Source organism: Apostichopus japonicus, chromosome 4 (genome assembly GCF_037975245.1).
Source record: "Apostichopus japonicus isolate 1M-3 chromosome 4, ASM3797524v1, whole genome shotgun sequence".
Classification (NCBI taxonomy): domain Eukaryota; kingdom Metazoa; phylum Echinodermata; class Holothuroidea; order Aspidochirotida; family Stichopodidae; genus Apostichopus; species Apostichopus japonicus.
In genome coordinates, this window is record NC_092564.1 from 4,731,024 (window position 1) to 4,875,202 (window position 144,179).

General features: G+C 36.9%; 9 protein-coding genes across 22 annotated transcripts in view; 5 read left to right on the forward strand and 4 right to left on the reverse strand.

The window, feature by feature from the left end:
• Nucleotides 1–1,731, forward strand: part of LOC139966218 (long-chain specific acyl-CoA dehydrogenase, mitochondrial-like) — a 19,678-nt gene extending 17,947 nt beyond the window's left edge. For all 4 annotated transcript variants that reach the window (XM_071969026.1, XM_071969027.1, XM_071969028.1 and 1 more), the window contains one exon: nt 1–1,731. This exon is cut by the window's left edge and continues 339 nt beyond it. The gene's annotated coding sequence lies outside the window, so the exon portion shown is untranslated.
• A 335-nt stretch (nt 1,732–2,066) lies between these two features.
• Nucleotides 2,067–10,105, reverse strand: LOC139966223 (long-chain specific acyl-CoA dehydrogenase, mitochondrial-like). The gene is made up of 10 exons (XM_071969034.1): nt 9,990–10,105; nt 7,925–7,978; nt 7,219–7,350; nt 6,477–6,614; nt 5,736–5,903; nt 4,869–4,935; nt 4,427–4,591; nt 3,759–3,983; nt 3,023–3,150; nt 2,067–2,426 (listed from the first exon to the last, which is right to left on the reverse strand). The coding sequence occupies exons 1-10, from the start codon at nt 10,103–10,105 to the stop codon at nt 2,246–2,248; spliced, it is 1,374 nt and encodes a 457-aa protein (XP_071825135.1). The 3' UTR covers nt 2,067–2,245.
• LOC139966222 (long-chain specific acyl-CoA dehydrogenase, mitochondrial-like) lies at nt 9,741–21,386 on the reverse strand. Its single transcript, XM_071969033.1, has 10 exons — nt 21,226–21,386; nt 18,737–18,790; nt 16,910–17,041; nt 16,176–16,313; nt 15,105–15,272; nt 14,219–14,285; nt 13,775–13,939; nt 13,074–13,298; nt 12,319–12,446; nt 9,741–12,086 (listed from the first exon to the last, which is right to left on the reverse strand). Exons 1-10 carry the CDS (start codon nt 21,384–21,386, stop codon nt 11,906–11,908), a joined length of 1,419 nt encoding a protein of 472 aa, XP_071825134.1. The 3' UTR covers nt 9,741–11,905.
• A 2,428-nt stretch (nt 21,387–23,814) lies between these two features.
• Nucleotides 23,815–30,560, reverse strand: LOC139967127 (long-chain specific acyl-CoA dehydrogenase, mitochondrial-like). Its single transcript, XM_071970839.1, has 9 exons — nt 30,135–30,560; nt 29,430–29,561; nt 28,752–28,889; nt 27,689–27,856; nt 26,798–26,864; nt 26,354–26,518; nt 25,652–25,876; nt 24,880–25,007; nt 23,815–24,309 (listed from the first exon to the last, which is right to left on the reverse strand). Exons 2-9 carry the CDS (start codon nt 29,531–29,533, stop codon nt 24,129–24,131), a joined length of 1,176 nt encoding a protein of 391 aa, XP_071826940.1. The 5' UTR covers nt 29,534–29,561; nt 30,135–30,560; the 3' UTR covers nt 23,815–24,128.
• Nucleotides 30,561–33,536: 2,976 nt separating this feature from the next.
• LOC139966224 (long-chain specific acyl-CoA dehydrogenase, mitochondrial-like) lies at nt 33,537–63,615 on the forward strand. Of its 2 annotated transcripts, none has more exons than XM_071969036.1 (14): nt 33,537–33,884; nt 34,842–34,898; nt 35,189–35,326; nt 36,115–36,252; nt 36,640–36,807; nt 37,619–37,685; nt 38,502–38,666; nt 39,134–39,358; nt 40,125–40,252; nt 40,818–44,387; nt 56,665–56,849; nt 60,420–60,611; nt 61,721–61,933; nt 62,692–63,615. In XM_071969036.1, the coding sequence occupies exons 1-10, from the start codon at nt 33,811–33,813 to the stop codon at nt 40,996–40,998; spliced, it is 1,341 nt and encodes a 446-aa protein (XP_071825137.1). In that variant the 5' UTR covers nt 33,537–33,810; the 3' UTR covers nt 40,999–44,387; nt 56,665–56,849; nt 60,420–60,611; nt 61,721–61,933; nt 62,692–63,615. The 2 variants fall into 2 exon arrangements, with proteins under 2 accessions (XP_071825137.1, XP_071825138.1); XM_071969037.1 differs by having other exon boundaries at nt 60,423–60,611.
• A 1,336-nt stretch (nt 63,616–64,951) lies between these two features.
• Nucleotides 64,952–78,826, forward strand: LOC139966226 (cation channel sperm-associated targeting subunit tau-like). The gene is made up of 12 exons (XM_071969046.1): nt 64,952–65,125; nt 66,805–66,853; nt 67,565–67,698; nt 68,172–68,291; nt 68,502–68,546; nt 69,252–69,412; nt 69,966–70,057; nt 71,121–71,196; nt 72,184–72,289; nt 73,607–73,811; nt 74,208–74,269; nt 77,138–78,826. The coding sequence occupies exons 1-12, from the start codon at nt 65,036–65,038 to the stop codon at nt 77,381–77,383; spliced, it is 1,386 nt and encodes a 461-aa protein (XP_071825147.1). The 5' UTR covers nt 64,952–65,035; the 3' UTR covers nt 77,384–78,826.
• A 1,863-nt stretch (nt 78,827–80,689) lies between these two features.
• Nucleotides 80,690–100,782, forward strand: LOC139966225 (leucine-rich repeat-containing protein 71-like). Of its 7 annotated transcripts, XM_071969039.1 has the most exons (17): nt 80,692–80,859; nt 87,229–87,338; nt 87,778–88,098; nt 88,883–88,958; nt 89,650–89,724; nt 90,399–90,470; nt 90,768–90,927; nt 91,976–92,155; nt 92,770–92,877; nt 93,077–93,140; nt 93,827–93,856; nt 96,544–96,617; nt 97,238–97,346; nt 98,110–98,228; nt 98,648–98,785; nt 98,848–99,266; nt 99,480–100,782. In XM_071969039.1, exons 1-15 carry the CDS (start codon nt 80,819–80,821, stop codon nt 98,771–98,773), a joined length of 1,665 nt encoding a protein of 554 aa, XP_071825140.1. In that variant the 5' UTR covers nt 80,692–80,818; the 3' UTR covers nt 98,774–98,785; nt 98,848–99,266; nt 99,480–100,782. The 7 variants fall into 7 exon arrangements, with proteins under 7 accessions (XP_071825143.1, XP_071825144.1, XP_071825140.1 ...); XM_071969042.1 differs by lacking the exon at nt 93,827–93,856 and adding an exon at nt 95,013–95,036 and having other exon boundaries at nt 80,690–80,859; nt 98,648–99,266; XM_071969038.1 differs by having other exon boundaries at nt 80,693–80,859; nt 98,648–99,266.
• Nucleotides 100,783–102,051: 1,269 nt separating this feature from the next.
• LOC139966227 (high mobility group protein 20A-like) lies at nt 102,052–115,381 on the reverse strand. Of its 2 annotated transcripts, none has more exons than XM_071969047.1 (10): nt 115,222–115,381; nt 114,286–114,422; nt 113,402–113,493; nt 113,168–113,223; nt 112,427–112,648; nt 109,760–109,936; nt 108,876–108,960; nt 106,389–106,604; nt 104,926–105,064; nt 102,052–103,909 (listed from the first exon to the last, which is right to left on the reverse strand). In XM_071969047.1, exons 2-10 carry the CDS (start codon nt 114,414–114,416, stop codon nt 103,894–103,896), a joined length of 1,134 nt encoding a protein of 377 aa, XP_071825148.1. In that variant the 5' UTR covers nt 114,417–114,422; nt 115,222–115,381; the 3' UTR covers nt 102,052–103,893. The 2 variants fall into 2 exon arrangements, with proteins under 2 accessions (XP_071825148.1, XP_071825149.1); XM_071969048.1 differs by lacking the exon at nt 115,222–115,381 and adding an exon at nt 115,075–115,215.
• Nucleotides 115,382–117,295: 1,914 nt separating this feature from the next.
• Nucleotides 117,296–136,304, forward strand: LOC139966228 (uncharacterized). Of its 3 annotated transcripts, none has more exons than XM_071969049.1 (10): nt 117,296–117,449; nt 118,595–118,736; nt 119,567–119,656; nt 120,078–120,227; nt 120,817–120,948; nt 121,748–121,849; nt 122,979–123,080; nt 123,952–124,092; nt 126,397–126,534; nt 134,742–136,304. In XM_071969049.1, exons 2-10 carry the CDS (start codon nt 118,727–118,729, stop codon nt 135,320–135,322), a joined length of 1,446 nt encoding a protein of 481 aa, XP_071825150.1. In that variant the 5' UTR covers nt 117,296–117,449; nt 118,595–118,726; the 3' UTR covers nt 135,323–136,304. The 3 variants fall into 3 exon arrangements, with proteins under 3 accessions (XP_071825150.1, XP_071825152.1, XP_071825153.1); XM_071969051.1 differs by having other exon boundaries at nt 117,304–117,432; XM_071969052.1 differs by having other exon boundaries at nt 117,326–117,374.
• Nucleotides 136,305–144,179: the final 7,875 nt, after the last annotated feature.

Consider the following 144,179-nt stretch of genomic DNA (forward strand, 5'->3'; position numbering starts at 1 on the left):
AGAGCTATTTCGATCTGCGTGGGCGTATGGGCTAATATAGCAGTAGTTCTTCAGACAGGCCTATAGACTAAAGGCTAGCTTGAGTACAGTGGCGTCGAGAACCAAGATTGGGTCCCCGGTGTCATTAACGTCACCGTGTCCCCCAAGTTTTATTTTAATTTTAATATGTAATTAAAAATGCATTTATGAGACTACATTATTGTTTGTCCCATATTTCCCCTGGCCACCAAATTGAAACTTGGCACCGAGGATGTATATTTTCACGAATTTTAAAATGTTTTAAAAGGCAATTGCTTTTATTATTAAAAGAATTTAGCAAACCAATTGCCTCTAAATGTAAGCTTTCTAAAGTCTTGTTTTTATGGGGAAGTCAGTATCTCCACTGTGTTCCTTTTGCAAAATTGACGTGGAGTCAATCGAGCATCTTTTTGGGGACTGCTACGTAACGGCAAATTTTATCCTTAATGTCGAAATGCGTTTCTAAAATAAGCAATTTTTATTCTCCAAACAAGATATCTTTTTCGGTTTGGCAACGTTTACTGTCACCCTTACAACTGTTTAATTATCCACCTGAAGTATTATATTTTCGTATGCAAGACAAGTAACACCGAGCCAAATATCGATGATTTCTTTTATAAATTTAAATTTGTTTTGAGAGTTGAAAGCTTAAATTATTTTAAGCGAAAGCAGCCCCGGAAAAATATAGTTAATTTTTCGGAGCTTAGAAACGCCTTTTCATTTTGCCATAACTTGTTTACGTAGATGTCGTAGATTGTGTATTGCAATTGGTTTCTATTGCTGTCTGCTGCCATTAACTGATATTAACTGCAGATGCTTGAATATATAACAGACCATGCAATTTTTGTTTTTGCAATGTATAATTTTAATGTCAACCATGTTTAGTGATCCTGAATACACATGGAGGAGGAAAAATAATAATAAAGTTTTGTTTTATTTTTTTTCTGTATAGTTACTGAACACATATAGCCTACGTCGAAACAGGGTACCGGTACTTAATCATTATGATGAAGTTTCATATGAGAATTTTTGCATAGATCTCTAGGAGAACTTTTGACAATGTATACACTCAATAGTTACAGTTTACATTCACGATTAAAGTCGAAATTTTGAGAAATAATTATTATATATCAAGATAGATGGAGGTAAAGTAGTCAGCATTTGGGGATAAAAAGTTAAATTTTCAATATTCAATAATATTCCATATTAGGAAAGACTCCCAACCGACACTACTGTTTGTTTCATCACTTGTCACAGCTTCCTACTCCCCCCATCCCTCGTCAAGTTATTCCCTGCTCGGCTTAGAAAATAACATAGCAGTGAGAGAGGGAAAGTCCTGAGGGTGCACGGCAATAAAATATCTGTACAGATTTGAACACATGTGACCATGACTGGAAATCAAGCTGATTTTTAATGTTGAAGAACGTATCGCGTTATATATATAATTATAAGTTCATAACATTTAAAAGAGAGAAAATATCATCATTTTAGGGACGATAAACCCATATAATATTGCCGTTGACTTTTCACATTAAATAAATTAAAGTGGTCTCTAAGCGATTGTAGGTGTTTTCGCTAGCTTCAAGTTATCTCTCACTGGATAGCATATATGTTGTTCATTCACGGTACCTTCAATATACTATATTATATACTATGTATATGTTCTTAGCTAGGAAAGCCTAATTTTCTGGTCACCAAATCCGAACCTCTTCACTCTGGTAGATATATATAGATATATATATATAAATATAAATATATATATATATATTTATATTTATATATATATATACATATATATATATATTTATATATATATATATATATATATATATATATATATATATATATATATATATATATATATATATATATATATATATTAACCGACCATCATTTTGTCAAAAGTCGTTTACATTAGTCAGATCAGATTATAAAGAATCTTTAAGGTGGTACAATTGTTTTTATCATTTTATGTTATACAACGTAAACATTCGTAGCTTTTCTGCAAAAAGATAACTTTGTAACATTTGGTATACCTATATCATAATTTAAATGTTGATTTATTGATAATAAGTAAAGTTGAAGATATATTTACAATTTCCATATTTACAAGACGATTCTGACAATTTCAATTGCATTTAAACGTTTCTATCAATACTGAGATTGTAACACACAAGTTGTTTCTCATTTACATTTTTCCAATCCAAAGCGTTATAAATGGTATTTCTCATTTTTCGGAGCAAATGTCTCTCGCAATCAATTCCTTCATGATTTCGTTGCTCCCAGTATAAATCGGATACACTTTAGTTGCAGCAAACGCTCGGGCTATTGGATACTCCCACATATAACCCCATCCTCCATGCAGCTGTACACACTCACCAGCAACTCGAGTAGCAAGGTCCGTTGTCCTAGCAACAGATAAAAATAACTTTTATAAAGGAGAGAAATATTTCAGGTCTCACATTAAGAAATAACGTAAATCAAACCCTTGACCGAATTCAAAGAACGGAACATTTCTCCGTGATATAAATAGGATCATTTCTTCGTGAAATAAGTATAGTATACTTAATGCAGTATCGATTAATTTATACCTCGTTCTTCTCGACGCGCTGAGGACAGTTCGATTCCCTAGATATTATTAGTTTCAAATTTCTCTTTGTTTTTGTTGATGTCTATCCTTGTTTTTTTTTTTTTTTTTTTTGCATTTGACATGTTTGTATTTGTATTTTGTCTGTATTCGCCTTTTTTGGAGAGCAAAGTTTTAACCCATATACAGCTATTGGGTCGCTCCTATTTGGCATTCGTGTGTGTTTATGCGTGTGTGTATGTTCGTGTTAGTGTTATTGTGTGTTTATGTCTATGTTTTCATTTGCGCTTTTTGATTACTTTGGATTGTCGTGTTTATTTCATTTCATTTCGTTTAGTTTTGATTTATTATGTGTTGTTTCGTTTATTCTGGTTTTGTCAGTTTGTCATGCTTACCGTTCTTCTTCTTTAGACTTACCAATATTTTAGCATTGAAACAGTTGCATTGTCGAGTCTATTCTCGCAGTACATTTGAAGACATTTATCAGCGAATGTTCTGGTGATACAGATCTCTGTCTTCATTTCCGCCATGCGATGCTGAATAGTCTAAAAAATGGCAAAAGTAAATATGTAAAAGGATCATAGGTCATCTCATCAATTGTGACGTCAGTTCTCTCTATTTTTCGAATACCGTTGTGTTCGCTATTGCTGTGGAATACAACCTGTAGGTACATATCTGTTAAACGATTTATTCACTTGTAGATGGGTCTGTACAACTTTTCGACTTAATTTGTCTTGAATGGTTGTTTGAACACTAGTAAGGCATCCTTCGCCAACTTGGAATAGACAGCAAACGTTTGGTCACCTTTAAATTAAGGCGTTCCATTTACATGTACGAACTCCCTGGTCCCCTCCCCCACGCCCCACGCCCCACGCCCCACGCCCCCAAGTATGGCCGGATAACACATTACAATAGTATTTTTTAATATTATTATAGAAAATATATAGAAATATGATTTATATTTAACTCCATAAGTTTCATTATCTGTTTTTATCTGTTTTACCAACAATGTTGAAACTGGTAGAGCTTCGTATCAACATTTTTGTCATCGCTCAAGTGTGCATGAACAGCAATATAGTCCTACTTCGGTACTCTGTACACATGTTCTTACGACACACGTTCAACATGGTTATCCCAAACGTGGTGTATTTACCTGCAGCTTTGACAAAGTCTTTCCAAACGCTTTTCTCTTCGTTACATACTCCCTAGTCATTTCGAACATACATTCAGAGTGGGCTTGGACACCCAGAGATAAAATAAGACGTTCTCTCGGTAACTGGTTCATGAGGAAGTAAAACCCTTTGTTCAAGTTGTTTGCGCCTCCCAATAACGCCTCCTTTGGCAAGCGTACGTCTTCAAAAAACAGCTCAGCAGTGTCCTGTAATTATTCAATATTAAAACATAATGGAATTAAGAGCCATTTCATGAAGCTTTCTTTGCACGAAATTACGATTAAGAGGGAAATAAAACAAAAGTTGTCTTTCCATAAATACATGGGGCCTATAAAGAATGCATGGACTTTAATCTAAGGCATTGCGTAACTTGTCACACACGTGACACCCCAAACCCCATAAATTCAGTGTTTAAAAATGCAAATTAATGTTAAGATGCAACTTGCAAGGCCTGGGGAGTGCCATTTCCAGCGATCTGGGAAGCATTTTCTGACAAAATGTTCGTGCACGCTACGCGCCAACCCATGGTGGCGCTCCTCTTAGATAGTGGGCATAATCGTGAAAGGGTCCCTAACCTATTCTGGCCCCGGGCCTCCCACAAGCTAAATCCTGCCCTGAGTATATGGGCCGTTATCAGTTCCAGACATACCGCTGATCTTTGTCCAATCTTCTTCAAGGGCTTGCCTTTATGAAATCCCGGTGTATCTGCATCCACAAGAAATAGAGATATTCCATGCGCTTGCCGTTTTGCAGCAAGATCAGTAATAGCGACGACAACCGCCATGTCGCATAAATACCCATTCGTAATAAACACCTTAGCAGAAAAGAAAACAATTACCATATGAAATTGTTCAGATGCAAAATTATTTTCGACCGATGAAAGAGAGACATATTAGCAATTCAAACTCATGGTGGAACTTGCATTCAATCGGAACAGTAAAGTTGACTTGCAGCAAACGGGTATGTTGCTATGGGGCTTTGTTAGGTACAATATGTATAACGTATTAACAACAGGTATCAGGAGTGTCAAATACTGATCATTCCTAGAAAGGCCAACTTGACAATAGAAAATGTTGAAAGTTTTATGATACCTTATTGCCGTTTAATATCCAGTCATCTCCATCTCGTTTAGCTGTCGTCTTTATTCCTTGGAGGTCGCTGGAGAAAGTATAAAGTAGAAGAAAGGCCGTACGGTTATACTGACAAATTTATGTGGGCCGATAATAATTTACAACATATCTTTGTAAACACTGACGTGTTTTAACTTATAGAGAGAGAGATGTATGGGAAACCTTTTAATGTCAGATAAAGTACATTGTTTATGCATGCGTCGACCTGTTCTGTTGGGATGGTACGGTACGTTTAGATGGCGCTCTTGCAATTCAAACATAGATCAATTTATGTTCAAGCATCATTGTAGTCGATTGCCACAACGAGTTTAAAATATATTCAATCTGAACTGAAGTCGCGTGGAAACCAAATTGAATTGTTACAACTTTTCGCAATTTCGGTACTTCTAATAATCGCTGTTGTGTTGTGCATATGATATATCACAATATTTGCTATTATTAAGCGCTTTATTATCGTTACGCTCTACGATATTTCACCAAGCTAGAAAAAATGTGCGATCGTTTCAAGATCATAGAACTAGGAGTAACGAACTTTGCTGACTTTTTTTTTCAGAACAGACTGATACGCTAACAGCACATTATGACATGATTTCTTAAAGAAATCACCAAACATTGATCATGATGTCATTGATACATCATACAAGGATCAAATGGTTTGGCTTAGAAACATATCTTATGTCTCAGTTGTAACTTACCTTGCTGAGTTCTGTTTATAAGTTTGTAAAGCAAAAAGAAAAGTATAAAATAGCATTCATGAATATTTAGAGATATGTAGGTTTACAAAAGATGAGATCGGAAATTACTGTCAAACTATATTAAGTTATATACCTCCCAGCCTGAGGTTCAGTCATTGCGATGGCTCCTATGATCGTCCCAGCAGCCATCCCGGGTACGTATTTTTCTTGCTGTTCTGGCGTTCCATACTCTACTACATATGGCATGATAATGTCATTATGTAACTGCCAACCGCTCGTACCAGCGTCGTTAGAGTAACCTCTTCGAGATGACGAGGAGAGATAAAACGAAAACAAAATAACTGTCAACAAAAACGCTGCCAATATGTTTACAGACAGTATATAAACACTGCAGTAGTTCAAAGTGACTGGTGTTTGTATAGTGTATTCCTTAGACACAGCACATGTATACATAGTTAATTTTCTGCAAACTGAGGATATGACGTCACAGTATGGCTGTGATTGGTAATTGAGAGATTGAGAGGGTGACCCAAATCTTCACCTTTTTAATTTGAGCGACCCTCCTCCAGTGGTGGAAATTGTGACCAGGGAAGGGGTATACGTGGCGGTGGCATTTCCTCACCCTTTGAGACATTTTTATATGGTTAAAAGGGTCCTTAAGTACAAACTGAATGTTTATATTTTGCAGAATTGAAGTAAATTCTGTTTAAGAGTATTCCACTTTCCCCCACAAATATTAGCAATTTGTCTTTCAAACTTTGTGGACCCTCCGAATCCGATTAGGTCACAAAATATGTTTATCTGTAAAAGAAAAAAGAAGGAAAATGAGTTCCACCCCCCCCCCCCCACCCCCAAAGAAATGATGTAAACTTACTGCTCTTCTGGAAAGATGGCGGCATACTTAAAATCACCACCTACTCCTCCCATTTCAGCTGGTGCTGAAATTCCTAACATTCCCGCTGCTCCTAACTTAGCCCATAGCTCCCTGTCTACATGTCCTTGCTCTTCGTATCTGTGAGAGAAACGAATACATTTCATGAAGACGTCTTCGTTTTGAAAAGGCATGGCTGCCAACAGGCATTGCCATTAACATGTCACGCATGACATTTTAAGCTAATCTATAAGCCTAGATAAATCCTATTGACTTTTCTAACAGAAAATATTTCCCTGGGTAAAAAAGGACTTTTATTAAAATAGCTGGTTTCGACCTGTTGTTTGTTGCGCAATGCTGTGATTAAAATTTAAACACGTCTGCAGTAAGGTAAACGCTAAGGTTGGGTTCCATTGCCATGTTCAACTTATATGATAGCCTAACTTTGGCAAGAGCAAACGTCGTAAACTCAACAGGTTTAGCTTTGTCAATTTCACTGGAAAAAGAATATCTATGGAAGGAAATGTATATTTGTTTGAGCGACTGTAAAATAACTTAACAAATTCGAGGCACTATAACGTCCCGTGAAAAGTTATTACTATAAAAACTAATTATCATAGCTACATATGTTAAACGATAGGTCGTTCCTTCCATCCTTAGGCAACGTTGACGATGAAATAACTTTTGATCATTTTTTAACCATGTTAAAGCATTGCAATATAAAGGAAAGTGTCATTTGCCTCACCTCATTTGGTTTGGCAAAATTTCTTCTTGGAAAAATTTCCTTATTGACCGGCGAAAGATGTCATGTTCTTCAGTAAATACATCTCTTGTACCAATTTCCATCATATTTTCAACTTGACCAGGTTCTGGTCTCCTAAAACAATTAAGTTAAAACAAAGAAGAACAAAAATTCTCAAATGAGATAAATTGGTTGTCAAACCGTAATTCGGTAATTGCATGCATTGTTTATGTTAACCATCAACAATAAAAAAAAAATAAAAAAAATAGAACGACTGACGGAAATCGGATTGTGAACTTGATTAAATATAAATCTAGGTCTGCAAGGAACTTCCTAATACCCATAAAAAATGGGATTAATTCATATTTTCAAGTATAATTGCAATGCATATAATGTAACATTGCTTAGTAGCATGTGGGAGTTTCTCCCAGGATACTTTCGAAATGTCAACAAGGACAGAGCCTGGGTACAAAATTCCAGATAACTTGATTCCCTCTCAACGCCAACCCCCTTTACATTGAGACTATCAACATAGTGATCATCATGACGGTTTCAAGTGCTGTAGAACTTGAAAAGTATTGTATATGAATATCCTGTATAAAGCTCTCACGACCTAAGACGTTACAAGATATTTACATACAGAAAACATCCTCCTCTCCTAACCCTGAAAAGTCCAACTTGTAAACAAAGACACGATCCATTTATTTACCATGGTTTGGGCGATTCTTCATTTTCTGTCGTCGAGTTATTATTGTGTTGATACCTGTGAGAAACAGGGAGGAAAGACTGCGTAATGGACACATTTAGAGTGAAGTGAAGTCAGTGTCATAACGATTTAACTTGTGGGCCCGTGGCCAAGGATTAGATGCGGCCCTCTAAGCGAACTGCTAACGACGGCCAAAAAAAGATGGAGCCCCTAAAGCTAGCGAAGCGAGAAATGACATCCCTTCCCACATCTTCTTGGTGATACTGAATCTGTCAGTTTTTTTAATGAAATTTGCTCTCTGAACCATTTAAAGTGCGGCTCTGCCTGGCCTCTCAATCACTTGTCATTAGAACCGATGGAGCCTGCTACTGTAGGAATCTTGTATATGGCGGGCAAAGGCTCCTGAGTAGCGTTATAAGTACATATATATACGCATGGAAACAGTGGGCATACAAGTAGCATTTAAAAAAAAATCATTTATTTCTCTCATTTTTTTAAAGAAATCCTTAGGGCTAAGGAGCAATAGGGCAATCGTTTATTAATTTGTATCATTGTTATTCGGTAACACGTAAATACTTTGTAAAGTATAAGACAAAGGAAAACTGCAAAGTCTTATCAAAGTCTTATCTTCCAGGTCTCACAAGTTCATCATTAATCTTACACGTGATATTTGTTGTATTTGTCCAACCTCTTGAACTTTGATAACGGTATCGCAAAGCTAATATAAACTTACGTCATATCTTGCAGCAAAAATAAAATAAAACAACAACAAAATAATTTGTGTGAATCGAAGAGTTCTTTGTGGACACATAATATTGATACATATCTTCACGAACACAAAGACATAAACAGCACAATTGTCATTAAACTAGCTATGATACAATTGAAAACTAGCTATGCTACAATTGTCATTAAACTAGCTATGATAACGCCATAGAATTGATCATTCATTTAAGCTAGTTCTGAATAGTGTTTGGTTTCAGTCTTTGCGAATGTCTGCTCTAAATGTAGCGAGTAGGGTTGCAGGGTGGAAGAAAGATATTCTTTCAGTCCTTAAAATACTGAATTGTTTTTAAAAGAAATATTACACATATCGTTTAACACTATATGAAACCAGCTATATATGACTTTACGAGCGTCTTTGATTGTAGGAAAGTTGTGACGTAGGAAGCAAAACGTGGGATTTTTGTCATTACCTAATGCATCTTTCAAAATTCACGATAAATGCTTTTAAAAAAAGGAGAGAAAACATCGCTACGTAATTTGACCTATTAGCCAAAGTAAAACAAATAAAATTGAGTTCTGTATGAAAATTATTAATCTAACGTACAAAATTCGAATTACGTATCCATATGATTTTAACGCAAATTCAATCACTGGACATTAAAGAGCTTGTATCCATTATGACTTTAACAAATATGACATGTTAACTTTCTGATCGATTGAAAGATTGAAAAGTTTCTTCTCTGTAACTTAATGGACAGACTTCCTTACACAATTATAACAAGTAATATAAAACAGTACAAATTGTTACAGCGTGTACACGTATGTATGTATTGTATGTAATTTAGATCCTCCTGCAAGCAGGAACTCGCGAAGAAGCCATCATTGCCTTATCAAGCCGCAAGCTGACCGAAGTCAGTCTCTTAGATTCATATTTAACGTCCATGATTATCAATTGTCAATTGTCAACAACTCTGTAACTGGACGACATACATTAATCTTGAAGTGACTCGAACTCGGGACCTTATGATTGGAAGGCACCGGCGTTAGCGGGGCACCGACGTAGGCACCGACACCGCAAGGCACCGACGTACAGCGACACACAACGAGAAATAACGACGTAGACACGACACACGAAGACCAACAACGAAGTTGGCAACGACAAACGACAGCAGAGGTTAAACAACACACGAAGGCACACAGAGACACATGACGACACACACAGACACACGACGACTCACACACGACACACGACAACAATACATGCGTCAACGTACAACGACGTAAAGTGACGTACAACGAACCATTTAGTCCGCCAATCACCAGGATTCTGAGTGGTACTAACCTTGAGAAGTATTGGAGACAAACAGCCGGGTTCCTGATGCATCTTGCTGGAACTTTTGAGAATAATGCCAACGAAACCATTTTGTTCAGTTGCATATTTACAGATATATTGTGCATTGAATGGTCAAGACTATACTGTTGACCAATTGGTAAGACGGTCCCATCTTATTAAGCTTAACTTTGACTTGACTCAAGAGAAACGCTGACCTGAGCAGTGGTCAATCTAATATGGACAAAGTAAATAGTGACAACTGTTGTGGTTAGAAATCCGGTCAAATTTCTGTATTTATTATTTACAAATTGATTTGATAAAAACGGATAAGATATCCTATAGACCTTTAGCAGTTTGAAGTTTTATTTTGCCGGATATCAAAACAAGCAACACAGCGATTTAAAGTCAGATTCTTAACATCGAGCTTAACACGGGTAAGTGCTTGTTTCCTTTTTGGAAATTTATATAAATTTGAAACGAAATGTTACCAATGAAAACGAGGAGGAGCATGATATGGCTTAGTTGGTCAAGTGTGTTTAGATATCTGTATTTAAGTGTACATGGACATGGATATTAGAGTGCACATAATATGAACACACACATATTCAAGTGTACGTGTACCAGTTCGTGTTGTGTACAACGGGGTCGGGGAATGTGATCATGCCCCCTCCTCGTCCATCGTCAGTCGGGTGAAAATGGTCCAGTTTAGGAAATTGTAACATTCAGTAGAGGAAGAATCAGACCACTCACTCCTTTAGGTGTCCACCCCGCTGTATAACCTCCCACATAATTTAAGGATATTTAGTAGCACAACCTTGCACTTAGACCTAAGTATAGGCCTAATATATGGTCTAGATATGTCTCTGGAAGAACCATTTGACGTCTAAGCGTCTGATTTTGATATATCTATATCTATATCTATATATATATATACAGGAACAGCCATTTGTCGAGTTTCATTGTTTTTAATCACACAACGTTCATTTTTCTGTACAGATGTCTCTCGCGATCAGTTCTTTCATAACTTCGCTGGTTCCTCCATATATCGTGTTAACCTTTGCTGACGTACATGCCCTTGAGATAGGATGCTCCAACATGTATCCCCAACCCCCGTGCAATTGTAAACATTCACTGGCCACTAGAAACTACAGTGGTCTCTAAGCGCTTGTAGGTGTTTTCGCTAGCTTCAAGCTATCTCTCACTTCATAGCTTATATGTTGTTCATTCACGGCACATTCAATATACTATACCATATACCATGAATATACTTAACTAGGAAAGCCTAATTTTGTGGTCACTAAATCCGAACCCAGTCTCTTTGGTAGATTGGGATTTTCGTACGACGTTCCTCAAAGACAGAGTATACTAAAATTATTACTAAAATTATAATAATCCTATTTTCACACCACATACTCTTTCAATCAAGTAGTTTACATTAAGTTCAAATAACAAAAGAAACGTGTCCCCCCCCCCCCCCAGCTGGCCAAATGTCTCACGGTTTTCGACAAATTTTACTCTCTGGCCCAATCAAATCTTAGGTTGTGCTAACTTACATAACTCAATGACGTATTTTGATATAGAATTTCAGCCACACTGCAGGACGGCAGGACACAGTAAATAAGCAGTAATACTAAAGGGTTGTGCATTCTATGGATAGGCTGCCAGTTCATTACACAGAGCGGGCAAAGCAAAATTAGTACAAAAAATAAATAATAAGCCTAAACATATTAACGGCTCATTTTGTTAACACATTTGAGCTTAAGCATAGCTGGTCATATTTAGCAGTATTACTGTTTATATATAAGTGTAGTATTAGTAAGAAGTATTGCTTGATATGTAACGTTTCTATCAATACTGAGATTGTAACACACAAGTTGTTTCTCATTTACAGTTTTGTTAATCCAAAGCGTTATAAATGGTATTTCTCATTTTTCGGAGCAAATGTCTCTCGCTATCAATTCCTTCATGATTTCGTTGCTCCCAGCATAAATCGGATACACTTTAGTTGCAGCAAACGCTCGGGCTATTGGATACTCCCACATATAACCCCATCCTCCATGCAGCTGTACACACTCACCAGCAACTCGAGTAGCAAGGTCCGTTGTCCTATGAGACAGATTTAAAAAAAAAAGTTAATAAAAGAGAGAAATATTTCAGGTCTCACATTAAGAAATGACGTAAATCAAACCCTTAGTGACCGTTTTATAGTGTGTTTATGTCTGTGTTTTCATTTGTGCTTTTATTACTTTGGATTGTCTTCAATTCATTTTTTTTATCTTTCCGTATTGTATTTTTTTCTTTATTTTTTCTTTAAGTAAAAAGAAATCTTTAGACTTACCAGTATTTTAGCATTGAAGCACTTGCATTGTCGAGTCTATTCTCGCAGTACATTTGAAGACATTTATCAGTGAATGTTCTGGTGATACAGATCTCTGTCTTCATTTCGGCCATGCGATGCTGAATAGTCTGAAAAAATGGCAAAAAGTATGGCAAATAGTTACAGGGTCATAGGTCATCTCATCAATTGTGACGTCAATTCTTTATTTTTTTTCGAATGCCGTTGTGTTCGATATTGCTGTGGTATACAACCTGTAGGTACTACGTACACACCTGTTGTATTCACTTGTAGATGAGTCTACCTGTTCAGCTGGATTTGTCTTGAATGACTTTGTGAACACTAGTAATGCATCCTTCGCCAACTTGAACTTGGATTACACAGGAAACACCTTTAAATTAAGGCGTTAAATTTACATGTACGAACTCCTTGTTGCCCCTTCCCCATCGTCCCCCTACTCAAATAACACATTACAATATTGAAACCTTTTTATTACTATCACATAAATCTGATTTATATATAACTCCATGAGTTTCATTAAACTCGTTATCAATTCTAATGCATAGCCAATACACATTAAAACTAGTATAGTAACCAATGATTTGGAGGCAATTTATCTATGTTTTCCAACAATAGCGAAACTGGTAAACGTTCATAATACAATCTTTGTCATCGCTTAAGTGTGAATGAACAGCAATCAGAATCTTATGTGCTTACGACACGTTCAAAATTGTTATTCCAAAACGTAGTGTACTTACCTGCAGCTTTGACAAAGTCTTTCCAAACGCTTTTCTCTTCGTAACATAATCCCTAGTCATTTCGAACATACATTCAGAGTGGGCTTGGACACTCAGAGATAAAATAAGACGTTCTCTCGGTAACTGGTCCATGAGAAAGTAGAACCCTTTGTTCAAGTTGTTTGCGCCTCCCAATAACGCCTCCTTTGGCAAGCGTACGTCTTCGAAGAACAGCTCAGCAGTGTCCTGTAATTATTCAATATTAAAACATCATGGAATTAAGAGCTTTTATGAAGCTTTCTTCGCACGAAATTACAATAAAGAGGGAAATAAAAATCATCCACCCTACAGAATAAAATATATAAATAAATATAAAAGCAAGAAAAACACCAACAAGTTGTTACTGGAAGAAAAGATGTCTTCTACCACAATTAGTCTCAAGAACATAAAAATAGTCCAAATGTTTTTCATATTAATGATAGATATCCCGAGAAGTGCAAAACAACACTTTACCAAAGCATCGTCGTAACTGATTAACAGGTTGACATGAAAATGACATTTTAAATTTACTACAAGCCGCCCATCCCCCACCCCCATCACCCCATTTGTTTTTAACAAAATGGAACTCTCTCTCAGTCTATATATCTATATATCAGTGGCGAATGGGCTTATTACGTGGTTAAGTACTTCAGTATATGGGATGTTAGCAGTTACAGACATACCGCTGATCGTTGTCCAATCTTCTTCAAGGGCTTGCCTTTATGGAATCCCGGTGTATCTGCATCCACAAGAAATAGAGATATTCCATGCGCTTTCCGTTTTGCAGCAAGATCAGTAATAGCGACGACAACCACCATGTCGCATAAATAGCCATTCGAAATAAACACCTTAAAAGAAAAGAAACAATAACCAAATGAAAAGAATTTGTTTAGAGGCAAAATTATTTTCGACCGATGAAAGAGAGACATATTAACAATTAAATCTCATGGTGGAACTTGCATTCAATCGGAACAGTAAAGTTGACTTGCATCAAACAGGTATCTATATGAGGCTTTGTTCGATGCGATATGCGTTACGTATTACCAACAGGTATCGGGAGTGTCAAATGCTGATCATTCCTAGAAAGGCCAACTTGACAATAGAAAATGCTGAAAGTTTTATGATACCTTATTGCCATTTAATATCCAGTCATCTCCATCTCGTTTAGCTGTCGTCTTTATTCCTTGGAGGTCGCTGGAGAATGTATGAAATAGAAGAAAGGCTGTACGATTATACTGACAAATTTATGTGGGCCGATAATAATTTACAACATATCATCATAAACACTGACGTGTATTACTTATATAGAGAGAGAGAGATGTACGAGAAACCTTTTTTAAAGTCAGAAAAAGTACATTGTCTATTCATGCGTCAACCTGTTCTGTTGGGATGGTACGGTATCTCTAAGGTGTATACGTTTAGAGGGCGCTCTTGCAATTCAAACATAGATCAATTTATGTTCAAGCATCATTGTAGTCGATTGACACAACGAGTCTAAAGTATATTGAATCTGAACTAAAGTCGCGTGGAAACCAAATTGAATTGTTACAACTTTTCGCAATTTCGGTACTTCTAATAATCGCTGTTGTGTTGTGCAAATGATATAACACAATATTTGCCATTGTAAAGCGCTTTATTAACGGTACGCTTATTCTACGATATTTCACCAAGCTAGAAAAAATGTGCGATCGTTTCAAGATCATAAAACTAGGAGTAACGAACTTTGCTGACTTTTTTCAGAACAGACTGTTACGCTAACTTGACGTTATGACATGATTCCTTAAAGAAATAACCAAAAATCGTGCATGATGTCATTGATACATCATACAATGATCAAATGATTTGGCTTAAAACATACCTTATGTCTCAGTTGTAAATTACCCTGCTGAGTTCTGTTTATAAATTTGTAAAGTAAAAGGAAACGTATAAAATAACATTCAGGAATATTCAGAAATATGTAGATTTACAAAGGCTGGACCCGCAATTACTGTCAAACTATATTAATTTATATACCTCCCAGCCTGAGGTTCAGTCATTGCGAGGGCTCCTATGATCGTCCCAGCAGCCATCCCGGGTACGTATTTTTCTTGCTGTTCTGGCGTTCCATACTCTACTACATATGGCATGATAATGTCATTATGAAACTGCCAACCGTTTGTACCAGCGTCGTTAGAGTAACCTCTTCGAGGTGACGAGGAGAGATAAAACGAAAACAAAATAATTGTCAACAAAAGCGCTGCCAATATGTATACAGAGAGTATGTAAACACTGTAGTAGTTCAAAGTGTATGGTGTTTGTATAGTGTATTCCATAGAACCAGCACATGTATACATTATTAATTTTCTGCAAACTGAGGATATGATGTCACAGTATGGTTGTGATTGGTAATTTTGATAAAATGCATGACATAGGTGGAAATTATTATAAATTCACGGGTTTTGCATGCAGAAATCTTCTTGAATTATTGAGCTAGATTCCTTACTGCAGTCTCTTCTTTCATGATCTCTATGATTTTTTTAATTGCTGCTTAATTAATACATATATAATTACAACCGTTTCTCATCATTCGCTTTAACATGGTTAAATTGGTAAGCTTAAGCTGTAGGTGTATTGCTACTAAACACTATTTGAAATATGACCTGGGATATCATGCTAAATATGTAGATTACAAATGTCACAAGGACCTGGTATTCAAACCTATTTTTGGCGGAGAGGGGGGGGGGTGGGAGAGGGTGACCCAAATCTGCAACTTCTTAATTTGAGAGACCCTCCTCCAGTGGTGGAAATTTCAAGGGGAAGGGGTATACGTGGAGGTGGTATTCCCCCCCCCCCCCCCCTTTGAGACATTTTTATATGGTTAAGGGTCCTTAGGTACAAACTGAATGTTGATATTTGCAACATTTGAAGTAACCTCTGTTTAAGAGTTTTCCACTTTTCACCACAAATATTAGCAATTTGTCTTTCAAATTTTGTGGACCCTCCGAATCCGATTAGGTCACAAAATATTTTTATCTGTAAAAGAAAAAAAGAAGGAAAAATGAGTTCCACCCCCCCCCCACCCCCAAAGAAATGATGTAAACTTACTGCTCTTCTGGAAAGATGGCGGCATACTTAAAATCACCACCTACTCCTCCCATTTCAGCTGGTGCTGAAATTCCTAACATTCCGGCTGCTCCTAACTTAGCCCATAGCTCCCTGTCTACATGTCCTTGCTCTTCGTATCTTTGAGAGAAACGAATCAAATTCACAAAGACGTCATCGTTGTGAAAAGGCATGGCTGCCAACAGACATGTCACGCATGACATTTAAGCTAATCTATAAGCCTAGATAAATGCTATTGACTTTTCGAACAGAAAATATTTCACTGAGTAAAAAAGGACTTTTATTAAAGTAGCTGGTTGTTATTTGTTGCGCAATGGTGTGATTAAAAAAATTTAAACACGTCTGCAGTAAGATAAACGGGTTCCATTGCCATTGTCAACTTATATGCTAGCTTGTTTAACTAACTTTGGCAAGAGCAACATGTCGCAAACTCAACAGGTAGCTTTGTCAATTACACTAGAAAGAGTATATCTTATATCTATGAAAGGAGATGTATATTTGTTTGTGCGACTGTAAAACAGCTAACCAAATGCGAGGCACTATATATAACGTCCCGTAAAAAGGTATTACTATAAAAACAATTTATCATAGCTATATAAGCTAGACGTTAGGTCGTTTCTTCCATGCTATACCAACGTTAACTATGAAATCATTTGAAATCATTTTTTAACCGTGCAAAGTTATTCCAACATAAAGGAGAGTGTCATTTTCTTCACCTCATTTGGTTTGGCAAAATTTCTTCTTGGAAAAATTTCCGTATTGACCGGCGAAAGATGTCATGTTCTTCTGTAAATACATCTCTTGTACCAATTTCCATCATATTTTCAACTTGACCTGGTTCTGGTCTCCTAAAACAATTAGGTTGAAGCAAAGAAGAAAAAATATTCTCAAATGAGATGAAATTGGTTGTCAAACCATAATTCGGTAATTGCATCCAGTGTTTATGGTCACCATCAACAGTAAAACAAAATAGAACGATTGAGTAAAATCGGATTGTGAACTTGATTAAATATAAAGCTATAGGTCTGCAAGGAACTTTCTAACACCCATACAAAATTGAGATTAACTCATATTTTCAAGTATAGTTGCAATGCATATAATGTAACATTGCTTAGTAGCATATGGGAGTTTCTCCCAGGATCCTTTCGAAATGTCACCCAGGACAGAGCCTGGGTACAAAATGCCTAATAACTTGATTCCCTCTCAACGCCAACTCCCTTTACATTGAGACTATCAATATTGTGATCATGACGGTGTCAAGAGCTGTAGAACTTGAAAAGTACTGTTTATGAATATCCTGTATAATGCTCTCACGACCTAAGACGTTATAAGATATTTACATACATAGGCGTAGGAGCCTCATTTGATTTGGGGGGGCTGTAACGACTTGCCCGAAAAATATAACCAAAATTTTTTCGCGCGCTCCGCGAGCGTTCCACATGTTAATATGCATATCATATAGGCATCCATCAGTTATTACATCACCTGCCAATAACATAAAATCATTTTCCGTGTTATTACCCTTCCATATTGGTTAGAACTATTGGGGAAGTCGTTACAACAATGATGATAATAATAATAATAATATAAGTTTAACCATTGAAAAACACATTGCAAATTCTTCTTCTTTCAGTAGGTGCCAGTGGCGGAGCTAGGGGTATTGGTCAGGGGGGGGGGGGAGAATGGTCTGTAGGGGTGCTTTTGACACTAAGCGGAGCGCCACCACAGGTTGGCGCGGAGCGTACAGAAATTTTTTGAGTAAAGATACTCCCTAGATCGCCGGAAATGACCCTTTCCGGGCCTTGCTAATTTGCAGATAAACGAAGACTAAATAGGTGTCATCGCCATTTGTCAGAAAATTGCACCAACAAAATGTGACAAATGTCAATAGGTATTTGAGAGCGCAATAAAAAAGTCAATAATCGCGAATAAGTAAAAAGTGGTAAAAAGCTGAAAAGGGCGCCAGCAATCCATTTGAGTTCGTCAGGGGGGCATCCGCCCCTTTGACTGTATGGACGCTCCGCCACTGGTAGGTGCCCGCAAAATTCTCAGCATATTGCCCAAATTTTCAACAAAAAAATTGAAAAAAAAATGCAAATTATTATTCTTTCAGTAGGTGCCCGAAAAAAATACTCAGCATATTGCCCGAATTTTCACCAAAACATTTGAAAAACACATTGCAAATTATTCTTCTTTCAGTAGGTGCTCGAAAAATTCTCAGCATATTGCCCGAATTTTTACCAAAAAATTGAAAAACACATTGCAAATTATTATTCTTTCAGTATATGCCCGAATAATTCTCAGCATATTGCCGAATTTTCACCCCCCAAAAAAATGAAAAACACATTGCAAATTATTATTCTTCCAGTAGGTACCCGAAAAATTCTCAGCATATTGCCCGAATTTTCACCAAAAAATTTGGTTGGGGGGGGGGGGCTGCAGCCCCCCGCCTCCTACGCCTATGTTTACATAAAGGGAACGTTCTCCTCTCCTAACCCTGAAAAGTCCAAATTATATACAAAGACATGATCCACTTTCTTTACCATGTTTTGGGTGATTCTTCATTTTCTGTCGTCGAGTTATCATTGTGTTGATACCTGTGAGAAACAGGAAGGAATGATTGCGTAATGGACAAATTCAGAGTGAGGTGTAGTCAGCGTCATAACGATTTAACTTGTGGGCCCGGGGCCAAGAATTAGATGCGGCCCTCAAAGCAAACTGCTCACAGCGGCCAAGGAAAAATCGAACCCCTAAAAGCGAGCAAAGCGAGAAATGATATTCCGATCTCACATCTTCTTGGTGATACAGAATCTGTCAGTTTTTTAACGAAATTTGCTCTCTGCACATTTTTTTAGTGCGGCTCTGCCTGGCCTCAAGCCCTTGTTTTAAGCCGATGGAGCCTGCTACTGCAGGAATCGTGTATATGGCGGGCAAAGGCTCCCGAATAGCGTCATAAATACGTATGCGTATGGAAACAGTAGGCACGCGAGTCTCGTTATAAAAACTCATTTATTTTTCTCATTTTTTAAGTTCCTAGGTCAAAGGAGCAATAGGGCAACAGTTTATTATTTTTTATCATTGTTATTCGGTAACACGTAAATACTTCGTAAAGTATAAGACAAAGGAAAACTGCAAAGTCTTTTCAAAGTCTTATCTTCCAGGTCTCACAAGTTCATTAATAATCTTACACGTGATATTTGTTGTATTTGTCCAACCTCTTGAACTTTGATAACGGTATCGCAAAGCTAATATAAACTTACGTCATATCTTGCAGCAAAATATAAATAGAAACAAAATAATTTGTGTGAATCGAACAGTCCTCTGTGGATACATAACAATGATACAGATCTTCACAAACACATAGACATAAACAGCACAATTGTTATTAAACTAGCTATGATACAATTGTCATTAAACTAGCTATGATACAATTGTTATTAAACTAACTATGATACAATTGTCATTAAACTAGCTATGATACAATTGTCATTAAGGAGTGTTAGCTCAGTGGTTAACGCCGGTGCCTTCCAATCAGGTCCCCGGTTCGAGTCACTCCAAGATTAATGTATGTCGTCCAGTTAAAGAGTTGTTGACAATTGACAATTCATAATCATGGACGTTAAATATGAATGTAAGAGACTGACTTCGGTCAGCTTGCGGCTTTGATAAGCCAATGAGGCTTCTTCGCAAGTTCCTGCTTGCAGGAGGATCTAAAATACATACATACACATACATACATTAAACTAGCTATGATAACGCTGTAGAATTGATTATTCATATAAGCTTATTCTGAATAGTGTTTGGATTCAGTCTTTGCGAATGTCTGCTCTAAATGTAGCGAGCAAGGTTGTAGAGTGGAAGAAAGATATTATAAGCCAATGAGGCTTCTTCGCGAGTTCCTGCTTGCAGGAGGATCTAAAATACATACATACACATACATACATTAAACAAGCTATGATAACGCTGTAGAATTGATCATTCATTTAAGCTTATTCTGAATAGTGTTTGGATTCAGTCTTTGCGAATGTCTACTCAAGCAAGGTTGTAGAGTGGAAGAAAGATATTCTTTAATATAAATATTACACGCCTTTTAACACTATATGAAACCAATTACATATGACTTTACGAGCACTTCTTTGATTGTAGGAAAGTTGTGACGTAGGAAACAAAACTTGCGATTATCGTCATAACCTAAGATATCTTTCAAAATTCACGATATATGCTTTTATAAAAAGGAGAGAAAACGTCGCTATCGTAATTTGACCCTATTAGCCAAAATAAAACATGTAAAATTAAGCTCTGTGTGAAATTAGCAATTTAACGTACAAAATTCGAATTACGTATCCATGTGATTTAAATGTAAATTCAATCCCTGGACATTAAAGAGCTTGTATCCATTATGAATTTAACAAATATGACATGTCAACTTGAAAGTTTGAAAGTTTCTTCTCTATATCTTAGTGGGCAGACTTCCATACAAAATAATAAAAAGTTATATAAAGCAGTACAACTTGTTACAGCGTATACACGTATGTATGTATTGTATGTATTTTAGATCCTCCTGCAAGCAGGAACTCGCGAAGAAGCCATCATTGCCTTATCAAGCCGCAAGCTGACCGAAGTCAGTCTCTTAGATTCATATTTAACGTCCATGATTATCAATTGTCAGATGTCAACAACTCTGTAACTGGACGACATACATTAATCTTGGAGTGACTCGAACTCGGGACCTTATGATTGGAAGGCACCGGCGTTAGCGGGGCACCGACGTAGGCACCGACACCGCAAGGCACCGACGTACAGCGACATACAACGAGAAATAACGACGTAGAAACGACACACTAAGACCAACAACGAAGTTGGCAACGACAAACGACAGCAGAGGTTAAACAACACACGACGGCACACACAGACACACGACGACTCACACACGCCACACGACGACAATACGGGCGTCAACGTACAACGACGTACAGTGACGTACAACGAACCATTCAGTCCGCCAACCCCCGGGATTCTGAGTGGTACTAACCTTGAGAAGGATTGGATGTAAACAGTCGGGTTCCTGATGCATCTTGCTGGAACTTTTGAGAATAACGCCAACGAAACCATTTTGTACAGCTTCAAATAGATATATTGTGCATTGTGAATGGTCAAGATTATACTGTTTACCAATTGGTAAGACAGTCCCATCTTATTGAGCTGAACTTTGACTTGATTCAAGAAAAGCGCTGACCTGAGCAGTGGTTAATCTACTATAGAAAAGTAAATAGTGACAACTGTTGTGGTTAGAAATCCGGTCAAATTTCTGTATTTATTTTTTACAAATTGATTTGATAAAAACGGATTAGATATTTTATAGACCTTTAGCAGTTTGAAGTTTGATTTTGCCGGATATCAAAACAAGCAACACAGCGATTCAAAGTCAGATTCTTAACATCGAGCTTAACACGGGTAAGTGCTTGTTTCCTTTTTGGAAATTTATATAAATTTTCAACGAAATGTTACCAATGAAAACGAGGAGGAGCATGATATGGCTAAACTGGTCAAGTGTGTATAGGTATCTGTATTTAAGTGTACATGGACATTAGAGTGCACATAATATGAACACACACATATTCAAGTGTACGTGTACCAGTTCGTGGTGTGTACAAGGGGGTCGGGGAAGGTGGTCATCCCCACTCCCCGTCCATCGTCAGTCGGGTGAAAATGGTTCAGTTTAGGAAATTGTAACATTCACTAGAGGAAGAATCAGACCACTCACTCCTTTAGGTGTCCACCCCGCTGCATAACCTCCCACATAATTTAAGGATATTTAGTAGCTCAACCTTGCACTTAGACCTTATATATATATATATATATATATATATATATATATATATATATATATATATATATATATATATATATATATATATATATATTGGTACTAGATGAGACTAGTGGAACACTAGTAGTTGTAACTCGGAGTTTCACGCTTTGTAGCGATCTTCAGACAACTCAAGAACATATATTCCGCTCTGTCCAATGGACATAGAGCACTCTGCGCCAAGATAGACGCCAACCTACTCTATATATATATATATATATATATATATATATATATATATATATATATATATATATATATATATATATATATATATATATATAGGTTGTGCGGATAACATAACCTGGAATAACATCTTTGATTGTGGAAACAAGGAGCAATCCGGGAGAAACAGTTATCGGCTATATGGCGAATTTTGAATGAACTATGTTACAATGACACATATAATCGAATCCTTCAATGTTGCTCAAAGATATGTGTACGTGGCTACAACTCATTCCTTCCCAAATGTAATGCAAATGATTATTTATTGACAGAGGTTATGCAAATGCGTGTGGAACCGCATGGGGTATTCACAGTGATATTGTAATGCCGTATATAGCAGAGTATGGGACTCCCGAACAGATAGAAAAATTCATGCCTGCTGCTGGGACAAATATCGGAGCAATCGCAATAACAGAACCAGGCGCTGGAAGGTAAAGTACGCAGAATATTATACATTACATGCTATGTTTATGTGTATATATGTATATAGACATTGATAGCCTATATATGTATATAGCCTATATATGTCTATAGCCTATATATGTATGTAGCCTTCTTCCTAGTTTGAAAAATGAAGGAAAATGTGAAGCCACCTGACACATATAGTTTACGTTTTACTAATTGTTTTGCACAATTTGCAACCCAAAGTTTAGTACCGGTCTGTTCACACCTTCTACTGATGAATGATGACACTAACGCCATGCAGATATATATATATATATATATATATATATATATATATAGATATATCTATATATATATATATATATGTATATATATATATATAGATATAGATATATCTGCCGTGCTACTGTGCTTCAGGAACGGCCATTTTGTCGAGTATCATTGGTTTGAATCACACAACGTTCATTTTTCTGCATAGATGTCTCTTGCGATCAGTTCTTTCATAACTTCGCTGGTTCCTCCATATATCGTGTTTACCTTTGCTGACGTTGATGCCATCACGATGAGATACTCCAACATGTATCCTCAACCCCCGTGCAATTGTAAACATTCACTGGCCACTAGAAACTACAGTGGTCTCTTAGCGCTTGTAGGTGTTTTCGCTAGCTTCAGGCTATCTCTCACTTCATAGCTTATATGTTGTTCATTCACGGCACATTCAATATACTATACCATATACCATGAATATTCTTAACTAGGAAAGCCTAATTTTGTGGTCACTAAATCCGAACCTCCTCTCTTTGGTAGATTGTGATTTTCGTACGACGTTCCTCAAAGACAGAGAATACTAAAATTATTACTAAAATTATAATAATCCCATTTTCACACCGCATACTCTTTCAATCAAAAAGTTTACATTAAGTTCAAATAACAAAAAAAACGTGTCCCCCCCCCCCCCCCCCCCAGCTGGCCCAATGTCTCACGGTTTTCGACAAATGTTACTCTGTGGCCCAATCAAATCTTAGGTTGTGCTAACTTACATAACTCAATGACGTATTTTGATATAGGATTTCAGCCACACAGGACGGCAGGACAAAGTAAATAAGCAGTAACACTAAAGGGTTGTGCATTCTATGGATAGGCTGCCAGTTCATTACACAGAGCGGGCAAAGCAAACTTATTACAAAAAATAAATAATAAGCCCTATTCAAATAAGAAAACAACATTTCATAACATATTAATGGCTCATTTTGTTAACACATTTGAGCTTAAGCATAGCTGGTCATAGTTAGCAGTATTACTGTTTATATATAAGTGTAGTAATAGTAAGGAGTATTGCTGGATATGTAACGTTTCTATCAATACTGAGATTGTAACACACAGGTTGTTTCTCATTTACAGTTTTGTTAATCCAAAGCGTTATAAATGTTATTTTCTCATTTTTCTGAGCAAATGTCTCTCGCTATCAATTCCTTCATGATTTCGTTGCTCCCAGCATAAATCGGATACACTTTAGTTGCAGCAAACGCTCGGGCTAATGGATACTCCCACATATAACCCCATCCTCCATGCAGCTGTACACACTCACCAGCAACTCGAGTAGCAAGGTCCGTTGTCCTATGAAACAGATACAAAACAAACGTTTATAAAAGAGAGGAATATTTTAGGTCTCATATTAAGAAATGACGTAAATCAAACCCTTAGTGACCGAATTCAAAGAACGAAACATTCCTCCGTGATATAAATACGAACATTTCTCCGTGATATAGATAGGATCATTTTCCGTGTTATAGATAGGATTATTTCTCCGTGTTAAATAAGTATAGTACACTTAATGTAATATCAATTAATTTATACTTCGTTCTTCTTGACGTTGAGGACATTTCGAACCCCTAGATATTATTAGTTTCAAATTTCTCTTTGTTTTTGTTTTTGTTGATGTCTATCCTTGGGTATCGGTTGTTCCTATAGTTGGCATTCCTGTGTGTTTATGCGTGTGCGTGTTCGTGTTAGTGTTACAGTGTGTTTATGTCTGTGTTTTCATTTGCGCTTTTATTACTTTGGATTGTCTTGTTCTATTTCATTTTGTTTTCGTTCCGTATTGTATTGTTTTGTTTAATTTGCTTTAATGTCATTTTGTCTTGTTTTTCTTTCTTTAATTAAGTAAAAATAAATCTTTAGACTTACCAGTATTTTAGCATTGAAGCACTTGCATTGTCGAGTCTATTCTCGCAGTACATTTGAAGACATTTATCAGTGAATGTTCTGGTGATACAGATCTCTGTCTTCATTTCGGCCATGCGATGCTGAATAGTCTGAAAAAATGGCAAAAGTAAATAGTTACAGGGTCATAGGTCATCAATTGTGACGTCAGTTCTATCTATTTTTCGAATGCCGTTGTGTTCGATATTGCGGTTGTATACAATCCCACACTGTAGGTACTACGTACACACCTGTTGTACGATTTATTTACTTGTAGATGAGATTGTCACTGTTCAGCTGGAGTTGTCTTGAATGACTTTGTGAACACTAGTAGTAATACATCCTTCGCCGACTTGAACTTGGATAACACAGGAAACGTTTGGCCACCTTTAAATTAAGGCGTTCAATTTCCATACGAACTCCTTGGTGCGCTCTCCCCCACCGTCCCCTACCCGGATAACACATTACAATATTAAAAACTTTTTATTACTATAACATAAATCAGATTAGGCTATATATAACTCCATAAATTTGATTAAACTCGTTATCATTTCTAATGCATTGAGCCAATACACATTAAAACTAGTATAGTGACCAATGATTTGGAGCAATTTATCTGTTTCCAACAATAGCGAAACTGGTAAATGTTCATATTAACAGTTTTTGTCATCGCTTAAGTGTGAATGAACAGCAATCAGAATCTTATGTGCTTACGACACACGTTCAACATTGTTATCCCAAAACGTGGTGTATTTACCTGCAGCTTTGACAAAGTCTTTCCAAACGCTTTTCTCTTCGTTACATACTCCTTAGTCATTTCGAACATACATTCAGAGTGGGCGTGGACACCCAGAGATAAAATAAGACGTTCTCTCGGTAACTGGTTCATGAGGAAGTAAAACCCTTTGTTCAAGTTGTCTGCGCCTCCCAATAACGCCTCCTTTGGCAAGCGTACGTCTTCGAAGAACAGCTCAGCAGTGTCCTGTAATTATTCAATATTAAAACATCATGGAATTAAGAGCCATTTCATGAAGCTTTCTTCACACGAAATTACAATAAAGAGGGAAATAAAAAGCATCCACCCTACAGAATAAAATATATAAATAAATATAAAAGCAAGAAAAACACCCACAAGTTGTTACTGGAAGAAAAGATGTCTTCTACCACAATTAGTCTCAATAACTTATAATTAGTCCATAGGTTTTTCATATTAATGAAAGATATCCCGACAAGTGCAAAACAACACTTTTACCAAAGCATCGTCGTAACTGATTAACAGGTTGACATGAAAATGACATTTTAAATTTACTACAAGCCGCCCATCCCCCACCCCCATCACCCCCATTTTTTAACAAAATGGAACTCTCTCTAAGTCTATATATCTATATATCAGTGGCGAATGGGCTTATTACGTGGTTTAGTACTTCAGCATATGGGATGTTAGCAGTTCCAGACATACCGCTGATCTTTGTCCAATCTTCTTCAAGGGCTTGCCTTTATGGAATCCCGGTGTATCTGCATCCACAAGAAATAGAGATATTCCATGCGCTTGCCGTTTTGCAGCAAGATCAGTAATAGCGACGACAACCGCCATGTCGCATAAATACCCATTCGTAATAAACACCTTAAAAGAAAAGAAACAATACCATTTGAAATTGTTCAGAGGCAAAATTATTTTCGACCGATGAAAGAGAGACATTTAATAATTCAAATTCATGGTGGAACTTGCATTCAACCGGAACAGTAAAGTTGACTTGCAGCAAACAGGTATGTTGCTATGAGGCTTTGTTCGGTGCGATATGTATTACATATTAACAACATGTATCAGGAGTATCAAATACTGATCATTCCTAGAAAAGCCAAAGTTAAAAGACTATAGAAAATGCTGAAAGTTTTATGATACCTTATTTCCGTTTAAGATCCAGTCATCTCCATCTCGTTTAGCTGTCGTCTTTATTCCTTGGAGGTCGCTGGAGAAAGTATGAAATAGAAGAAAGGCCGTACGGTTATACTGACAAATTTATGTGTGCCGATATAACGTTACAACATATCTTTATAAACACTGACGTGTATTACTTATAGAGAGAAAGAGATATATGGGAAACCTTTTTAAAGTCAGATAAAGTACATTGTCTATGCATGCGGCAACCTGTTCTGTTAGGATGATATATATACGGTATCTATAAGGTGTATACGTTTAGAGGGCGCTCTTGCAATTCAAACATAGATCGATTTATGTTCGAGCATCATTGTAGTCGATTGCTACAACGAGTCTATAATGTATATTCAATCTGAACTAAAGTCGCGTGGAAACCAAATTGAATTGTTACAACTTTTCGCAATTTCGTTACTTCTTATAATCGCTGTTGTGTTGTGCAAATGATATAACACAATATTTGCCATTGTAAAGCGCTTTATTAACGTTACGCTTATTCTACGATATTTCACCAAGGTAGAAAAAATGTGCGATCGTTTCAAGATCATAGAACTAGGAGTAACGAACTTTGCTGATTTTTTTCAGAACAGACTGTTACGCTAACTTGACGTTATGACATGATTCCTTAAAGAAATCACCAAACAGTGATCATGATGTCATTGAAACATCGTGCAAGGATCAAATGATTTGGCTTAAAACATACCTTATATCTCAGTTGTAACTTACCCTGGTGAGTTCTGTTTATAAATTTGTAAAGTAAAAGGAAAAGTATAAAATAAAATTCAGGAATATTCAGAAATATGTAGATTTACAAAGGCTGGACCGGAAATTACTGTCAAACTATATTAAGTTATATACCTCCCAGCCTGAGGTTCAGTCATTGCGATGGCTCCTATGATCGTCCCAGCAGCCATCCCGGGTACGTATTTTTCTTGCTGTTCTGGCGTTCCATACTCTACTACATATGGCATGATAATGTCATTATGTAACTGCCAACCGCTCGTACCAGCGTCGTTAGAGTAACCTCTTCGAGGTGACGAGGAGAGATAAAAAGAAAACAAAATAATTGTCAACAAACACGCTGTCAATATGTATACAGGCAGTATGTAAACACTGCAGTAGTTCAAAGTGTATGGTGTTTGTATAGTGTATTCTATAGACCCAGCACATGTATACATTATTAATTTTATGCAAACTGAGGATATGACGTCACAGTATAGTTGTGATTGGTAATTTTGATAAAATGCATGACATAGGTGGAAATTATTATAAATTCACGGGTTTTGTATGCAGAAATCTTCTTGAATTATTGAGCTAGTTTCCTTACTGCAGTCTCTTCTTTCATGATCTCTATGATTGTTTTTAATTACTGCTTAATTAATACATATATAATATATAATTACAACCGTTTCTCATCATTCGCTTTAACATGGTTAAATTGGTAAGCTTAAGCTGTAGGTGTATTGCTACTAAACACTATTTGAAATATGACCTGGGATATCATGCTAAATATGTAGATTACAAATGCCAAAAGGACCTGGTATTCAAACCTCTTTTTTGGCGGAGAGGGGGGGGGTGGGAGAGGGTGACCCAAATCTACACCTTCTTAATTTGAGAGACCCTCCTCCAGTGGTGGAAATTTCAAGGAGAAGGGTTATACGTGGAGGTGGTTTTCCCTCCCCCTTTGAGACATTTTTATATGGTTAAGGGTCCTTAGGTACAAACTGAATGTTGATATTTTGCAACATTGAAGTAAATTCTGTTTAAGTGTTTTCCACTTTTCCCCGACAAATATTAGCGATTTGTCTCTCAAACTTTGTGGACCCTCCGAATCCGACAAGGTCACAAAATATGTTTATCTGTACAAAAAAAGGGGGGAAAATGAGCCCCCACCCACCCCAAAGAAATGATGTAAACTTACTGCTCTTCTGGAAAGATGGCGGCATACTTAAAATCACCACCTACTCCTCCCATTTCAGCTGGTGCTGAAATTCCTAACATTCCGGCTGCTCCTAACTTAGCCCATAGCTCCCTGTCTACATGTCCTTGCTCTTCGTATCTTTGAGAGAAACGAATAAAATTCACAAAGACGTCATGTTGTGAAAGGGCATGGCTGCCAACAGACATGTCACGCATGACATTTAAGCTAATCTATAACACTAGATAAATCCTATTGACTTTTCTAACAGAAAATATTTCACTGAGTAAAATGGGACTTTTATTAAAGTAGCTGGTTTCGACCTTTTGTTTGTTGCGCAATGGTGTGATTAAAATTTAAACACGTCTGCAGTAAGATAAACGCTAAGGTTGGGTTCCATTGCCATTGTCAACTTATATGATAGCTTGTTTAACTAACTTTGGCAAGAGCAAAAGGTCGTAAACTAAACTGGTAGCTTTGTCAATTACACCGGGAAAAGAATATTGATGGAAGGCGATGCATATTTGTTTGAGCGACTGTAAAATAGCTAACCAAATGCGAGGCACTATAACATCCCGTGAAATGTTATTACTATATAAACAAATTATCATAGCTACATATGTTAAACGTTAGGTCGTTACTTCCATGCTAAAGCAACGTTGACGATGAAATTATCCTCACCTCATTTGGTTTGGCAAAATTTCTTCTTGGAAAAATTTCCGTATTGACCGGCGAAAGATGTCATGTTCTTCAGTAAATACATCTCTTGTACCAATTTCCATCATATTTTCAACTTGACCAGGTTCTGGTCTCCTAAAACAATTAAGTTAAAACAAAGATGGAAAACTGATTCTCAAATGAGATAAATTGGTTGTCAAACCGTAATTCGGTAATTGCATTCATTGTTTATGATCACCATCAACAGTAAAACAAAAATAGAACGAATGACCGAAATCGGATTGTGAACTTGATTCAATATAAAGCTATATGTCTGCAAGGAATTTCCTAAAACCTATGAACAAATTGGGATACATTCATATTTTCAAGTATAGTTGCAATGCATATAATGTAACATTGCTTAGTAGTATGTGGGAGTGTCTCTCAGGATCCTTTCGAAATGTCACCCAGGACAGAGCCTGGGTACAAAATGCCAAATAACTTGATTCCCTCTCAACGCCAACTCCCTTTACATTGAGACTATCAACATGTGATCATGACGGTGTCAAGAGCTGTAGAACTTGAAAAGTACTGTTTATGAATATCCTGTATAATGCTCTCACGACCTAAGACGTTATAAGATATTTACATTATACATAAAGGGAACGTTCTCCTCTCCTAACCCTGAAAAGTCCAACTTATAAACAAAGACATGATCCATCTCTTTACCATGTTTTGGGTGATTCTTCATTTTCTGTGGTCGAGTTATCATTGTGTTGATACCTGTGAGAAACAGGAAGGAATGATTGCGTAATGGACACATTTAGAGTGAAGTGTAGTCAGCGTCATAACGATTTAACTTGTGGGCCCGGGGCCAAGAATTAGATGCGGCTCTCTAATGAACTGCTAACGGTGGCCAAGAAAAAGATGGAGCCCCTAAAGCTATAGCGAAGCGAGAAATGACATCCCGTCCCACATCTTCTTGGTGATACTGAATCTGTCATTTATGAACGAAATTTGCTCTCTGCACATTTTTTTAGTGCGGCTCTGCCTGGCCTCTCAATCCCTTGTCGTTAAACCGATGGAACCTGCTACTGCAGGAATCGTGTATATGGCGGGCAAAGGCTCCCGAGTAGCGTTATAAGTACATATATACGCATGGAAACAGTGGGCATACAAGTCGCATTATAAAATTCATTTTTTTCTCTCATTTTTTAAATCCCTAGGTCAAAGGAGCAATAGGGCAATAGTTTATTATATTTTATCATTGTTATTCGGTAACACGTAAATACTTCGTAAATTAAGACAAAGAAAAACTGCAAATTCTAATCTTCCAGGTCTCACAAGTTCATTATTAATCTTACACGTGATATTTGTTGTATTTGTCCAACCTCTTGAACTTTGATAATGGTATCGCAAAGCTAATATAAACTTATGTAATATCTTGCAGCAAATGAGGGGAGGGTTAGCCGAAAACACATCTAGTGTAATGAAAAATAGAACACAATACCGTATTTCACACTGCCTGCCGAAACCACAATATTGCTCCCGATTCTTAATAAGGTACTTTGGAGGAATCTTACATGTTTGCCGTTAACGCAAAACACATGCATGGGAAATCATATGATGTTTTGAGTCTTTTCTCCCATTTATAACGTTTCTATTGATTTTCCCTCTACAATTGGGATAAAGGCATTTTTCCTCCAAATAATTTTTGTGAATCGAGCAGTCCTCTGTGGATACATACTAATGGTACATATCTTCACAAACACAAAAGAATAGACAACACAATTGTCAATAAAATATAGATTAGCTTTGATGATGCCGGAATATTGATCATTCATTTAAACTTTTTCTGAATAGTTTTTGGGATTTAGTCTTTACGTATTTCTGCTCTAAAAGTGCCGATTAAGGTTGTAGGGTAGAAGAAAGATATTCTTTCAGTCTATAAAATACTGAATTGTTTCTAATAGAAATATTCCACATATCGTTTTAAACTGTATGCAACCAACAATATATGACTTTACGAGCACGTCTTTGATTGTAGGAAAGTTGTGACGTAGGAAACAAAACAAGATGATTATCGTCATTACCTATTGCATCTTTCAAAATTCACGATATATGCTTTTAAAAAAAGGAGAAAAAACATCGCTAGCGTAATTTGATCCTATTAGCCAAAAACTGACATGTTAACTTTCTGATCGACTGAAAGATTGAAAGTTTCTTCTCTGTATCTTAACGGGCAGACTTCCTTACACAATAATAACAAGTTATATAAACAGTACAAATTGTTACAGCGTGTACACGTATGTATGTATTGTATATATTTTAGATCCTCCTGCAAGCAGGAACTCGCGAAGAAGCCTCATTGGATTATCAAAGCCGCAAGCTGACCGAAGTCAGTCTCTTAGATTCATATTTAACGTCCATGATTATGAATTGTCAACTGTCAACAACTCTGTAACTGGACGACATACATTCATCTTGGAGTGACTCGAACTCGGGACCTTATGACTGAAAGGCACAGGCGTTAGTGGGGCACCGACGTAGGCACCGACACCGCAAGGCACCGACGTACAGCGACATACAACGAGAAATAACGACGTAGACACGACACACGAAGACCAACAACGAAGTTGACAACGACATACGACAGCAGAGGTTAAACAACACACGAAGGCTCACACAGACACACGACGACTCACACACGCCACACGACGACAATATGGGTGTCAACGTACAACGACGTACAGTGACGTACAACGAACCATTCAGTCCGCCAATCACCGGGATTCTGAGTGGTACTAACCTTGAGAAGGATTGGATACAAACAGTCGGGTTCCTGATGCATCTTGCTGGAACTTTTGAGAATAATGCCAACGAAACCATTTTGTTCAGCTGCATATTAATAGATATATTGTGCATTGAATGGTCAAGACTACACTGTTGACCAATTGGTAAGACGGACTCGCCTTATTAAGCTTCGCTTTGACTAGATTCAAGAGAAACGCTGACCTGACCAGTGGTCAATCTAATATGGACAAAGTAAATAGTGACAACCGTTGTGGTCAGAAATCCGGTCAAATTTCTGTATTTATTATTTACAAATTGATTTGATAAAAACGGATTAGATATCCTATAGGCCTATAGCAGTTTGAAGTTTCATTTTGCCGGATATCAAAACAAGCAACAGAGCAATTCAAAGTCAGATTCTTAACATCGGGGGGCTAAACATGGGTAACTGTTTGTAACTTTTTTTGGAAATTTATACAAATTTGAAACGAAATGTTACCAATGAAAACGAGGCGGATCATGATATGGCAAAATTAGTCAAGTGTGTATCTGTATTCAAGTGTACATGGACATGGATATTTGAGTGCACATAATATGAACACACACATATTCAAGTGTACGTGTACCAGTTCATGGTGTACACAAGGGGATAGGGGGAGGTGGTCATGCCCCCTCCCCGTCCATCGTCAGTCGGGCGAAGATGGTTCAGTCTGGGAAACTGTAACATTCAGTAGAGGAAGAATCAGACCACTCACTCCTTAGGGTGTCCACCCCGCGGTATAACCTCCCATAGAATTTAAGGGTATTTAGTAGCTCAACCTTGCGCTTAGACCTAAGTATAGGCCTAATATGTGGTCTAGATATGTCTCTGGAAGAACCAATTGACGTCTAAGCGTCTGATTTTGAGGAGGGTCGGGGGGGGGGGAGATGCCCAGACCTCCAAACATAGTAATCCTCTTCAACGACCCCAGAACCACACCATCTTCTTTATGAAAACCTTAATGCGCCTCTGAACCCTTCCATTAAGGTTCTCGCCCCTACGTACAACAGTGGGGGTATTAAGAATCCCCGACCCCCCCCACCTCCCACCACCCACCGTTGAACTCATGTTTCATTGTCGAGCACATCAAGATATTAAACTATTACTTAAACGTTTTAACATTTAGGCGTACATTAATCCAAAAAAAAAGTCTGGTCCAGGAAAAGAAGGCATACTTGATGAACTCTCAAACCCAGTCCCCTTACATCATCGAGATTCTAATCGCATGATCACAAGTCGTATATTACATTGAGTCCCTTGGAAAGAGAATGTATCTTGCACATGATAGGGTTGAATGTTGGTGAGCGTTCCACTTTGTTTACTGTCTACAAAGTGATTGCATTTCCGTTCATGTAATGATGATTAGGGTGCTTACGTGTAATATACGCACTGTAGGCCTACTACCAGTATAGTAATCAAGTTGGGACACTGCCAGTATCAAACCAGATTCAAAGTCTAAAGAAGGCTACGGTTTCGATGGAATTTAGTCCTGGCAATTATTGATCGCCTTTACCACATGGTCTGGACGATTACCTGTACAGGAATAAAAATATATTACTCTCGGGAACAATCATGGCTGTATGTTCAACGATCAACCGTTGTGTTCCAAGAATCAATTCTGCATTTCGTTTTAGTTTATTAAACAGGTGAAGTACGATAACGTTTCTTGTTCGGATGGAGTTAACAATTTGTTGAGTATTTGTAGGAATGATGTTATACATTATCAAAATGATCAATATTTTTATGTGCAGGAATGCGACATCAAGACAGCAATATGTTTTATTAATTTATTGTTTTAGTGACTGTATGCTCTTCCCGATTTTAAAATTTGACCGGGTAAGGGCGGATAATGTGTTGAATCGTTTGGAATTATTTGTACCACGGAAAACATATTTTGAGGTTTTCTTCGGATTCGAAGATACATATATTTATGTCATTATATACATTTATGTCATTATAATTTCGTTATAAATTCTTTGAAAAGTTCAACTTTTAGGCACAAAATTAATATATTGTACATATTTAAGAAACACTATACCAACCAGCTCATATTTTACTTGGTTACGACTTTAATTTTTTGGAGAAATGACTCGTTATAAACATCTGGGGCTTTATGAAATAAATTGGTTGGACTATTTAAGCTATAACATACATACAGTTTGTTCAGTCAGTTCATTATTTGCAAAGACAAAGCATTAACAAAGATAACAATTTTATACCCTTAAATATGCATACAAACTTGCCGGGGACAAAATGTAGCTCAACCGTGGGGGTAAATTAATACTTGAAAATTCCTTTTAAAGAAACACTTATAATATACATTTTAATAAAATTACGAAACGTAGTCGGTGAATTCAGGCAAATTAGAGTGTGTTTATAACATGTACTGCTTGTAGCTTTCACCATCAGATTATAATTAAACGGTGTAGACATGGTTGAAAGGTGTGGGGTGGGGTGGGGTGGGGGATAGGGGATATTACGCTCTAAATTCCCCTGACTAAATTAAGAAGTGGTCTAATTCTTTCCCGGCTGAGCGTTTATGGTTTAAATCTAAAGTTGCAGAGACTTTTTGTTATAAAACTAAGTTTCCGTTATTTGCATAGATATCAAAGCGGAAGTACAGCGGAGTTCCAGTATGAAGCAAAAATCAATCCATACAAGTAAGTATTCTTAATCTCTAAAAATGATTAAATTTATACGTTGATGAAATTATTACGTCCCCCAAAAATAAAAATGTATAATTCCCCCTTTTTTCTCTGTAGTATTATTTATTCCTTTACTCCTTGCAAAAGAAATTTGGAAATGATAAGGTTCAGTAATAAACAAGAAACAATAAAAAATTGGGGTGGGTGGGAGGGGGAATTTCATCCTTATCCAAGCATGTGAAGTTATGGAAAGATCAGATGTCGGAATTAAACGAATCATTGTTATCTTTATCATCTTACAACAGGGATGACCGACTTGAACTCAGTCAAACTGAAAATATGCTCGATATCGGAGCGAGACGAATTTATACCCAGGATCATGATATGTTTAGACGATCGGTGCGAAGGTTCTTTGTAGAAAATGTTCTACCACATCAAATGAGGTATTATTAATTGTGATTACATTTTCAGAGGCTTTTCTCCCGTATTTGTAGGATTTTACACGTAACTTCCGGACTCTTGCCTCATACAAGATCATCACCTTCCGGGTATATGATCTATGTGCCACATACGATCCTGTTACTAAAATGTAACCCCTTCCACCAAAAAGATGGTTCCCAATTTACACACCCAGTCACCGTTTTTATTTTTAAGAGCATGCTTTTGCATGTTTTTTTTAGCTCAAATTTGTCTATATGTTTTGAGATTTAAAACTCATAAAACGCATTTTCAGAGGCTTGTAGAACTAGGTCGCTCCAAGGAGACAATTATGTTTAAGACCCCCTCCCATCAGTCCATTTTGTACTCCTTATCTTTTGTAGTTTTGAAAATAAGAATCTCTGTTTTTAATTCCCGTATATTCTTGGGCGCCATCTACATTTTGCGGACCCCCTAAATTGACTATGGGTCCGGGTCTGTACCACACTGACACACTATCTCGTCAGACCTGCGTGGTTCCCGATCATCTCATCACGTAGACTATTAAAGTATATTGCGTTGTCGTACAGTTGACTGGTGTCAGCATTACATGATAAAGTTTGAAGGATTGTAAAGTGATAAAAGCCGGAGAAAACTGAAGTCCAGCTGAATATCTACGCTCTGCAAATGATTACGGCTAACTAAAAGATAATACGTTATTTGAGAACGATTTACTGTAATACAACAAAAATGTAAAAAATGAAAGGAAAAAAATATTGAAATTCTAATCATTGTTTTTTTTCACGGGTTACAGATATGAGAAACAGGGCTTTGTTGACAGAGAAATGTGGGAAATGATGGGAAAGGCAGGAATGTTGGGCTTGAACACGTCCACGGAGATGGGTGGACATGGAGCAGATTTCAAGTTTGCATCGATTGTCGACGAAGAACAGTACGTATATATATATATTAGATCGATATCCCAGTATATGTTATCCCAATGTAACCTCCTATCGCAATTCCGAATATATAATTGACGTTTTATCACAAATTTGTTTATCATATATTAATATCGACCGCCCAACAAATTGACGGATTATCGGAGTTAAAATGGATGACTTTTTGCCCAATTGTTCAATTAGTGTGTTGTCGGCGTTCATGACGTTTGTTCTAGGGGTTTGGGGAAATTCGATTCCTCGAACAAAAACGCCACCATCCCCCATTTCAGTCGTCCAACAGAAGTGACGCGCCTGCCTGCACTCGGCATGAAAATGATGAAAAAGTATTTACTATGTGCCAAAGTAATGTTGATAATGTTCTTTCTCTGTCTAATTGGTAGATGTTTTCTGAATGATGTAGGCACCAATGGATGGAAAGTACACAGTAACATAGTAATGCCCTACATTGAAGAATATGGAACAGCGGGCCAACAGCAGAAGTATCTCCCCGATATGACCGCTGGGAAGCTAATTGGGGCTATTGCAATGACTGAACCCCAGGCAGGCAGGTAAGTGAACATTAAAACATGAATAAGGATTACTTAATTTTAATCTCTCATGCAAGAGTATAAATTATTCACATTGCTTCGTAATTTAAATTATTGAAAGGAAAAAGGGTAATTTATCTGAAGTTTTTATTCATTGATTCACTGATCGATTATATATTTTGCAACTGTACGTGTTCCATCGGCTCATAGCCAGGCCGGGACACAGGGGGTGTGCCCCCCCCCCCCACCCACAGTGACCTTTGTGCTCGACCTCTCCCCTCATCTCTGTCAACATCATGTTTGAACAAACTTCACAAGGTATATCTATGGACCAGAGCCGTATATAGAGATACGGCTCTGCTATGGACACGAGCATTGTGCCCTTCCTTAGTTTGCAGATACCCCGCATTAAATTATCGGTGGCACTCCAACTCAGAATTTCTGGATACGGGCCTGGAATTCCAGTTTACTCCATCCCCAGATAAATACTAATGAACAATGAGTATGAAGTCGCAATATCACGATATCACGTGACGTGAAGCAAATCGCAAAACCGAAAAGAAGAAAAAAACACTAAGAGCAAATCTTCTCCATTAATATTCGAATATGAAGTATGTAAAAGTTATGTCTTACGAGTCATGCTTGCATGCACTAGGATCACTTGACACTTGACCTATACCGGAAGTACGAACCACATGTAAAAGCTGAGTTGAAAAGTTATGGAACGGCCTATGATGGTATGTTGTCCGGGGGAAATACTTTTAAAAGCAATTCATTTCCTCTTGCTTTAGATTCTCGTTGTGTACTTTATTTTTTTAATTTTTGTTTGCAGTGATCTGCAAGGGATCAGAACTAACGCGAAGAGAGATGGCGAGGACTGGATCCTAAATGGCTCTAAGGTAAGTTCCTGTTATCGGTAGAGTATAATTATTTACTCTCAGTCGCTATAATCCAGGCAAGAAAGAAATAAGCCAGTGTAAGTATTTTTTTTTATTTAAAGATACGATACCCAAGTACTTGAATCCTGGGCGTTATTTAACGGAAATGACCGCAGCCCCATTCCTAGTCCCCTTACATCCGGGATTCTGATTAAATGATCTTATACGATTCTTAAAGACAGATGCAATCACGTGATCTGATGAGCGGTGTAATAACTGATAATGCACAATACTCAGGTTTTGTTGATCGATTCACCGAATGATGTCATATGAACAGACGAAAAGCTGAAGGATTGCCTGCGTAATCTGGCCGTGACGAGAAGATGGTTGGGCTACAGTCACGGGACCGGGTAAATAAGGGGGTGGGTGGGTGGGTGGGAGGAAATATGGAAAGGCTTCGGGAAAACATGGAATAAATGAATCACTTATTTTCAAGTTCATGATATTGTGATGATGGGAATAGGATAAGTGTAAATTGGTGACACAGATTATCTCCCCCCCCCCCCCTGCCCCGTGGCTGGACCTGGGTATCTATGCCTTTAAATGTTTCGGAACCGCGTCAAGTTATTGTCGATTGTATTCCCAGTTAGTTTAGTCGTTACGATAAAACCAGTAATGTTTTTGTTTTAGTTACCATGCATCCTTCCTCCAGTAAGAGCTCGACACTGCACTTTCAGCTTAGATCTATGTTGCCAAGAATTTATCATTAATAGAAATATGTAAGCAGTGAATATTCGTCACTGTTTTCTTATCACTTCCTCATTTATTATTTCTTAGGTATTTATTACCAATGGACACGTTTGTGATATGGTAATCGTTGTGGCTATCACAGACCTCCAAGTAAAACATAAAGCACATGGAATATCTCTCTTCCTGGTTGACGCAGATAGCGCAGGATTTTCAAAAGGCAAACCTCTTCAAAAGATCGGCCAAAAAGCAACGGTATGAAATATTGTCTGTTTGTAGTATATGATAAAAAAACACTATTTCAAATTGATATCAGAATGGTCAAAGAGATGCCTAAGTCCTTCGTCTTTGAAACAAAATTTTACAAATCCAACAAAACATCCAAACATAATTTTTCGTATTAAAATTCGTTTATTGAATTTTAGTTGTGAAACGTTTGTACAGTGCATGGAATATACCTGTTTACAACTATACGTTATCGACTCCCGAGCTCGAGTTTTTGTTTATAGATGCTAAAATATATGTTCTGTTGTTCTACCATTGTCTGTTTTATTCATTACAAGCTTCTTTTCTTTTTACAATTTCTTCGATTCACTTGGCATGGAAATTTCCGAGAAAATTTTCTATTATAAAAAATGACCTCATTTCATGGAAAATAAAACAGCTTTTCTGACTTAATTAAGCTACAATTTTCTGCTTAATGTTTCTCTACAATTCAACAGGACACCGCGGAATTGTTCTTTGACGATGTTCGTCTTCCCAAAGAGGCGTTGCTAGGAGACGAGCCTTTGATGAACAAAGGATTTTATTGTCTTATGAAACAATTGCCAAGAGAGAGATTGATCGTTTCTTTATCTGCTCAGGCACTCTCCGAATGTATGTTTGAGATGACCAGGGAGTACGTCAAGAAAAGACAAGTTTTTGGTAAAAGCTTGTCTAATGTTCAGGTACCTTTTACTCTTTGATTACGGGTATTTGCTAGATCTCTTCAATACAATACAATGCGCATGCGTCAGAAAGGGAAGTTTTCATTTTTTTTGTGCATATCTTGGTTTCGATCTCTAAACTCCTTTGAAGCAACAACGTGTTATCTACTGCACCTATGGTTACAATATTTTATATGATGCAAGGAAGACAAGCCCGGGAAGGGTCTAGATTGGGGGATCTCCTCAACTGTTGTGGGAAAATGACTTTGAAAGATAGGCTACTTACTGACATGACTGGGTTTGACGTTAAAGAGAAACCAATATGACTTGTAAGATGAGATAGGTGGAAAAACTATAACCATTGATAGTTTTCAACTTTGCCAAAGATTGTCATGCGATACATATGCCATATGACGGCATTGCCGCATTTTTTAAAAGCATGCAATGCGATGCGATGCGATGCGATGTGATGCGATGTAATGTGATGTAATATAACATATACCCGAACGTCTCTTTCATGTATCATATGGTAATATGACATTGTCACGGTGCTTAAACATGATGTGATGTGACGCAATGCGATGGTATTCAATTGTTATGCCTAATACATCTTTTAAGTGTCATATACTTCGATATGACATTGTCATATTACTACATCATGCGATGCGATTCTATGCGATGCGATGCTATGTATTTTAAAACCTAACGCCTACCACAGCTTTCACGTTCAGTAATACATTGCCAACTCTATTGAAGTATGTTTTTCAATACCATGTTTGTCTTATAGACAGTTCAGCATCGCTTGGCTGAGATGAAGACGGAAATTTGCGTAACCAGATCCTTCGCTGATCAATGTCTGGAGCTGTTTGGAGAAAATAGACTGGATAATTCCAGTGTATCGATGCTCAAATATAGGTGAGGCTAATCTTTTAAAGTGCCTTTGTCTCTTCCTTGAGTTAAATTCTAAAGGGAATGATCAATTTCTCTCAAAAGAAGTCCCATAGGCTACAGATATATAGCCTACCATTCTAGAACAGGTTGATAAATAGCTACGCAAATAAGAATTTAAGATGATACAGGTCACGTGACGATCAACCTGACCATCAAATTTAATTGGTGACACTGTCTCACGTGACCGAGAAATCTCATTCCGGAAAATATCAGTAAGAAGCTTTTATATACAGTGGAAGGATACATGTCAATGGCGATTTCCAGTTTCTCTTGATGGAAAGGGGAAGGGTGCACGGGGAAGGAAGATACTATAGTAAATACCAAAATTGCCATAACGGTACCAAAGAACATCGGTACAATGTTATGAATATGAATGGACGTACGCGGCGCATATTAAACATTTTCTACAATGTATCTGAGATAAAAATTGTGTTTGTCGATTTTACAATGGGGGCCAGTCTTCCTTCCTGTATATATTTCTGTAATATTTGTAAGGTGAAATTTGAAAGTGTAATTATTTTCTTGGCAGGACGACTGACCTTAGTACGAAAGTGGCCAGTGAATGTTTACAATTGCACGGGGGTTGGGGATACATGTTGGAGCATCCTATCGCAAGGGCATTTACGTCAGCAAAGGTTAACACGATATATGGAGGAACCAGCGAAGTTATGAAAGAACTGATCGCGAGAGACATCTGTGCAGAAAAATGAACGTTGTGTGATTTCAAAAAAATGAAACTCGACAAAATGGCCGTTCCTGAAGCACAGTGACATGGCAGACATATATATTTATATATATATATATATATATATATATATATATATATATATATATATACATATATTTCGGGCCCCCATATCGATCCGGACCCCGGGTTTGTATTCCCTAGCGAAGAACCACGCCCAGTTCCTCTTACTTTCATATCACTAAACACTTATTTTCATTGCAAATCATCCTTTTGGAGTTGTTTCATCCGACCCGCCTTATCTCCACATACGCCTTCAATTATAATTATGACTGTGCTTCCCCCCCCCCTCACCTCCCACCAACACACCCTTTCCCTCTCTCTCTCTCTCTCTCTGTCTTCCCCTGGTGCTGGAAGCGGTCTGCAGTGAGTTTCTACTAATATATCGATTCGAACTTCATTTGTTTAATAAGATTCCTATCTTGCTAGACCTTTATCAAAGTTAAAATATTAGATAAACACAGAGATAAACCACTTCTAAATTACATAAGTCCAAGTTCATTACGATGGCTATAGCAGTTACTAATGATCCAAGCTACCTGAAGTAGAAAAGAGGGAGTACTACAATATGATATCTACCATTCAATCTCAATCATTGATATGTATTTCGGACCTTGAGTTATAATATTGTTCTAATATCTTATAATTGCTCTCTTATTTGAATCCAAACAACTTAGCTATAGTAGAATGTCCTTGCTTATATAAGGCCTATGACAAAGGTCCTTGCCAATGTAACTGTTACAATGGATTCATATTATCAAAATAAAAGATCGTGGTGGTGACAATATCAGTGTTGAATACGTCCATCTTAAAAGCCCTTGTCAACCGGTTGAACAATTGATAAAGTTATCATTTTAAATCTCCACATTTGGCACAGTTTGCTATATAGTACTATAACATACCAGTAAGCCTTTAGGATAGATCAATATACATGAGAATATATATATCAATCCCCCCCCCCCCCCCCTCTCAATTTTTGGATCACTCAAATCCACAAATTGAATTGATGACATTAGATAATACAGTGGATAGCTTTCAAATAACAACGATTATTTTTTATGAAACTTACCTCAGGGCATTATGTGCGTTGTATTTCTTTTGAAATTTCATGAAGATGTGTGTCAACATCTCAAGTATGATATTTGTTTTTATGTTGAAAATCACCAAGTGATGCTCGTCAATTCCACATTTACTAGAAATTATGCAAATATATTTATATATATAATTGTTCTGAATGAACGACTTGCGTTCTTCATGTTTTCTGTTTGGTACTTTTTTTTAATCGTATACTTTATACGGTACCGTGGCGTTGATGGTTTAGAATGCGGTAAAGAAAACTACATATGCCTATAAATCAGTTTATAGCAAGGTGGGTAATAGTTTTACCAACGAGAGAGATTTGCTTCAAATTGTTTTGATCTAACTGTTAATTTCTATAAATAAATACGGTGACCTACTTTACTGATAATTATTAATGATGTCGATTTCCAATTTGACAGAAATATTTCAAGTTATCCCTTGTACAGTTGTTATTATTTTTAAAAGTTGTTTAAATGTTTTATTTCAGAAAGTTACTTTTAAAGCAACTTTGAAATTGGCATTGTTCCTATTTTTCAATGTATTTTTAAAGTAACGTATAATTGTTCATTTGTTATTAATTTGAAGTGACATTTCAGCTTCAAATAAAAATCTTGAAGTTGCAGTTTATTGTCTTGTTTATATGCCAATGCCTTCTCACATGCACGACTTAATCAATTTACTCTTGATCAGTGCAGTAACCTGTCCCATCTTAAGGCATTACCTGTCATCCAAGTTACCAAATGATTGCTTTTTTCATAAACCCGAACGTAAATGAAGAATTTGTTCTGAAGTATTTAAGTACCATTGACACTATATACTATAAAGCTACAGTTATCGATGGACCATAAACCGTTTTAAAAGTTTTAATTACCGAAATGATGTGACTCTCTTTATTGTCTTATTCTTGTTTATCTCTTCATCATGTTTTTACTTTATGTTTTCTTCATTTTTAGTCAACTTTTGTAAGCTTTCAGTTTTCTTTTGTTTTTGGTATAATGCTCGTTTACTGTCATACTTTCAACCATTTCATGGTTTATACTTATTTGTAACTGAGGGCCTCGGGGAAGATTAGCCCCGGCTCATCGAGTTATACCCTCTTCTTTGCGAATGGTCAAAGCAACAAAGCCTTACAAGATCCAAGCCCCTTCTTCATCCGTGATATTTTACTCATACAGTGTCAACATGTTATATCTGGGCACATTATGTAACATTGCCATGTTAATTGATTTGTATAGCAGGAGCAGGTGTAAAAGAACGTTTGTGTAACGAAAATGTCCATTAAATTGTATTATTAGTATTACTGTTGTTGTACTGTGTTATTTAACTCTTCTAGCACAGAATGACACCTAGATATTTACGCTTGTCGAAGTGAGCCTCATTTTCATAACACTGACCTGGATGTTACAAAGGAGCCATAGCAGAACAGTATTTCTGGTTCCTCTGCTTCCATCTCACATATATTATGCCGATACTATATAATTACTGTTGACTGTATTTGATACCATCTATATTTATCCTATAATGTTCAAAATGTAAAAAATGGAATGTAGCAAATAAACTTGAACTTTGAACGATATTAGTGTAAAAAACAGTGTTAACTGAGAGAGATCTATCTTGTTTTCGTGACCTTAAACAGGTATAAGGATATTATAAGCTCCACTTAGTCACCTACTCTATGTAAGGCACTGTACTGACGGGCGAGTTGTTCACAATGTCCGTTATTGATTGTGGCAGTATTCCTGTATATTCACCCGATACACACAGAGAACACAGTTACTTCTGTAAATTTTAAAGTTTTGTACCACAGTAAGACTGGATCGTGCTATTAATCGACAGCATGTGCATAAATTACAGTAAGAACTGTGGATATGTGAAATCCCAACAAAACTAGTTGTTGGGATTTGTTGGGATTACACATATCCTCAGTTCTTACTGTAATCCTTATAGCACATGCTACCCATTTATCAGATATTTCAGCACGATCCAGTTTTTACTGTCGTACAAAACTTTAAGATTTATAGTAGTTACTGTAATCTCTGTGTGAATCGGCTGGTATATTAGGCTAAGACGTTTCAACCATAAGCCCCCGTTCTGCGCTTTATGATGCTTAAGAGAGGAAATGTTGGACTTCCGTTAACTTTTGTGAGAATCATTTTCATTTATAAGAGAGTGCTCGACAGACAGGAGATATATCAACTGCCTCATGTAGTGACTGTGATGAGATGTCACTATTCCTGACAAATACCAATATATGTATCATTGAAACATGGAAAGGTATTTCTTAAGTTCATCTATTTAATGTCTATAGTATTGGTATACCTGCAGTTATCTTTTTCAAATTTGAAAACCAATAGTTACCGTACTACCAGTGAAACGTATTAACAACATACAATCTTTATAGGCTAGGTCTCTATGCCAGTGTTATGTACCACCATACTATTTACCGTTTTGCGGGTGTTTAGCCATGTATCTGTATATATCATGTACGTAGGCTACAGGTGAGCAAAGTGCTGCCCGTGGTTCATTTTCTGTGGCCCGAGAGGCGTTTTCCCAAACAATATAACTGCGGCCCACGAAACATAATTATATGGCATGTCTAAAACATGAAACACGTAAACCATTAACAGTTTGCATAGAGGCCGAGGGCTTACTTGTGATAGGAAATATCAACAGATCAGATTGACAACGCGCGTGTGGAACATTCTGATCAGTTATTTAACCATATAATATAATATTCCCCTTTCCCGGGGATAGGCTCATCCGTAACTGTTGTGGCCAGCGGTTTGGGTAACAAATGTCAATGTGGACCGCAAGATCCATTCCATACCCACCCATTATCTGGGCCTGAAATAACGTTATTTACAGAATGCCCCCTACCTCAAACCATTAATTAGCATTAACAACGTGACATTTTACATATCAATGGATGGAAAATATCTAAAAAGAGTTGATTATACAACGTTTTTAGTAGTTATTAGTAACTCGGGCTTGACGTGGAATAACCACGTTAATTCAATCTCTACAAAGATTGCCCGAAGAGTTGGGATTCTCTCAAATTATAAGCATTCACTACAGAGACAAGTTTGGTGCAGTTCAATGTATTCTAATATCGAGAAACGTCCGACGCTACAAAAAAGAGCAATTCGTCATATTTCTTTTGCTTCCTTCAATGATCACACCTGCAAGCTTTTTACTTCTCTCAATCTCCTTAAATTTCCTGACCTTATTAATGATCATATTGCTACTTTTGCTTACCATTCTATTAATAATCATAATACTCCTGTATTCACAGATTATTTTATACGTACAACAAGGATATACATAATTATAACACGAGGAAGGCTGTTTACATGCACAAACCAAGTTCTCGAACTAATATTATTATGCAGAGCTAATGTCATATAGCTAATCCTTATTGGAACTCTTTGCATATCAAATGAAAATTCATGCTTCACCGCATTCATTTAAAACGAATCTTAATATTTATTATTCAAAAACCGTATAGCTATTGAATATTCACTCATAAATAATACTGTATTACCTGGAGTTTTTGCTATGTTTCAGACCATTTAATCTTGTGTATTAATCCATGTTAAAAGTTTAAAAAAATCCTTTTGGGAAGTGGATCTACCGTTATGCCGATTAAAGATTTTTTTTTTAACCACTTCCTTCCTCTTTGTACATTTTAAGCTGTTTTTATTGCAAAATAAGCATACATATTCAATCTGCATTGTATGTATATTGAGGAAAACTGAAAATAAATGAATGAATGAATGAAATGAAATGAGGTTCAAAAGTATATACATGATTGCTGAATGCTATTTTAAGTTGATGACCTGATAAACTGTTGTTTGCCATACAGTGAAGCAACCATACGGTTGTAACATTACCAGAATTATGATCCAATTATGGTATGGCAGGGATGCTAATGAGTATTTCTATCAATGTCATAGTCATGATCTGATAACCAGATCCGTAATGTCATTTTTAAAAATGATTATGGAGGTACAGTGTGATACTTAAAAACCGACGGGAATTTTCCCCCAGTGCAAAGCGACCGGAGGCGCTATTCAGATAATGAACATGTGGGTTTTCCCCGAGTAGCAGTCGGTAGTGTGCGGCGGTTCACGACTAAAACAGCCCAGTTTTAATATAATAATGTAAAAATCCCCTGAAATTTATTTATTTAACGTGCGGCCTAAACCAGTACTGGTCGACAACAGAAAAAAAAGACGTTTGTGTGTGCTCAACAGTCGTTCAGTGTGCGTGGGTCCAGTTGTACGAGTTAATGGGTCTTCATGAGTCACCACTATCGAGAACTGGGTCACGACTGTCGAGTGTATTGGGGTCGCGCGTTCGGTCGGGACAGTCCGGCGATTTCCGGCGATGTCCGACAAAGAAGGTCCTCATAGCTAAGTGGCCGAAAGCCAGAGTCCCCACGGTTTTGCCGAAATCATCTTTTTAGCGCAACATAGATATTCGTCACAGCTTAAGATAAGTGAGTATAGTCGAATCTTACTCCGTATGCTATGCTACTCCTGTACATTACAAAGCAATAAGCCAGTTTTTTTAAATAAATATCTTCACACTAGACTTTATCCTCATGTGCAAAGAAAGTGTCTAATGATGTATATTATTGAAATTTCTTCTGAAGACTAATGAATTTCCTCTCAGACTCTCAGACTTTAATACAACAAACTGTATGGTCAATGATGTTACGCACTGACAATGTTTTCCGCACACAGACAGCAATCTATCAGAAAAATGACATGAACAAGGTTAGGTCTCAAAGACGCTAGAATATTAAATAATGTCTCTGCAACTCTCATCAGACCATCCTTAATCTAGGAATGCCGTAGAAAGATTAGATATCCCAAATGCCCTTGAACAAATTCTTGACAATGTTAGCATGCTGAAAATTTGGCACCAGTACAAATGACCTTCTGATGACGCTAGTGTGCCTACCAGATAGGCTAATGAAAATTACATTTGTGCCGGAAGCTTCTTTCCAGACGTTGTATGCAATATAAACAGACAAAACAACAATTACACTCAATATGATATTATAGTAATTTTAAAATAAATCACGCTTATCGTAAAGACAGAAACATCTTCAGATTTTCAGGGTCATGGAGACGGAAACAATTCTTTATCCATTTCATAGAAACAAAATGTTATTTATGTTTCGAGCTATATGGAAACCATAACGATTATTTTTTTTAAGTCAATAACAAGGATATCAATTGCTGAGGTCTCTGAACTTTGTCCGTTGAATGACATATGACGTCACCCACATCCAGGCGGCAGCGCCGAGGTTCCAATCGCGGAGTCGAGCACCAAACTTCGAGGGACAGTGGAAAATGTGACTTTGACATGAGTAGGGAAAAAGCTAACTCACATCAAAACTTCCCGACAAAATAGATCCTCGGTGCATTCAGTACTTACACATCCAGTGATTTGTTGATTAAACAAAGAGGTACCTTTTTAAATTTCTCAATTTTAAGGGCACTGCTTACTTTCACTTTTCTTCATTCCTCCACAAAAGGGCACGTTCTAATACAAAACAAAAATGGTGGGGAAGGCACTTCTACAGCTGCCACAAATATGGCGCCCAACGGGGAAGAGTTTGCAAGACAGGAGTGAAAGGGACCCAAATTTCCTCGACTACTGTCAAACCAACGGAAAAGAAACACAAACAAGGGAGCAGTGTTACTCGGAGCAACCGTTTCGACCTCCTAGAAGTTGAAAATGAAAAGTAAGGTCCGCTGCTACTGAAAGAGAACGAAAAGATGGTCTCCATGATTCCGTGGACCAAGCTTTAAAGAGGCGTTTAAACCAGTACCAACCTAAGCTTAATTAATGCTACCATGTATCAACTTGAGTATATAGCGAGCCTAACATTACAGGTGCCATTACAAGCAACGTTATCTTCAACTTATAGGCCAGCCCATGGTATAGGAGGCCGTGGTGGAGGCAATATCAGCCACTACAGAGAAATTTTGGAGAGAACTCGACGTGATCTGGATGGACAAAATTCAGAGTGAAAAGAAAGAACTTTCTGACTTGAAAGAGAATGTTCGACGGCAAATGAGTGAAACAAAAAGGCTTGGACAATACTCAAGTAAGCAAAACATCAAAATCTTTGGACTGAATGAAAGCGAAATTGGAGACTTGTAGAAGAAAGTTATTAACCTGTCTAATGAACTTGGTGTTGAAATTGAGAGAAATGATGTCGCAATTGCCACGGTCTCCGTAGAAACGACAGAAACTGTCATTGTGAAGTTTGTCAAAAGAAAAACGAAAGATATAAATTAGAACGAAGAAGAACTTGAAAGCTAAGAATGAGTACAAGATTGTTTATATCAATGATGACTTAACTACAGTTTTAGAGGAAAGGTTGTGAAGATGATGAATGACGACAGAAATATTCAAAAAGCTTGGACAATCGATGGGAACATCTCTTTTTTTTCATTTTTGAGAAAGCCGGGGGATAGTGCTAAACTTATGTTGAACTCGATTGATATTATCCCTAACTTCGGATGAGATAATGAAAAAGGACTTACGGCTGTATATGTCATTATGATCCAAGACGGAACCAGTCAGCAAACAAGAGAGTGGCCCAGAGATGACATCTCAATATGGAATTAATATGACTTCCGTTATGAGAATGATCATGAAAAATTGAAATGGCATTCTGAATGATTTTATTAAGTTCAAGGAAATCATTTACATGTTATAAACTATAAGAAAGCATTCCCAAAAGAAGATGTCACATGGACAAATGGGTGAATAACAATGGGGCCAAGTTTTGACCTCCATGTTGTTAGTGGAAGAACATGTTCCGATCATTACCGTGGTTACATTACGTGTCATAACAAGATCACCCGTCGATTACGTTATTACTTCCCTTGATGTATTTCCACATCTTGAAGAATTCTTTGGAGACATCTTTGATAACTATAACTTCGGATAAGCATAACCTAGTTTTCGTGAAGTATCTGAATGGGAACCCGCTGGCAAGTCACATTGATTGGAGTGTGTTAAGTAAACTTGGTGTTCAGGGGGAAAACTTCAAAGATGATTTACTGGAAGAATGAGAAGAGGGATGATCTTATAAGGCAGGGGTTCCCTAACTGGGGTGCATGTACCCCCATAGGCTGCGTGAGTCCATCCCAGGGGCCCGGGGTTCATGAGACGTTTCTGAAAGTCAAAACTAGAGTACTTTTTGTTGAATTAAAATCTGATAAATCATATAATTCAGTAATGTACAAAAGTCGTATCTATCGACAAACTCTTTTCGCGTTCCATAAGCATATATGTTGCCATAGAAGTACCGTACCGTGAATGTATAAAAAAAACTGAGTTATGAAATATTTGTTCATCTCTTGTTTTTTTGTTTTTTTTTCATTACAATATTACACAATGAACTTGATCTTTTACGAAGCACTTTTATGCGTATTATAGTATAAGAATGACTCAGATCGTGTCTCGAAAAGTTGGGGTATCTTGGACTACTATGTCATCCACAGGGGATTCGTGGGGGGGGGGGGATAAATTTAGGGAAACCCTGTTATAGGGGCTATTTAAGTAACACGGACGTTAGCGATATTTTAGGGGAACGTCGTTTTGTAATTCGTATTTGAAATGTCTCACAAAGTGTAATTGATGGTATAGTTGCTTCCTTGCGGAATGTATACGTAGAGAATGCTGAAAGGTTGGAATCGTTAAAAAAAAGTATATATAAACCCTACAAGGACTACCAAGAATTTTGGTAATAGAAATCGGTGGTTTAGGAGCTGTTGCAAACGGGTGATGAAAATATTAGTCCATTCAGTCTAAAAGGACATATAAAGTGATATTATCGACCCACCGTAAGATAAGGCTAAGGCAGGCTTCTGAGCGTTATCATAAAACTTTGAAAAGAGTTAAGAAAATAACATTTTAGTAATTTGAACCGACAACTAAACGAAATGCGTACCTCCCAACCCTAAGCACTATTGGGACGTTAGTAATAGATCTTTATAAAGCAAACATATGACGAATTGTAGGGGTTGCAACAGAATCGCTTGTGAAAAATAAAAAAATAAAGGCTAAGTGAAATTGATAATGTGGTTGGGGATGGTAAACCATTCGACCTAAGATCCTCTGCCCCAGGATGGTACAAATGAGGCATTAAATAAGTCCATAACTGAGTTGGAAGTTTTGCAGCTAGTCCAAAAATTAAAAAAAATCAAAAAAATCTAGGGATTTATTTGATTGTGAACGAATTTCTTAAAAACAGTCCTAATCAGTTAATTCAAGTAATCACGAAGTGATTTAATTTCATTCTCTTAACAAGTATTGTTCCTACAAGCTGGATAATAGGGCTGATTAAGCCAATTTATAAAGGAAATTATCCAATGGATGATTCTGATAATTACCTGGGAATTTCTCTTCTTAGCTGTCTAAGGGAAACCTTTCACTTCTATTTTAAATCATCGTATATCGTCAATTACATCGATTGTGTGGGCTTGATTGGGGATGAAAAAAGGGTTTTTTTTTTACAAGTTATCACTCAACTTTTGATCATATCTTTGATTTACATACAAAGTCATTGAGTACTATCTCAGTAAGAGGAAAAGGATTTATTGCGCTATTATCGACTACTTAAAAGCCTTTCTATACAATTAAATAGATCTTTCTTGTGGTCTAAATTAATCGCTAGTAATATAAATGGTATAACGTATTAAATGTAATTGATGCTATGTATGAGAATGCCAAACCGTGTGTGTTAAACGATGGAGATATACGCCGTCCTGATTAAAATTGCATAGTATTGGAGTGAGACATAGCAGGGGAAAATCCCACGTGCTTTTCAGTATTTTTTCTTAATGATTTTGACAGACAGTTTGAGTCATTGTTATTAATGTTTTCAACATGCATGCTTTCCTCGTTCATGAAGGATACATTAAGTACTGAACATGTTGATATTTTCTTAAAACTGTTAACACTACATGCAGACGACACTATTGTATCGCTGAAAGTGAGACCGAACTTTAAAATGCATTTGATGGGGTTAAAACGTATTGTGATACCTGGCGAATGAATATAAACACATCTAAAACTAAAAGAATTGTATTTGAAGGTGCAAGATTAGACTTAAACCAAGCGTTACTGTGCATCGGCTGAATAGTAAAAAAATTGGATGATGAATTTCATTATATTTTAGAAATGTCCAGCCTTTAAGAAAGAAGAAATCTTTACCTTAAACAGCATTTTCGAACTAGAACCAGCTCGATTAAGATGCATTAAAGTGTTCAATCGAAGTCTAAAGTCGTTATTTTCAATTCAAGTCATTTTTGATAATGCAAACCTTCCCGTAATTGATTTCCATCACAATTGCCAACACTAACTGTAGTGCTGGTGCCATCATGTCAGTACTGCTCTCATTAAGGATACATCTTATTTTTATTTTTTTTTATATTTTGTATTTATGACTTCTTAAATTTTCATACATTTTATATTATTATATGTCTTATTAGAGGGCCTCGTTGAAGATAAGCTATTGCTAAACGAGCTATCCTCTTCAAATAAAGTTTAAATAAAATAAAAATATATATGAACATAATTAATCTTGCATTATTTTCTGCAATCCTGTCTGTCTTGTATCTCTCTTTTGACTGCCATCTACATGTATGACATTTTTTATGATCTCTGTTTTGTTGTTGCATTTATGTCTTTTATACGTCCTTTGGAGGATAGATAAAGAAAATAAACTAAACTGAAACTTTATGAAAATGGGCATTTGTGAGGAATGTTTCTTTTACAAAACTGACATGTGCGGCCCTTATTACTCCATTTAGCCGCCTTCGCTCTCGGAAAGTGTAAGTTGTTTTTTTCTTTCTTACATAGTGTGCAGTACATACATACATACATACATACATACATACATACATACATACATACATACATACATACATACATACATACATACATACATACATACATACATACATACATACATACATACATACATACATACATACATACATACATATATATTTATATATATATATATATAAATATATATATATATATATATACACCAATAGTTCCGTTGTTGTATACACGATCAGTGGTATAAACAACGCAATTCAATAGTGATAACAAAGCTGTTATATATGATAACAATGATGTTATTAGCTATTTCCTGAGTGGGTTAATTTTTTTCATTCGATTTGAGTCTCAAGAAATTTACAAAGTTACTGACTTCCAACCTTATCCAAAATGTTCCAGTGTATCAATTTATGAGAAATGTAATTCCATACCGTATCAGACAAAGGAAATGGTCCATTCCTCTTACAGACGGCAACATTGATGACCTTTGACATGTCTCGCTGATACCATCAGTTCATTGACTTGAAAAATACAACTGTTCAATCTGAAGAAAAAAACTCTGTTTTTCACCTGAAAAACTCCTGTTTTGTACTGAGTCTTTTGTTGTTGCGATAAACTGAGTTTTTCGAATTATTGAACATGATAGGCTTACCAGAAACATTAAAATAATGTTTTAACTGTACGACATTATTGACCCAGCATCTCGGAATTTGAGAAGTCTCCTGCAGCTACTACTACGCAGCCGCAGACGGTAGTATCACGGCTGACGCCTGCTTAAGACATTGGTGATAAGTTACAATACTGGTGTTAATTGTTTGTTAGTTTTATGAGCTGGCCTCTGGAAGAAGATCACAGTATACGATCGAACGTCGGATCCTCCAAATCTTTACTTTAATTGTTTATTGTGTGTAGGATCTTTGGCGTCTCAATGTGTATCAATGGATGGCGATTTCTGACGGTCCGCTGAGATATAGCAGCAATTCAGTCATTTCTAACACCGATATTTGGTCCTACATGTGCATGTGACAACAACATGTTATCATAGTTAGCCGTGTCTGAACTGCGTAGTGAACAATTATTTGTTTTTAAAGAAAGAAAATTATTGGTGGATAGATAATTATGAGGTAAGGAATATCTTTTAACTGGTAAATTCTTTTAAGCTTTTTTTTTTGGTGTGTTTTTTGTTTTGTTTATTATTTTGAATTATAATATGTGACTAATATAGACCTACAAACTGTGTCATTGTTGTTGTACGTTCTAATTATTCTAACCCTGCCTTACTCCTGTCGTTGTTAACAAAAACGATACCCTAATTGATGTTTGTTACCAGTGGCGGAGGTAGGGGTATTGGTCAGGGGGGGGGGGTGAGAATGGTCTGTAGGGGCGCTTTCGACACTATAGTCTTTCAAAAATCTTGTGCAATCCTGTAAATTATTTTGCATAGTCTTTCAAAAGTCCTGTACAATCCTGTAAATTATCTTGCATAATCTTTCAAAAATCCTGTTCCATCCTGTATATTATCTTGCATAGTCTTTCAAAAATCCTGTACAATCCTGAAAATGATCTTTCATAGTCTTTCAACAGTCCTGTAAAATCCTTTAAAATATCTTGCATAGTCTTTCAAAAGTCCTGTACAATCCTGTATATTATCTTGCATAGTCTTTCAAAAGTCTTGTACAATCCTGTAAATTATCTTGCAGTCTTTCAAAAATCCTGTATATTATCTTGCATAGTCTTTCAAATTTTATGCAGGATTTTGTGCAGGACTCTTTTGTAAGGGTAAGCGGAGCGCCACCACAGGTTGGCGCGGAGCGTACAGAAATTTTGTGAGTAAAGATACTCCCTAGATCGCCGGAAATGACCCTTTCCGGGCCTTGCTAATTTGCAGATAAACGAAGAATAAATAGGTGTCATCGCCATTTTGTCAGAAAATTACACCAACAAAATATAACAAATGTCAATAGGTATTTGAGAGCGCAATAAAATAGTCAATAATCGCGAATAAGTAAAAAGTGGTAAAAAGCTGAAAAGGGCGCCAGCAGTCCATTTGAGTCCGTCAGGGGGGCATCCGCCCCTCTGACTGTATGGGCGCTCCGCCACTGTTTGTCACATAATATGAAAGTTCACGTCTTTTCACAAGTTTTTAGTATACCTCTTATAGCATTATTACGACAGAATAAGAGTTGAGGTTGGGAAGGGTAGAGGTAGAGGGTAGGTAATAGCATCTAAGGGAATGGGGGGGGGGTCGGGGAGTGCAGGGCAGGGCAGGGGCAGGGGCAGGGGCAGGAGCAGGAGCAGGAGTGTATCATACAATGTTGCGTATACATGAGGACTTCTTCTTTCAACTTTTTTGTAACGTCGGGCGTTATATGAAACTAACTCGCATAAATATGTCTCACATTTCATAAGGGCGTTTCTCTTCAACTGTAGGGAGATTGGCAGTTTGTGGGTTGGGGGAAGGAAGGGGAAGGGATCATTCTTATGTAATATCCTTAACAATCGATACACTACAGACATGGATACGTGATGGGATCGATTGCAAATTGCTTCCTTTGCTATATTTATTTCAACGCTTATTGTTTTATGTCCAAAAATAAGTCTCGTTGACGCTGTAAGACCTGCTTTAGTTCGATTCAGAATAAGTCACAACAATGGAATTAAATGATCTAACTTCATAAATTATATATATATATATATATATATATATATATATATATATATATATATATATATATATAAATATATATATATATAGTTATATATATATATAAATATATATATATAGTTATATATATATATATATATATATATATATATATATATATATATATATATATATAGTTATATATAGTTATATATATGTGGGGCCGAACATGATATTAGTTTTACGTCTTTACGTGAGTTCAATATTAATGATCTGATGGCATACGTGACACTATATAAACTCATATGTTGACCTATATGAACCTTGGAAATGTTTCATAATAATTGAATCACCATGTGATTTTTTTTTTAATTATATTATCAAAAACAAATCATATTGAAAAACAAATGACTTCCGCCTGGTAAAAGACATTTAATGTCTCAATGTGTGTTTGCCAAATTTAAACTTCAACATTTCCAGCTTACTGCCCGAATAGCTCAGTGAAAATGACACCGTTCTATGCAATTTTCATAATAATATTCATTATTTTAATTGAGTTATCTGTCGTTAAACATTTTGAGCGGAATAAAATTCGCCAGATTTTATTAACGAGTCCGTTGATTCTACAAACTTCAACCAAAATTTGCAAGCCCCGCCCAACAGATCATGCGCCAATCAAATCTCTCTGTATTGTTTACGACCGTTAGGCTTAGTTTCTCTTTCACTTTCGTGGTTAGCCTGAAGTAGGTTTCATCCCTTAAATAGTATCTTTCTTTTGGTCTTACAGATTTAACTTTCGAAATTGTGTCATTCCCTTCCATTGCAATGAAAAAACAGGTGTTTTCAGACGTTTCCTCTGTGGAATTGGGTCCAAAAAGTGGACGGTACGAGTATATATAGGTTACATTTGTGTAATGAACATGTTGATATGGGCGGTGGCAGTGATTTTTACGGTAAACCGTTCGCGCTATATAGGGCAACAGAAAATAAATTCTTTCTTTCGATTGCGACAGCTTTTCTCAATTAATCCCACCTTGTCAGAGTGAATTTAGAATAGAATCATTTAATCTGCTTCGGAAGTTTATTTTCCGAAATTCATAGGCAAACACGTATTGATACTTTAAGTGTAGCAGCCGAAAGGTGATGACCGATTTGGGTTTGCTTGGACAGGACGACAGGTGACAGATAAATTGTGTAGACGAAGTTAATGGTCGCATGAAGTTAATGAACGCATGCGCATATTCGGAATGGAAATATTTCATGGACAGCCAGTTGGGACAATTTTGAAATGGTATAATACTGCAGTATATATTGTCCTCTCGTGTTACACTTAAATGCAGCCATATACGAACAGTTTGAACATTTCATAACCTATTTCTGATATAAACAGAATATTCAAACTGCACATACTGTCAATAAGATTGCTTTGAAGTTTGAAATGTAAGATGACAGAACTAATATTAAACAAATTGCCCCAACTGGGTGGGTGTGGTTTGCATCCAAAATGAATTACACTGAAAAGCGACATCAAAGACCAATGATATTTGAGACAACCGTCTGTATGTGATTATTCATTAGTTTACTATTGAAAATTCCGCCCAGTCCACCTCATTCTACCGCCTCCGTTAAATTTGAGCTCTACTCCCTCCTGAATACTGCTTCGATTTGCTATAGGGTTAAATTTTCATTCATTCCGCCTCTTTTAAAGTGTGTGGCGTGACGTCATATAAACGCTGGTAGTTTCATCGTCTCGTGTGATGTCCATGTCTCCTTTTGTCCAGTAGTGCATGTTAGTTTGTTTGTGTTCTATTTACGAAATCTAAAATATTAGTGCAACATTTGATCTCTTCCATCTGTGTTTAAAAACGTCCAATTTATTGTATAGTATGGACGTGACGTCTGAGCAATACTCCCATGAAACCCCACTAGTAGCCTACATCCTCTACACATTTTAGTAACTGTTTTAGTAGCTGTGTTTTAATCTGATTTATTCCATATATACATGTTTGTTTATTTATTTCTTTATTTGAGGATCGGCACCTGTTCTCAATGGACTACATTGGTGGCGAGTCTAGCTGTTATGATAGTCATTTATCTACTTCCCAAGTCATCCGACTTCGCTGCTCGCACTGTGATTAAATCCAGTAGATCGAACAACGTGGAAGTCACTAGTAAAAGGAAGGAAATATCGACACTCCAAACAGACGATGCAATGGGTAAGACATTGGGTCTGGGGTGGGTAGGGGGGACCTGTAGGTTTTAAGTAGCTTATAAGGAATCAAATGTTGATAACAAATGTAGAATCAAATATGTGTGTGTGTTTAGCTGTAAGGGTTATCGTTTTGGAGACAATTACTTGCAAATCCCACTCCCACGGGCATATATATATATATATATATATATATATATATATATATATATATATATATATATATATATATATATATATATATATATATATATATATATATATATATATATATATATATATATATATATATATATATATATATATATATATATATATATATATATATATATACATATTTATATATATATATATATATATTCTGAGGTTAGGGTTACTTCGAAACAATAGATCAAAATTATTATGAAATATTTCGATATTTGGCATGAGTGGCTAAGGTTTAGCCGATGCAACGTTGTATCTGCGAAATTCTTCCTTTAATTGTTTCATGTGTCGCTATTAAAAGCATGACACAGGTACGTAACTAATTATATGATGTATGTACTATAGTAATTACATGAACATATTGTGTAGATTGCATCCTCAGCCGAAGTACAAGTTATTTTTATCTTATAGTTTCCTGTATCGTTACAATAAGCAGTCATCCATAGGTAACATATTCAAGGTTGACTATTCCACGTCGGCCTATATGTGTTAGATAATTTGCTGGTTCCGGCCAATTACCGTACCACCAATGTATACGGTGTAACATTATACAGATATTATACTATATAGTGCTCAATCATAGCATGGATTCTAATATGCTAGTCCAGTCCGAGAAAGATTTCAGTTCTGCCAGAAAAAAAAAATAAAGAAATAAATCAATCAAATAGACCCACAATCTTCCCCTTATATAAGGCATGATACAGCCCTGTAAGGATCATCAGTATAGCCCGCAAATATGCTAGATAGTCTAATAATGGCCACTGATGCTCTTATTTCAATAAACACTTTCTTGATACCTTCAAAACCATTTACGTGAATGAGTTAATAACATTAAATGAGACTATATATCATATTAACAGACATTGACAGATTGATCTCCCGTAACAATACTTATCATATTTTCTTTCAATTTGTGGGATGATGAGTCTTTGGGTTCAATGGAGGTGGAGGCAGGGGCGTAGCGAAGGGGTTTTTGTTCGGGGGGTGTGGAGAATTTGATTTGCCGACGGATCTGGAAGTGGTGACTGAAATTGGGGAGGGGTCTAATTTTTAGTTTTGAAACGTCCTTAGATGCAATCTGGTGCATATTTTAAGTCAAATTTGATTTGCCGACGGATCTGGAAGTGGTGACTGAAATGGGGGAGGGGTCTAAGGGTAGGGGGTCTACCCCTCCCCTTTGGAAAAATTAGTTTGAATGTCCTTAGATGCAATCTGGTGCATATTTTAAGTCAAATTTGGCACGGAAGAAGCTCCCGTTCTCCTTTTTCTATTCAGCTTTCCTTCTTTCTTCCCCTTCCGCTCTCTTCACCTTTTCTCCTTTTGCCGACAGACCCAAAATTTGCCGACAGCGACCAAATTATTGGGGGGCGTGACACCCCCCCCCACACCCCCCGCTCGCTACGCCCCTGGGTGGAGGCATACATTTTGAAAGATATGTTGTAGCCTTTCTAGTGTAAACGATCCAAATAAAATATTTCCCCCTGAAAAACTGAATTGGGTGCGTGCACCCACAGAGATACGAAACGCGCATGCGCAATTTGAAATCGTGAAATGACTGCTGGTCAACTGCAAGTTATTCAGGTACTTGATATATACACTTAGAGGAAGGGGAGGCATGTTGAGGGCCATGGGTGGGGGGGGGGGTCAACAATAACATTTATTTAGTAGCTAGTAGTACAACTACAGAATTCCTGATACAAGTTAAGGGACCAATCTAGCTGAATCGCAATGTATTTGGGATTTCTCCGGTTTTATATCAATTCAGAGACATAAATATGTCATTCCAATGATGTGCATGACTTTATCATTAATTTCCCTCACATGTAAGAAGGAAGCAACAGACATACGTGTCTTCCTGAATTACATTTCCGAAATTAATCCGATTTAAAATACATGAAACAGACGTCCGTCGGGAACTAGTGAATCAACAGGCGTGTGAATGATGGAAGACATTTTCTAAAATTAAATAATTGTATAGTGAAACCTGCAGATACAGCATATTTCAACCGATTCACATGAACAGAGATTACAGTTAAACTACTGTAAAAATATAGGTTTACAGTTAAAACTGAGGATATGTGTAATCCCAAAAAATGCATCAAGCTGGATTTGTTCATGGAATTACACATATCCTCAGTTCTTACTGTAATCATAATAGCACATGTTACCAATTTAGATCACGATTCAGTTTTTACTCTGGTGCAAAAGTTAAAGATTTACAGTAGTTACTGCATGTGTTCTCTGTGTGTATAATCGGGTGCATATTCTTCAGTATTTTCACCCAAGATTAAAGAGATTCGTTGTGGCATGAGAGGAAAGTTAGAGAGCGGAGGGGAAGGAGGGTTAAAGGACGTGGTGGGGGGGGGGGGCTAAATTAAGAACGTTCTAACAATAACTTTCATACCCGTTAGTTAGTATAAATACCAAACTGAAATAATTTTCTTAAAATCCACTTTCACCCCCTTTTTTAAACTGAATTGGTTATAGGTTACTGTTTCTTATATACCAACACAGTCATGTTTGCTAACACTACAGGCAACGACCTTAATGGCCTTAATTTTAAGTGATAGCTATAGCTGCTCATTAATGACCAATCATCGAAGTATAAATAATCTGGAAGTCTCGCTCTATATACACAGTTTACAAAAACGTACCAACCATATGAAGTGTGTCATGTGACGTGCTGCTAGCATATTATTTAACCCTTGTTCAGTTCGCAAGGTTAAGAGTTTCGTCGACCAAGAACGCCACTTTAACAGGTCTTTACTGTAAAAATGAGAATAAATCGCTTAAGTTTGGATGATAATGATGTTGAGATTTACTTTCTCTGTGTCAGAAATGCATGGACCTTGACTACAATTCAACATAATCTGTCAGATAAATTAATTGCGAATACGGCGATCACTCCTATCCCGTCTCGCGCTTGTTCAACGGGCAAAAATAGCAAGGAGACTTGTGTTGCTAAGGAACAACGAAATCCTGTCGTCTGCTTATCATGTCTATGTAGGCCTACACTGTGTACAGATCTGATAAGTTATTGGTGCGTTCCAGCTGCAGTTCGATTCCGATAAGGAAAATATACTCAAAATGGCAATTTTGGAAATTGAAAATTGCGGTAAACATTGGAAAAGTGTATCACTTAGCTAAATTGCAATATATATCTTCACATGGAATGTGGTGGCTATGATATTATGACATTCGTTGATGTATAGAATACACATTGGAGGAGTCGTTGTATAAGAGTTGAGTGCTCCTGTACAGTGAAGCACGTCACACGACCCTCCATGGTATATAAATTTCAGCATTTTATTATAAAGACGTCATAACTCTTCTCCTTCTTCTTCTTCTTCTTGCTTTTCTTTTGTTTTATCAGTAGGAGCCATTAACTGTCAACAGATGGCAAATGAAATCAAATTTGCCCCATCTCAATCAATGCCTCTGATCGCGTTGTCGAGTTTTCCGAGATCCGGAAATACTTGGACGAGATATATGATGCAGATTGCGTCACAGATATACACAACTTCCGTTTACTGGGAAACAGAGAGAACATTATTATCTTCATTAGGTAAGAATTATGTTCGTCATATTCCGTTTTTGATATGAACATTCAAATATCCATGACTTCAAGGAGACATAATCGCAATAATAATAATAATAATAATAACAATACCATTGGTCAATATGATAGATAGCAAGGATGATCCAGTTCATCAAATAGCTAGAGGAAAATTGTATTATTTTGGGGGAAATTACTTAATTTTGCATTTGATTACAGTGTCAAAACCAAAGAAAAACCAAAGAGAACGCTAACGATTCAGATCAATAGTACTTCACTGATAGTGACAGCACCGTGGACCGGTCAACCGGCGCACCGCGAAACAAATAATATCTTCAATTTAAAAAATCGATCTCGACCGACATATCGTTAAAATGCAAAAAAGTAACAGAAATTGTAAACGGCTGATAAGCTGAACAATTCAACACTCTAACATTATTTTTCAACACTCTTACGATTTTTTTGGACACGCCCATTTTATTTCGGACATGTTTATATTATCTTGGACACGTTCATATTATATATGCTTATGTTATTTTGGACATGGTAATGTTGATTTGGACATGCTTCTATTAATTTGGACTTTTTTTCATTATAAGCATAGCATAGACTAGTTTAGACTATTGGATATCTCTGATACGAAGCAAGATGGGGGATTTCTTCAACACAATGATCTTTCAATCTTTAAAGCTAATTTCGTCGTTGGGTTTCAGTTACATTTGACACTCTTATATTATTTTGGACATGGTCATATTATTTCGGACATTTTTTTTATACATATGGCATTCCGTAGGTTAGACTAGGATATCTCTGATACTGACGAAGCAAGATGGGAAATTTCCAACACAAAAACATAAAATATACATCAGCAAACAAACACAAGACAATTAAAAGAAGACAAATAATAAACATTCTGCAATGTTTGGAAAATGGTAGGAAGGATCAAAGCAAACAGTTTTGTGCTTTCGATACGTATACTCAAAAAATTTGGTCGAGTTTAACATTTTTTGGTATACAACAATAATTCACTATAAAAAAAGAACAACATTTATGAAACTATACGGTTATACGAATTATATCATTATGTTACTTTTTTTTTACTTTACTATATTTTCAAGCTCTTAAAGGGTCATTCATCGACTTCAGGACGGGTAGAGGAATACTGGTGAAATCACATCTTTATGATGCAAATCACGTGAGAGATTTTGAAGGTGCCATACTCTTGATAAGAAACCCTTACGAGTCTTCTATTTCAGAATTCTTCAGATGTCAAACATATCTCAAGGTTCAGTCACAGGAACTCACAAGAAGTTTAATCCAAAATAAATCCGGTGAGTTTGACAGCTTTGAAACTTTCAACGAATACATTTTAAAAAATGAGCTTTTTCTAGTGAATTTTACTGGATTAAATGGACATGATATTTGTAAATCAATCATGCATGTTAACATAAAACGTAAATACGAAGTGACTTTTCTGTTTGAGAGGAATGCACGAGAGGGAATGTTGGTGGGTTTTTTTTTAATCAAAACCTTTTTAACAACGAGATAGAACTAATAAACATAAACCTGTGACGAGATGCTGTGATAGATCTCTGATTCGTACCATCAATAGAGACGAAATGTATCACAGAAATACACCAGGATATTATTTGAATGTTTCCATTATTGTTTATAACATTATACAATCTAATAAACTATGTCACGTGACATGCGATGACTGAATATGCATGGCATGAAAAAGCTATATTTAACACTTTAATAATAATAATGATAAAGAAGAAGCTAAGTTTAAGTGTTTAGTTGCCAAAATTATATGCTAGTTTTTCACTCGTCTCAAAAGGAAAAAGTCAACTAAAATTTGTGAAAATGAAACGACATGGAATGGATTGGAATTAAATTTAACATATATAAATAGATGCGTGAGATATTTCACAAACATTGTTAAAGTAAACAATTCCTCAAGGAGATGTTACCTCTCCCAGTATACTCCCCGGATAGCGTGGTCCCCCATTTTCACCACCAGATGTTTTAGCACGGCCCTTTATTACGTTGTTATACCATACTTTGTTTTGCTGGTTTGTTTTTACAGTGGAGTGGTTGGTGAGCGTGAAATCATCATTTCAAAAATGGCATGACTTAAATCTGTCGTGGATCAACAACTCGAAAAAGTTACTGATTGTCTACTACGAGGAACTGGCTCTTAATCCAGAGAAGGAACTGATTCGTATGTTATCATTCCTAGGCCAACCGGTCAATATGGAGCGTATCAGATGCGCAACTCAAACATATCCGTTAAGGAATCGAACTCATTTAGACGCAGTTCCATTCTATCCACCTATAGTGAAAAATTACGTAACGAGCCTTAATAATACACTGATTGATCGGCAGGCGAGACCATTACCGTCGTATCATGAATAATAAAAATAAAAATAATAACAACGAGTCTTATATGGCGCATGCAGACTCCAACAAAGGTTGTTCAATGCGCTTTACGGGTGCTGAATGTGCAAAAACTAATAGTTGAGTTGAGAGAAAAGAAAAGTTTTAAGACAGCGCTTGAATTGAATAATAGAATCTAAAGACCTCATTTCAACCGGTTCCATAAACGTGAATAGGTATTGACGGTTAATATTATTGCCCACCCCCCCCCCCACCACCACCACCGCATTCACACACACACGCATTGATGTCCCTTCTCCGAACAACCACCCACCCACTAAATCCCAAAAAGGAATAACAATAATAACTAAATTGATAAAAGAAGTTAGTATGATAACATTAGCAGCAGTTGCTAAAACTACTTTTCTGAGTTCTTTATACCCCCTAATTATTCACACATAGTTTATAACTGTGTGTTATATGAGGTGAGATGCTTAGAAAGAAACGAGACCACGGAGTCAGGGCTGTCGCGAGAAGCCACTTCGGACTCCGAATTAAGGTTTCTATATTATAATGACCCCGTTTTGAAGTCTTCATACTTCCTTAAGTTTATTATGACACTTACAAAAACAAACCATTTCCGAATGCTTTATCTCTTATTTGCCGCCCCTCTGATTGACCCCGAGGCTCAGTCTGTAGACCCCTACCCCCCCCCCCTCCGCTCCACACCACCTAGTCCATTTTGCCAGGCTTGCACAGAGGTTACAGTGTATTGTCAATTGTTGACGTTAACTAATCATTCTTGGGGCAAAACATAGGAACCATTAAAGAGAACTTCAATGTTTACTCAGTATACAGAAACCGATATGTGCGCCATCTTTCAAATTGCTGTCTATTCCGTGTACTGCCATTGTTCCACAATTTCAACACGGAAGGGACCAAGAAAAATAGGAACTTATTTTACTACTTATTTCTTCCCTTCTTACTACATTTTCATCTTGATCAGTTGACATGAGTTGTACTGAAGCAAACGCGCTACGTAATTTATGCCATGTCACTAACTATTGAATACATATTGCGTTCATATGTAACCTTATTTCAATGTATTTTTTTCCTTATGTTATTGTGTTCATACCATTGTCTTGGTATAACCTGGTGTTATGGTTCATCCATTCTTTCATACCTTCTTATATCTTGTTATAAAATACAAGTTCCCTAGCATTAACTAGGAATTAACGTCTCAGTTGTGTTTTCTGTTGATTTCTTGTTTCTGTTATATGCCGTTTTGGTCGCTGTGCTAGAAGGAGTACGTACGACAATACAGTTTCACATAACGATCAACCAAGTCAAACGAACACGCGCTCGTACGCGCGCGAGTTGAATGGTTTCATTATCATTAAGTGTATACGGAGGCGCTGTAAGAAAACGTGCGCTTCCTTCAGGCGTGTGCGTGAATTGGTTTCCACAAAGAGATATATTTTGGTTCACCTAGAGCTGATATGTAACATTTTGTGTGTGAAAAGTATATGAATCATGAATCTGGCGCCTTCGCTTGAGTTGCTTACTCTGTTGTGGACATGTGTATGTGCAGCATGTATATGGGAATTATGTCTTAGAATACATGAATGATTACACAGCTGAAATTACAGAATTAAAGAATTACACATTATACAGGAATTATGTTATAGCACCTTTGGCTAGAAAGGCTACACCGTCAGTCTGCCAACAGACCTTTCTGAATTGCTTAGTGTAAACATGCGTAGAATCCATTTGAGTGCCTCTGCCAGCGTCACCCCTACCCACACAGATGTTCTATGGCGTCTCTGTTCCCAGCGTCTAATTTTATGGCTCATGCGCGGGCATTCCGAAGAAAAAAAATGCGTATATATTATAGAGCCATGAGCGTACAAATAAGCGTGCGTAATAATATTATCATAATTCTGAATTTCCTGTGTTCACTTTACGGAACCTGGGCATTAATGATCCCATTTTAAACAGTGTCTAGCCTACATGCCACAAGCGGCATTTGTCCGAATTAAGAATTTCGAAGTGCTATGTCATTCACAATCCTTCCAAAGAAAGATAATGACAACCAGGAAGATGGTTACAATTCGGCCAGAGCAAGTTACGTAACAGCTCCTCCGGTAAATAAGCAAAGACACGTAGGACTTAGGCCTAAATAGGCTAGGTCTAGCCTAAGATGTCACTTTTATAGCATTCTTAATGTCAGTATTTACGGATGAACAATGGGCGCCATCCTGTTGGGGGGGGGGGGACACATATGATACTGTAAACATTTCCATATATACGTGGGCCTACAATGTTTTCTCTCAACTTTGGATTTGACGTCAATTCCGGCTCCAATTTTATGATGGTTCCTCACAGTTATGCGCGAAGTCTGTATTTACATCATGAACAATGAGTGCCATCTTGTCCTTGTGGAAAACAATGTGATATTGTACAAACGTCCATACAATATTTGCCCAAACTCTTCATTGTGGCGTAAATATACCGTTGTCTTCAGTAGTGGCTAGGCCTATAGCATTTAGCGAAAAGAATATAGTAGCCAAATCTAACTGCCATCATAAGGTTACTTCGCGATGCTATACGAGAACATGTGCTTTATCTTTCGTCAAGTTGATTTCATCAAAACTTGATCACAATCCGCCAGAATAAGGCGCGGATTGGTTCTAAATGGATTCAAATGCAGCGATGTAGTGATTGAGTTAATTTGGATTTGAATTGTTAATTAGTAAGACTACTATTCAGGTTTAAACAAAGGCACAGATTTGCACATGATGTATTAACGATGTCACGATGTTGTGGTTATTTATGCGCTTGTCGGTGGTGTGAGTAGTTGCTTGGGATGTGTATTGTGCGTGATTTGTTTAAATCGCGTGTTGCGTGTGTTGGTTCAAATGGGGTGTGGAACAGGCTAGGAGGGCAGTGATAACTTAGTGTTCGTGATACTCCGGTGAGGTCCAATTATACTACTGATTATTATCTCCGATGTAGTGACATATATAACCCCACCCCTCTCCCACAGCCCGTGACTGGTTTTATATATTCGTTACAAAAGCATAATGCTCCCTGTTGTCGCGTAAACGTCAAATTGTACGATAACATTTCGGTAAAAGGGAGACACTATTTATTAAAGAGCTTCAAAACACAAACCTCATGTTTCTATATTATTCTTTATCAATTTCGTTCAAACTTTAGAGACAAGCCAAGCTCCGTTATACCACAATACCATATGCTACTCAAACCGGCATGGAATAGGTAGAATGAGGTGCTGTTATTTAGACAACAAAATTGCATAAAACTTGATGATAAAATTGGACATTTAAGTTTCAAGATTCGCATATAGACAAATACATACCACTTCTATTTGTGGGACTCTTAATTGATAAGACAAAGCGAGTTATAAATCATTAATTATGTTGGTGCATCCAAAGAGATCAATAGTTAAGAGAATGAGTGTTCTTCTATAGCAGATTTGAATATTATATGGATTGGTCAATTCTAAATTAATTTATAACTCAAAATCAAATTGCCGCTCAAATATCTTCCAACATGACCTGATCATATTTTCAAATTTGTCCCCATAGCAACGATATCGATCCGTTTGTGACACACAAGAAAATATCAAATACGTTTAGTTAGGATATGACTGAGTCTTATTTATAAACCATGATAACAAAATATGACATGCATTAAAACATTTTACAGAGGTTGATACCAAACTTTGAGATGGCAACAGGAAGGACAAATGAAATTCATCTTATCATTTTACCAAGTATTTCTGTTTTCGTTCTGTTAACAGAGTGGCGTCTTGAGTGTTCACGTGAAGTCTCTGAAACTTGATGAAAATCGTATCCTCTTACGTCATTTGTAGACTTTTGGGACATCAGTTGGGTCAAATGAAAAGCTGATGCTCACTGGCGTCGAGAGCACGACTGGGCCCGGGTAACATTTATGTGACCTGGGTCCCCATATTTTAAATCTTCAGTTTTGTTCTAAGAACATCATGAAATGAGAATACATTGTTCTTTAATCAAAAATTTGCACGGACCCTGTAAGTGACCCCTGACCACGGGACTGTAGCCACCCACCTTATCCCCTTTCGTCAGACCTTCTGATGTTGAAAGCGGTTCCTATTTCATGACTGTAATTTATCACGCGAATATTCATAAACAACCTGGTATTGTAACTCAGAGTTATTCAACGAATTATTTAATGTTGACTTTGTGATGCGATAAGATTTGTCAATTATAATGTCATAACTGGCTAAGAACATTTAATCTCATATGAGGATGATGATATTAATTTTCAACTTTAATTAATTGTCTTTTTAGAAACAAATGTAGCCTATATGAAATATTCACCAGGGTTCACATCATAGGACTTATACACAAGTGCGACCGCACAACAGATTAGTGTGGAAAATTGCATACATGGTTCAAGAACCCATATGTGGAAACTTTCTTGAAGAATTTCCTAATTTAAATGATTCATTTTAGATGCTTATATGTTTATCATGAGTATCGGAGTCATGGTTTGACAAATTTCTTAACCTCTGGAAGACTTCGTAGTTCCTGAGCCGGAGGTTTACATCCGTGTTCGCGTTGGCTTAGTGACCAAAATCACAAAGACCGTCTGCCCAAACAGAGGGAAACCTACCACTGTGATCAACGACGTGAAAAACTTTTCATTGACTGTAAGTATATATACTAGACTCATTTGCCGCAACTACGGTATACCGTACGTAGGTTGATAAACGGTAAGTCGGTATACCGTATTAGTGTTCATAAAAACATAGTAGATTCGCTAATAAACCTTTTCAGCATTACTGATTTACGAGAGCAAATATTATATGCATGTCACCAAAAAGGTTATTTGAGAATACCCTAAACGTAGCTTTAGCAGTGATATTGTAGTCACAATCTATTGATATGGAAAACTAATTAGCCCCCCCCCCCCCCAAACCTTTGTAAATTGAAATGGATGCAAGAATTGTTGTACAGAATAACGTCTCAATTTTACTTTTCATCGATATAGGTTTAAAACACACCCATTCCTGTTCAAAACTTCCTCTTTCACCATTAGCAGATTGAGGAGGTATAGAGGTAAAAACCTTCAGTAAAATGAGAGCTCATTTTCTTGTTCCTATTTTTCCTTGTACGCCTGCAGTTATCAAGAGATCGCAGTGCGCCTCAAAACCAAGTGCGGGTTGATCTTATTATGGTAATGACTGCTAACGTTCATCGAATCCTCGGACACAAGGATATGCATATTTATGACATTATAAAGGTACGATATGCTACTTTCATCACCGATCTTGGTGATTTTTAAGGACGTTTTGGCTTGTACTTAGTAATGTATCAACATCACCCACGTTTGTTATTAAGAGCCCCACCCCCCCCCCCCCCTCACACAAATAAACAGAAGAATATACAACAGACGAACTGCTTTTCAGAATGACTATTTAGCATGAGGTTTCTATTTTATTTTGTTCCTTAGAATTTATACGCTGCCGGAAGTTATGATCTTCGGTTTAGACAACAGGTAAGTTCAGTGAGAGAGTATCGCTAAATCAGTCTATATATGGTCTACCACATTATTTCATCAATTTCAGATAGACATTGTAGAAATATTTTCATTTTGGTCACATGAGAAGATACATCCTTAAATATAGTCTAAAACGACCCACACATTGTGTGCAGAATTTCACTGTGGCCGGCATGTTCAATTTCTTGCCATGCACCTCTGGAACAGATATCTTGATTGATAAAATATGCATATAAATATACAGTAACAAATTTCGTAGACATAAGCATCGCCTCAAAATAACATGATCATTTCGACATGTTAGAAAGTATTTTAACATGGACATTATTTCCTCATCATTTGAAAAAAATGCTGCCTGTATTCATAGTCGAGCTATTGAACACAAAAAGCTGCCATTTTGTTTTATAGTGCGGCATTCAAACCCTGTACAGGTACCTAAGGCACCATAATGCTTGCCTCCATCACTCCCCTCACCTAACCCTAATAAGAAATACAGGCATAACCCGAAATTTTAAAGTAGGTTGTCTTGCAGGAAAGTGTTGCTTTTGGTTTCTCGACATTGTGGGCCTTTTGACCTCGGGGCCCTCAGCACGTGGCTCAACCATACATTGGATAAACCTGCAATGGTCCCCATTATTATCACGGTGTCTTCCGTGCTCCCGAGCATGTATAATTATAACGATCTTGCTATATCTACGACAGCATGTCGCTTACATCGAGATGGAGATGTGTTTCGCTTATGGGATATTCGGATTCGGTTATTCTCATCAGCTGGAAAACCGGCAGACTAAAGCGGCTGATATCGTCAGCCATTCACTGCTCTACCGAGCCGATCCACCGGATTCTAGGACACAACCAGACAGGTCAGAGAAACACCCAGTTGAAGCTAAGGTTAAAAAGTGATACGGAGGGATATTTACACATGCGCATACAATTAGAAAAAAAAACTAATTTCAGTGTAACTATTGTGAACGTTAATATAATTTATATGAAACTTAAAAAATAGAAGGGCCAAATCCTTTCCCGGTTGGTTTGGGGTGGAGGGGTGGGGTGAGTGGGTGGTAGGGTAGGGTGGAGTGGGAGAAGGGAACAAAGAGTGAAATAAGTATACTTTGGTAAATATTCTACAACGTTCATATAATTTCTCAATTGTTTATACTCTTTGCCTGAACGTAGCCGGGTGGTCTTACCTTACTCGTTACCCCTAAATATCTCATAAGCACACAAGGCATAATTGAAACTGATTTACTTTGGAACGATGACGCTTCCCTTAATATTGAAAAACACGCATATTTGTTTTATTAATAGTGATTTGTTTTCACAATCTGTGTAGGAAATAATTAATTGATTCCAATCACATAATTATCCAATGTTTGCCCTAATATATGTACCATTGTTATTACTTGTCATTCATAGCCTCGTTATGGCGCCAGTGCATGTCAATCATCCAGACTTTATCAACTTTACGGAAAAAATGGAGATTGGCCCAGCAGCTAAACAAGAAATAGGTATATATCCTATATATTTATTTTTTTGTTGATTTGTATATTTGTGTATAAAAGTAAGTTGGCCTGACGTTTCGATCCTAGCAGGATCTTCTTCAGAGGCTAAATGACAAGTAACAGTAACAGAAGGGACAAAAAAACACGTGTTTTTGTCCCTTCTGTTACTGTTACTTGTCATTTAGCCTCTGAAGAAGATCCTGCTAGGATCGACACGTCAGGCCAACTTAATTTTACACATTCTATTACACAGGCTCTCTCTAGTGGATAAGCAGTTTGCTAACAGTTTTATTTTATTTTAATTTGTATATTTTGTATTATTTTGTACCTGTTTTGCAATAACCATCTGCAACTATACCAGATAATTTTGCTACTGGTGTGGGTTGGTGCGGGTTGCGTGGGGCTAATGTTGACTAATGGGTGTTTTATGGGGGTATAACGGAAAGAAGATTGGCCCTACATTGTTTTTCTTTTCTACTTTTTTTGAATACTTTTAACAACAATAGTGTGTTTCTTGTACATCAATTAAGATAACGAGGGCTATGCGCGTGCGTGTTGTTTGTTCCTGAGAGTGGCGGTGGTAAGGTGGATGGGAGGTGTGTGTGTGTGTGGGGGGGGGGGTATAACAGTGAGCTTTGGATACTTGTGGATCTTGGCTACGTCGGTATTAATAAGAGCTGGAACTGCGGATATGTCCGTCTAAGATTTTGTGAACGAAAACAATGGTTTCATTGATTGTGAGGAACTCTGACAGTCGACAGGTTTCATCATGAAACAAATTTAAGTAGTTTTAAATTTAATTTAATTTAAAGAAAATGAAATGAAATTAGTTTGAATATATACCGTTAAGATGGATATTCTCCGTTACCATGGAAATGGTACAACTGTAAGTTGAGATAATAATAACTAAAGCTTCTCATATCCGTCTTATTTTCGACTGTTAATATCTTAAAGAATATACCGTAACATAGGCATATCAAGTCACTATCACAGTAAACTATTATTGCATGATAATATCCTTAAAAGCGTCTATACATCCTTAGACCTTTTTCACTTTGTCCGCCTGTAGAAATACTACATTTGGATCCGTTTGAAAATCTTGACAAAGAGGAACCGGCCTTGTTATTGAAAAAGATGAATAAAAGGTATGTTTGTTTCTTTTTAAGCATTTGTTTATTTCAGTACAATTATCGTGTCGTGAATTCACATAAAGCTTTCATAACAAGGATAAAATAGAGATCCAATAAATCGCACATAATAAATCTCATTCGACCTATCCCCTTCGTTCTCGACCCCCCTCCCCACCACCACCCCCAACACCCCCCCACCACCCCAACCCTGTCTCTCCGTGTCTTGTGTTTTTTAAGATATCATCATTTTCAGATCAAAGCTGAATGATTTCGTATAAGTTGTTATAATGTATATAATCCTTCATATTCTTCGTTTAACAGAACGTAACAATAGTATATATAAATATATACTTTTACTCATGATTTATTCATTTCTTTTTACATTCACCTCAGACGAAAACCATTTCACATTAGTCAGAAACATTTATAAATAACAGTCGCCAGTGTAAATCTATCCGTCAATCGTACAGATAAGCCTTATTGAATAACTTCCTGTATCATATTAAAACTCACGGTTGCTACAATAAATAATCATCCGATAAGCCGGTTTCATATGCGCCGGACTATGTGTAGACGATCCCCAACGTATGAGGTCATACGACGAGACAATGTATCGGCTGCAAGGAAAGTCGGATATTTGAATATAGCCTGTCTTCTATATTTATAATAAGGGACATAACCACATAAACTTCTAGGGGAACTTCCCCATAATAACAATCAATGGGAATGAGCCACCCCCGCCCCTCCCCCTACACACACATTGACAGTATATCCCAGAAAGGTCCTAGTTTATAGAACATAAATATGTAACACCTACGTATGGTACAACCTATCACCATTGTTTCAAGCATTGTTTCAAATATGGCAAAATAGAGCACCATTTTGCATGTAAGCACCCCCCGTGTTACAACTATCCCCCCCCCCCTCATAACAAAATTGATGGTCTAGCCTCCTGTGTAAAAGCCTGATCTTAATTTAGCCATTCGGTTTATCTTTGTGCAGGTTGGATAAAATCAGAACAGATTATTCTGAGCTCGGTGGCAGACTTCAACGAAAAAAATTCTTGGAGAAACTGATCCTACGAAAGGCAGAAGATCCACAGACCGAGGTAGGCTACAGGCAGGGGGGGGGGTAGGAAGCTTACAAAAAGTGGGAGGGCCACAACATCAGAGGGGTACTTTCTCATTCCACAACCACCATGCTATAAACCGATACACACCGGCCATATCACTTAAATATATCTGATGTGTTAGTATGCTGCAACATTGATTTTTTTATTTTTTTAGATTGTTTATTGTTAACTGCTCTACAAAAAAATATGGGATGCCATTTTAAAAATACCATGTACAGATTAATAATAAATTATTAAAATAAAATATTAAAATTAACAAAGGCTTAAGATATCCAAAAGACAGTTATTCATCAAAGGGGAAAAAAAGTGGGGGAACGTGCCCCCAGTGCCCCTCCCCCCCCAACGGCTCCTGCCCCTGGCTACAGATCAGTCTCCGATCTTAAGATCGAAGCATTAAACCGGGTGGTTGACTTTTGAATTGAAAGGACAGACTGTATGAAGTATGAATCTACATTAGGTTCCATTCAAGATTAGTTTGTATCGTTTTAATTTGTAACATTAAGAAACATGAAGAAATGAGCTGACGTAGACTGCAATGGGCTTGCAGTGAGTCGTTCTACCTTCCCTAATTCCCTTTAAGTCTTCAAACTCACGTCTGTAGAACCGCATTGTGTAGAATGACCCAATTTTATTGGTAAGAAAAATAATTAAAGTTGAGGGAGACACAAATTCAAACATCATTTTTTCAGCAATTTCGCAAAACAGCTAAATAATATCTTATTTCTTATGAGAGATATCACAGATTGAATATATCTTCACCTGTTAGGCTGATGACTTGATCAAGTATAAATATGACATTGTACTTCAATTTCTTATGTTGTTTTGTTTTGTTTTGTAATTTTATACAATGTTCATTTTCTATAATGGAGATGGGTTTTGCAAATGCGAAATCTAAAATATTAAAGCTGGTTCCATGACCTCATGTTTTGAGGGTCAAAACTGTTAACATTTCACCTTGAAAATATGAAAAGTAAAATAAAGAGACAGTTTAAAGGGACTACGAAATCACAGAACTACAATTCAAAGACACGAGTATTAAACTAGGATATCTCCCAAACGGAGCTCCCAACGGAGCTAATGATGAGAATTGGCTTTGTGTCTCCTTTAAGACGTACCCGTAATAGCTGCGATCACATGCTAGAACATTTCTGGTGAGCAAGTGGTAAATAATGTGCTGCTTAATGTTCTTCACTTATAGTTATAAGCCAGTTTGGCATATCTCTACCGCTGCCCGTTCCCCTTGGTATTATACCGAAGCGCTTTGTATATCAAACACTAACCTTAAATTTGCAGACCTCAGCCGGGGATCCCCAGAGTGAGAATCAACCAATCAACCAATACGGCCCAGGGACGGCTAAAGGGCCAAACAAGGGAGGACCTGGGCAACTGCAGAATCTTCCCAACGCTGACTTTGTGACGGTAGACCAAACTGACGCTGAGTACGAGGAAGGTGAAATGAACATCATCGATCTGTCATCGATATTGACCAATGCACCAGGTAAGTGTATACATGAGCAGATGAAATGTGATTGGTTGGTTATTACATATCATAGGGCGTTATGGACTATCTTTGTGTGTTATTAAAACTAATGATGCAAAGCACGACTTAAAAATCAACTATGGGGACAATTTGTTGTGTTGGAAGGGGTTGTTTTATGGAGGGAGGGGGGAGGGGCTTGCAGTTATACTTTTCAGATTGAAACTTTCTCAACAACATCCCCAAGTTTTAATTCCAAAATGTATAAGATGAATATTATGAAAATATAGCATCACAGTTCCTATTTATGAAAAAAATTCGCTGACATTTTAGAAGATGGCGCTAAGGTGCTACAAACCACATTTGGTATAGGTTTTTTCCCAAAATTTTGAAACTGTATGTTTATTTCTCTCTCAGGTATCGTAGGAAGAACAAACATACGAAGTAATGTAGTATCGAATCTTGGTAGTGTTGATCAGGTGAGTTTAAGTCATAGCAAGTATATACGGTGTCAGTAAAAAAAATGGTCATTGAAATTGAGAAAACTAAAAGCATGACATTGTTCTAAACAAAGGCAAACTACACAAGATCGCAGAACATTATCTAAATGTGAAGATAAATAACGAGCTGTTTGGAAAATACCAGGTCAGAAAAAAGCTTCTAAATGTCAGAATTAAGGCAAACCTGACTTTGAATGTTCGAATTGATTTTGTTTGTAACACCATAAGTGATAGAGTAGCACTGTTAAGAAGAATTAAAAGATATATTGACACTCCTATACTTGCGTGTTATACTATCAAGGCTACATTATACCATTCATGAATTACTGTAACCTTACATGGGGTTCATGCAACCAGGGAAACATTGACCAAATCGAAAAGTTCCAAAAAATGTGTGGCCCGAGTAATGATAGATGCTAGTTATGACGACATGTCACATGACCTCTTGAACGACTTGGATGGTATACTTTCAATCGTTTTAATATGAAATAAAATTATATATTGTTATGGTGTATAATTCCCTCCACGGACTTGCTCCCCTTCCACGAAAGATAAGTTTGATTATACAAATACATAACCATGCATGGATGCTGGTCATTTAAGTGCTCTTTCTGAATGGTGGGAAACCTGAATTCCCACAGGAAACTATTTTCCTACATTGCAGCGAAACAATGGAATGCACTATACCAAACTACTGTTTTCAACTTGTATCATTATTTCTACTTTTGGCGGAATCGGACGAAACAGTTGGTGAAATCGTCTTGTTTAAGGATAGAACTATAAACCACAGTGCAATATCATGCATGAAAGATCGTCGTTACCTTGTCTGTTAAAAGAACTGAACATTTTGTGCGCTTATCATCAAGTAACCTCTTGCCATCCTATCCATACATGCTATAGTTTAATGAATGAAGGTAATATTCGTGAGAATCTCAATTAATTTAATTCAAGTTTCATTTGTACGCCTTTTCTGAAAATAATTAAAAAACATAGTTTTATACCACAGATCATTATCAGTGGCATTTTATAGTATTCATTATACAAGCATTTCAGCTGAATGATACGGTATTATACAACACCTAATTGTATTCTGGTCATTTGATTGGTCAATTGCTCGTTGATTGCATGCAAAATCCGCTCTATTCCACTCTATGAAATAGAACCATGGGTTATACTTTTTTGGTAGCACTTTTTCAATGGTAAGAGAGCAGAGAAACCTGTTTGTTCAAAACAATCTGTTGCATGAGTGCATTTTACCCATCTTAATATAATATGTTGTATAAAACAAATAATGAATGGTATCCATTCGTGCAATAGTGCAAATATTTCATTCGTTGAAAGATGTAATTTGTTCCATTCAACTCGGCTGCGCCTCGTTAAATGGAACAAATTACATCTTTCAACTCATGAAATATTTGCACTATTGCACTCATAACCATTCATTATTTGTATATTAGTCTACTTATTAACATTTATAAGAATTGTTCTATATAGGTGAAACAATACGTTTGTTATAACGATATCCACGCGAGAGTCGTGTTCAAGTTTCCAGGGACTCTATCAAGGTTCATTTCGAAGAGGCCAATTTAAGATTTGTTTACAAATGATACTTTTATTTATTTACATGTTAATTTATATAAATTAGGGTATTCCACTTTTTATGTTAAAAATTAGAAACGTATTTACTACGCTGATGCCATGCACAACACATAGTGATGGCGTTACGCGTAAGTTGTGCAAATGTTAGATTGTTCAAAAAATGATTCAAAGATTTCCTTCTGCGCGCGCGTATGGACTCGTGCGCGGCTCAAAACAGTTCATCGCACGATATCCGATTGCTATTCTGCTTTTGCGCGTCAAGTCAGTTGTACATGATTCCATTATTTTCTGTGGTAGGCGTCTGTTTTACACGCATTTCGACCTGCAATCAAATCACAAAAGTCATTGAACTAAGTCTGATAGAGGCATTTGTGGTTAACAAGTGCCCCGAACAGATATAATAAGGCAAACCTTATTTCATTTAGAATATATTGTGGATGACATGCTGGAGGCTTGTGGATATCTAAAATGTGTAATTATCAAGCCACTTGCCTGAATTTGTAAATTATGTTTTTACCCATTGTTCGGCATTTGATTTGATTTATGTGGGTTTTGCTAAAGTTGCTTCTTAAGAGCTGCAGTTTTCAGTATGGCCAAATATTATCATTATATGCATTAACGTTCATTGTAATTCACCTTGAAAATACGAAAACAGAAACCGAGGTAAATAGAGCAAAAGCATAAGGTTTCAACTCCTATAGTTTTGTGATAGGCTTACTACGCATTGACAAAATGGCAGACCCATTTCACGACATTTTCACTATGACATAACCCAATCGGAGCAGGCGTCTTAAGCAGATGAAGGTAAACGTGATGGTTAGTTTTGATTCTCCTTCAATACAGGCCGATGATATTTTCCTTATTTTCCAGGATTTGATCTAAACCACAATCTTTGCTGGAACTATAACTTGTGTAAATTTTCACTTTCTTGACTTAATGTATTCCCCATCGCAGCCTATCCCATTCCAATCCTAACCCCGTCCACACACGCACATGCAAACTTATTTTCTAAATTATATTAGCTACAACCGCGATGACATTAACCCTTTATTCTAACCCTTTGTCTGGACAAACGATGACAATTGTTCTCTGTTGTTCGACAACTGGTGACAGGAATTTCTTTTGTCCCATGTCACTAGTTGCGAGGTCTAAACTTGTACAGCCCCCCCCCACCCAAGGGCTATGATTATTCATGAGCTCAATAAAAGTGACTGTACCCCGTACCATCTCTTTCAATTTCTCTAACAGGATAGCGATGTTAGTGGTTCGCGTTCGACTTTGGGAGAATTCATCGACACTAGTAGAACAACTGAAGACGCTTTGGATTCAGGACGTCACCATGTTTCCAACACCTTACCAGACCTACCCTCTTCAGTTCTGAACAGGTTTTCAACTCGTTTACGTACGTGGCGTGACCGTGGGGCCACGACGGTAGCATCCAGAGAACAACCCTCTGGATTGGTGAAAATTGAGACCAAGATGAAGGAACCCTGAACTGTTAAATTTGCCGGTGAGGCCAGCCAAGCTAGATAGGATCCCAGGGGCAGTTCTCCAGGCTCTGGAGTGATGGCGAATAAAGAAAACGACTGAACCATATGTATGGCTATACAGACCTAAACCAGTAATCCTCGAGAAAAACGTTTATTTTCTGCGGATCATCCGAATGTTTGCTATAATCTATATGAGATTAACGTATATGTCATTTCGTATAAAGGTGGATCTTGCAGCACCTGATTGATAAACATACACCGATGGTAAACTATTTAACCGTGGGCAGGGCATCCGATAGCCAGGTCCGGCCCGCGGACAATAATGTCACATGCAGGGCACACCTTTTGAAGTCTTCATAAATTCACGGTACATCCATCGACCTATGAGAATACATAATTCGTTATCCCATAATTTTCCTCCGAGTTCCTTAATTGACCGCGGGCTCGAGGCTATAGACCGGCCACATGACGCCCTTTAAGGCGGCATTGATTCTGGGAAAATAGTAAGGTACGATATGGATTTATATATAAAAAAAAATTGTTAAAAGAAAAGTTTTTCTTGGGGGGGGGTCGGGCGGGGAGGGGGACATAGGGGAATGGGAGCCTGCTGGGCGCTTAATTCCTTTTAATATATTTACAACATATGCTATGTAATATCTCTTTCTATTTTTCTTTCACTTTCTTTCTTTTTCGTTTGTTTGGAAGTTCGTTCTATCGGTAATGTTTTCTTCACATTTTTATTTTGGCGTGTTTGTTCTGTCCTCAATGCAGGCTACTGGCTCTATGAAAGTCAATCTCTTTCAAGGGCCCATCACATTGTAAAAACTATCGAAAACATGGAATTATATATAATCACCTGTCATTGATCTCTGCCTGTACGCTTGAGAAAATCAATTTGAATAGAATCGAATTGGTTACACTACACTGGCATAAATACTTGTAAAAGCTCTTCAAATCCCATGCCATTTATTATCGCCATTTGTTATACACCGGTATAACAGCGAGACGGACCTTCTAGGTCGCTGTCAATCCATCTTACCGAATTTCTTTTCTTTTGCTCGAGACTAATTGTTCCTCGATTGAATAGAACTGGTCTAAAGACAAGCGATTTTCAAAGAAATTCGCTCCTATTGTGTTGTGCGTTAAATGCTTTATTGAGGATAATGTGTCACATGTCAAGCTTGGAGGTTGGATGCTGCAGCCCGTGAAGGCTGTAGACATAGTAACAAAACATAGGCAACATACTCTCATGAATTGAACAGGGTCACGGTAATTGATAGAATTATAAATAAATTAAAATAGCAACCCTGTTCAAGACTCACCGTTCCAATATATTAGGTGAATACATTTGCCACAAATGTTGCTTTATATTTGACATTAAAAGTGATCAGGATTAATACACCAGCTGTAATAATGGTGATAATGTTCATAAACGCACTCATGCATATCCATAATTTCGTGTATATAATGTTTATACTGAACAGTTCTGTTCAAGAACATCATTAAGCGTCAATGACGTGATGTTTCGTACATGTCTTAAGTGTCATCAGAGGCACCGATGAATTTATTTTACTCTTAATTCTTGGTTTTCTCCAGAGTATAACGAAAATGAGAATGCCCTATAATCTTTATCCGATATTATCTCAGATCCACTAAGTGACCCTGCGGGCCTAGCCCCCCCCCCTCCCCCTCCCGCCCATCTCTTTAGGCCTGCATATGGTGTGATAACACAACTAGTTAGTATAGCTGTATGACTTCTTTTATTCGTTGCTATGTAAGTTCCATGGTGCCATGATACCATTTCCCCGCATTTACAATTAGCTTTGGCACTCTGCTAGACCTTGATGCATCTTAAAAGAGAAAGAAAAAAACCTGACGAAAGTAAACATAGGAAGAAACACTGTCCTTGGAATCTTTGCAAAGGTGTTAATTGGTGTTTCGACATCTTTGTCTAATCAAACGAATATATAATGTCTGTCTCTGATCGGAAGACGGTTAAAAAATAATGACAGTATTTGATCAATTTCTGTTCTACACTATATAACACTGTATACAAAGATTGATCATTCGCATAATGACCTATAGTAATCGAACTTTCCCATCGAAACCAATTTATCACCTTTTCTGTTTCAATTATCGACTGGGTCTCACCCTTTTTCATTCATACTGGGGTGCGACATGGTTACACAGATGAAAGATGAATACCACTATACCATAGTCCAATCAAGAGGTTCGCGAGGAATTGGCAAAAGGCAAAATAAACGTGAATCGATTAACGTTAAAAGGGTATAGTCCAAGTCAAACAATGCGTGAACGGGTTATTTGTCAAAAGCTATACAGAGTTACAATACATCTTATGTGAAAAGGAGCATTAGCTAAGCGATGACATTTCCTGACAATTGGTCCAGACCAGACTTAGGGATGAAAATTCAGCGAATATAACAATAGCAGGTAAATAAAGCTAGGCTAAGAAAAGCCTACTGTATCCATATCTGAAAACTCTTCTTTTAGAAAAGAAAGCAAGAAAAAAACTACGTTTTTTAGTCAATCAGTGGCAAGTAAGATACTGAACTGCTTGGTTCCCTTAGTTTGAGATCGTCCCGCACTACATGGATTAAATTAATTTAGGAGTTACTTATATGAATCGCAAAGGAGAAAGGGAAATAAAAACCCAGGTAGTTCGACCTCTTAAAGGAACTTTAATCGTTACTGAGACGGCGTGCAACTATTTTTAGTTCCAATCATGAAACCATCGAAGAAAAACTGATACAGAGGCGGCGAGTATCAACTGGTTTGAAATACGACGATAAAAAGTTGCTTTTAAATCCCACAATTTAGAACAAATTCACAGCCGCGTGTTACTTTTCTTGTCATAAATTATATTCTTTGGAGACGGATTTATGATGACATATCGTGTTTGCTAGATCTTACTATAGAAGAAAGGAGTTTGCGACAGTTTTCCAGAATTTTCTATTTACTGCTAAGGAACTTTCAAATGGGAAAATTGATTCCCACAACTTAGAACAAATTCACAGCCGCTTGTTACTTTTCTTGTCTTAAATAATATTCTTTGGAGCCGGAATTGTTATGACATATCACTTTTGCTAGATCTTACTATAGAAGAAGGAGTTTGCGACAGTTTTCCAGAATTTCAAGTCCCACAACTTAGAACAAATTCACAGCCGCGTGTTACTTTTCTTGTCTTAAATAATATTCTTTGGAGACGGAATTATTATGACAAATCATATTTGTTAGAACTTACTATAGACGAAAGGAGTTTGCGACAGTTTTCCAGAATTTTCTATTTACTGCTAAGGAACTTTCCAATGAGAATACTGATGCTTGGAAATTGAATTAAGTCCTAATTTGGTGTACAATTCGGCAGGTTTTTTGTGTGTGTTTGCAATCTGACATAAATGGTCCTGTTATCGTTTGGCTAATGGCTAGCTCCGGCACGGATGCTGATGGTAACTTTGTACGGTGAGTTTTTGTTTTCCCCTAAAAAAATATTATTTTCTGAATATAATATTCGCTCGTATACATTGATGTAAATTATAATGAGAATATTTCATGAGAAGAGAAAGGTGTTTGGTGCATGCCGACAAGGGGGGGGGGGGAGGGGATAAAGTAATTCTTCCTTTCGACTCAAAGCAGAAAAGAAGCAAAATCGAAATGGATGAAGCAGCCAAGTTGAGAAGATATTTGAAGGACCAATTTTTTTATCCGTTTTGTTCGATGTTTTGGTTTCTACAAGAATGAAAAGTACAATTGCACAAAATAACAAAAGTAATATGAAGAGCAATGAATTTAAGCAGAGGGACGTGAAACTATGAAACGCCGAGAGTCTTGTCGAAGAGTTTCATTCCCTAAAAATGGCAAATCAGGGAAAGTTAAACTATTAAACGCCGAGGGGCTTGTCGAAGAGTTTCACTCTCTCAAAACTGAAGAAAGTCAAATCAGAAATATATAGAAAAACATTGACTAGAGGAATTAAAGAGAAAGTAAACATAGTAAACCCAAACTTATCATATAATACTTCCCAGACTTTAATTTACTGACAGAAAGACTATTCATCCTCACGGTTTACCTTTCACCCTTTCGTAAAGTATTGGGATTTTGGAAGCAGGGGAAGTAGGCGTGGTGACACGGAAGGTGACAATAGGATCAGAGTGCAAATATCGTTATTGTCATGTGAAAAAGGGGACATTTTTGCCTTGTAGAATATCTATGGCTAGATGTTTCTCCCAATACATAGTAATAATGTGAATACTCATACAACTTGACCTACTCCAACTCTGAGCGACAATCTCAATTCCAAGCAATATAGAATTGGCTTTCGTCTTCTATAATCCAATACAACGTTTCTTGTAGCTATACGGTGATGTGGACACTATCATCACCTTATTTTCAGTAGGATAGCATACCGATTACATAACGTTTCACAATGTTAATTGCTTGTTAAGTCTCTTAAATCTATGTAATAATACGTTTTCTGTAATTGCTATACTGAAACTAGGTTTCACAATGAAATTCCTTTTGAACTTTGCAATAATCCCGGTTAGGTTATAATCTTACTTTTCGTGACAGGGCTCATGAGTGCGGCATGGCAGAGTGGTCATGTATATAAATATTCACTTTTACTGTTTGCGATGAAGTTAGTAATACCGATAGTTACAGTTCTGAGTCCACGTTCATTAGGCTCTGTATCTCCCAGCCTCCCAGTGATGCAATTTGAAATTGTTGATAGCTCAACTGTGAGATACTAGATAAACAAACCCCTTATTTATCAAGAAACTTACAGCTACGTAGTACATCTGAAATTTATAGCAGCAATGCTGTCCAAGTATTTATTTTACATTTGTATTTTTTTCAGGTCTCCCCACTCTCATTTTTGTAATACTTGTGATACCTTGATATGTTACGTTTGTATTATTGAATCTGGAAATAAAGAACCAAACTTCAAACCATTCTCTATACAATATTTCCCTGTGCTTGCAGGAACTCCATATGATATTGACACCATGTTCTCTGGGTTGGATAAGTTGTACACCATGCCCCCTCTCTTCAGGTCTGACTAGCTATGTACATGCTACCACTGTCAACAAAATTGTAATACATGAAACAAATACTCTTATTTGATTATGTGCACACAGGCGCCGGGTCCCAATAGGTAAATTCCTCTGATGCAACACAAAACCCAACGGCTTCAAATAAATTTCTTACAATGGATTGCAAATTTGACAAAGGAATGGTGTTGATGTCATCCATGCAATGAATGAACAATAACGTTTAAAATAACGTTTAACGGAAAAGGGGCATAACTGGACCCTTAACTGCTCATCCTCGACTATGGGGGCTTGTGAGTGCGTGTGATATGCCGGATACTCCTATAAGTATATTACAATTATAATATATAGGCTAATAGTGTACATCCGCTCGAAAAGTTAACCATTGTCGAAAAAAGGAGCTAAAATGACCAAATGCAATGCTTGTTTTAGCATATTATCAGTCACCACCGTGCACCGTGACTGCTTTTTCTGCCCCTATGTGAAAGACCATAATTTAAAGTACAGGTGGAGTGAAAATAAGGAGGGTTGAAGGCGATATAAATCTTTGTAGAAATGATTTGGTTAAATGTTAATATAATTCCAAGGGAGCAAACGGAAGGGTTTGTGTATGCTAATTGCTCCTCCTCTATTCTAGCTCAAACTCTAAACTGCCATTAAATGGAAAGTTTCAAGTGCCATGACAGGCAAAGACCCCAGCTATCATGTGGTGGTATGATATGTCAGTTGAAAACTTCTATGCTTTGGTGGGCCTTGGAAGTGTTGAGCTAATGTGTAAGTCAAGGGAACGATTAATTGTCGCACGACACAGGTATATTCAATCGTAAAGGCTGACATTTTAAAGCGAGATACTTGACTAACTTTTGATAACGTGTCTAGCTCGGCGGTTTCCCCCTCCCCATCTGTTATCACGGCACGGTGACGCCCCTGGATATAAAATCCTTCTAAAAAATACCTATTTCAAAAGACTGACCAGTAATCAATAAAAAGCGGTTGTCAACACGGAAGTTTAACTTCCGTGGTTGTTATACTTAGTGGTTGTCACGGTAGAAGCAATCGATCCTGCGTGAGTGGGTCCTAAACGATTTGGAGCAAGTCAACGTTGCTATGAAACTTTTCCGTTAACAACACGGACTCTTCTTGCAGCGCACTGTGCTCTCACCGTTTATGAATGCTTCCATACAATGTCTGTATTGGAACTATTGTTCAATTACTTTGTATGAAACTTGAGGAAGGTATAGACATTTTATCAACAATTTCGTGTGAATTTCAGTAACATGTGGATAGGCCCTGGATATGATCAAGTGTTACTTGGAAGTTAGGGAGCCTAGGCTAGGTTGTCAAGACCTTCATGTCGTATTATGTTAGGATATTATTATGTGCGTAGTGACAGGGTTATTTACTTGTGTAGGCTATGCTAGGCCTACTTAAGTTACTGTAGACTAGGCGCAGCCTAGTTGTACAACTAACGATGACTACGGCCTAGGCTATGTCGAACATTTGGCGTGGATCCGTAAGGAGGGTATTATGTTATATAATATGTTTGAGGGATTATGCATTACTAACATTTGGTGAGCATACCAATTTTATATAGGCCTAACCGCCTATGATGTGCAAGTGGGCTCTAATAAGAAAACAATAATGTTGTGTCGCCTGGCCAAGTTCACTACAGTGGCATCCATACAGCATATTTTGAACAAAACATTCCATGACATATCTCATCTAGCAGCAGTATAATCTAAGGATGCCAGGTGTATCTAATGGCAGTGCCAGGAGTGTTTAATTCTATAGCATGTACGCATAAGAAGTGATGGGCCAGCAAAATGCCATGCATATCCCAAACTGATGGCAGAGACCAGTGCTTAAAGAACTTTGAAACTGTTCCTTAACTTTGCAGTATCACTGTGCAGTCACCTGCATTAGCAACCTAATGAGATATGAATCAAACATCTGACACCACAATCATTAGTGCATGTCCATAGATACATGAGGACAGAATACATAGAATAATATTAAATACTACTGAACTATGAGACAGAGAAACACGCCAAATGCAATGACTAAGGGCAAGGCCAACTACATATGGAAAGGGCTCTCCACAATATAATAATCTGAACTTGAAAAGCAACAAACTTGTGCAGATACTTCCTAACATGATGCGCATTGACAAACATTGCTAATTGCCTAATGAAAAAAAAATAAAAGTTAAAAAAAAAAATTCTCAATAAACATCAGTCCCTGCAATAAATTTGTAAACCACATTTGCACTATTCTAGACCATAACTAATATTTTTTCTGTGTTAAATTTCTTCTCTTGAAAATCACTTTTTGACGAAAGTAATTTTCTACGTGACTGTCAATGGCCAAGTGAGTATTAACCCCTTTACATGTTGTTGTGACTCACTTGCACCTGAGTACATCTCGTAACTGCTGACATATATAATATACAATGTCAGTACATCTTGAGCTGTTACAATTACCACCCATCCAATGGTATTCTTCTCCACACATGCCCATCATCTTATTTTTTTGTCTTCATTTATGTGAAACAGGTTTACCGGTTTTCATGGAGCTCCTATATTACAATGTTTGAAAGTTAATTATACAAGGAGAAAAACAGTTTTTATTGACTAACAGTATGTGCTTTCTGCAGGTTGGATGGTGTGCTACATTTGTCTCAATTGAATTTTATGAGGTTCTGGGAATTATGACTTTGTAGTTCTAACTGTCTGTTTGAAATATGTTCTCTCACAGGGAAGTCTTAACTAGTTCTTCTTTCCAGAGAAGGTAAACCGTACATACGTAGTAATGTGGAGTGTTGTGCAAGCAATATTTAGTCTGCAGAGTAGGGTAGCCTAGTGGCTGCAAATGACAGACACAGGATGAATTACGGTAACAACAGTATAAATGGCAATGTTGCTATTAGATGTGTACTCTTTTACATTTAACCCCTACTCCTTCATCCCACTAAACAGAACAATTACAAAAATGAAAATAACAAAGACAACAGCCAAAACTTATCATTGAATGTTATTGAGAATGGTGAGTTTAGCTTTTATGTTGTGTTCCCCACAAAGGGGCCTTTGTTGGATTCTGCACAAGTATGGTGACCTACCTGGCAGGTAGAATGGTTACTGTAAAAAGTAGGCAGATCTTATTTATAATTGGTTTCTGGTACATATAGTATGCAGTGTCCTTAGTATTCCAACCCTGTGCCCTAAATGGAATTCCATGTAAACTGTTAATTGGTTTCCCTAGTGGTGGCAGGCAGTGTTTTTCACTACTAGTAAAATATGTTCAGTTGTTAACAGGTTTGCATAGACATACTGCAGATCTAGACAATCAATATCCTAGCATTTTCTCTCCCATTACCCTCACTGTTATGATATCACATTCATCCCCATGATATCCCATCATATGCACTCCCTATATATAATAATTGTAATCCCGAACTAACATGTTATATCCTCCATCAGTGTGTTGTGATTCAAGAAAGCAGATGATATCTAAATTCTGCGCAGTTTGATGTGTGATGCATATACAATTCTCAAAACATTTAAATATTGTACAACAGAATTTTCACACTACATATTGTATACTGTCCATAATTGCTGCGTAATGAAGGTTCCAGATGTAAAATGATAATTTCAGCGCTTTGACTTAAGTCTGAAAATGTACTAGGCATATATATATATATGTATTATGGGTGGCCAGGGTGGGCAAACAATTCTGGGGGAGGGGGGTCCTGTTTATTTCTTACAATGCATTTCAGAGAACAATGAAGAAACAAAAAGAGTTATCTCAGATGTAAAATTAATCCTTTGACTAGATTGCTGCTGTCAATTTCAGATGTACAGTACTACATAGCTGTAAGTGTAATGATACACTGCTTCACAGTATAGCTATCAATAATTTCTCATTGAACATTAAACTTTGAGTCAGATGATGGAGAAGGGCAACGACGAATGGAAAATCAGAATTAGAGCAACCGGTGTAATCAGTATAGGGTGATATTTGAAAGACACATTATGCAGCATTTGTCTAGACCAATTGAAGGGCACTGACAAAGTCTCATGGGGTGTTTAAAGCCTCATTTGAGGTTGTCAGAGGTCAAAATGCAATCTTTGTCATTTGGTTTTACCTAGCCCTGTATTATTCATTTACAAGACGGTTGTTAAACTTGTAATTACCTTGGAGTTGGAAGTGTAACTTTAATACTTCATTCATTTCTCCTATTACTGTACTGTATATATACAAGGCCTTTTAATCAGTTTACATGACAAGCATGTATATAATAATAATAGCCATCACAGTAATTACAGTATGTTTGGTTTCAACACAGATTTTCTCCTTTCGTACATGCAATACTAGGCAAAATTGTGAAGTAAATTACATGCACTGTCGGTATGGAACTCCCACTGTTTTGGTTACATACCAGACTTCTTCACTCCTTAATAATTTTGAATGATTTTTCAAGGCTTCAATCTTTAAACAATTTAATAAATGATGAAAACACCTTTGAATGATTGCTAACACTCACAATTGCTAAGTAATTTTTCAGTCTTCTGGAGTTTTGCAATGACCTTTCACCTGATGTCAGCTGAGAAGGAACAACTGACATGCTCAAAAATATGATGTATCTTGATATAGTGAAACAGCAAAATGTATACCATAGAGTGCTGTGTTAAACAAGTTAACAAAAGTATAGCACTACTTTTATGCAAAAGTATTTACTGCAAGAAACTCTTCTTTTATGACTCGTTTTTTTAAATTTAATTTTCAGTGTTGTCAAGAAGGTTAAAATGGGGAAAAGAGTTGAAAGAGCACTGAAAGACAAGGGTGGTCAGTCTTCCTCTCAAGAAGTAAATGAAGATGATGCCAACAAGACTCCAGGTAGATTCCCTTTATATTCTATTCTACAGTTATTTGCTCCCCATTTGCCACCAGAAACTCCTATGATCTCTATTATCTTACATAAAAAGGAAGGGGGAGGTGGGGGGGGTGGGGATGTGGGTTGGAGAGAGCACACTATTGCTTGGAATTTGGTTTGGTTGTTATGCGATCACTTCTATACTCCCCATTTACATGTACAGTGATGGCTGATCCAATCAATGTTAACAGCGATTGGAACCGATTGGCAGTATCATCAAAGTGACATGGACTAGAAGATATTGTTTGTCTTTAAACTGAAGTCAACCGTTTTCACGTTTTAACGCGAATCGAATCAAACTGCGAGAGAGGTACTCATATCTATCTATACTGAGAATGCCGCAAGTTTAGAATCATTTGAAAACTTTTTATCAGAACCGTCGTATCTTTTTACTTCATCTAGATCCTTATGTCTGCACTGGAATCTTTGACGCTGACTTTGTGGAGTTGTGTCGGAGAGCCGGGCTACCTCAGTCCGAAATACCGCCGGTGGTAGTGAGGGCTAAAAGGCCAGGTACACCTCCCCCACCAGATACAAAGAAAGATGACCCAAAGGGTAAGAACCAACCCCCTCCCGAGCCAACTCCTGACCCTAGGGACGAGTCCGATCCGACCCCAAAGACATACGTTACCAAGGAGAAGTATCAGTACTTCAAGCCGACGATCCAGGTAGAAATGGAAAATGATGACAAGCCAGCTACTGTCACCGAGATCTATATCAGAGGTAATCAGAGATATCCTCTTATTCAATATCATAATAATAAATAAGTTCTTAATATAGCGCCAAATACCAAAAGGCCTCTAGGCGCTTTACAAAACCTAAAACAAATAGAAACAAAAAGACAGAGAAATCAAAAGGAATAAAAAAGTCTAGAAAACACAAAAACGAAAATTAAACAGTATGAAAAATACGAACACAAAAATCTTAAAACACAAAACAGACCAAAACCTATTTGCATAACTTGCAGCTATAGATTACCGAGTCATGTCAGTATTAATTCTGTATGTTCAGTAGTGCGTCGTAGGTCACACGGGATGAATGTTATGTTATCTTAAGTTACAAATATACAACAGAATGTATTATACTGACACAGTCTAAAACAAAACTGGTAGAATCTTTGATACTACTTGGCTTGTATATATGTTCCGATCAAATGTGTGTTTGGGGTTGGGTGGAGGGAGGGGGGGGGGGTTTGGAGAGGCAAAGAAGCTACTTCATAATAATAAGAGTATGCTATCCATCTTATTGGTAAGATACGAGAACACAAAAGACAGTTTTGGTTTATTTTTCTACAATAATTTGTTTTTTTCTCGTAATTACTTGTTGCTCAAATGAAAAACATTAATAGGTTTTGCTCAAGCAGGCTGCAATAACTCTAAAAGGGGAACACCAATTGTAGGAGATAACTTTCATGGCTTATGTGTATATTACAAACTGTAGCCCATATCTGGTCTCAAGTAATTTTCTCCTTCATTGTTCATTAAATGACATTGTCTTCATCTTACAGGTTGGAAGATTGATGAGATGATGGTTGGAATCTTCAAGCAGTGTTTCCCAACCATTGAGAAACTGAGTACGATAAAGTAAGCTCGAGTTCATTTTTATTTAAAAGTTCATTTCATTCTAGCAAGGGTCAACCCCTCCGAAAGAAGATTATCTTATGCAACTTACAGTTATTTAGTCGATTTGAGAATGACCAAAAATCATAATAGAACGGAATGTCGATAGCACTGAATTCTTTCATTAGAGTTGTCTCGAAATAGTAAAAACAAGTTTTTTAAGAGAATCATTTGCTAACATATATATCTCTTTGAAACATTCATATGATGTAAAAACATACCATCTTTAGAAATCTGCAAGACTTTGTAGTTACTGTAATAACCAACCTAGGAGCATATTCCTACATACAATTGAAAGAGTGGAAATTCATTTGTTGGCCTGTTATGATTGGTCTAGCTTAGATACAGTTATCCTACATAAGTACTGCCATTCGTTGGCCTGTTATGATTGGTCTAGCTTATATACAGTTATCCTACAAGTACTGCCATTTGTTGGCCTGTTATGATTGGTCTAGCTTAGACACAGTTATCCTACATAAGTACTGCCATTCGTTGGCCTGTTATGATTGGTCCATCGTATATTCAGTTATCCTACATAAGTACTGAGAGAAGCTGCTGATAGCTGTCCCTTCTCAGTGACTCCTCACCGACCTAGATTATTCAAGCATTACTGGTCAGAGTGATTTCACCAATTGTGTTATATTCTTTTCAACAGTTTTTGGAACTGTGGTCTAGCAGAAAATACTGTCAAAGAGTTGGCCAGCTTTCTACCTCAGTGTGCCAATTTGAAGTAAGTTTTTTTTCAAATTATCCAAGTATCTGGTGGCAAGTTAGGGGACACTTAGATGGGTACAGTATCATCACTAAAGTGGCTTTAATTCAGGACTTATCTTCCACCTCTACTTGCTTAACTCCAGCAGATCCATTTAAATTAGCTATGTACACCACTATAATCTTATCTTGTACCATCCCCCCCCCCCCCTTCTCCCCTGCTTCTTCCTCCTTCCTCGCAACAAAACTTTTTCCCCTTCTCCCCTGCTTCTTCCTCCTCCCTCACAATAAAACTTTTTGTGCACTGTCAATGTAAGAGAAAACAAATATTTCACATTGACTGTTGTGTGATTACTTCAATGAATATTCTTACTTTGGTATTATTCTGTCTATCCATCTATCTGTTTGTTATTCTGTGTATTGTTAGTGTTTAAAAGTATACCGCTCAGACAGATACATTCAACACTTTGTATTGGTTTTATCACAATCATATCAAGGTGGGTGCAGCCTCTGCCTATAATTCACACCCAAACCAAACTGAATGCAGCCTCTGCCTATAATCCAGTGATGATTTCATTCAACTATTTAATCCATCTTAAGCTAACACTATTACATTCAGTTTGAAGTGCTAAAAACTCTTATGCAATTTTCTCTGATAATGTTTTCTTTCTTCTATTTGTCTTTTTATGCTAGGAATGTTACCATTGAAGGAAATGAGTGCAAAGATGAACCATGGTACTATCTCATCAGCAGTGAAGACAGCTTGTGAGTCTTTCAGTATCTTGGCAGTTAAAACACAACCTGTTTATTTACTGAGCTATTGAACAGTTCAAGAGACCTAGAAACCAACATAAATGGTCACCATAGCCAGAGGGGACCAGTTATCTTCATTACTTGGGGAGGGGGAGTGGAGTATTTTTAAGCTCAGAGGTTAGATTAAGGCAGGTGGGGTGGGGTGGGAGGGGATACTTTTTAAGTGAGAAGGGAAGTGAGATTCTAATAACACATCAAGAAGTCTGAGTTTGTACATGAAATGCTTTCAATTTCTTGTTCTTATTGTAGGATTGTCAACCTGTCTTTACGGCACAATGGCATAACAGACAAGGGTGCTGCTCACATTGGTAAAGCTTTGTCAACAGAGAAAACATGTAACAAGAATCTGCTAACGCTTAGCTTATGTCACAACAAGATCACAGAAGAGGGTGCTACAGCCATTGTGCATGTAAGTTCAAGTACCTGTTCTGGATTACATATCTGTGATGGAAATTTAAACAGCTATTTTTGTTTCCTATACCATAAACTTGACTTAGGTTTGGACTTTTAGTTTACCTCAAGATGCCTTTACTTGATTCTCCGTGATAAATTTCATTTGGTAGTGACATTAATAGCCTGTTACTTGACCCTCATTTCTTTCATACTATGAATGATGGAATTTTAATTTTAGAGACTAGTATTCCCTAAACGTGTGTGGTTTGTTCAGACTCCATCCCGTTTAGGTTTACAGCAAACAATTTGATAGCTAATGTCATGTTCCTGGGAACATAACAAACTAACTTTACCTGTAGTTGAATATGGTCCTTGTCAAATGCTATTTCCTTGGGGTGGTTTTGTTCAGACTCCATCCCGTTTAGGTTTACAGCAAAAACTTTGATAGCCAATGTCATGTTCCTGGGAACATAACAAACTAACTCTACCTGTAGTTGAATATGATCCTTGTCAAATGCTATTTCCTTGGTGTGGTTTTGTTCAGACTCCATTCCGTTTAGATTTACAGCAAAAACTTTGATAGCTAATGTCATATTCCTGGGAACATAACAAACTAACTCTACCTGTAGTTGAATATGATCCTTGTCAAATGCTATTTCCTTGGGGTGGTTTTGTTCAGACTCCATTCCGTTTAGATTTACAGCAAAAAATTTGATAGCTAATGTCATGTTCCTGGGAACATAACAAACTAACTCTACCTGTAGTTGAATATCATCCTTGTCAAATGCTATTTCTCTGGGGTGGCTTCTCCTTAGCCATCCAGGGTACCTTCTACACCAAAGGATCCTAGGATCAAATCCAGTCCCAGCCATAAAAACCTGGAAACTGTCAGGGAAGGCTTTTTTGAGAGAACTATAGAACTTATGTAGGAAAAAGTGCTAAGCATAACTGATTTTGATAATGTCAATCTTTAATTATTCCATACCAATTTTGTAATTATTCTTTAAGAATTGGGTTTAAATAATGATATGTCCACTTATTCTTCTTCTTTCTCTCTTTTGCAGGGTTTGAGAATGAATAGGGTGCTTTTATCATTGTCTCTTGCCAACAACAGAGTTGGAGACCAAGGTGCTATGAAGTTTGGAGAGCTGCTCTCTAGGTTTGGTCTCACCCACACAGAAGTTGTCGAGAGGAGGAAGTTGATAAGTGAGAAAGGATCTCCAGATAGAGGGTCTGGCAAATCGGTAAGTTCAAAGAAAGGAAGGAAAAACAATTGTGGAGTTGGTAGGAATCATCTTTTCAATGTAATGTAATGTAAATAAAATCTTATATAGCGCACTACGCGCGATGCATCTGTGCGCTTTACAAACAATCTAGAAAATACAATGACATAAAACATTAAATACAAAAAACAGTAAATACATATACCATCTACAGATATATACAGGAATATGAGATCGAAAAACTATTAAAAGCACTGCTGAAGAGTAAAGCGATAAAACAGATTGACTACAAAATCTACAATTTGAATGCTAAAAAGTGAAAAATCCAATTGAAAATGAATATTTATCTTCTAGAGGGTATAGAGTAAAAGCAGATATAGGATTAAAAACAACTTAACATCTACAATGCTGGAGAGAAGTAAAGTTACGACTTCATCAATTGTTTGGAGGAATATAATAATTTTCATAAGTTTATACGCAACAAACTAAGCGTTTTTACATTGACGACATTTATGCAAATTTTCATCATTGAAATTTCTTACGAAAAGCTGGACTTTTATACTTTTTTCTCACGATTATGCTTATTTGTATTAGTTTGCTGACAACTCATATGCAAGTTACTATTTTATTTTTAGCCTCCTCCCTCCAGAAGAGCGGAATCTAAGGATAGACCGGGGAGCGTCAGAAGTGGGAGTCATTTGGACAAAGGAGATAAAAGACGGAATAAATCATCTAATAAGAAGGTCGGTACTGACTAATTTATTTATTTCATTAAATTTCTTTAAATGAAGCACTGTATCCCATCTTCTAAGTACATTCGCTATGCAGAATTGCATCTTAACTATTTCAGTTGTGCTTTTTGAGGGTAGAGTCATATCCATATTGATAATTTCTTGTCATAGTAGAACCAGATTTTATTTCATCTTATTTTCTTCTTCGTAGGATGGGAAAAAAGACAAAGAAGACACAGCTAAAGGAACAAAGAAAGAAGATAAATGGAAAAAAGGTAAAACATAAATGTAATATGATTATATTTTCTTTAGGGAAGGCGGACTTACGTGGGTACTATCTACATTCCTTGTTCATGGGTGGGTGGAATTATGTTATAGGAGTAATGGTAAAATTTCATTAATTCAGCCTCCAGATACAGGCATTCAAATCCAAATTTAAATTAAGCAAATTCTGAAAGTTCCAGATATTTATTATGATCTGGGGACATGATGACATCCTGGGACAATTTCAGTAACACTTTGTATTTGAGGACGGTACTTGAAATTGGTGATTATGCCCAGAAAATCTGTGATGCCTTAACATAATTACAATAGTTATTTGGTAGCAATCTGTGTGTAGCTTATTTACATAAATGACTTAAACTGTAGGCTATTTTCTATAAGTATTAATATTTCATAAACTGTGTTATCGTCAGTTTTTATAATAAAGACTTTCAGTTGGGCTTTGTTTCCATTCATCCTTTGGGATTGAATCATAATCTATTTCTTGCATAAAGTTATCTTCAAGTTCAATCACTCAGAAATTGTTATACTTATTTTTTTGAACTTTCACATGTTTTTAAATGTACAATGTTGCACTCTGTGGCAGTAATGGCATATGATTCTTGTGTATAATTCTTTGTATTATTTATACTTTTTCATACAACTATATACATACTTCTGGACTTTTCATTCCTCGTAGTGGGCAGCAGAGCCTCTTTAGTTTCAATGGGTAGGCTTCTCTTCCTGCATCTCTCAACCTTTGACCCCATCGTCATCTTTCGGGTGTTTTTCGTTAAATTACAATTTCCTTGGTCAAGCCTCTCTTTGAAAGAATAGTTTAGTTTACTCTTACCATAGCACTTACCATAGCACTTGGTTGAGTAAATAATGTAACATTATCAAGAAAATAAAAACTGTCCAAAAACAAAAACTGATGTTTTGTACTTGTGAATTATAATTTGGAACAAGTTAACTTGGTCATTTTACCAATCAAGGATAGTTATGGTAAAAAGGAAAGCACATAATAGAAGTTCACACAAATTATTAATTATATAAAATTTTTATTTTTATGAAAGTTAATCAAGAGAGACTTGATCAATTCTACATTGCTGCTCGCTAACTGTATGCTGTTTTTTTATTCATCTTATTTTTGCTTTTGTTTTTATTTTTTCATTTTGTTCTGCATTCTCTTTGACATTTCATAACCCCTCAAACATTTCCAATACTAGCTTAATTCTCCGCAGAATTCGAGCAAATAAGAGTAAGCTCGAGACACAGGAATTTGTTACCCTTGTATCATTTACATGAATGAGGTCTTTGAACTTGATTAGAACGTTAGACTTGGCTATATTGGAATTGGATACAATTCTTGGAAATGTTGCATGGGTTTGAAAATTATCTGGAGAAGTGTTGGTAGATAATACCTTAATTAAACATATTGGAAGGCAGCAGGGGGGGGGAGGAGTGTGAGGGTAAAATATTGGAAAGTAGGGGTAAGGGGGAGCAGAGGTAAGGAAAACTTGTGGAAGAGTGGCCAGCAATTTTTGTGAATGGTGAATTCTGCTGCATTAAGCCAGTAACTTTGTAAAAAAACAAAAAATCAATTCACATAAAAATGCAGTGTTTGTAAAATTTCTTTTTGAAACACTGAGAAGAGGTCTGGAGAAGGAGGGGAGGCATGGGGGAAGCATGATGGGTTTTGAAGGTAGGCATCAACTCTTAAGACCAAGCTGTCGTTGTACATACATACAATGGGTTAAAGCATTTTCCCATATTGTTCATAATTTTTGATGTTCCAACACATGAAGATTTCAGCTGGTTTTCTCTCGTTCTCATTCCTATAACCGAAACCATCCCATCTCCCCATTTTTATTTTCTTCATTCAGAGCCCAGGCATCTCTCCGTGCATGGTAGCTAATATTGCATCGTCCATTGTGTGGCATTGGGTTTTTTATTTCACTAAATGGTAGTTTTAGTGTAGATTTACTTAGAAAAAATTAGCTCTTGATCAAGCGGTCTGCAAACTAGATCCACAACCCAGGGTTTCCCAAGAGGACTTGGCCACATCATACTATATCCCCACCACTCAGAACTGATACGCAGAATGCAAATGCGATACTGTGGCCCACCAAAGAGCTTGAGTGGCCCCATTCTGGGTTGGGCTCAATAGTTTGCAGACCGAAGCATCACATCATGACACATTCCACCTTCCGTAGCTCATGCAATCAGTTAGAATCCCCTTTCCTGTGTATTTTCAATGGCTGCGGTGGTTATTATCATGTCAAAAACAGACACAAAGCTGGGTATATCACTGCCATATAGAACAGTAGTCCATATATTCCACAAATAGCATATTTATTCTTCATTCATTGTAGTTACATAGTTAAACTCCATATCACATTTTACTGTTATTTTGAAGATCATCTGCAGCTCATTTTCATATCATATTAATATAGCAATAAACATGTGTGAGGTGTTTAGTTTTAGTCCTCTACTCATACAGATTTGATGAAGTTTTGTTGTTCTGGAACTGCTAACTTTTTTTGGTTTTCGTTCTTGTACTAACATGTACATAAAATGTAGATTTGAAGTTTGATGTTTACCAGTAGTGATAACTTCACTGTTAACACTTTAACATTAGCAGAACTCTACTTTTAACAAGTTGTTCTTTGGTTTTCAATGTTCTCACATTAGTTTGCATTCCTTGTTCCATAAGTTATAATTTTTAACAAAGTTCTCCTTTGTTCTTACATTAAAATTTATTTCCTTTCTAATGACGAAAGAAAATATTTACTGCATTTCATTCAATGCTATTCACATTCCCAATGGAAGATGTACTAATTTACAAACTTTAATGACATTTATATAACAGTTAATTAAAACAACCAATAGCAGTGTGTCAAACAAAGCTGTATAAAACTCAATTGGTGTTGGGGTGTTGGGGGGGGGGGGGCTGCAGGTGGTCATGACTGGTCTTATAATGCTTTTGTATTTCATTTATTCCTTTAATTGACTTACTGTAACATCATTAACATCAAGCCACGTGCCAATAAAACCCTCATTATTCCAGTCGTGATACTCAAAATTTTCTCTCTGTTGCTTTTGTTTTAGTAGATAAAGACAAATTATCATCACTAGGTTTGACTTTCATAGACAATTGGGCTTTATTGAGGAAATTTATCTAGTAAATTATAATAATTGAAAGAAAAAAACACCTTTGAAAGTGATTGTTATTTTTTGATAAGAAAATTAAACAATAAATACACATTACTTGGCCATTGTATATACCCTGTAAGTGATATATTGTAAACATCGAAATAACACCTGGCTCAGACACTCACACTTTACCATTGTCAAATTTATTTTTTGGTTCTTGTACCAGTAAGTTTAGACGTGTTTATTGTATTCTTTTTTTAGCTGAAACTACCAAAACAGCCAAAGGAAAGAAGACGACCTCCTCGAAGGACAAGAAAGGTTCTCATGAAGCTGAGGTAAGGACGTAGACTAAGAAAACAGAAAGATAAAATAATAAATTTCATCTCATAATTTTTTATTTTTAAAGTTGAGAGGTATTGTGTTTGACATTTAAGAGCAAATTTTCGGAGTTTGAGACACAAAAATAGATTCAGGTTTAACAGTTTCTTTCAATCCTGCATTCACTAATGATGATTTATTGTTGAAAGCAGTCATATTTCTGGAGAAGGAATGTGGGTGAGGATCTTGAATAGGAATTGGGCAGTAGTTGCTTCATAAAGTGAAATAGGTCAGGCAACATGTCTGTAATCTTTTATCCAAAATTCATTGACAACAAGGTTCAAATGTGGTTTTATCTGGCAATCTCTTGAAATACAAATGCAAGTATTTGTGGATGTTTATATTCATCTTTGTATGCAAGTCTTCGAGACATCTTTAGAAAGGGCTACTTTTTCATGTCACTTGTAAACAGATGGTAGAAATTTCAGTCTGTTTTCAACCATAAAAACTCTCAACCTCATAAGCAAATAATAACTTTGATGAAAATAGTTGATGTCATTATTTCCAAATTTCTTCTTAATTATTGCAGATGATATATTCCAAATTGTTTAATTATTATTTTATTTATCTTCCATAGACACCAGACATCCTCGAAGCAGTCAACCCTTTGACTGAACCTGTAGAGTCACTGAATGGAGAGCTATGGATACCAGGCAATAGATCATTGATAAATCTTAACCTTGCTAGTAAGTTTAACTCCCCTTCCCCCTCCTTTCCCTTTTCCTCCCTTCCCCCAGTCAGATTAATAACTGAATAAAGTTCCCTGTGATTAATTAACACCCCTCCCCTTCCACCAATCTGATTGTTTACTGGATGGAACTCCATGTGATGAATTAACGTATAACCTGGGAGTAAGCATTCAGCCGAAACAATATTTTTAGTTTAGCGAATGCATTTTTAGGTTGTGAATGCTGGTGTCTTCCTCCAATCCAGTATCAGTAGTAGTAACAGAACGATCAAACATTTAGTAGCCGGTAAAGATGAATACATTTTTAAAGCCTAGATAGATATATAAAGTCTGTATTGTAGAATGATGACACGATAGATGTATCAAGTCTGTATCAAGTCTGTATGATAGAACTATGACACGATAGATGTATGAAGTCTGTATCGTAGAACTATGACACGATAGCCAACACAAACATTCTGCCTAAAGTCATTCTTTACTGTTTCTGGGATAAATAATAACCAGAAGACTTGTGTACTAGGGCAATGTCACAAAGCAATGTTAAACTAAACAAAGATGTTTAATAACTGTTGACCAATGGAAGTTCATGCTGTGAATAATAAAACTGGGAAGATGTAATTCAGCTCTGCACGTTGAAAATTTGAGACTAACCTTCGGTAAGTTGTCGTATGTGAATAATAAGTTACATTTTAGTATGGAAAACAATATTATTTGATATTGTGTATTAATTAATCGTTTGCCTGGCTATCTTTTCCTCTTAGGGAATAGCATAGGAGAGGCAGGCATCAAGTCGTTACTCTTAGCTGTGCAATATCAGACAACACTCTGTGCCTTGTCTCCTCATCCTGCTATGAAAGGATTGTTGAAGTTATCACTTCAGGTAAGTATTTTTTAAAATTGAATCCCCTGCACTTGGGATTGTTTGCAATTGTGGTTCTTCACACCTGCCACACCCTACAACCATCCCCTTCCCCCCACTACTTCTACTATGTACCTTAGCAAAATAATTCATAGCAAATAGAAAGGTTCACAGTTTGCCATTTTGGACCTCTTCAGTCCCAAAATCATTTAATCCCATTCAGCTAACCCTGAAGTTGATCAGCTAAAATATCTTGCCCAGTTAATAGTGACACTGGATTGAATCGTAGAAGAGAGGTTAGAAATTATCTTGTGACATTATTCAGTTAATTACCCTGCTTCACAAATCACTAAGGTAAACAAGTTAGATGAGTGGTATTGTGTTACTCTATGTAATTATCCATGCTGCCCCTCACACCAAACATTATCTTTCTCTGGCAGGGAAATGTGGTGTCTAAGAGCAACGAACATTATTCAAAGTTAATCGAGATGATGGTTACCAAAGACCCCTTTTACAAGCCACCGGAGTTGAGTCCTTCTTTGGAGAACCAATCGACGGCTGGCTGAACGAGAGTTGAGCAAAGTTATGGTTATAAGATATCTAATCATTGCTTAACCATTGCAAACTAACGAGAGTTTGACAAAGTTATGGTTATAAGATATCTAATCATTGCTTTACCATTGCAAACTATGGCTACCAAACTGCTGGAGTAGTTCAATAAGGCATTCAGGGTGTATCGGGGCTGGAATTCAAAGTACAATAATGCAAAGTGCATATCAAAGCTGGAGGAGTGAGTTTCTCTCGGCTTGGCTCAAGATATCATAAGTATCGTCAACACTCAGTGGTGTTCTGCTCCTGAAGCCATGGTGCAGACTGCAAGGCTGGAAACTATATGGTGCATACCTGGAAACTATATGGTGCATGGCTGGAAACTGTATGGTGCATGGCTGGAAACTATATGGTGCATGGCTGGAAACTATGGTGTATGGCTGGAAACTACATGGTGCAAGGCTGGATGCTACTGTATATGGTGCATGGCTGGAAACTACATGGTGCAAGGCTGGATGCTACTGTATATGGTGCATGGCTTGAACTATATGGTGCAAGGCTGGAAACTATATGGAGCATGGCTGGAAACTGCATGGTGCATGGCTGGAAACTATATGGTGAACTGCTGGAAACTATGGTGCAAGGCTGGAAGCTATATGGTGTATGGCTGGAAACTATGGTGCATAACTGGAAACTACATGGTGTATGGCTGGAAACTGCAAGGCTGGAAGCTATATGGTGTATGACTGGAAACTATGGTGCATGGCTGGAAACTGTATGGTGCATGTCTGGAAACTATATGGTGCCTGGCTGGAAACTATATGGTGCAAGGCTGGAAACTAACTACCCAATGACTATGTGCCAGACGTGTTGCTACTTGTTATAAATAAAAACCCTGGAATATGTTTTTTACAATTAGTCGCAATCTTCATTAATCCAAACAGATAGGGAAATGAAGGGAACAATAGATGGACTAGGAATGTTGTCAACCTTGTTGATACCAAAAGTGTGCCAAGGAGTCCCATATAAACCTGTTTTGGAAAAAGGTTTTCATGTAAAAATTTTACTGTCCTTCAGTCTGAAACTGTAAAGAATCATTGGTGTACACAGGAAACAAATTTGAAGAATAAAAGGCGTAACTGATATTAATAGTAGTGTTACCTTCTTACAGTAAACCACTAACAACCAGTTTGGGACTTATGCTTTATAGAAATAAACTACTTCCTGTTCATACTGTCTTTAATATGTCAAGTAACTTCTATCCAGTAACGTGTTACTTTTTATTTGAGTGATGGCCCTTAGCCAGCCCCAGTAGGCTACAGTGCTATTAATATACAGGTAACAGCATGCTTATTCACAACGTTAACCTTACTACTCAATACGTTTCTCTGAAAAAGAAGGAAATATAGCAGTGAAATCAACTACCAGTTAATTTTGCTTTTAGATTTGTCTTATACATTTTGGAAAAAGCTCCTGAGATAGTGAAAGTTTGAGTTGCTGCTGGATTCAAAGAATATCCGGTTTTTACTGTAGCCAGTCAATGCATTAACCTACAACCATCCAGATACTGTGTAGTACTCAAGATACATGCATTTGTTTAGTTCACTTTAGCACTGATAGAGAATAAAGTTAATTATGGTTGTACTTTGTTTTTCAATTAGTTGGCAAAGATTAGTTTGATTAAAATCAAAAGGTCTTGGAATAGTCATGTGACCTTATTTGACAATTTTTGCGGGCATTTGTGGTATAATTTTGAAATTAAAGAGTGCCCTCTATACAATCATTTGCAAAATGAAAAATGTGCATTTTAAATTGTTCCAGTCTTCTTGCAAAATATCCGTCCATTCAGATAACTTCCAATCTATGAATAATAAATGTAAATAATATTTCATATTTTAAACCGTCCAAGTCATGTTTATGCTAGTAATTCCATGTCAGCAAAATATGTTCCAAATAAATGCAATGTTAATGAGAGTATAACGTTAGTTTTATGTATTATATGATAGAAATAAAAAGTGAAATTACAGATTTGTATTCTTATATTCTTGTACGGGTACTTTATCAAGTGTTTCCGTGGCAACTGATCTTGCAGTGATTTAAGATAGTCTGAATCAGCAGGAAGACCCAGTGAAGACCAAATAATTTGCATGTTAGTTGTAATGTTAACAGTTGTACTTCCCATTCCTCATAAATGTAGAACATTTTAAGTCTTGTAATTCTCATAATCTATGCAGTGGTTTATATCCTGCAATAAATCCATGGGTTCTGTTACACACAGATTTCCTTAACAACACTAGCATTCACAGTGCAACTTCAATTAAGAAACAGTTCGTTTCGAGCCAATCAAATTTCTGCTAGCAAGTTTGACAAAACTACAATTACATGAGTTGTGTTTAAAGAACTTCACTACTTCAAGCAATTGGAAAAGGTAGACCTATTACGTCTCAAACATGAACTAATTGCATTCCATTGTAAGCCTGACACATACCTAATTTGCATATTGAGGTGATAAGTTATCTCGCTGTGTAGATTACGGAACAGTTGCTTTTTGGTATAAACCACAACTTGTGATATTTATTTCCATTATTCATCCTAATGCTACACTTCAAGCTGCACAGTTTTGTTAATAATTTGGAGACTGAGGTTGCTCAAAACATGGACCGAAGGTAAACCTTGATTAATATACTTATGTTAAGTTAGGTGGGGGTGGGGGGAGGGCTTGAAAGGCATGATTACATAAACTGATTGCATACATGAAAAAGTTTGCCAAATGCAAATTTATATGCTTCAGACAGTATAAAGTTAATTGAATCAGCATTTACCTGTCATCAGCATGGAGTGACATCGTAGAAATCCAACAGGGTTTGCAAGCACACAAACAATATTGACAAAATATTACAGAAGAAAAGGAATTCTGCTGATCACAGTATTTATTTTTGAAACACAATACAACATACATGTACAAGGTGACACTTTGTACAATTTAAAGTCAACTTTAAGAAAGATTAAGACGGAAAAAAAAAGAGAGTCTTCTTAAAACAAATCAGAAGGACAATCTTAAACGAGTGTTTCACAAGACCAAGAAATAACAAAATTCAAAATGGAATATGAACCACACACACTCAGCTTTAGAGCCAAAAATGAACATTGTGTAGTTTGCTAAACTGACCATAGCAATACTTTCTGACATTTTCTCTCGCGGATACTCAAAATAGTAATTTTCAAGAAGGGGGTGAAAGGAAAGGGGCAAATGCCTCTTCCATTACAAAAAGACGTTGAGATACTGTTTGTCCCCCCCCCCCCCCCCTCGCACCCTAGGCAGTTTGCTCACCACAATTGCTTTTTTTTTTATTTCATCGTTCAGTTCATCCATCTTTTCTGTTCCAAAACAATTTCCAATGAAAGAGTCCTTCCATGTAGGCTTATATGCAAAAAACTCCCTGATTTTCTCTCATTGAAACTGATCCTTATATATGAACTTTCTTACTCAGTCAAAGGGCATTAACGCGTTCTTCTTTTAATTCAGTAGGCTGTAATAAATCGAAACAGACCGATGGAGAAATTTAATCATTTCTTCCTAAGCTGCAATTCAACCTAACACATATGTGTGCCTGGCACTATTACTACGGTCTCATTACTTAGGGCCTAACTGCAGCGGTAGAGAGTGTATAAACTCATTCAGCTTGTCTTCTATATCCTTGGATAAAATGCCTACAAGTAGATGCCTCAATGCAGCCTGACACCCTCTATACAAAGCATGTCTATCTATCTATCCATCTCTCAATATATCTACCCACAAACAATTGGTGTCTGAGTTCACTTTGGCTGACGTTAACCATTTTCGAGCACTCTAGGATACATCAACAAATTTCACGGGAAAACTGATATAAAGTACTACTTTCATTTGTCCCACTTTTCTTCTTCTTCTGTACAAAGCTAATAAGCTATGAGAGATTCTTAGCAGTATGTGTTCTCCACAGCACTGAGGGTACATTGCACACTGAGCATCAATGTCAGGTACTTAGATCACAGGGGTTTCCACCTAAGATGAAGTAAATAAATAAGTAGCATAAATACGAGCTACCCAGCACAATGGTACCTTTCATCTGTTTTGAGTAAAATCTACCCTTAGGAACAATACATACTAATATGTAGTAAAGTAACGTGCATCTGTGAAAAAACACATCAACAAATTAGCAAAAAATATGGGGCTTACTTATTTTGAGATGTCATCCGTCTGTGCAAAGTCACATGAACAATTAGAATCAACACGTTAGTAAGCCCTGTGTGCCTTCCAACTGTACAGAGTCACATAGTGACAGCAGCATCGATACTGAGTGCTATGTGCCTTCCATCCGTGCTGTCACATGGTGACAGTGTCTTACCCCTGTAAGGAGTCACATGAACAATTAGAATCCACAAGTTAGTTAGCCCTGTGTGCCTTCCATCTGTATAGAGTCACATGGTGACAGCAGTATTGATACAGGCTACTGAGTGCAATGCGCCTTCCATCCGTGCAGTCACATGGTGACAGTGTGTTACCTCTGTGAGGTCACATGAACAATCCACAAGTTAGCTCTGTGTGCCTCCCATCTGTACAGAGTCACATGGTGACAGCAGCATCGATACAAGCTACTGATTGCTATGTGCCTTCCATCCGTGCAGTCACACGGTGACAGTGTATTACCCCTCTGAAGAGTCACACCACTAAACTGACAACAACACAGGCTACTTATCACTAAAGGCCATCCACATCTGCAGAGTCACATCTGCAAATTAAACATCCATGAGCAACTTAGTGCTATGTTCCTTCCATCTCTACGGTCACAACGAACACATCAGCATCATTGAAAGCTAATGAATTTATATGCGCCGTCCATCCGTTCTGAATTACGAAAGCCGTCAAGGTGAAATTCCGCTGAGTTGTAATCCTCTGAGGAATAGAGAGGGGGTTGGACTATTCTTGACGATCCACGCTTCCTCCTATTTACAATTAAAAACAACACCACATCCTGTACAGTCGCCCCTCAGCCATTCTCTTTTCTTCAAGTTTTGCACCGTCCCTTTCTGCATATGTAAACAGTTTCCTTCTTGGTGACCCTCTTTCACCAACGACCACCATCGATCAGGACAAACGTCAGATTTTGGGTTCTCTGCGAAATGAAGGTTTTTAAGGCAAAAAACTAATAAACTAATCAAATACGACACTTCTGCTGATTAGATGCACTTGACAAACACGCACATGATGAAGCATTGCTGGACTTTCACATCGCAAAATATGAATAATTATTTATCATTTAGTTTAATTTCGAGTTGCAAGGATGCCGATGAAAATACTTACATAATGAGGTAGAAAGAATCTCTTTTTTTAAGGGAATACCCGCTTTGGATGACTCTTCCTCCGATGATCTAAATACGTGTTATACATCTCCACCCTCCCCCACACAAAATAATGCACTCCACATATGTTAACAGGGAGAATTACACACCCCCTCCCCCACCCACACACAAAGAAATACACTCTACATATGTTAACAGGGAGAAATGTTACTGTTCACATTTTGTGTAGCAGTTATTGTAGGCTCTGAACTTTGTCCCTAATATATAACACTACCATTACTGTGTACAAAAAAACTGCAATACATCTATCTTGGCACTTGTATGCCAGTTTGACCATTTTGCATAGCAATTTGCTAAACCACAAACGGATAAATTATTCCCTGGAGAGTTTTGGTAGAGGTTACTAAGGCTAAATTTTTTTTTTTCCTCTCTGAAGTTGTTCCAACAAGACAACAATAGGGCTTCATGTCAAAATTGAACATAGTTTGTCCTTGCAAATAGCAATATCATATTCCTCACATGCCTCTAGAAAGATTTGTGAGCGACCTGTAACTTAATATTTGACCCAGAGCCCAATGATCTATTATCCCAGACGGAGAGGTCTTGACAAACACAGGAACGGTACTGTATATTAACTGAACAATTAACCATTATCTCTATTAATACACACAGTACTTGTAAATTAATCATTTCTCAACATTACCAAAAGCAGCTGTATTTAGTGAGACCACACAGGCAGTGAAGTAATATCTATCATAATTTCAAATTTACGACCCGCCATCTTTATCATCACTCACAGAGATGATATTTGCTAGATACGTGTGCTCACCCTTGCAAATCCACTCTGCCTATGATTTCCCTCACTGTAGAGACCAGATTTTCGTGTTCCTGAGGTGAATCTAAGATGAGTTGATGAAGCTTGGTCATGTAGGAATCGATGGTGTTCAAAGTAGGGACCTCATTAGATGCTACAAACGAAGAGATAGAACACAAAAACCTTGCGATAAGAACTGCAGAAAATATCTCAAATTGAGAGGAATTGTGATTTATCCTTGCCATATCATTTGCTCAAAATTCCACTTAACTATCTGACACAATATAGAGCAAGTGAGTTAAATTTGTCCGAGAATTAAGTGAGAACCAGAAAAGGTGAGATATTTCCAGCTCTTATTATTTGTAGCACTCCCTTGTGGGCATCAACCAAATGATTCACTGGTAAGGATTTTACAGTATAGAAGTTTTATTCCAAAATATTTCACTATCCAGAAAGAAGTCTTCTGAGGTGAAATATAGACACAGAGATGTATGAGCGAATAGACATTTTCTTTTATCAATTTTCAGCTAGCAAATCAGCTCTGCCACCAACCATCCCTTAATAATTGTTATTACTGAAAGATAGTTACAAGACATTGTACATACACTGTGAAATATTTTCACAACCTACAGCCAAAGCCAAAGTCATCTAGTATAAATAGCAGAGAATAATGCCAATTTTGATACCAATTGAGAAAACCTGTTGACCCCTTGTGCTAATATTTGGGACCATTTGAGAAAACCTGTTGACCCTTTGAAGCTCAGAGTGTGAAAACTGATCAGGGCCATTTGAGTGTGTGTCAAACAGCCCACACAAGAGTAGCAATGCTTTGAAGCAGATTTTAATTTCCTGGATGATTGTATGCATAGTTTAAAACCTATTCTACAGAACCCTATTTACAAAACTAAACTGAACTGAATTTGTCCAAACTATGTTCACCAAAAGAAAATTATAGAATTATAGAACTCACAGACAAATTGTAGCCTAAACTGTTGACACCTGTTGACCTAATGTGACCTTTGACCCCTTAAAAATGTCAATAGTGTTCTTGCTCCTCACCAAGCTAGATCTTCATACTAAGTGTGAAGTTCAACAGAGATAAACTATTTGAGTTACCATGTTTACAAGGTTTTTAGACTTTGACATCTTTTGACCTTTGACCTTCACAGAGAAGACTAGGTATTTTTCTACTCAATGAAATGGATCTACATACCAAGTATGAAGTTAATCCACCATGAAATGTTGAGTTAAATTGTTTAAAAGCAACTGCCACACACACACACACTATCATCATCACATAGATTCCTTATGACCGAGGCAAGTACTCAAAAAGAGGGGAAAAAAGAGGAAAAATAGAAATTACATTGGCTTACAGATATAATCATCACTCTTTGTGGACACTTGGGCAGACAGTCACACACAGATCTTCCTGTTACTACATGAGTTTGACTTGACATCATAATCAATGAATGACTCACTTGGAAGAGGAACACCAGCGAAGCTCATTGTAAGAGTCTGCCTGACTGTCTGGAGATGTTGCTGGAGAGACATGTTGGTGGTTCGCTGTTGTACAGCCTCCGTCTCTAACTTCTCCACCGCCGACTTCATATTGTCGATGTGCTTCTGCAGGATAGCGTTCTGCTCCTCGTACTCTGTGGTGGACTTCCTCAACTGACGAAGCTCGTTCTCACGAGCTACAAAGGAGGAAAACAGAATGGTTATGTTGTTGCAAACGGGTGTCAAGTGTCATTTGCTATTCGATGTCTGTTTCTGTAGCAGGAACTGTTGTCTCAAATTAATGGAAAATTTGTAACTTTCAATAAATTCACAAATCAAAATAACATTTTTTTATCTTCTTAGCTGTTTGGGGAAGTTGTGCATGACAATTATCACCATCACATGGACCATCACATGGACCAATGATTATTATTGTGATGACATTAACACTTTACATGGATTTACTTCAGCCTTGTCATGTATTATATTTATAATATTTGTCTCATTGAAATATGAATTGAATGTGTTCTTATGCGTGGGATGTTCAATGTCATACAGACCACTTACCTGCAGTGGCGTCACCAGACTTTTCAGTCTGGGGGGGCACAGGGGGGCACCAGCATTTGATGGGGGGCACTTAGGTGGATACGGATCGCCGTCCTGGGGGAGGGGTCTAAGGGGAGGGGGTGCCGCCCTCGGGGCACCTGTCAAAACCTGTCAACCTCAGACCAAGGCAACATACTGCAGTACCCTCCCTTCTCACAGCAGGTCCGGATTTTCGGCATTCACAGGCATCCAATTCACGAGAGGTAAAAGACACACACAGACAGCAGACAAACACTCTCACCCATACGACGGTCAAGAATGAACTATTTCATTTTTCTGCAGCTCATTTGAAGAAAATATGAATTACTGTGCTTCTTTGTCCTTATGAAAAACCAACTCAGATGATGGGAGTTTAATATAACAATATATATATATATTTTTTTTACCAGCCCAAATCTCAGATGGGGGGGCACTAGGTTTTCCAGGGAGGCACGTGACCCCCCTGACCCCCCTTGGCAACGCCACTGCTTACCTGGCGTGAGTCCTCACGCCAAGTTAAACCTTGAACTGGTTCTCGAATCAAAGGAAGTAGTTACATTAATTTATCATATTATTCAAAAAATTTGGAGTTAGTAGTTACAATTAATTGATCATCTTATTCAACCACTTCGGAGTTAGCAGAAACCCCACGCATTTGTGTTTAATCAGTGATGAGTTTCTTAATTACAAAGAACTGCTGCGTGAAGATTCATGGCCAAACCCCAAAATTGCGGAATGGAACTATTTATCGAAATATCTCACACATGAACAATGCCCTTCGAACACTAATGTAATCCCTAAAGCTGGGTGTGACATAACTAGACACATTAGACTAATGACACAGCAATAAGTAGCTGCAATCTTGGTAATGGACTCACTTTAAAGTCTTTTCCCATAGGGGTAACTTCAAAATGTTCATGCATTCATGGGGAATAAATTTATCAGGTATTATATCGCAAGATCATGGATGTTATAATACAGAATTGGGCAAATTGTATAACAGTCTCTGAACAAAGGAGTTTTATAAGACATAGCCTTGAGCTGTTAAAACTGTTACACAAAATATTATATGATTCCCTGATGCAGCCATTTCACAGGTTAACAGTCTAATGCGTTACTACACAATGTATATTTCTATCTGTGTGTGTTTGTGACATACAGTAAAACACCAAGAACTAGCTGTAGAAGTTTTCTGAGTTGGCCAGAATAACTAAAGACCAAGTCAAAACTCGAACGTTTTATGAATTTCAGCAATGTCCCCAAGTTATCGATATGTAACAATATTACCATGATTGAGTGTAATAACATTTGCTTTTAATCTTGATTTGTCCAGGAGTGCTTTGTAACCATTTGTTTAACTTGATAGGAAACTCCTGCGAGTCACTATAGACTGCAGCAGCCATATTGACTTTGGGTGATAACCTGCAATGTTTTCACTATATCGATCTTTGTTCACAATGTGATCACAAATTGCCAAACTTGGACAAACCCAATCTGTTCCAATATAAAACTGAACATCTGTAAAGACCCTCAAAACCTAACATAATGAATCACCACATTGTATGGCTAAATACATTTTTTACAGAATAGTCAAAGGAGATCTTATTGAACTGTGGTTTTGTGAAGTCAACTTTGCCATATTTATTAATCTTTCTTAATTTGATAACTTGAAAGGGGTCAGAATATTCACAAAGTGACCATCCACACCTATTAAGAACACAGATTAAAAGAAAAGGAATTTATTTTGAACTGATTGTTAATATCAAACACTACAAGGAAGATTTGTATCAAAATTGGATAATTTCAAATTCTGAGCAGAATTAAAAACAACAGGTTGCATAAAGTCATTACTTAAAAGCAAATTGTGCATAATTTGATCTTACCTCTGTTGAAGTTCAAAAACTCTTCAGTGAATATTGGAATGTCTATACATGGCACCTCATCCTCCACCCTGCTTTCATCTCCGAGCTGTTCAGATAGAAAGAAAAAATAAATAGTACAAGAAAAGTAAAAATTTCCACCACACCATTAATCATCAGGCTTGGACTTTCTACAATTGATCAACCACAAGCAACTGCTTTTCTCTAGCAAGGATACATTTAGCACCTAAAAACCACCAGTTTGCTCAGGATACATGATTGTCCATGAGGACTGAGCCACAACCCACCAGTATATATCAATCAAAGTGCTACTTGTGAAAATATGGTTTCAAAAGATCTCATCTTCAATAATTACGAGAAGAATCGCATTTCAGAGGCTCGGATACAATCTTACTGATGCTCAGACATTTAAGTCAAGTTAGCGGACGTGATTGACGATACCTGAAAGAAGCTTTCTGATTGGTTGACGATGATCAGACGTGTGTAAAGTTGTCAAACAGATGGCGGGCAACGTTTCGTTGCTGAAATGTGCTAGTTATGAGTGGACTAAAACTTTACGTTAGTTCAAATTTGACAAACTCTGTGTGAATTAGGGAATGTGCAGGTACCTCTGCCCAGAATTGTCCGTCAGAGATTCCTCAAAGGAATTTTCAGTGATTTGAGAGACCGCAGCAGACCTACAATTGGACTGATATAACAATGCCTTCTATCGATTTAGGGCGTGGCTGGAGATGCCCCATTGCGCAGCCCAAAAAAGGTTAAATGAGAGTTCTCAATATAACAATTATTTCCATCAACAGGTTGAGATTGATTATATCAAAAGTATCAAGTAAATAGACTGCTTACTTGTGCTTATTTCGACAATACTAGATACTTATTTCACTCACCCTTATATCGACGCCTCCAGATAATTCAAGTGGCATATCCGCATCCTCCAAACGATCTACTTTCCTCTTCCTTTCTTCTTGCTTCTTAGCAAACGCTCTGTAAGCTTCTGTTTGTTGATACCCGTCTAACTCTTTTGCATACCTCTCTTTATCTCGTTCGGCTTCGTCGAGATATTTCTACGGACAGGTAAAAATAAAAGGATGTAAAAAATTTGTTTCGCATAACAGATCAAACTATTATCGTTTGTTATTTTCACTTGAATATTTAAACCTACTAAACTTTCTAAGGATATATTGGATGTGGTAAAGAGGAAGAAATAATGGGGTCAGAGTAGGTTTGACTATACTACTCTTGTCAGTAAGTGAGGTACAGTAGTAAGGAACTGTTTGCAGGGAGGAAAAGGCTAAATAAAGGTCTTCCTAGGTTTACCGATTCTCACATATATATATCAGTGTATGGTTTGATAAAAATCAAAAGAAAAGAAGTTAACATGCTATATGCATGATTATTTTTTATTAAAAATGTAAATTCAGATACTAAACAACCGCCACTTTTTAGCAAATTCTATTACATTACTAAATAGCTTATTACAAATACATATGATACAAGAGCATCAATGATGCAGTATCTCAATACTGGAAGTTTTAATTTTGATTCCTAATTTCAAATCTTTGCTCTGTCTCTACAATTATCAATATCAATCATGGTACAACAAATACATAACTTGCATTTTTGCTACTTTGCCACGAATAGTCTCTGCAGGTTACACTTTATCCTGCTAGTCTTGCCTTTAGCGCTCATTGCCTGTTAGTCGAAAGAACGACATTGCAAGGTTTAGTAATGTCATAGAATACCTAAGAACTTGTTTTTTATGTGGTATCCTTCATCTTAGGTCAGTCTCTGTTGGACTTTTTGGTCATATAGTTTGACGTCAATGACAACAGCCAAATTAGAAGAGGCGAACAACTCGACCATATTCTTGATGCCTGCCTTGAGAGCTAGGCCTATTGACCTATGTATGTTACTGTAGTGGTGACTACCATCAAAACTGTGTCCATTTCTAGATATCAAAACAACCCATGTTTTTCCATCTCAATTTTTGGACATGAAGATTTCATGGATTTATGACTTGGAAAAAAATAATGTAAAAGAAGATTACAAGTTTTTATATGCAAGTGATGGGTGGCCTCCTCTTCCCCTAATAGCCACCTCAGTTCCTCTCCATTTTGTTATTTTATTTTAATTCTTTGTACATTTGATGTCAAACATTACAGGTTCAAAAGAAAGCTAAACATACTTCATATAACCTTATACATCTTATATCCTTATAAATAAAACATAACCTTATACAATTTTTATAGTCTTATAAAAGTTGTGATGCTATGGCCGGCTCCTCTTTTATACGTACCCATCAAACAAACTTACCCTGGTCCTTCCTAGGAAAAGCTGTCTGAACACCAGTACAATGCTAATGTGGCTATCACTGAAAGCCTAATAGGCCTAGGCTTATATATATATATTTTTTAAATGCACTAGGCCTACAGTAAGTAGCCTTCAGAAATACAAGAATGTGTATACGTAATTATACAAAATACATGAAGGGCAATCAAACAAACTTATCATGGCCCTTGCTCTGAAAAGCTACCTGAACACCAGTACTATCCTTAAATGGAATTCAGCAGTACAGAATGTAATTAGCATGCAATACACTAACACCTCGCGTACCTAACTACACTACAGAAATTGGTCGCGAGCGTAGCCATTTTCGTGTAGCTGTTATGAGTCATAGCCAATCTGCTACAAAACAGACTTGGGGGCGGGGCTTAATCATCAAAAACGGACCTTTTTACTAATAGTAGGGGCGGCAGCTCAGTGTTGTTTTAAGAAAGAAAAATCATTTAACCATCAAATAAAGCAAATAAAAGCCATAAAATGTCATATACAGGTAGTAAAATTCTTATTAATACCTACCTGTAAACAACAAATGAAAGTTTAAAATGTTAATAAAATATATAATACATAGGACCCTATCTTAGACGATACCACTGTTGAAAGACAGTTCTATTCTATTCTCTTTCATAAAACATAAGTTTTGGAGCGTGTGCAAAACAGGTCTGCCAAAGTGTGTTTTCAGTCCAAATTGGCCCGATTTGGACATAAATCGGTGAAAAAGTCACAGAATGAGATACAATTCTGGAATAAAAAATAGTAACTTTTGTTGGTCTATATGATATATTCTTGCTCTGGAAATTCCAGAGAAAAAGAACTTTGTTTGAAGACGCTGAAAAATTTTTAAGAGAAGAGAGAGTCCCACTTACTGTTACAATATCTCTATACATGTAATGTATTGAGATAATAAAATGATGATTTATTACCCAATTCAAGAGATAATAATAATAACATCATGGCCACTCTCCATCAATGTCAACCCAAACACAGAGCCAGTATGCCACATTAACTCACAACAAAAGACTGTTTGTAACAGCTGCAGATTTCAGACTGCAACTCAATTGGAGGCAACAATTTGACCCACGAGCAGCTGCTGTATATGTTACTGGAGAGGTGTGTCTTCTCATAACAGAGTTTTGTTTTTGCCTCCCATGTCTACTGAAGCTACACATGTACAGCTGATAAGAAGCTGCCAAAGATCACAAGCAGTACTTCACCTGTTTGTCAGATTGCGAGAGCTGGGACCACTCTTTGCCGAGCTTTCTCGTTATCTCTGCAAAAGTCATGTCTGGATTCTCCGATCTGACTGTATCTCTTCTCTCGTTGAGGAACCTTACGTAGCCGGTGATTGGTGCCCTGGGAGCGTTAGCGTCCCTCAGCGGTCGAGGTTTACGTTTGCGACCCCGTGCCCATCCTCCTGTTCTTTGCTTCGGCACAGGCTGGGAAATATATATATCAAAGTAACAAACAAAGTAAACAAGCAGAAAATCCATCAAAAACTGGCATGTCTGTCTGCAGATATTCTAGCGTGCTTTAATTGTTAAATCATTAAAACGATCGAATTCCTGGAAGGTTCAAATAATCCCAATCATTCTCAGGATGATACTTGGGTTTTAAGCAGAGCTTAGCCAGAAATAAATAATCCAACTTCAAATTCAATGTGTGTGTGTCCAGTCAGAGCAATGGTAGTAGACACTCTGTTAAAGTAAATATATGCGGGACATCCACGAGTTCTATGCTTTTATCACTCTTCCATATGAAATTTCCTTCAGCTTGGTTGCACCTTTCCTCTCAACGTGTTCATTTACGTACTGAATAATCACTGAAAGAATGTTATTGGCTTTGAGATAGCAAACTGTCCTGAACAGATAAATTGTATGTTTTAATCAACTGATATACAATTACTTTTGATTTGATAGAGCTGAGGAAAACCAAAAAGCAATGTCATAGTTACTCACTTGATCTTCTTTTGTGCTTTCAGGAATTTGCTCTTTATTGTCACCTTGCAAAATATCTGCAGAAGAAAATAAAAAAAGAAAAAACAGTTTGTAATAGAAAACAAATACGACAAACCAAGAAGCAAAATGGTTACATCAATACAATACTGGCAGAATACAACAACAGCAGTAATGTCAAGTAAAAGCATAAAATCATTATAATTTTTCTGACCTAAACCAAGCTTGTATACCTACCCTGTCCTGCATCTCCAGTTTGTTGAGCAGAAGCATCTCCACTGTACGTGTTGTTAAGGCTGGCACCAGGGGCAGTGACAGCCGCAGGATAACTAAATAAGTAGTAGGAAGAACATATAGCACTTAGTCTCTGAAATATACTGCCGTATGGAACATACAGTATCTATACACGTAGGTAAAGACACAAAATATGAGGGAACTCAGAGAATTAAAATAAGCAGGTATTTTATTGAACTGTATTGTACAAAAGCAAGTGAGCGACTGATATAGAAAGTAACTTAATACAAGAACAACGAAACATGTGCATGTATGACTCCAGGTGAATTATTTTTAACTTGGGCATAAAAGCTTGAACAAGGGTTAAAGTCATTCTGTCCAATATAATAGTGACTAAGTGGAAGTTGGAAAACTTTGAGATAAATAAAACACAGTAATCAGGCCTTATTTTCACAATTGTAGCCACTGTGCTAAAACACTCTACTGGCTAAAATCAAGTTCTCACTGGTATTTTCATGAATTACAACACAGATCAATTACTTTACAACTTTTGAGAGAAGCCCTGAAATTATGTTTGTTTACTAACTCATATGTTTAAGGTCTTTATGTCAACCAACAGTAAGTAGCCAACACTTAGAGGCCTGGTGAAATTCATAGAAAATAAGTTTAGGAGACTAGTTAAATAGGAAAGTACTTATTACAAATTTCATCTGAAATGCTCTTCGGAATACAACACTAGACAGAGGCGGTTAGAGTAAGACCAGTATCAAAGTGTCAGTTAGAACGTGTAATTTAATTGCATGTTTGGTACATGAAACCAATACAAATCCATCTGCTGTGTCAATGAAGTTACTGATGAATTTAATTATTTCAAACAACGGCCTTGCCTTGTATCCATGCCTATTTGTTGTCCAGCTTTGTCGACATCTTCATCAAATCCAGAAATATTGAAAAGACCAGATGATGGTGTGGAGGTATTCAAGAGTCCCTGGTTAGTGCTGCCATCACCAAGATCCATAGCTTCCTATAAGCATGATGCAAAGCAGAAAGTTACATTCATATAGCATAGTTCATAAAACTGCCATATAAATTAGATAAGATGAGAAAAGTTGCCACTGCACAATAATGCATAAATTAGACTTCAGGAAATATTAATGTTGAAGTCATATTTCATTATTAAAACAGCTATTTACAATGTCTTCCATGGGTAGCCTATTTTAATGTTGGCTTGGGCTAGTTTAATTGTATAAGTGATTAAACAAACTTTTCAGTTTGAAATAGTTTCAGAAAAACCTCAGCATAATGACTTTATATGCCTTGGCTATGTGCAATGTCTGGAAAGGTTAGCTGAATGGAATGTTCTCAGAATTATTGCTGCAAGCAAATAACTGAATATCTACAACTGACAATTTACAGTACAATTTACTGCAGTCAGATGCATGTATACTCTGGCATTGGATGAGGAGAATCTGAAATTTGGTGATGAACTTAAGACGGTGGCCACTTCACAACAATTTACATAGGCTCTTGTTCTCAAATGTAACTTGTTAGTGGTCATCGATATCCATGGCTGTGAGTGTGAAATTACATTAAGTAGGCCTAGGCTAAGTCTAGCCTAGGCCTAAGTTAGGTGTTACTGTTGTTAGGCCAAGGGCCTAGCCTAACTTAAATGCTACCCTCTGTACGCTCTCCAAGTCCAACGTTAAGAGTCTAGGCTCGTGTCGCTTTAGACCACCATAAAGCCAGATTTAGGAGCAGCTCAGCTTGCATGCAAAACACATGCTACAATAAAGCTTTGTAATTGATTTTTATCATATAAGCACCTTTGGAACGTTCAGCAGCAGTAATCTGTTGTTCACAATTCGCACAACAGTCCAGATATTGCTCAGCCTTGGACACGATGCAAGGAACGCCAAAAGGTAAAAAAAATTACTTGTAACTGACTATTCTAGTACGGGGGAAAACGTCTAGGGTTTTATAGTAAATTTCAATGTAGTCTGAGCAAGAAAACATACATTGAAAAATATCAAAATACATACCATTGCCATGTATGGACACCGTTTTAATCAACAACAAAAGATTCAAAAGTGTATTTTTCGAAAATTAAGTATCATATGGATTATTCATTGAAGAACTATCTACGGTTTCCCAATCTGAAATGACTTACTAAATTGAAAAGATTCCTAATTTGAGTTAAAATGTTGAAATGGAATCCACTCGACGTGAAAGTTGTAATCCATAACTCCTTGTGGGCTTGTCCCACACTCGTGGTCGCTTAATCGTCGTTATTTTAACGGCTGATTATATTATTACATGCCAGTGGGTAATTTTCAGATCTGTATTCCATTATATTTCCGATCAAGTTATGAGAGGTCAAAGGTATAAGGTAAATATAGGGAATTATCTCACATATGGCACTACAAATATGACAGGTGGGTTTCAGTGACGGTACCATTGGGGGGGGGGGGTGGGGCGGGTTGCCTCCACCAATCATGATTTGCTTGCCACTAATTCCACTGCATACACCCTCAGTCGGGAAAGCATGACGCAGTATGTGCCGGACGAGACGAGCCTCGTGGACGGTGCATGTGACCATAGGTGTCCCTAATTTTCTAGTGTGATGTCATTGGTACAGGTGCGTTTTTGCACCTCCTAAATGTTCCCCTACCCATACTGATTCCTTGTTACAATAAGTTGCATGGAATATCTTGAACAAAACTTATCATTGAATTTTAAGACTCTGGTAAAGAGTTCAAATTGGATGTCTAGTTTCAGCTTTCAAACGTTTGGGCGTTCATTATCACTGCAGTCGGTGCAGCTCACGATCCTAATGGTTAACGAAGTTGCATGAAACCATTGCAAGTAAGAGCTGAACAATACTGCAAGGAGGCAATTTTGAATAGGTCAAGAACAGCTAAAAACGTATAATGAATGTCGAGCGGACACTATAGTAACCGATACACCATGCACGCCTTCACCTTAGTATGACAACTGACGAAAAGTCAATACAAGTGCATATGAATTTGTGACTGTTACATTAAAAGAAGTGTCACACTATTTTTGCGATAAGTTTACACTGAGACCTCTAAATTAAGGACGGCATGTATGGCACTCTCATATTTTCTCTATTTAGGACAACATATCCTTTGAATACCAGTTATGATAGGGCCGGTATCAAAGGAGAACTTTAAGAACTAATGAAAAGTATATTTTTTCAATAAAAATCATAAAACAAATGGGTCTTAAATAGCTCACGGTTCCCGTTTTGGTTTACTGACTGTACGTTTAATTTTGATAGTAGCCATTTAGCTTACCTACTGTACCTCCAGCATCTGTGGATGGGTGGTCATTTTTTTTCCTGTACTTGGCAACTATAATTCCTGTACTTGGCAGAGCCGCTGCGATGAACTACGGTATATTCAAATGGGACGAGTCTTATCGATCGTGTAGAATTTGCAGTATGTTTAGCAACGTCACGTTGACAAGTTAATCCGCTACCCTTTCTTTCACATGAATGTACAGTATAGGAATGAATTTTTTTAAGTTTTGCGCCACAGTCCTTTTTTCCATTTCATGCATTTTTCTCCTGTATCCGCGTCTTAGAAATGAAATGCATCAAACAAAATTTGGTTTCCGATTATCATATATGTGTCTTTTGTTGTGGGGCAGGTTTTAAATTTTTCTTCAAAATCATCTATTTATCGCCTATTTACACTTTTTCCTTTTTTGATTGTTCGTTCAAGTACATCGAACTGAACTAAATATTACAATTATATATGATTAAAGTATGACAGTATTTGCATGTTCACCGCAGTCATTGTCCCACTACATCGATATTAGTGCTTATAACATCAATGTACTCCCAAAGTTTCGTGCAATTACTACTTTTAAACTATACATATTGTGTTCGACAACAATTTACTTCTATGTGCACTCCTTCGAAAACGCAAAACAAAGAATTTGTCCTGAACAAAAGGTTACTCTATTGAAAACTTCTGAGCTTACAGATTCAAAGACCTATCACAAACCTCTGGGTATTAATAACAAAAGCGTAAGAACTTTTGAAACAACCGATCCGTTTCTTTTAGACCGAATGTTCGACTAATTCAAAATTTCACTTCCATAAGCCTACCTGTTACTGTACATGTTAGGATACTGTACTAAACATGTGTTAATACAATATAGGCCTAACTGTAATGTGGTCCGAATGTTAGAACTGGCCTAATGCTACTTTTAGTTTGAGAGTCCATGAGTGGCCCTGTGATGTTGACAGTGCTGTTGATTTGGCTGTCTAATTATTTGTGTGAATAAATGGCTATTCGATAGCTTTCAAGTTTCAAGGACCAAATTGGTATTGCGTCACAGAGTTGATCAACAGGCTAGAGGGTCCTTGGCCTGTATCACTCAGTTATATTATCAAATGTATTAAGTCAGTTGATACATTAATTTCAAGTTCAAGCCTCATGTCAAGACTAGGTCCTTAGTTAGGCCAACCTAGGTTAAGTGTAAAACTAATTAGTTATAGGCTTTTTAGCTTGACTGAGGAAACATGGTTCTGGCTGATTCATTTTATTGTGTTATGCTAAGTGAGTGGTCATGTGAACTGAAATGGTATACTAGTATACAAATGGGTTAGGTGTACCTTTTATTAAAGTACAGTTTGGCATAGTACTAAACATATGCTAGAAAATTGACATTTACAGTATATATGCTAGAAAATGCTCCCATTAGAGAGATCATTTGTTACACTTTGTTCTATATGTAGCTTCTCTTTTGTTTGACGTTTCTGTTGTTTTTGAAGTTTGGGCCTTAAGCTCCACAGTAGATCTTTGGTGCTGTGTTATACATTCTTATTTTGACTTCTGGCACCAGTTCTCAGCACTTCCTATGACCTGTTAGTAACATAGAATGCAAGTACAACCCAAAGAGGCGTTAAAACAATATACTGTATTTCAACAGTGTGTCAAGGTCATGGTTTAGAAGAGTCCTGTAATGAAAATGGGTGTCTAGAGACACTTTGCTCCTGCATTGTGAGTTTGACAGGTGCCAATGCATTGATATGTATACTGGAATCTTTTTTTAAGTTGCTTTTTATTCAATAGTTGATCAAGAAAAGCTTTGTAACTTTTATTTTCCAATTTTGCATAGCACAGACCTGAAGTTAAGTTTAAGCCTCTCAAAATTCTTGTCCCACAGGTAACCATCGTTTTCTTAGTGGAAAATCGAAGGAAGTGTTCTCCGACACGCAAAGGAAGATTTTTGTCATACTGGAATATCTCCTGATTGGGTACACAACAGTACAGATAACTGAGTGTGTCATAAGACAATATGATTTGGGGTAAGTGTGGTGATTTTATCATATGTTGGATTATTTAACATTGCAGAGTTTGTGAATATATCTGTATGGATGATGTACTTGATAATTGATGTAGTAAATTTCTATTACTGCTCAAGAAGTGTTGAGAGCCTCTCGCAGATGCCGTTGCCGTGACTTAAATTAAAGATTCTGGGACAATCGCCCACTTTCTGTGAGAAATGACAACCTAGATACTATGCATTTAGTTAGAACCAAGAGCCACTTGATAGGAACCAGGGTCAAGTTTGTAATCTTATGATTTATTCTTGTTTTTTTCATGTAAAGTAGAAATCATATTTTGGGATCATATGCTTCATACAGTACTTTGCAGTATAGTCTTCTACTAAGTACTAGAAATACGGTACTAGCAAACTAGTATTGCTGTTGCATTGTCGTGGAAGTTCTTTAAAGAAAAAATGACTAGTGTGCTCTAATACTACAATCAATCGCAGTGGGCTGAGAGAGCAAGTGTGGTCTTTGATATCCCTCAAAAATCTGTCAAGCCTATCCTCCCAAACAGTCACAAGTGTTCATTTGGCACACCCTGCTGTTGTTAATATAAACACAAAATTGATTATACTTACACATTATTGAGTACCCCATGTGATAGACTGCTTCTGTTTTGCTCAAGCTCAAGTGCTAAACAATCTTCTCTTTTTGAAGGTTTATGGGTGTTCAAGAAATTTCATGTTTTGTGTTTCTACAATAGTACGTCATTACACATACTGTTTCTTTTATACTGTGTCTAATCAGTTAGCTTGTGACAATGTCTATGTTCTCATCTTGACTATATCACTCTCTTGATCTTCCAGGTGTAAGGCTAGAGCCAGGAAAAATTCACTGTGAAAATGTCAGTCAGGACATTCATCTCACCATGGCTGCTATGGAATCATGGGATAGTGGTATGTAAAGTCATTCCAAGAAACCTTCTTGCATTTCTTTCCACTTTTGTATTAAATGAACTCCCATTAGATCCTCTTGGAATATACAGAAGCCTTTCAGGAGTGATTGCAAATCAAGCTTGCTGCATGGTTGTGTCTTGGACAACCTGGACTTTTTTGCAGTTGTCCAACAAGATGTTTGTATAATGGAAGTTGCCGCTGAGCAGTTTTACTGAGAGTAAACCATTTGCTGGTTGTCCCTTGGATAACTGACTTTGTATGCAGCAAATATATCTGCATGCTCCTGTCAAAAGTAGTTTTCTTATCTCTGTTACATCTCATGTCTCTATACATTTTTTGTTACCAAGATTTACGCAGTCAAGGACTGCTTCACGTCTGTATTTTCCTTTTCAACTGGCAATTTGAACTTTTCTGCTTGCAGGAGACAATGAAAAGAGCAAGTCATTGGTATTCCTTCAAGTTCAACAATCTGAGTACCTTCTGTGTACCCTGACGGGAGTACTCCTTCAGCAGCATCTTGACATGAGGCTGACCCAGGGCGAGAAACTTACATTTTCAGTCCGGGGGAAAAGTGAGTGTACTTTGTCAAACTGTGTTGAATGTTAGATGTGGGATATGTCAAGTATTCAGTCAGTTAACTATCTATTGTTTACTCTGATCTTTTTTTCTTTGTGTTAATATTGCACAAGGAATGGAAACCCCCTAAAACTCATTGTTTGTGTTAGTAGATAAATTCTGTATGATTTCTTATATCTTTTTTTCTGCTTTGTCATTTGCCATATAAAAGCTTGGATGAAGCGTTTACTGGCATTCGCTTGGCATCTGCTTTGATTTAAACAGGTGGTGTAGGTTGTGAGCATTTCTCTGAAGAAAACAAATTATACTCTCTCTTGATTTTAGAGGACAGTAAACCAGCAATTTCCCCAATAGATGATGTGGCTAAATTAGGATTGCACCCCTTCCCACCTCCTTATCTCCCCTTCTGCACTTTTCAAGCTCAAATTCCACCTTATGAGTCAAGTGGTTATTTTGCCAGTAACTGCTTAAAATGTTGACAACAGAGAGAATTTCTATCAAGTTGCCATGTTGGGAAACCCATCAATCTATCGGAAATTTTTTATATTTTTTTTCATCCTAATTACACTAATTTCACATTACAGATAGCGTTTACTTGACTGGCTACTCGGAGAATGTGTCAGATATTTCATCACAAGGAGACACAAACAGATTGGAAGAAGATGACAATTGGGAGGACAATTGGATTTCCAAAGATGCTCATACTAGTGATCAAGGTTATTGTCTTAACTAGCTTAATTAGTTATTACTAGTGATCAAGGTTATTGTCTTAACGAGCTTATTAAGTTTAGCCCGTAATCTGTCATTACTAGTGATCAAGGTTATTGTCTCAACTATCTTATTAAGTTGAGCCTGTATTCTGTCATGTGGTTTGTCTGTACTCATAAAGTAAATTCATCATTGTGATGAGAATTGTTCAAACTTGGGAAGTCACTACAGGTTGCTATATATCCACCTAGGGAATCATTTTTCTGGTATCGACAATAATTGATCAGCCACTCACTACAGGTTTCTATCCTTCAATTTATGGAAGAATTATCAGTTATTGATAATAATTGATCAGGCACAGATGATAATTGATCAGGTGTGGGTAATCAATAAGGGTTTCTATACTTCAACCTCAGGCAAAACTTATTTATTATTGAGGATACTTGATCGGGTAATCACTGCAGGTTTGTATCCTTCAACTTATGGAAGAATTATCAGTTATTGATGATAAGTGATCAGGCTCAGCAGGTCTCTTTCTTCAACCTAGAAACGAGGTTATCTGGTATTGCAGAATAAAATGCTATGAATATTAGTCAAAGTTGCTACACTGATACAAACTGTAAAAGCAGTGTTTGCCCAGAGACTGTGATTACATAATTTCACTATTTAGGATAAAGCAAACGTACCATCAAAATTGCTAATATTCAAAGTTGTGAGCACTAGGGTTACTTACCACAAGCAAGGTTTAACTTACCAATATCTTGACAAAGTGCGTGGTCTACCTGACATATTAAACTCTCTTTTCAGATGCGGCAGAGCGTGCTTGGGAGGACGAAACAGAGTATTCACAACATGATGACAGTAATGCCTCCCAAAGCCAGGAGATGGCTAACACCAGCATCATCCCTGGTTTGTGTTTTCCATAGTTTACCATTTATTGGAATGATCACAAACACTTTGAGCTGTGTTGCAACATAGTTGTGAGGTGTTCTTGTCCATAGTTATGCAACATTGAAGTAGCAGCACAACTGTTTTGATTTCACCCTTCAAAGTTTTGTTCATAAGATGATCACTATGGCTGTTTATCTGATGATGCCTAGGGGTGTAGATGTTCAAAGAAATATCGTAGATGAAACTGACAAGAAAAAGTTGCTTGCATTTTTAAGGGAACTACTTATAAGGTTCACAAAATCTTCTGAAAGAGATAACTAGCCTATCCCAGGCAAGGCAAATAATTTCAAGTTGACTTATGTCCTAGAACATGTGGTGTCAAGCGGATCATTCACAGCAAATGACACGTTTTAGAGCAAGTTTTCGTTATCATATTTCCTAGGTGTGGGGCATTGTGGTAATTTAGAAGGTGACATTGACTTAAAATATCGCATACACTTGTACAGTGTTAATGTGAAACTGTGTTTTTGATCTACATAATCAAGTTTGATGGGGTGTATCCACCAAAGATAACATCTATTTACATAAATGAGGGATCAATATTTTAAGAAGCATGACAGCCCTTTCTTTTGAAATTAATTATTTACGAGGAAAATTTTTCATTAATGACTTAAAATTGTTTTCATATATTAAACTTTGCTCTAAGTTGAAGAGCACATTTGTTTCCTTTCCAGTATTTTCCTGTCCTACATATTTCTCATATGGAAAGGAAATTCACTGGGTTTCAATTTTGTGAAAGTCCCCATCTTCTTAGACTAATTAGGTCTCTTGAAAGATTGTCAAACCAAACATTGGAAGTTGCTACATAGGACAAACCAGTTTGTTTCATTTATAAAGTGCATGCTCAGTCTTAGCTTTAACCTAATCCTCACTATTTTTTTTTTTTGGGGGGGGGGGACATCCAAAATTTGCCAAGTGTCTAGGCAACCTAAAGACAAACAATTAAAACTGTGTGAATTGCAGCATCTTTTCGTGTAACCTTAGTCTGTCGTGGATGAAAACTTGCTATCAATGGTCTTATCAGTTTTAGAACTAAATATTCTTATTTTTTTATTGTAATTAAATATTCTGTCAAAAATGTTTTCAGTGACAATAAAGACGGAGCGAGTGGATGAAGATAACTTGGAGAGCGTTTCTGATCTTCCTAATGCTGAGGACTCACAATTAAACCTGGAGATGGATGAAGATGGTAAGCCATATCATAATAGATAGGTGCCTGCATCAGTGTTTAGAGTTACCTGCATGGGTGTTTAGAGTTACCTGCAATTCCATAGAAGTTTATAAAAATTCAGAACCTTTTGAGACTGCTGCAAAAACTTTGAACACTAAATTATTATACCCAGTTTTCAACATTTCATATTCCAAACACTTATGATATCTGTATTCAAACATGCGAAAAATGAAAACAAAAATATATCACTTGTTACCTCATTATATGGAATAAAAAGTGAAACTTGTCATGGACATAAGTGACCTCCTCTGTCTTGTAGAATAATTTCATTCTTTTCATAGAAAGGGTCACTTTGCATTGATTCCTTTCCGACCAAGGAATGATTCAACTTGGGGAAAAGTCCCAGCTTGTGCCCTCTTGGTAGTTGTAGTGAGATGTGAAACAGAACCATGAATGTCGCCATGTTTTGATTTGCAATATTCTATACTGAAACCTTTTCGTCTGCACAGATTCTTTTAGTAGAAGAGGACAAGCATATGTTGTAAAGTGCGTTTCACTCGCAGCACTTTAAAACTATCAAAGCATTTCAAATAAGAATTTATGCGAAATATTGACTTTTGTTCATGACAGTGCAATGTATCCATGTCTAGACATAAATCACTGATGTTTGAGATAAAGATGTCAATATAATATAAGAACCTTTCTCTAACTAACCTCTCTGTAGCTTTCTCTAGAAAATGTCAAAATTATGTAAATTGTAAAATTTGCCTAGTTATTGCTCAACCCTAGCTTCCACACACCTAATTCTGTTGGGAGATATTGTATTGTCTCTTGTTTTGGGGCACATTTTTAAAATGTTATATATATATTTTTTTTGTGATGGATGCAGATGCTTTTGACAAGGATGTAGAAGAAAATATTGGGTCTGCCTCTCTGAGTCTGGATAGAGTAACCAGCAACAGCAGGATAGAGGGAACAAGGTTGATTTCCCCGTCAAGATCCAACAGTAACTGCATCCCGACTATGATGGGTATGACCTCACTCTTACAGTATTTGTATTGTCCTGTTGGGATAGAAAAATCAAGCTCTCTAACAACTGTTGCCACGGTTCATCTGTTAAAGTCTCAGTACTTGTTTGCCAAATTTAAACGTCAACCTTTCCAGCTTTACTGCACTAAAAGTTCAGTGGAAATGACACCTTTCTATACAATTTTAATATCCATTATGTATATTGAGTTATCTGTCGTTAAACATTTTGAGCTGAATAAAAATTCTCCTGATTTATTAACGAGTTCGTAGATTCTACAAACTTCAATCAAAATTTGAAACAGATCCAACAGATCATGCGCCAATCAAAACTCTCTGTTTTGTTTACGACTTTTAGGCCTAGGACTACTTTCACTTTCGTGGCTAGCCTGTCTTAGGTCCCTTCTCTTGAATAGTATCTTTCTCTCGGTTTTACCAATGTAGCTTGCAAAATTGTGTCATTTCCTTCCATTGCAATTAATAAAATGGTGTTTTCAGACGTGTCCTCGGTGGAATTGGAGGTATAGGACTGTGTTTAAGTCTTGATCAAGCCACATGGAGAACAACATCTTTGGTAGTGTAATTCTACACATAAACTTGTCTTTTAAAACATGGCCAAGTCACACTAGTACTGAACGGCCAGTCTCGATGTAATGTCTCCGGAACGTTCCTACTTTGTCAATTGGTACACTGGATGTCAACTGTAAGTGTGTAATATTTAAGCCAAAACCTATAGTGAGGCTGTATCGGCAGTTAACATACCCTACAATGATGAAAACATTTATAAAAATTGTGGTCGAACAATCCACAAAGACCTTCAGGGAAATGATGGAAAATTACTTGGTATTCTGATTGAAACTGATTTGATGTAGAAAATGCCTTAGTGTATCCATAATGAAGACCTTTGACTATTGCTTTGTGTTCACTGGCGCTAAAACGGAAACATTCCGTAAAGTTTCAAACCTTCTATCCTACCATTGAACCGTTATGATATCACAGATAAGCCTCACCAAATTCACAACTACTTTTGTGTGAAAATTGAAATATTTGTTATGAAACAGGCAAGAAAGTTTTGATATGTAAACTTGATTATAAAATATAAACTTTTCATAGATTACTTAGTAAACAGTTGACTGTCATTTTCCTTTCAATATTTTTTAATTACCCTGCTAAGATTGAAATCTCAATCACTATTCATTTATTCGTACTTTGTGTATTATCCTGCTAGGATGGAAACATCAGGCCTCTTACTTTAACCCAGACATGCTGTTAGCAGTAGATAAAATTTGTTTCAATTACATTTCACTGTTATTTTATTTGTACTGTTTGTTTTTACCCTGCTAGGATTGACATCTCAATCACTATTCATTTATTCGTACTTTGTGTGTTATCCTGCTAGGATCAAAGCATCAGGCCCTCTAAATTATGCCTACGCAGGCTGTTTGCAGTAGATAAAACAATTTTGTTAACCCTCTTTTCCTCTCTTAGTCCTCTTATATTAAATCCATCAAAGTCATCAAGATTTTAATCTCACATCAGACCTACATATTACATGTAAGCCATGCAAGCATGGAGGGGTGTGGGGTATCTAATCAGCTATTTATAGAACAGTTATGCAGGGAAACAATGCATCTGAAATGAAGCCTGTTGTAATATATTATTGATTATACTTACTTGTTAGCTGTAGCTTGCATGAATCTGCCACTGTACACACAGACACTTGATAATGAATGTCTAAGTCAGGCGTAAAGGTTTTTATTTTATCATGTGCGTAATTAAATGTATTTGCACATGTCAAAATATGTCAGAAAGTCTTAACTTCTGGTTAGCTGCCAAAATAGATCTTTTGTATTTTTGTGGCGGGGGAGGGAGGGGGGGTGGCAGGGAGGGGGAAGTTCACCGAGACATAATAATGGTAGAAATGAAATGTAAGCACCTTAAGAAACAAGAAGGAACATTGGCTTTACTCCATTGGTGGCATACTAACATACAGAGTTGTCAAGCCGTAGTTTAAAGTACAATATACATACTAGACAAGTGTTGTACATTAGTACCTGTTTGCAACTAAGGGCTGCTGGTTATGTAATAAGTACAAAGGTGTTGAGGAACATTGATTCTGATATGGATGGTCCTCCCAGAGGATTCAATTTAAGAGAAATCTCCCTTACTGCTTCTCCTCCCAACCCCACTCTTTTCCCTAAAAACATATGAAAAACAGTCATTTGCTATAGACCCAGTTATCCTGTTAACCCTGGTATCAGTTTGTGAGAACTAAATCCTTAGTTTGTATTGATCTCTTTGAATACAGGGTCAGGGGTCAGACTGCAGCCTCCAGTCTGTGTGACATCAAGTTTAGATGTGAGACTTCCAGGTGGACTGATGCCTTTAGGCTATCCTTCACCAAGGCAACTCTTACCTCAGATAGCCAAGATGGGGGTACCCCATGGTAAGTTTTACATACAGTAACATATCACAGATATATTAACCTGTTCAGCAGGAGCTATGTCTGTGTACCTCGTTGCTTTGGTCCTTTCATTCTAGGTTGCTGTAGTGTGGTAGCAGGAGTGTATAGCAGGCATGAGCTTTCCGCGAATTCGCAGAATATCCGTGATTTCTTTTCTACCTCGGGACAAAAATTATTATCCTAACACACTATAGCATATGCAAACTGGAGCCTATACTGCAATTTTTGCAAAGTTCCATGATTTTTTTTTTACCCCAGGCTCATCCCTAGTATAGGCAGGGCAATGTTATGTAAATTACTGACCTTTACCCTCCACACAAGTTTAAACCAAAATGTGGTAGTTTTTATGCAAAGAGTATGGTTCCTGACAGTAGGAACTTGACCAGTGTCTGTTCTTACTTATTGAATGTAACACACCCAGATGACAGTAAACATTAATGTGACTCATAGCAACCCCCTCCCCCCCCCAAAAAAAAAACACTGGTGCACAGCACGAACTCTATGTTATGCCTGTCATAGTTATTGTGGATATTCTGCAGTCATCTTTACAATGCAATTAAAATACCCTTGTGGTCAATTGATGGGATCCATAAATTATTCATCCATATTGCAGAGGTTTGATAACTTGTGATCGTTTTGCTCAGCTGAGATATTTCCATGTTTTCCTGTAGACTTTCTTCAATATAAACCTGTCTCTACAACAAATACATCTGTCAGTTTGACTCTCTGGACTTGAAGTTACTTGAAAGTTGACTTCTTGATTTCCCTGTTTGCACGATTGACAATCTTTCACATCTCGACCTATTTGAGTCAAGTTCCATTTCTTTATAGGGGTGTGAATCCCACCTTATTTAGAAAAAAAAATTGTCAGCGGTTTCGAAGTAAAGCAATGCAATCGAAGGAAGTCACTCAGCAAACCACTAGCGAAACACTCTGACCGATTTTATCCAAATATGAATTCTGATTCATTTGATACAATTCTGTAAATATTGGAGTGTTCTTCGGTGTCTTGAAATCATCGCTTGCCAGACACAATGACTGAAGTTGTCTTTAATTCCAAGTAAATTTTTTGGGGTCAGATTTGATGACATTTTTGTGAATGTATCTGCCATCAATAGAGTGAATGATATCATCACTCTCAGCAATTCACTTGAAAACGTGTTTTTCTTCATAAAATATCACTCACTTCAAAATGTTAAAGAAAGTACATAATACTTGATAGCAGCTGTAATTGAGCCTGGCCTAATTCAGATGCAAGAATTAGAGCAGAAGGTTGCCAGCGTTGATAATCTTTTCATTTTTTCTCTTCTTTTTTTGTGTGTAGTCTCATTTTTAATCTTTTGTTAGGTTTGACACATATAGACCGTATGTTTCATGAAGTATACAAACTCATTTAGTTCAATTGTTCATGTGGACATCATGTGATTGGCAAATGACATCATGTGATTGGCAAATGACATCATGTGATTGGAGAATTACATCATGTGATTTGGAAATTACATCTTGTGATTGGGTTGTCGTTACAAGACTTGTATTCCCAGCTTGACCTGTTTTTAACTTCTGGGAGAGAAAGCAGAACTGGTTTCTTCACCAACCATTTTTAGACTTATATGTGTTTTCAAAATTCTCAAATAAATTTTGTGAGATGTTGCATCTAGTTTTAGTTGTCAGAAGCTGTCAAAGTGAATGAAAGATTACTGTGAAGCAATTGCAACGTCAAAGTCTAAAAGTTGCCTAGAAGAATTTAATAAGTGGTATAATTTGGGATTTAGCATATATACCTGTTATTGACGAAACTGTCATCCAAAACTAAGGTTTGATGATGACCATCAAACTATTTAATCAAATGTAGGACATGCTTTCAATGAAACATTGAACTCAAAGATGTCGCTGAACTAGATTAAATATCAGAGACCTGAGCAAGTTGAAAGTTGGCAAATTTTTCGTGTCATCACACGTAACACTGACATTAACAGTAATTTGATGTCTATTTAAATGTAGAAATAAACCAATTTCCTTTGCTTTTCCCAAAAATCATCATTTGTGAACATGTTTCATTAGATAGACACCAGGGATTTACTACCAAAGTACTGTACCTCATTGAACCGTTCCATAATTAATAGAATGATTTTACAAAGTCTTGATCGTTTCTTATTAAACCTTATCATACTATTATTTTTACGAAAAATTTAAAAACATTGTTTGAAACATTACACTGGATACTTTCATGGTGAATCTCATGGAAAAGTACTAAAATGATGATTTATGTTCGATTTTATAAATAAATATTTTGGTCTCGTACGATGTGAGTCATGTGACATTTGCAGGATAGACAAAGATACATATTACATTCAAGTGTTAAAGAAGAGATGAGCCAAGATGATAAATCACTCAAGAATAAAATTGCCCGACAGACCCTTTTAGATCTCTCGGTAAATAATGCTATTTTTAACATGTATAACATAGATGTACTAGGAGGCAGTCGACACCTCAAGGTCACAATTTTTTTTTATTCAGGGCAATAAAAAACACCAAAGATTCAAATAATGTGCAACGATGTTGCTGCATTATAGTTGTGCACATCAAAAGGAGTGTAAATGATGCAATTTAGAAAATGCTATTGATGTTTCCTGCTACACTTTACCTACATGTATATCAATCTTATATCCTACCTTCCGATATTATTATTTTGCAGACTATTAATGTTTTCCCATGTAGGAAACAGATTCTTCTGTAAAATGGTCTGTAATGTCTTCTACGTGAATCGTTGAGCTATTTACAAAGAAAGAAAAGACTGCCAAAAAAAAAATCTTTTTTTTTTTTCTCAGATTAAAGTGTTAATGATGTATATATTGCAAATTTTGTCAAAAATGGATGCTACTTTATCTCATATTTAGGTGCTGTGTGTTAACGTTGGAAGTCAGAACCAGTTTTTCTTTAGATTTATTTATCATCTATATAAATAAAATGGATGATACTTCGGTAAACAAATAGCCCTTTTGCTGACGAAACGACGTCATCATTAATTTAACCAGACAATTCACATGTATGTACGGTATGAGCGAGGTGGTTTATCTTGAAAGCCATCACAGTCGTATGGAAAAGAAGACAGAATTTCCATTTTTGTTAGACTATGACATCAGAAAACTAAATGTCAGCCATGTTTATTCGATACCCTCCCATGGGAACACAACCAATGCAGGCTGCTACTGTATACTTTCAAAGTCTGTAATTAAAATACAGATATGTGAACACACAGTCATACATACTGTGTTGGATCCAAACTCCATCGGTAATCAGTCTTGCTCTTAATTAATTAATTACGTTCGTCTTTGTCTGTATATCGGTCTGTGCATCCCGACAGGAGCATTGCGTAGGAATTCGGGAAAAAATCAAGTAAAAATCAGACGTGATTTCCTATTCCCGATAATATCATGGTACTTTTAATTAATTAGATGTTTATTTGATGATTGTTTTAGAAAATTCTCTTCAAACATATTTATGTTATGGTAAGTTCTGTTATGTTTAGAATGTTAATTAGATCTTGTGTGTTTTAAGGTCAGTTATTTATTAATATCTTTATATGTTGCATACAAGCATTTATAGCATAAGCATACAAGACTTACACTATAGCTAAGCTTAGCCTCATTTGCATAAGAAGCAAAGACAAGGTTTTTCCTTCTTCGGAGTCGATTGAAATGAAAATATATCAGATGATTTCAAACTTTTTGCTGAATATTTCGTTCATGCATAGGCGTACAGTACAGTATACATGTATGTGTTGTTGAGTAATGGGTTTCTTCTTTACATGAACATACAGTATTCCTTGTACCCTTAGAAGCAAAATTTCTAAATTCTAGAAAATATACCCCTAGCAAGAATTGTATCAGTCAAGTGAAATGTAGTTTAATCTAAGAAGATCAGTTAGAGACTGATTGTGAAATTCTAGTCCTAATAAGCCTTATAAACTTAAATGCATGCACACTAAACAAATACACTTGTTGTTTTAATGTTTAATCTGTGAAAGTGCATCCCTGTGTTAAAACATTGACTAATATGTGGAAGAAAACCTGAAAGAGCCGATAAGTGCATCGGAGGTGGTCGGCTTTAATTGTGGTTTTAAGTTATAGTGCATGGTAGGTGAGAGCTATTTACACATCTCAATCTACAAGTACTGATTTCGTGTGATGGGTCTTTCTTAAAACAAGAAATAGAATACAAAATGGTTTTTTGTTCTTAAAAGCATTACTTTGCTCACTGTTGCCAGTTTCTCTAAGTTCTCTCAAAGGAAATGTCAAGACGAAACATTTCAAACAGGCGCGTAGCCAAGGGGGGGGCGAAGGGGGCAGCCGCCCCCCCTCTTGAGCATATTTTTTATATTGTTTTTAAATGTTTTTATGATATTGCTAGTATTTTCAAAAGAGAAAATGCTAAGATGCAACTTACAAGGCCTGGGAAGTGCCATTTCCAGCGATCTGGGAGGCATTTTCAGCCAAAATTTGCTTGTACGCTTCGCGCCAACCCATGGTGGCGCTACGCTTAGATAGTTTGCAATGCCGAATCTACAGTTTCGCCCCTCCCTTGGCAAATTCCTGGTGACGCGCCTGAATTTTCAAGCCCTTTTCAGACAGGTTGATGTCCTTATTTAGGCTTGGATTTTTTTTCTTGGGGGGGGGGAGGAGGGAGGGAAGGGGAATGGAGATCGAGTAGAACTGATAGTGTGCATGAATAAAATTAAAAGGCACAATGGTACAAATCGGAATTTTCAATGTGGGCAAAGAACAATGACGACGTACAAATTCAGCACAAAAAAATTAATCCTTGGGATAGAAAACTTCACGTTTATAGTATTGTACTTATTGTATTAGATAGATAATCCAGTTGTACTGATTATTATTATTAATCAAAAGTTGTTCTCCTAATATCTGACAGACTTTTGATCTACACTAGAGATTAGTGTATTGATAAAAAGTAACTGGCTGATTATTTATTATTAATATTTGAAAAGATTCTGTGAACAGGAAGAAGCAAACTTGCGCAAATTGGTGTCATTGCTATAAGAGATGTCTTTGAAGGGCATGGGAGACCACTTTGTACACTGGTGTCTAAGTGACGGCACAGCACACTAAACATTGTAGTGTAGCTTTGGTATATATAGTTGTTTATTTTATTCGATATTGAAATCCTATAATGATATAGCCCATCACGTTGACTTAAGTCAAGTGTCCTTCAAGCAATTAATTAAAATTATATCAAAAATATCAAGAGAGGTGGTTTAATTTTATCAATTAAAATCTTGTTTTGCAAAATATTTGGTGGGATTTTTAAAAGTTAGTGACCAGTTGCAACAAACTGAACTGTTAAAAACGTTTAGTGATGATGAACTTTCCCATCAAAATTGATCGGTTTGCATCCTTTATTTTGTTTTGTTTTATGATGATTAAAGTGCAGAAATTGTACAATTAAAATTCTCCTGGTGAAAATGGAATTTGATTCATTTAAAAAAAAAAATTCACATAATTTGAACTTTTCATCATATTTAGCTGCAGAAGGGTTGTATGCTATTGTGGATTCATCAGCAATGATTTAGCAACACATATGAAAAAAAATTATCGACCCAACTTCCGGGATTTTTATTAGGTACTGTAACTAAAGGTTGTGGTGCTCTGTATTTGTTCCCCTTCCCCCCCCTTTTCTTCCTCAGCAATAATATCCAACATTTTGAGAAGAAGAAAACCAATTTCAAATCTAGCATGAAATTTCCTCCATTATAGTCTGTCATTGACTCATTGTTACATGTTCTGGCTGACATTCTTATTTTTTTGTTTCTTTTCCTTTCGTGTCAAGGACATTAATTCATCTTCAGTGTGATACTTTCATTCTCCTCCTTTCACCATTATTATTGACATTCAAGGTTTTTAGGCTTGAGTATCCATGGGCATTAATCTTATTCGTTGTTTTATTCACATAACTGTGCCCATATTTATGTATATTCATATTTTTTGGTTCTTTATTGTGGTTTATGACCTTGACCAAGTTGTCTTATATCATTTTATACTTTTATTGCTGACATTGTGATTACTTTGAGGTTTTCTTAAGTTTGGTAATTTTATATTCCAGGTATTGGTTCTTTTGTACAGTGCTCTTGAGCATGTTTTATTTCATGATAACAGCATTTTAATATATGGTATATATTTATTTTATTGTTATATTATAAGGTTGCTGTATCATTGTGGGAGTCACACGTACAAGCCGTTGTGTCCTTTTGTGTCGTTGTGTCCCTTTGTGTCGCAGCTATCCAGTTATCAATAAGCTTGTATAATTTGTTGCTGTCAGTTGTAGGGTACAGTACAGTAGTTTCTTTGTTGAATAGCTTTTAGTAGCATTCTTCTTCAAATTTATTCCTGTGTCCTTCAATATTGTTTACTTATTCAAGAGCATGTGAAAATCCAATGTCTTTGTAATGTGCGTGTGAACTAATGCATGACGCTAAATGGAAGAATACATACAATGATATCGTTAGGAAAGATGTTTAACAAAGAAACCTGCAAAATTAATAGCACTTGAAACTTGTCGGTAACGTTAACTGTCGTACCGGAACGCGTTTCTGTCGCGATCTTCGCAAAGAAGACATTGCAACTTCAATGTACAGAAGCTGGGAGCTGATCTTCAGTAAGAGAGTAATTGACGAAGAAAGAAAAAATAGGTCTTCTTTTTTAATCTTTAGTCAATTTCTGTCATGACAGTCTTAGACCGTGGTAATAGATCTATATCAGATACGTAAGGAAATAAAAAGAAGGAATAGATGTAGTCACTTAGAGATAAGCAATTTGTTTTATTATCAGAGAAATATTGCATCAGAAGAATAAACAGTATGCTATAATTTTAGGTATGTGATCAATTTGCTTCGGGATCCATTGCTTCGGGATAAAAAAAATCAAGTTTTCACTGGCATTTTCCTGAATTAGAAAACACATATGATTCAGTGTTAGTCGCTTTCTGAAAACAGCCCAATAGGCAATAGGTAATAGGCGGCGTAATACAGGACTTAAAAATCATGCAGCTTCTTTGACCGAGGTTTGTTAAAGTTAAATCCAACTTACCCTGTGTTTAAGATTCTTAATGTCTACTATCTGAAAATCATGAGTGCTTTTTTTTTTTCTTTTTTTTGAGTGACAAAATCTACTGGCATTTTAGCAACTAAATAGCCCAAATTTTGAGGTTTAGTTCATTTTTCTAGATGAACTGGTAAAGCTTAAATTCCCTACAAAATAGTTGTTTTTTTTATCTTTCTTAGTTTGTCAATGTTCTTCTGCAACTCAATTTTAGATATGAATTTAAAGACATATTAATGATGGATAAATAAAAAAAATTAAATTAATTTTAAGATAAATAAATGATAACAAATTTGAAGGCAATCGCTTAGTAGATTTGAGTCACAGTGTCAAGAACTTCTCTGCGTTCCATCGGTGCATCCTTTAGTTCCGTGTTAATACTTGACAACATATCATGTGACCAACAGAAACAGTATTACTACGATCCAGTATTGACAAATTTAACTATTTACAGGGAATGGTTGTTCACTGAACACTGAGAGGTTCCCATCAGTGCATCCAATCACGTTGGAACACTGTTCACTGAACACTGGGAGGTTCCCATCAGTGCATCCAATCACGTTGGAACACTGTTCACTGAACACTGGGAGGTTCCCATCAGTGCATCCAATCACTTGGAACACTGTTCACTGAACACTGAGAGGTTCCCATCAGTGCATCCAATCACGTTGGAACACTCGACAACATATCACTGCGTAACTTCATTTCATTAATGTTGTAACTTTGTTGTATGTAATTATATTATGGAAACACACGAATGGGGGAATCAATGCAAATACATTAACCGGGCTGCTTAAACAACATTTGCACTCTTTTACTTGTCAGTCTGTGTGGTTGAGTTTACTCTCTTGATTGTTCAAGTGTAATTGTAGTTAGGGGCTGTTGATAACAGGGTTACCAATGGCATCACAGAGGTGGACCTCTTACCTAGGTGATAACCTAATTATGTACCATGATACATAATATTATTATGATTATTCTTATATTATAATGTTAAATTTGTTTCCTGGAGCAAAAAAAAGAAAGGGAAAAGTATAAACTATAACTCAATTGTTGTTTTATGATTTCTTACAGATGCATCCTTGAGTTACCAAACATCTATGCTGAATAAATTGAAACTGCTCCAACAGAGTCTGAATCCATCGAATTTCCCGACCGCCAGCAACCACTCCTTCTTGCTTCCGCAGCCGAGGTTCACTAGTCCCATCCTGCAGAAGGGATCCTCTCTAGCTAACTCGGAGAAGGCTGCCCTCAAGAACGCCTCGTCCCGAAACGTAACGTTCGTCTGCCCGACGTGCAAGCGGATCTTCACCCACAAGGGTCACTTCAAGAAGCACGTGGAGGGCCACCACGGCGAGAAGCTCCAACAGGCCGAGGAGTTCAAGTGTCGTTACTGCGAGAAGGTCTTCGTCTCCAAACACCGGTTAAGGACCCACGAGCACGGCCACGAGGGGGTCAGACCCTACAAGTGTCAGATCTGCGGCAAGGGATTCACTCAGAGCGGCACCTGCCGACGGCACGAACGCATTCACGTGGGCTTTAAGCCCTTCAAGTGCCGCTTCTGTACCAGGACATTCCTTCAGACCAAAGACCTGAAAAAGCACGAAGCATTCCACTTGAGAGAGCTTATGAAGAAGGAAGTTTCCTGTCTATAACTTTTTGCTTTTTAAAGACTTTTTCAACCGGAACTACCACGTGAGCGGCCAGTATGGGCCAAGTGTGGTCCGTTAGGGTACCACACGGTATGGAGGCTGTAGGGTGCCATTATGTAGCGAGTATTCGACCAGTATTGCAGTCATACAAGGTTTCCATGTTTAGCACTTTGTCCACCGAAGAATGCACATTGCTAGGAGGGGGAACAAGAAGGGCGGGGGGGGTGGGAGAGGGGCTCTGAGATAGTACAGACAGTATCCATTTGTGTACTTCTGATTATATAAACAATAGAAAAAAAATAATAACAATAACATAGTCTATAGTTTTATTCATAAATTAAAAATCATCTTCTCAAATTCATAAGAACCTTTGGATTTTTTATTTTCATTTTTTCTCAGTTTTAAGCTAGTTTTGAGTTAAAAGTAAAAATAAAAAAAATAAAAAAAATACTGACCTCTATGAAAAGGGGGGGGTGGGATTATTGTGCAGAGAGTCAAAATGACTGGATTGGTTATCACGGTCAGTTAAACAATTATGAAGCCAAAAACATGACACATAGGAAATGTATCAGTATGATTTATGCTAATTAGTATGTCCATGGTAAAAACAAATAAAGCAAATAGAAATAGTTTTAGGCAACAATATTGTGATATAAAATGTTGGTTATAGCCTTTACTACTTGTATGTCATTTTTTTCCAAACCCTTTAGAATTTTGTATTTCTTTTTGTTTATTTATATACATATTTTTATTTTATTAACTTTTTTTTTTTAAATACATGCTACTGTTCCTTAATGTACATTATTGTTATTATTATCATTATTATCCTCCAATTTAACCAACCTGACAAGAATTTTCTTCCTGTAACTTACATTATTTTGCTGTAGCAATGTCAATAACAGTATAATGGATTGTGTATGCCTTTTACCAAAGAATAACCTTTTCAGATGTTCCGGCTAGAGGTAGTCCGGGGGGGGGGGGGGGGGGCTCACAAACAAGTTCTCCCAGACGAAAGTTTTAGCTGGCAAACAACATTTTGCTCAGACAAGGACTAATGACAGAGTTCACAGGGGTGGGCAGACTAGTGGATGTGAGGGGGGGGGGGTCATTGGATGGATTGATGACAAGGTGGGGGTACAAGTGGGGGAGGGGTGAATGGGGATTAAGTAATTGATGGAGGACATAGTGGGCAGACTATGAAGATGGGAGGGGGTTAAGTAATGGATTGACGATAAAGTGGTCAGGATAATAGGAGAAAGTATAGGTAATGGATTGATGACAATGTAGGCAGGCTAGTGGGTTGGGGGGATAGGTAATGAATTGGTGACATGGAGTGAGCAGGGTGATGGAGAAGTAGTTAATGGGTCAATGACATGTAGGAGAGGGGGAAGGGGGGGGGGGTGGGTGGGTGTTGTTAGCTGGTTAGGTGAGATGAATTATATACTGGGTAGCAATGTGTGCAAAGCATGGACGAGTTAATGTTGAATGATAGTTATGTCAGTGGACTTGCGGCAAGGTTGATAGGGCAAAATGGGTTGAGAGAAATAGGTAATATTTTGATAGAAGGTCGTACAAGACAGGTCAAATGGGTGGAGGGGGGTGTGTGGGGGTCCATAATGGCGTCTGTTAACTGGTATTTCAAACAAGTTGGTTATGAATTATCTCAGTTTGGGTAGATCTACAGTTCCACTCTCTTCCCCCTCTTGTTGTTTGTTTCTCTTGTTGTTTGTTTCTCTTGTTGTTTGTTTGTATTGTTGTTTGTTTGTATTGTTGTTTGTTTGCATTGTTGTTTGTTTGCATTGTTGTTTGTTTGTATTGTTGTTTGTTTGCATTGTTGTTTGTTTGCATTGTTGTTTGTTTGCATTGTTGTTTGTTTGCATTGTTGTTTGTTTGTATTGTTGTTTGTTTGCATTGTTGTTTGTTTGCTTTGTTGTTTGTTTGTATTGTTGTTTGTTTCTCTTGTTGTTTGTTTGTATTGTTGTGTGTGTTTGTATTGTTGTTTGTTTGAGCCGGTCATGTGCTGTAGTCGTTGACATAATGCTTCACAACTGCCAGGCGTGAACAGAGGGCTGGGGATTTAGGGGGGAGGGGTGTAGAAAGAGGCAGATTCAGGCTGTAGCACTAATGATCTTTACGTAATCTGCTAGCTTTATCACTGCCCGGTGCGTAACTCATTACCGCCCAGTCTGGAACCAAATGTTTGTTCTTGTATTTTTTGCTTCCTTTAAAGGATAGTTTCATGTTATATAAACCACAATTCAGAGGTGGGTTTACTAAGAAAGGTTTTATTCAGCTTGAAAAATATGCCAAAAAGTTAGTATTTTTCGTGTGTGTTCATATTCTGACTGTTGCTGTTCTCATTGGGGGGGGGGGGGGTTATAATGTATGTATGTATGTACGTAATAGACTGCAGTACAATGTATACAGTTAACGATAGATTACAAATATAAACCAGTATGCAACAACTGTTGGGACACCACCCCCTCCCCCCTCCCCCCCTCCCTCGAAAGATGCTGAATTTATAAATCAAAAAGTTGAAAATGCACTGCTCAGCAAATATTTGACTGGAAATAGTGATCAATTATGAATGTGGAGCTGGAAAAGATTTGGAAAGGGTTGTTGGATTGTAGCAGATTTGGATGATACATGTGTCCGAAAGGAAGAGTGGAAAATATGGAGTTCAGGTTTAGTTAGGGAGTCGGGAGACAGGGGAGGGGGGGGGTGATGGGAGGTGTTTGTTATTGGGGAAAGATCTAAAAGTATGTTTGAAACCATGGACTGAACATTGTGATGGTGCAGAGGTTTTTATACTGGACAGGAGCTAAATATTGTCACGAATAGCTATAAAAAAAATTAGAAAATCGGGTTGGATGAAGCTAATAATTTAAAATCTTTTTTTTTTTTCCTTTTCTTTTTACTTATCTTGATCCAGCGTGTAGAAAATTGAATAAAAGCCTTTTTTATTATGTACATTCTGTATTCTATTTTAGTTATTATTAGAGGTCTGAAACAAGTTATGCTTCGTGATACTTATCCGAAGGGATGCAAGTGATCTTTGTTTTGTTTGTTTTTCCCTCTCGATCCCTTTCTCATTTTGTTCAGTATTCTTTCATATCATTTGTTTTTTTTTAAATCAAGGATGTGGGTTTTTGTGTTTAAAGCTTTCACAATACTTGCCCTATTAGGAGCTTTAGAGGTATTTTTGTAATAAAATCTTGCCATAGTATATCTCAACTTGTATTCAGCACAAGGAATGTAATTAAACTAACAAGGAAAAAATAATAGACACCATATATGCTTTCTTTTCATCTGTTGTACTTTTTTGTTGTTGTCTGTTTTCTTATTTAAGCGTAGGATATATATGATATCTTCTGAGAATATAGTCTTGGTAAATCAGGCGTTTGGTTTAAAAGAGGCTCATTATGCCTTCCATATAAACACAAACACACCGATCTGTTACCCTGAATTCATTATTGCATTTATTATTATACAAAAATGTTGCCCGTTCGAAGAGAACAAGCGAGGTAAAAAACTTCAGCAGACAAAAACAATGTCCCGTGTTAGTCAACATACGATCAGTTCAAAGTATTAATCGGGCGCATGCGCGAGCAAATGTTTTGATCGTAGTATAGAGAAGTCTAAAACTATCCCGAACTTGCAAACCTTATGTACGTTGTACCAATATAGTTTACAGTACCTGCCTGTGATGACGTGTTACTTATGGAAACGTTTGCAGATAATTACAGATCAAATGATTCGTTATTTTTCATTTATTCATCGAGTGAAAGAAGACAACTGCATGAATTTTATATTTTAATATTTATGCCTCAAATTAGTCTTCCAAACATTTCACGGAAATAACATCAATCATGATGGGGTTTTTTCTTCATATTTACTTACAAAAACAGTAGCGGACTTTCCTACAATATTTATGGCAAACTAAAGCTCATTGTCATGAAAATGGTAATATCATGATACCCTGGTGAAAAATTGTCAGCAATTCCTTCATTGCGTTCTCAAGATATGGATAGTTGAAAATGTTCAGTTTCTAATATAAGTAAACTTGAAGTAAACAGGTGTGACGTCATAACTGCACAACTACAACTTCTTACATTAACAGTAAACTTGAAGTAAACAGATGTGACGTCGTAACCGCACAACTACAACTTCTTTCATTATTATAATAATTGAAGTAACAGGTGTGACATCATAATCACACAACTACAACTTCTTCCATTATAAGTAAACTTGAAGTAAACAGGTGTGACGTCACAACTGCACAACTACAGCTAATTGTTTTCAATTTCTCTTTCCTTTATTTCACTTTCTTGGATTTAAAAGATCTATATATATAGAAATCCAGACATGTGATAGTCATGACGCTAACCTTGCCAAACTTTATATTTTAGCCTTTCACATAGCATGTTATTACTAACAGATCATGTTTGATCCTTACATGGATCTTCGGAAGAAAAGTCGATTTGAAAATGAACAAACAGGATGACTGGGGAGGGGGGGGGGGTTGGTGGGGGAGGGGTTGGGGTGTGAGTGTATAGAAGACGGTGCAAGGTAAACCAATGGGGTTGTCATATCCGCTTTGGATGTTTAAACCATAACATTATATTGGACAGTGCGAAGTCGTTCATCGAAAGCCGTCTCTGCTGAGTCGAAGAAGGTCAGAGGTCAAAATTACCTAAAACCATCACTTTTTGATTGAGTAGACTGTTCTCAAACTGTCTCATTGAGGATTGTCTTTGTAACAATGCTACTTAGCTCTGCAGACAATTAAACAATTAACAGCAATTAAGCAAGCTCTGTAATCTGTTTGGATTGCATGGTTTGAACAACTGGTCTCCAAATGTTGAGATCTTTTACAGATAGTGCTTGCTCAATATTCCATTGTTGCTTTGTCCTAGTGTTATGTAACTTACATTGGCCAGGACTGACCTACAGGAAAACAGACCCAAGTTGGGTCCAAGGTGCCGAACCTGTTGCCAGGTTTAGGTGTCGACTTCTTCGATTATACCTCTCGGTCGCGAAAATGGAGGCGCCAAATGCACCGCTCGTTTCAAGACCCCTTGTTTGGGTCACTGATCCAATGTGGTAATTTATATCTCAGTCCCCACATGTGTAATTGTGTACCACGTTGTTACGTTTCCATGGTTACTTTTAGTCTGACGTGTTTACCAGTTAACTCCAAACGTGATCGTGTCTAGATTGAATTATTGTCCAATATTCCGTCACTAATAAGATGAGCAAATATGGTCAAGTGAACGACATTGGCCTATAGAAATAACTATAACCAACCTGACCAATAGACCAAATTCATAAGCTTCCTTTTTCCTTGCGTTACATTTCTCTGAAAAGTTACGTATCGATTCGGACAAACAATTGCGCTAGTGGTTTGTTTAATGTATATCGGTATATAGGTATACATTTTATTGTGCAAATCAAACACGCGTACGCGTGATGGTCTTTCGCCCCGAAAATTGAGATGACGACTAAAACTTAATGCTCAGATGTAGTTTCGGTCATCGATGGAATAATTACAGGTTCTTCATTCCGTATTTGTAGTGTATATGTTTGAGCATTAATACATGTTATTCCTTACGCACATGTTTGAAATAACATAGTACCACCTATATATTTAATCAAATATTACATATCTTAACCAACTGCCGTTAATGCTCGATGGTTCAGTGTTCACGTGTGTCAAATTTATGGTTGGATAGGGGACAGGGGGTGATGGGGAGGGGGTGGAGTTGGATAGGGGACAGGGAGGGATGGGGGCGGAGTTGGATAGGGGACATGGAGGGATGGGGGGCGGAGTTGGATAGGTCGGGCTAACGTTTCACGTTTCCGGTTCTTTTACATCATATAGACAACATATCTATATGGTCTATTGGATGTAAGTTAACTAAATGTTGCTTTGGTGATCAATGCAGAAGATGGCATGTTTAATTGGTCTAAATGGGATAAAATCATTGATATACTTTGAGCAATTTAAAGCAATTGTTGTACAGGTCTACCTGTACCTGTACTGTAGTCTAAAAGTAAATATTAATGGTGATGGACTTTACAACATCACGAAAAAGGTCATGGTACTTTAACGAACTTTATATTGTCGGTTACTCTTTCGCGGGTTTTGGGAAAGAGACAATCAGTCTTTTGATTGTAATTTTAACAGCAACGTAAGTTTTTAATCCCCTTTCAAAACTTTTGCTTAGATCACACAACGCATAATACATGTTATATATTGTAGTAGTATTTTGTATCATGAAGACATGAATTTATAAATGTGGTGATAATTGGCAAATGCATCTGGCAACAGTTGAGTGAATGATATCACCATGACAACTTAAAGCTATACAAATTGTATTCATTCTTCTATACAGCTATTTATTGGCAGATTATAAAACAGGCTTTGGTGAAATTCGAACGAAAACATTGGCAGATAAGGAAACATTACAAGTGTATGACTATAAAAAGGAAAAATCGACAGGCAGAAATTGTAATAACGTATATAAGTGAAGCTTTTTGGACAACATCTACTATAAACATATTAAAGTTAGAGATAAGTCCAGGCGATGACATGTTCGACCAACAGCGTGGAATAATTTTCTCGTCAGTATATATACACATGTTATCTCTGCCACTAGACTATCGCTTTGAAATGGTGACTTAAGTCAGAAAGTTTGTATTGCTATGCCTTAGTGCATGAAGACAAATAAAAGTTGGTCTTATTTCGATTCCTTTATAAAGCTTTTACTATAAAATTAAAAGATGCTGCTTAATTGATCGACCAATTCTAAATCCGAACTGATGGCATCAGCTTTTCTGTTCCGACCCTGGTAGCTGAGATTAAGTCAATGAAAATTTCTGTGTAATAGGCCTCGACGAATCAAATTATGAAGTTAATAACTGGCTGGCGTGTTGAAAACACTGTTTGAATATAGGGAAAGATAAAGGGATACAATTATGATCATGCTACAGACAAATATCATGTTTAAAACTAAGATTTGTCATTGATTGCTGTCATTAATAAAGCATTATATTGTATATTGAGAACTTAAGTAGCACGACAACTTGTCTGTTTTGTTTCACGACAATATTTCTCAAAGTTCATTCACATAATGCTTGATATACATTTACATAAATATTTAATAATGTTTCCAAAAACGGTTTCAGTCTCGTCTCAAATACAGTGCAGAAGAACTGTATACACCAACGTTCATATTAATGAGTTAACTTTAGGGCCCAGAGCATGTCTGTTTGCATATCGGTTGCATTACTAAATTATTATTATTCGTCGTTCATACAGCCTATATATACATTTATGTCAATATCCATGCATATTTGCATAATCGAGCCAGTCATATCTGAAATAGTTCAGACCCTCTATGAATATGTACATGATATATACATTTATATGTTGCTCTATCTCGGAGTTTTTATCCATCTGATTTGCCAGGACTGACTGAAGTGATTGGAAACACGAACATTTATATTGCAACGGTTAAAGTATCTCTCTATTTAACGTTTTTCTTGTAACTCATCCATTTTACTCTCAACGTTTCAGTCCCGACTTTTAAAAGATTACTCCTATCTCATGGTGCCATATATACGATTGCGATAATTCCCACGGGGCTGGGGGGGGGGCTTATGTCATTAGTAATATCAACTCAAATGCTGCTAGTCTCGGAAAAGACCGTCCGTTTTCGTTTTCAAAAGAATTACATGGTAGGCATCATCTTAATTATGATATGCTGTAGATAAGATGTTTTATTTAGTTTTTACCACTTTTAAGTTATTGGGAAAAGACCCAAAACTGTATGATACCATTAAACTATAGGTCCGTTACGATCCGTTACAAATATGTCATCGACTTCAGGTGCGTATCCAGGGGGGGGCGTTGGGGGCGCGCGCCCCCCGGGTAAGAAAAAGAGGAGAGAAAAAAAAAGAGAAGAAAAAAGGGAAAAGGAGGGGGGAAAAGAAAAGGAGGAGAGAAAGGAAGGGAAAAGAAGAAGAAAAAGAGAGAAAAGGGAGAAAAGGAGGGAGAAGAAGAAAGCCAAGACCTCGGGAAGAGAACGAGGAACAGTCATAATTACAGCGCTGATCCCTATTATATACACAGGGTAGCCAGTGACAGATCGAGAATTACGGAGGGGGTGTGCGCAGGCGCGGCGGAACGGAAAAATTATTGGGGGGGCTAATGTGTGGAGACTTTCTAAGCGGAGCGCCGCCATCGGTTGGCGCGGAGCGTACAAGAAAATTTTGTTTTTTTTCAAACCCCCAGATGGCCGGAAACGGCACTTTCCGAGTGTTTTATGCTGCGAATACCTAGCCCTAAAATATGGGTCTCAAGCCTGCAATTTCTCAGATTGCACGTAAAAGTCTGTAAAAACATTGTAATTTGTATATTCGATGGTTTTTTAAGAGAGTAGCTATTACTCGTAGTGTACTCGCAAAGATGTTTTTGAGTGTAGTAAGGGCAGGGGCGGAGCTAGAGTATTGGTCAGGGAGGGCAAGAATGGTCTGTAGGGGCGCTTTCGACACTATCTAAGCGGAGCGCCACCACAGGTTGGCGCGGAGCGTACAGAAAAATTTTGAGTAAAGATACTCCCTAGATTGCAGGAAATGACCCTTTCCGGGGCCTTGCTAACTTGCAGATAAACGGAGAATAAATAGGTGTCGTCGCCATTTTGTCGGAAAATTACACCAACAGAATATGACAAATGTCAATAGGTATATGAGAGGGCAATAAAATAGTCAAAAATCGCGAATAAGTAAAAGTAGTGAAAAGCTGAAAAGGGCGCCAGCAGTCCATTTGAGTCCGTCAGGGGGGGGGGGGCATCCGCCC

What these genes read in the sequence shown, in the direction of transcription:
- LOC139966223 (XM_071969034.1), bottom strand. Translation starts at nt 10,105, where the DNA reads ATGCACAATATATCTGTAAATATGCAACTGAACAAAATGGTTTCGTTG. An exon ending in ATTTTGCCAAACCAAATGAG is followed by an intron (nt 6,615 to 7,218) that starts GTGAGGCAAATG and finishes TTTCTCTCACAG; the next exon opens with ATACGAAGAGCAAGGACATG. An exon ending in ACTGAACCTCAGGCTGGGAG is followed by an intron (nt 4,936 to 5,735) that starts GTATATAACTTA and finishes TACTTTCTCCAG; the next exon opens with CGACCTCCAAGGAATAAAGA.
- LOC139966222 (XM_071969033.1), bottom strand. Translation starts at nt 21,386, where the DNA reads ATGGGACTGTCTTACCAATTGGTAAACAGTATAATCTTGACCATTCAC. An exon ending in ATTTTGCCAAACCAAATGAG is followed by an intron (nt 16,314 to 16,909) that starts GTGAAGAAAATG and finishes TTTCTCTCAAAG; the next exon opens with ATACGAAGAGCAAGGACATG. An exon ending in GGATATTAAATGGCAATAAG is followed by an intron (nt 13,940 to 14,218) that starts GTATCATAAAAC and finishes TTTTCTTTTAAG; the next exon opens with GTGTTTATTTCGAATGGCTA.
- LOC139967127 (XM_071970839.1), bottom strand. Translation starts at nt 29,533, where the DNA reads ATGATGGAAATTGGTACAAGAGATGTATTTACTGAAGAACATGACATC. An exon ending in ATTTTGCCAAACCAAATGAG is followed by an intron (nt 28,890 to 29,429) that starts GTGAGGATAATT and finishes TTTCTCTCAAAG; the next exon opens with ATACGAAGAGCAAGGACATG. An exon ending in ACTGAACCTCAGGCTGGGAG is followed by an intron (nt 26,865 to 27,688) that starts GTATATAACTTA and finishes TACTTTCTCCAG; the next exon opens with CGACCTCCAAGGAATAAAGA.
- LOC139966224 (XM_071969036.1), top strand. Translation starts at nt 33,811, where the DNA reads ATGGCTGTATGTTCAACGATCAACCGTTGTGTTCCAAGAATCAATTCT. An exon ending in GCAAAAATCAATCCATACAA is followed by an intron (nt 34,899 to 35,188) that starts GTAAGTATTCTT and finishes ATCTTACAACAG; the next exon opens with GGATGACCGACTTGAACTCA. An exon ending in GTATCGATGCTCAAATATAG is followed by an intron (nt 40,253 to 40,817) that starts GTGAGGCTAATC and finishes TTTTCTTGGCAG; the next exon opens with GACGACTGACCTTAGTACGA.
- LOC139966226 (XM_071969046.1), top strand. Translation starts at nt 65,036, where the DNA reads ATGTCATTCACAATCCTTCCAAAGAAAGATAATGACAACCAGGAAGAT. An exon ending in ATCTTCGGTTTAGACAACAG is followed by an intron (nt 68,547 to 69,251) that starts GTAAGTTCAGTG and finishes TATCTACGACAG; the next exon opens with CATGTCGCTTACATCGAGAT. An exon ending in ATCTTGGTAGTGTTGATCAG is followed by an intron (nt 74,270 to 77,137) that starts GTGAGTTTAAGT and finishes TTTCTCTAACAG; the next exon opens with GATAGCGATGTTAGTGGTTC.
- LOC139966225 (XM_071969039.1), top strand. Translation starts at nt 80,819, where the DNA reads ATGGCTAGCTCCGGCACGGATGCTGATGGTAACTTTGTACG. An exon ending in GCTGATGGTAACTTTGTACG is followed by an intron (nt 80,860 to 87,228) that starts GTGAGTTTTTGT and finishes TTTAATTTTCAG; the next exon opens with TGTTGTCAAGAAGGTTAAAA. An exon ending in ATAAATCATCTAATAAGAAG is followed by an intron (nt 92,878 to 93,076) that starts GTCGGTACTGAC and finishes TCTTCTTCGTAG; the next exon opens with GATGGGAAAAAAGACAAAGA.
- LOC139966227 (XM_071969047.1), bottom strand. Translation starts at nt 114,416, where the DNA reads ATGGATCTTGGTGATGGCAGCACTAACCAGGGACTCTTGAATACCTCC. An exon ending in CAAATAGGCATGGATACAAG is followed by an intron (nt 113,494 to 114,285) that starts GCAAGGCCGTTG and finishes CTACTTATTTAG; the next exon opens with TTATCCTGCGGCTGTCACTG. An exon ending in CTGGAGGCGTCGATATAAGG is followed by an intron (nt 108,961 to 109,759) that starts GTGAGTGAAATA and finishes CTATCTGAACAG; the next exon opens with CTCGGAGATGAAAGCAGGGT.
- LOC139966228 (XM_071969049.1), top strand. An exon ending in TATGGAATCATGGGATAGTG is followed by an intron (nt 119,657 to 120,077) that starts GTATGTAAAGTC and finishes TTCTGCTTGCAG; the next exon opens with GAGACAATGAAAAGAGCAAG. An exon ending in ATTTTCAGTCCGGGGGAAAA is followed by an intron (nt 120,228 to 120,816) that starts GTGAGTGTACTT and finishes TTCACATTACAG; the next exon opens with ATAGCGTTTACTTGACTGGC.